At 42.0% G+C, this 144,179-nt stretch overlaps 1 long non-coding RNA gene, 1 other non-coding gene and 1 pseudogene across 2 annotated transcripts; 2 read left to right on the top strand and 1 right to left on the bottom strand.

Annotated features, from left to right (window-relative positions):
• Nucleotides 1-45,391: 45,391 nt before the first annotated feature.
• LOC136162972 (uncharacterized) lies at nt 45,392-116,248 on the bottom strand. Its single transcript, XR_010662183.1, has 3 exons — nt 116,103-116,248; nt 87,111-87,165; nt 45,392-45,803 (listed from the first exon to the last, which is right to left on the bottom strand). It is a non-coding gene; the product is annotated as an uncharacterized lncRNA (long non-coding RNA).
• A 13,874-nt stretch (nt 116,249-130,122) lies between these two features.
• LOC136165601 (U6 spliceosomal RNA) lies at nt 130,123-130,229 on the top strand. The gene has a single exon (XR_010662609.1). It is a non-coding gene; the product is annotated as a U6 spliceosomal RNA (small nuclear RNA).
• Nucleotides 130,230-142,435: 12,206 nt separating this feature from the next.
• Nucleotides 142,436-143,138, top strand: LOC136164021 (post-GPI attachment to proteins factor 2-like; annotated as a pseudogene).
• Nucleotides 143,139-144,179: the final 1,041 nt, after the last annotated feature.

Here is a 144,179-nt window from a genome sequence, read left to right as displayed (position 1 = left end):
AAATGCATCTTCTTTTTCTCCAACACCTCTGGCAAAATTGTTACCCAAAGGTTACAGGCTCACCCAGTCAGCCATGGAAACAAGGAAAGTGATTTATCCAAGAGGAAGAACATCTGACTCAACACGATTGAAGTGAGTGGCTTAGAAGAAATGCATCTTCCTTTTCTCCAACACCTCTGGCAAAATTGTTACCCAAAGGTTATAGGCTCACCCAGTCAGCCATGGAAACAAGGAAAGTGATTTATCCAAGAGGAAGAACATCTGACTCAACACGATTGAAGTGAGTGGCTTAAATTCTTATGAAGGGATAGAATGAAAGAAGAGACAAAGAGAGGTAGGGGATGGGAGAGAATGTAAGGAACAAGAGAAGAAATAGTAGGTAGCGAATGAGAAGGTTGGTGCTAATAATTTCTATTTTATGATAAAAGGCATTTCTAAGTTGCCCGCATGTCACAGCTACTAAAGCCTGCACCCTCTAGAGCCTGTGCTCTGCAACAAAAGAAGCCATCACAATAAGAAGCCCTTGCACAAGTAGAGACTAGCCCCTGCTCACTGCAAGTAGAGAAAGCCCACACACAGCAGTGAAGATCCAGTGCAGCCCAAAGTAAATAAAAGATTTAAAAACTAAAAGGCATTTCTAAGCAAATTTGGACCATTTTTATCAAGCAGTAGGAATGTATTAACTAACATATTTCCACATCAAGAAATGCATGTGCATTCCCTGCATGTCAAGTCTATTTAAAAATTAAGTATTTCATGCTTTAAAATATATAGATATATTTTGACATGCACATTCCATCTGATATTTCTTCATCTCTTCCATGTGTCATTGATTTTCTTACCAGCTTCAGACTCAGCGTAGATACTGCACCTGGTAGTTTGGCACCAGCTGCCAGTGGCCTCACATGAACCTGTACCCCACCGTGGGAGGGCAGAGCGACTCCAAGTACCAGGCTAGTCCGCACAGGCTTGCGGCTGCCACATTCTGAAGCATTAAAGCCACAACAAGTTGCTAAAACATGAGCTCTGGCTCCAGATGCCCTGGGTTCAGAGTTTGACTCTGTCATTCCCTAGATGTGTGACTTCTCAAAGGCTCCGTTTCTACTTCTGCCTTAAAGGGTGGAGGATTGAATGAGATAGTTCATGGAAGGCATTTAGCCCATGGGCTTGCCAGATGGCACTAGTGGTGAAGAATCCACCTGCCCATGCAGGAGATGTAAGAGATGTTGGTTTGATCCCTTGGGTCAGGAAGATCCCCTGGAGGAGGGTAGAGCAACCCACTCTGCTATTCTCTCCTGGAGAATCCCACAGACAGAGGAGCCTGGTGGGCTACAGTCCACAGGGTTGCAAAGAGTTGGACACAACTGAAGCGACTTAGCAGGGCACAGCATTGCCCATGGGCAATAGTCAATATATATTTATTAATATTGAATATATGAATATGTACGATGGAGCCACGGGATATATGATCTTAGATTGGTCCCAAGTTCAAGGATATGAGTTAATGGAAATAAAATATAAGAGTATGAAGGAGATGAGTTTTAGAGGATCTATACCATGCCCTGCCCCATATCAACTTAGTATCTATTTTCCAGTGTAACACACTGGACTGCAAAAGACAAAGGAAAGAATTTTTTATTATAGGAACATGATAGAAACATCAAAATTATTTTTACCGAGCCACACAAATTATAAAAACATGAGTAATAGTTCTATTTATTTGGCCTCAATTTTTTTTAAATGTTCTGAAAGAAAAAAAATAATAAAAATAAAGAAAAACACTGAATGCCATCTGTGGAAGAACCACTAATTCAGTAATTTTTTTCAATATTTTCTTATTGTGGTAAAATACACATAACCTAAAATTTACCATGTTAACCCTTTTTTGTGTGTACAGTTCAGTGGCCTTAAATACATTCATATTGTTATGCAACCATCACCATCATCCAACTTTAGAACTCTTTTCATCTCTCAAAACTGACAAAGAAATTTTGTACCCTTTAAACAATAACTGCCTATCTGCTCCCCACCACCCACTATCAGTCCCTGGACAATCAGCATTTTGCTTTCTTTCTGTGATTTTGACCACTCTAAGGATCCCACATAAGTGAAATCAAACAGTGTTTCTGTTTTTGTGACTGGTTTATTTCACTTAATGTAATATCCTAAGGTTCATTCATGTTATGTGTCAGAATTTCCTTCCAATGCTGGATAATATCCCATAGTATTCGCATACCACATTTTGCTTATTCATTCATCTGTGTTGCTTCTAAGCTATCATGAGTCACGCTGCCCTGAACACATAAGTACAAATATCTAATCAAGACTCTGCTTTCAATTCTTCTGAGTATATACACAGAAGAGGAATCACTGGATCATTTTACAACTCTACTTTTAAATTTTTGAGGAACAACCACACTGTTTTCTAAAGTGGCCAATCCAATTGTTTTTATCCTGCTTATTGCCATTATGTTTTTCACAAAAATGGGCTCCCCTGTGGCTCAGCTGGTAAAGAATCCGCCTGCAACACGGGAGACCGCGTTCATTCCCTGGGTTGGGAAGATCCCCTGGAGAAGGGAAAGGCTACCCACTCCAGTATTCTGCCCTGGAGAACTTTATGAACTGTATAGTCCATGGGATCACAAAGAGTCGGAGACGACTGAGCGACTTTCACTCACTCACTATAAAAAGTTGAGTCTCCATTTATACATCAAGCAGTGTGCTAAATGCTTTTTGAGCCCAGTTTCATATAATATAAGTATATTATATGTGTGTGTATATATATATATGTACAATATAAATATAAGTATACCTACCTACAAGTAGGTATATTAGTGTTGTGTCCATTTAACAGATGAGGAGATTGTCCAGGTCAGAGAAAGTCAGTAAGATTCCTGCCATATCAGTCTTGTCCCAAGACCAGTTTCTCATCACTGCAGGTGCTGCCTCTGATCTAGGTTGTCAAATCTCAGGGACCTAGTGCCCCTGATTTGAGTAGAAGGGAAAGGTGATGTGCTGGAAAAAATCTAATGCACATCTTTGGCTGAATTGATGCTTTCAAATTGTGGTGTTGGAGAAGATTCTTGAGAGTCCCTTAGACAGCAAGGGGATTAAACCAGTCAATCCTAAAAGAAATCAACTCTGAATATTCATTCAATGGACTGATGCTGAAGCTGCAGCTCCAATACTTTGGCCACCTAATGTGAAGAGCTAACTCACTGGAAAAGACCTTGATGCTGAGAAAGACTAAAGACAGGAGGAAAAGGGGACAACAGAGGATGAGATGGTTGGATGGCATCACCGGCTCAATGGACATGAGTTTGAACAAACTCTGGGAGATGATGAAGGACAGGGAAGCCTGGTGTGCTGCAGTCCATGGGGTTGCAAAGAGCTGGACATGATTTAGCAACTGAACAACAACGATTGAAGTTGGAACAGAGTCTTTGTGCAGAGTCAGGATTGAGGCCAAAGCTGAATAGAGACCATGACAAAAGCCAAACTTGGGTAATTTTGTCTTTAAAATTGATAGGAGGAGTAAGGTGTCAATGCAAACCTGTTTCTCTTGCCATGCCACCTCTTAGGCACTTTCAGTAGCTTCCATAACTCTAGAACTACTAGAGACATATCTGGAATAATGGTGCACTGTTTAGATTTGAGTCCTCTTAAACAGCTTGATATTGCATGGGGTCAGGTGTTCCTGACCCAAATCATTTCCCCCCAAACACTGCAATATATCTCACCTTCTCATTATGTGCAGTTCCCATATGGTCTTTCCACCCTCTCTCTAAGATTCAAAGTGCTTTTACATAGAGACTCTCATGATCCAACCAACTCACCCAAAAAGTCAGCAGTGGACAGCTAGTATTATCTTCAAATTATGGACTGAGAAACTGAGATACACAGATAGAAACAAAGCCACTCCACAATTTGGAAAACCATCTGTGATGCTATAAAAATGTCTCACTGGACTCTTGACCACATAGATCATTATTTTTATTGCCCTCTCCCTAGACGAGATGTGGCTTAGTTTGAGAGAGTTGTTTATATTTTGGCAAGCTATTAAGTGAAAGAACCTAATTTCAATTCTCCATTCTGGTGGGTGGTAAGAATAAAGGGAATTTAGTTTAGGAGAAGAGGAAATAATAAGAATGGAGAGGAAATGGTCAACCTAAAACTTTTATTCAGAAGCCTTTTGGCTAATCCATGGATTTAATTTGTCTAACCATGGATTGGTGGTTAGATGGAGTGGGTTGAATTCCTAAGCCATGACTGTGGCCACACGGTCAAGTTTGGGTCCCACACCTCTCTTTCTGCAGGAATCCATGACTGAGTAAAAACAGTTCAACAAGCTGATGCATCACCGGGGTATCAACAAGGAGAAGGCCCAGAAACAGAGGAAAGATAAACAGCTCATTTCTTTTATCCTTCTTACTGTTTCTTGCTCCCTCTCTGTTGTGGTCACCCATTTTTCATTCCATCCCATTTCCTCTTTTTTCCCTTTCATTTCCTCATTTTAGAATAGTGAGAGGTCACAGTCTTGCTGACAATGGTTGCAACACCCTCCATAGTCATGGCTGCCAGGAAGCCAGGGTTGGACCCTGTCTAGCAGCCTTGAGGGAGTGTCTGGTCTTCAGTGGGAGGGAGTCTGGAATGACGATGGGGTCCTCAGATCTCATGTAGACACTTCACTTTGAATTTTGTCACCGACGTCTCTTGTCAAAGGCCATTTAGAATTTGAGGAATGGGTCGTCTCATCTGTCAATCTTTTCTTTAATGGTTTTCAGGTTTGTGTCTTATGTAGGAAGACCTGCCCAACACTAAGATTATTTATTTAAACAGATACATCATATTTCTCGCAACAGAAATTTGGGAAGCTGACACACTGGAAATAGGGCTGTCTCATAAAACTTGGAATGTCTGGATATTGCGCATGAACTTGGACTCTGAGATTTATTCTCTCCAGAAAAATGCCAGACTTATCTTTCCTCCTAGATCCTTCTTTCACTTCATCCCCCGCCTCCCACCTACACTACAGCCATCTCTTCTTTGGGTGGGGGAGCATTCAGTTGCTAGAATCAGAAACCCACTCAGACTAACAAGGAAATAGGGATTTCTTGTACTTGTATAAGGCACTATTATGAAACCCAATTTTGAGAATTACTCTTGGAGCCCTGAAAAGTCCTAGGCAGCTACTCTTCCTCCTCCCCTTCTCTTAGTTTTCTGTCTCTGAGCATCTGCTCCATCTCCTCCCTCTAATCCAGCTTTCTCTATTTACACGTGACCTAAGAGAGCCACGTGCCTCACAGGATCCTGCAACAGGATCGTATGGATCCAGCACCCACAGAAAACTAATAACCGCAGACTCTCAGTGTCCCAACTCCAAGAACTATAGAAGACAGTCTGATTGGTTCCAAGTGGGCCAGATGTCTGCTCATAGTTCAATTACTAATGGCCGGGGCATCTGTCATGTGGTTGTCCCTCAGAGACAGCAGGCAAGGTAAGGTCCTTGAAGAAGGGAATGTGGCAGGGAGAAAGTGACTGGTGTTAACTAGTCCAGTTTCCATCCCCATGTTGCTCTGAGACTTCTGTCCCTCCTCACTATGTAGTCATGGCTGATCGTCTGATTGTTTCTGATCATCCATGCCCCTGATCATCTCTAAGTGGATTCTAGTCTTGCCTATGGCAGGATTGACACCAGATCCAGGATCTTTTGGGAACAGACTGTGTTTCTGTTCATAGAGGAAGTTCTCATCTGCAGTTGCATTCTCATGGATGCTAGGGAAAGGGAAAAAGCCTGGGCTGCAGATGGAGCGGAATCAGTAACGCCAGCCACCTTGGCCACAGGGAGATTGTTCTATGTGGCCACACATCATTACTCAGACCAACACAGCAGGAGAGGGGAGGAAGGTATGGAAAGGCTGTTGTTGTCCATGTCCCGGTTTTCTGCCTACTGCTCATTACTCTTGTCATGTGGCTAGTGGATGTGATGATGGCAATACACAGAAAAAGTTGAATCTAGGAAGTGCTTCTGGAATTCTCTTTGGAGAGTCAATATAGTCTAAAGAAGTTGACTCCTGAGAAAAGAAATCTTTTTCATTTTCTGCAACCAGACTAAAGATTGGGGCTACCTAGAAGAGGATATGGAGGGGCCTTGATTGACTTCACAGCCTTTTTGATGCTCTATTTCTTTATCTGTAAGTGAGAAAATAATCTGCCTGGTGATGGAGGATCTTTTGAGATCTCACTAAACTCCAAAATCATGTTATATCAGCGTGATTTATAATGTATGTATAATTTAATCAGCATACCACTTTTTAGCACGCCAAAAGATATTCATTGCTAAAATGCTCTGTGGACCAAAAAATATATATTTTAAGGCTACATGTTGAGAACAAATCAATATAAAAATGTTGTTAAAATGTCTCTCCTCTCTACTTTGCCTGTCTTTAACCAACCACCTTCCTCCAGAATAGTCCCCTGGAGTATAAAATGCTGCCTCAGCATGAGAGAAATGCATACATTTGTAATGATTCTCTACATGGGTGCTGTTAAAGAACCACCACAAAGCACAGAGCTGGGTTTGAAAGCATCATTCCCATGCCAGTTTTAAGTATTGACCCAGACTGCTGTTGCTAACAAAGGAATCGGAACTGATGGCTTTTGAGAAATCAATCATCCTCCTTTGGAAAAGTACGACACAGCAATGCCAATCACTGTAACAGTCTGGATTTCGATTTTTGCCTCAAGGTGTAGGCATGGTAAATAAACAGAAGCTTAACAGAATTTAAGGTTGTTTGCTATGTCCCAGGTGGCACTAGTCATAAAGATCCTGCCTGCCAACGCAGGAGACACAGGAGATATGGATTCAATCCCTGAGTGGGGAAGAGCCCCTGAAGGAGGGCATGGCAACCCACTTCAGTATCCTTGCCTGGAGAATCCCATGGACAGAGGAACCTGGTGGGATATAGTCCATGGGGTCACAAAGAGTCAGACGTGACTGCAGCAACTTAACATCACGCACGCCATATCCTGAGCCACTGTAGATGGAAAGGGTTTGCAATATTGTCATTTGGACCACCTCTGATGGAAGGCACAGGTCTGTTTCAGAGAAGTTCTTTTATTTATTCATTATTTTTGGCTCTGTTGGGTCTTTGATACGGTGCGTGGGCTCCTCATTGCGGTGATCGGGCCTCTCTCTAGTTGCGGCGCTTGGGCTTAGTTGCTACATGGCTTATGGGATCTTAGTTCCCTGACCAGGGACAGAACCCAAGTCCTCTGCCCTGGAAGGCAGATTCTTAACCACAGGACCACCAGGGAAGTCCCCATCAGGAAAGTTCTAAATCACATTTGCCCAAATGTAATCATAGTTGCATCCACCTCCAAGTGACTGGTTATCACTGAGCAGTGATTCATTTCACATGAAACAGACATGAATCCCTTATTCTTTTTATTTTTGTTTTAGTGTGATCCCCAAGTAAAGATTTCTTACTGTGAAGACTGTCTATTCCAGCTCCATGGAATGATTAGGCAGGGGAAGATGGAGACACTTGCCCTGAAAAGTAAAGGCTACAACATCCTGGTTGGACCACCCTGGTTTTCTCATAAGAATCAACTGGAGACTTGTATGTCACTGCTGGTCCCCAGGAAGGTCTTGGCCATAAGCTATATATTTGACCAAGAATCAAAGGGCTTTGGAGTGACATCAGAGGATCGGTTCCCAGCACTCCAGAGCCCTCATCCTTCAGACAGGCACAAGAGATCGCAGTCCCCTAACTTCTCTGACTGGAAGCATGGCAACCGCAGATTTTCTGCCAGGCTGGTGCCCCGGCTGTGGCATGGGGCTGCAGTGGCAGTGAGTGGTGTGTACGCCCTGTGGATGCAAACTGGGTCTAGGACAGGGGAAGGAGTGCAAGGTAGCCCTCAATCAGCAACTTTCAAATATCGTGTCTCCTCAGTGTACCACCAGATGCATATTATTGTCCTCTCTTAAAAAGAAACAGACCGAGCCTCTTCCTGACCCAGAAGACAGGAGCTTTCAGGCGCACACCCTCGGCACTGTGGCATCCTATCAGCCGTCTTTTTTTGGTATCTTTCCTTCAACCTTCTTAACCCTGGCCCTGCCCAGCTGCTCCCCTGATCACTTACCTCCAGGAGACCCATGACCTGTCCACCTGTCTCTGTCCAGGACCTACACTCAGGCTGCCCCTTCCCTCTTCATCCATGGGCCGGGGGAGCACTCCCTCTTTGGGACCTCTCTTTAGGGACTCACATTGCCACTCAGTTCAGAAAAGCAACAAAAGCCAGTATATAGGCCAGTTTGGCAGATATCCTTTTAAAGAATGTCCTTGAAGCTTCCATGTTTTAAAACATTTTCAGGAAGTTTTCGTTAAATCGTTTTATGTGTTGCAGCAGAGAGAGTCCTTAAAGTAAATCTGGGGGTACAAAGGAACTCAGACAAAGGCTTTCTTTCATGTGTCTCCTTTTCCAAACAAGTTGAAAACACAAGAGTCCAGGCAGATAGTATATGAACGTGTCCAGAGAGGCAAAACACACAGCAAACCTCTGCAGCATCAGAGCAGAGATGAGAGAGGGTGGAAATTACCCTCTAAGTTCATTTGTTAAAGCTCATTATTTACTTTTAAAGTACTGTTTGTGTGGAACCCAAGGACAGGAACATACTGACCCATCCTTCCTCTGGCTGGCTGCCCTCCTGCTGACGGTAAATGTAAACGCCCGGGGTACTGGTAAACCGCCTGGTGGAAGCACGAATTGGAAAAGACAGAAAAATAAGCTTCTGTGAGACCGTGAGTGTGCCAGGATCATGAATATGTAAGATACATTAGTTCGTTAGTGAGTTCCCAGACTCTGCAGATGCTGAGCGTGCGGGGCGTGGGCGGGCGCCACTGACGCACAAGATCGTGTGTATGGACGCTCCGCCAAACTCTGGGGGCTAGTCTGGTCTGTGGCACACATGTTGGGGCCCCCATAAGGCTGGGTGGAGGCCGGGGCAGGACCAATGGCCGGGGATTTGGGGGAACAAGACAGAACTCCACAGGGGTTCGGAGTTCATTCAGCAGAACATTGCATACAGAGCAGCACCGTGTCGGGGTTGAGAGTCCTCCAGCTGAGGGTCTGCTGCTGCTGCTAAGTCACTTCAGTCGTGTCCGACTCTGTGCGACCCTCTAGACGGCAGCCCACCAGGCTCCCCGTCCCTGGGATTCTCCAGGCAAGAACACTGGAGTGGGTTGCCATTTCCTCCTCCAATGCGTGAAAGTGAAAAGTGAAAGTGAAGTCGCTCAGTCGTGTCCGACTTTGAGCGACCCCATGGACCGCAGCCCACCAGGCTCCTCCGTCCATGGGATTTTCCAGGCAAGAGTACTGGAGTGGGGTGGCTGAGGGTCTAGAGTTCCCCAAAATCGCAGTGATGTAAGCAAAGAGGGCTCAAGAAGGCCATTCTTCCTAAATGTTTTTGCAGGTTGTCCTAGGTTGAGGCTCTCAAGATTTTAAGCAAGGGTCTCCAAAAATAATGCAGTTCACTATAGCATGTGTTCAGGCACCTTGTTTGAGAATCAACATAAGACTTCCCTAAAGTCCTTTTAATGGTGTGATTGTCAGACCTCTTTGGAAACCTGCCTTTTAATGCCTTCTCCTGTTCCCTACACTTGGTTTTCAAGGCAACAGGGTTTTACAGGTGAACTTTTTTAGAACTGCAGCATTGACTTTAAGGGAATGCTCATATTCTCTTAGTATAATATCAGCAATAACCCGGAAGAAATCAGAGATTACTGGGAGGGAAAATGGCTCCAAAAATATGCCTTTGATTCTGCCATAGATCTGACACCCTAGAGACGTTTGGAAGGCAGAATGGAGCTGGATTCTGTGACTCAGGCTGTGTGGTCTTCCCACCAGGGGGTCCAATGCTCTTTCTTACCTCCACTCCCCAAGTTGTGGCGGAAGAGCCCCTTTCAGATTGGCCCCACCCTAAATTAATTGGATCTGATTAACCACAGTGTGAAGATGCAGTGGGGGGGGCAGTCAGAGGTCTAGGGTGTCCTTTGCTGTCCCTCGTTAGGTACAGATATTGAAGCCTGGAGTTACTGACAGGGATTTCAGAGAGTTCTACCTCTGCCCTTCCTGATTCTCCAGTGAGAGTCTTATCTGATGAGTATCCGAGGAAGTGGGAAGCAAGAGAACTTTAGCTCTTCTGGCAATCTTTATTTCCTCAGCATTAATTGACTAAACTCTTCCAGAAAGTTCTATACAGGCAAATTCACAATCTCACTCAATGCAATGAACATCTGTGGAGTTGAGTCGCTCAAAAATGGCCACTATTCTGGGCTATATAGGCTAATGCAAGAAAGAGAGGATGAAGGAAAATTGTGGATCACCACAGAGTAATACACCACAAAGAAGGGGACGACAGAGGATGAGATGGCTGGATGGCATCACCAACTCAATGGACATGAGTTTGAGTAGGCTCCGGGAGTTGGTGATGGACAGGGAGGCCTGGGGTGCTGCAGTCCGTGGTGTTACAAAGAGTCGGACATGACTGAGCGACTGAACTGAACTGAACTGAACTGAACAGAGTAGCAAAGATACACTGTGTTGGTGTCTGTCAAACCCACTTAGACTTAAAGCTTGGTTCTGCCTCTTATACTGAAGTGACCTTGTACTAACTGTTAACAGCGCTGGGGACATGGGTTCAATCCCTGGTCTAGGAAGATCTCATGTGCTGAGGGGCAACTAAGCCTGTGTGCCACGCTACTGAGCCCACATGCCCCAGAGCCCATGCTCCACAACAGGAGAAACCGCTGCAATGAGGAGCCCTCACACCACAACTAGAGAAAGCCTGCACACAGTAACAAAGACCCAGTGCAGCCAAAAATAAATAAGTACATTTTTAATAAACAAATATATAAAATAGTGCCTGCTTCTGAGTTGCCATGAAGTCCTACATAAAATAACCAGCGGGCAGCCAGACATAATAGGTGATTGGTGAAAAGTACCTGCTATCAGAATTAACATTGTTAAAATGACTGTACCACCCAAGGTAATCTACAGATTCAAGGCAATCTGTATCCAAACACCAGTGGCATTTTTCAAAGAACTAGAACAAATAGTTCTAAAATTTGTGTGGAAACACAAAAGACCCTGAATAGTCAAAGAAATCTTGAGAAAGAGCAAAGCTGGAGGTATCGTACTTCTGGATTTCAAACTGTACTACAAAGACAGTAATTGAGACAGTGTGATATTGGTACACAAACAGGCACACATAGATCAAGGGAACAGAGAGAAGAAATGAACCTACATTTGTGTGGTTAACTAATCTATGACAGAGTCTAGAATATACTTCGTTAATAATAGTGTTGGGAAAACTGGACAGCTACATGCAAAAGAATCGAGTTGGGCTATTTTCTCACACCATAGAAGAAAATAAAATCAGAACTTCTCTGGCAGTCCAGTGGTTAAGAATCCCCCCTGCCAATGCAGGAGACATGGTTTCAATCCCTGGTCCAGAAAGATTCCACATGCCACAGAGCAGCTAAACCCATGTAGCACAACAACTAAGCCCATGGTCTAGAGCCTGTGCTCTGCGACAAAAGAAGCCACTACAGTGAGAAGCCCCTGCTCCACCACTACAGAGTAACTCCCACTCACAGCAATTAGAGAACCCTTCCCAACAGCAATGAAGACCCAGTGAAGCCAAAAATAAATAAATAAGCGATTAAAAAAAACACTCAAACTGGATTTAAAAATTAAATCTAAGACCTGAAACTTTAGAAGACTGTCTAAGCAATGTGCTCTTTGACCTTGGTCTTAGCGATATTTTTTTGGATATGTGTCCTCAGGCGAGTGAAAGAAAAACAAAAATAAATAACTGGGACTATATCAAAGTAAAGATTTTGCATAGTGAAGGAAACCATCATCAGAACAAAAAGGCCACCTATTAAATGGGAAAAGACATTTGCAAGTGATGTATCTGAAAAGGGGTTAATATCCAAAATATACAAAGAACTCATATAACTCAACATAAAAAAAGCAAACAACCCAATTAAAACATGGGCAGAGGGCCTGAATATACATTTTCCCAAGATTTACAGATAGCTAATAGGAATGTGAAATGATGCTCACTATCACTGATCAGCAAGAAGATGCAAATTAAAACCACAATGAGATAACTACAGTGTAAAGCCTGTCAGAATGGCTTTTATAAAAAGATAGCAAATAACAAGTGTTGATAAAGATATGAAGAAAAAGAAACCCTTATGAGCTACTGGTGGGAATGTAAATTGGTTGTCACTATGGAAAACGGTGTGGATGTGCCTCAAAAATCAAAAATAGAACTGCCATTCAATCCAGCAATTGCACTCCTGGGCATTTAATCCAAAGAATATGAAAACAGTAATTCAAAAAGCCATATACAGGGGGCTTTCTTTTTTTTTTTTTTTTTTTGATGTTCATTCTCAAGCCATTATCAAGCAACAAAAGGAAAACTTCAAGTTACAAAACAACAATAATGAAAACCCCCCCAAAGCTACATATATCCCTATAGTCATTGTAGAATTATTTACAATAGCCAAGATATGGAAACAACCTGAGTACCTATCAGTAGATGAATGGATAGAGAGTATATATATATTACTCATCCATAAAAAAGAATGAAATCTTGCCACTTTTGACAATATTGATGGACCTAAAGGATATTATGCTAAAAAAAAAGTAAGTCAGATAGAGAAAGACAAATGTTGTATGATTTTACTTATATGTATAGTCTAAAAAGTAAGACAAATGCCCAAACATGAAAAAATAGAAACAGTCATAGGTGGTTGCCAAAGGAGAGGGGAGAGGGGAGGAGAGAAATAGGTGAGAGAGATCAAGAGGTACAAATTTTCAGTTACAAAATAGATAACTCACAGGTATGAAATGTACAGTGTGGGGAATATAGTCAATAGCTGTTTAACATCTTTGGTGACAGATGGTAACTAGACTCGTGATGATCATTTTGAAATGTATAGAAATACCAAATCATGGGTGTGCACCAGGAACCAACATAGTGTTGTAGGTCAATTATCCTTCAAAAACGGACTCATAGAAAAAGAGACCAAATTTGTGGTTACCAGAGGCAGGTTGCCGGGAAGTAATTGAATAAAGGTATTCAAAGGTGGGGGGCTCCCTTGGTGGCTCAGATGGAAAAGAATCTGCCTGCACCCAGGTTCAATCCCTCAGTCAGGTAGATCTTCTATAAAAGGGAATAGCTGCCCACTCCAGTGTTCTTGCCTGGAGAATTCCATGGACAGAGGAGCCTGGCAGGCTACAGTCCATGAGGACACAAAAAGTCGGACATGACTCAGCAACTAACAGTTTCTTTTTTTTTTTTTTTTTTTTTTTAGTCAAAGGCACAAACCTCAGCTCAGTGCTCTGTGATGACCTAAATAAGGGTATGGGTAAGGGGTGGGATGGAGGTCCAAGGGGGAGCGGCTATATGTATACGTATAGCTGATTCACTTCATTGTTCAGCAGAATCTAACACAACATTGTAAAGCAATTATATCCAATTAAAAAGTGAGTACTAGGAATGTAATGAAAACATGGTAAATATAATTAACACTGTTGTATGTTACATATGAAAGTTGTTAAAAGCGTAGTTTCATCACACAAAAATTTTTTTTTCCTATTTTCTTAATTTTGTATCTATATGAGATGTTGGATGTTCACTAAACTTTCTGTGATTATCATTTCATGATGTATGTAAATCAAATCATTATGCTGTACACCTTAAGCATGCACAGTGCTACATGTCAATTATATCTCAATGAGAGTGGAAGAAAAAAGCTTTCTTCTCTTGCCCTCTGTGGCACAATCATCTCTGGGGTTTTCTTGTATTTCTTGGATACCCTATCCGTCTTCTTTAACACATTATTCCCTATGTGTGCATGCTCAGTCCTGTCCAACTCTTGGTGACCCTTTGGACTGTAGGCTCCTCTATCCATGGGATTTCCCAGGCAAGAATACTGGAGTGAGTTGCCATTTTCTCTTTCAGGGGATCTTCCCAATCCAGCGATCTAACCCAGATCCTCTGAGCACCAGAGTAGTTATTGCCTCTTTCTATGGCACATCAAACTTAATATGCCCAGAACAAACCTCATATAAATTTTAATGACTGATACCACCATCAGTTCAATTCTGCATATCTGAAATATAGGTACTTCATCATTGGTTCGATTCCTGGGTGGGGAAGATCCTCTGGAGAAGGGATATGCTACCCACTCCAGCATTCTTGGGCTTCCCTTGTGGCTCAGATGGTAAAGAATCCACCTGCAATGTGGGAGACCTGGGTTCAATCCCTGGGTTGGGAAGATCCCCTGGAGAAAGGAAAGGCTACCAACTCCAATATTCTTGCCTGGAGAATTCCATGGACTGAGAAGCCTGGCAGGCTACAATCCATTGCTGTTCAGTCACTCAGTCGTGTCTGACTCTTTGCAACCCCAAGGACTGCAGCACACCAGGCTTCCCTGTCCTTCACTATCTCCTGAAGCTTGCTCAATCTCATGTCCATTGAGTCAGTGATGCCATCCAGCCATCTCATCCTCTGTCATCCCCTTCTCGTCCTGCCTTCAATCTTTCCCAGCATCAGGGCCTTTTCTAATGAGTCAGCTCTTTGTATCAGGCGGCCAAAGTTTTAGGGTCACAAAGAGTCAGACACAACTGAGTGACTTAATACACACACACACACACACACACACACGATACCTCTGCCAAATTTTAAGCTCCAGAGATAAAAAATTATGTCTGTTTTTTCTCATTCTTACATCTCCAGCATCAAGCATATTGTAGATGTTTAACACATATTTATTAAAGTGAATAAATCAGTAAAAATTACTCTTCCATGCTTCTCTTTTATAATCATGCTTAAACCTATCTCTACCTTTCTGACAAATTGTCTAGGCAGAGGTGGATGCAGAAGGGAATGGTAAGGCAGCAAGAAATCAAGTCACACAGTCACAAAGTAAATTGATTCATTGCACCTAGGCTTCTTCTAAGAAGAATTCTTTGCTTCTTCCTGGAAGATGAAACTGGAAAATTAAAATTGATATTTTGGCCCCAAGAAGATAAGCTACAAGTCATCATCAAAACTATCTATCGTGGGACTTCCCTGGCAGTCTAATGGTTAAGATCCTGAGCTTCCACTGCAGGGGAGGTGAGGGTTTGACCCCTGGTCAGGCAGCTAAGATTTACATGATGCATGGTGTAGCAAAACAAAACAAAAAAATCAATATAAATAAGTATTTTTTAAAAGTGTCTATTGCTGGAAGTTCCCTGGTAGTCCGGTGATTAGGACTCAATATTTTCCTTGCCCTAGCTTCAATTTCTGGTCAGGAAACTAAGACCCCATAAGCTATATGACATAGACCCCCAAAAAAAGTCTATTGTTGGGACTGGTGACTCACTTTGACATTCCTACCTCCAAGTCATGAAAAGTCTTCAAAAAGGCTCTATCATTAAGGGGATCACAAGCCCCAGATCTTCACCTGTTCTTTAATGTCTCACTTAAAGCATGAGAAGTTTCCTCTCCAAGGGATTCCTTACTATATAGTCAAGCCTCTGGCTGGGCTGAGCTAGTTGTCTTGGTGGAACAGGGTCAGTGGTTGTAAGAGCAGGATGTGGTCTGGAATTATATTGAAGAGAATAATCCTGGGGAAGTGAAGGTGATTATTAAGTCAAGTATGAAACAATGATTATTGGCCAGAAATGAGTTGACATCAATGATTACCATAGAGATGGTGGTAGCTTCTAAAGGTGGAAACTCAGTACATGGTTCAGGTATAAAAAACTGGAGGTGAGGGAAGATGCAAGGGATGATCCACAATTAGATGACGTCAACCTGATGGATGGATATTAGCAGAAAGGTATCAAGGGGCAAGTAAGGCCAGCATATGCTAGTCTGAAACACGAGACAGTGGTAAGTTGGTTTTGCTGAGTATTAAACTAGATAGATTTGAACTTGATTGATAACCAACTTAAATCTATGCTTGCTCCTCATGTGATGTTCTTTTCCTGATTCTTCTGTGACTTTTGTCATCTTAGACACATTTAAGTAGAAAGACATAGAAGTAAGTTCTAAGATAACTTATTAGTAAAGAACTAGAAAAAAAATTGATCTTTCTTTTCATGACCTTCACTCTTCACTAAAATGGAACTCATAGTTAAGGATTTGGCCCTTTAGCAAAACAAAAAAACCAAAACAAAACCAGAAAAGCAAGCATGAACTCTATCCCTTTTTTGACAAAATACTGCCAACTGACACTATTTAGAACTGGAAACTTCCTCTCTTCCCACATGTCAAAGCATATTTTTTGAATGCCATTTGGCCCCTTGATTCCCCTGTTCTCATAAGAAAAGCAAAATGGTCAATAATTCATTTCAACATTCAAATTTAGCTGAAAAACTCTTGGTGATTCAGCTCCACAGATGTAAGGTGAAAGAGTTCCAGAGAGCATGTGGGAGCCCTGAGTTTACCAAGTCTATGACTTTCTTCAAAACTTGCAGAATTGCTTGGCCTTTTTTGGGAGCAATAGCCAGTTGACACCTAAGACACTTTGAGCCTAGAAGATGAGGAAGGCCCACCATGAGGAAGGCAGGGGCAGCTGCGCCCAGGCCTTATTTGGCCGGTCCCCCGCCTCCTGCCTGCCCTGGGGCCCTCCCCTGCTGCGCGGAGACGTCCGCTGCTGGGTGGGAGGAGGCCCCTTGCCAGAGAACACGGTCTGAAGTTTTCTGTTCCTGCTGCAGGAAGTCCCCCTTCCCCACCACCCCCACATCCTCAGCCTGGAAACAACTCTTAAGGCGTAGAAGGGGAGCAAGGCTGTGCCAGCTCAATATCCATGATGTGGTTTACAGCATTTCTCCCTGGACCTTGAAAGGATACTCGAGACGCACTCATTTTAGCTTTGCTATTTCTTCAGTATGTGAGAAAGAACTAAGAGAATTTACCCTGGAAAGACAAATTCCTGAAGCTGAAAGCATGCAGCTTGCTATTACCACACGCTCTGGCTTTGGGTTACCTGATTCCACTTCTTACACTTGTTTCTGCCTGACTCGACCGCCTCTGCACAGGCTTTCTAACTGATGGTCAAACAGTCAAACATGGGCCTGCCTCATAGCCTGCGCCCATCCTGGTCTTGCCTACACATCTATTGGCTTCTTCCCTTGCTTCATCTGAGACTCTGACAAATGTCAGCTTGGCAGACAGTCTTTCCTGGCCGCCGTGCCCATACCCTTTGTTGTTCGGTCACTCAGTTCCGTCCGACTTTGAGAGTCCATGGACTGCAGCACACCAGGCTTCCCTGAATTCACCATCTCCCAGAGTTTGCTCAAACTCATGTCCATTGAGTGGATGCTGCCATTCAACCCTCTCATCCTCTCTTGCCCCCTTCTCCTCCTGTCCTCAATTTTTATCCTACTTTATTTTTCTTCATAGCACTTTTTTTTTTTTTTTTTTTTAACCTCGATATGCTTAATGGTTGGGCTTCCCAGGTAGCTCAGTGGTAAAGATCTTGCCTGCCAATCCAGGAGCCACAAGAGACATGGGTTCAATCCCTGGATTGGGAAGATCCCTTGGAGAAGGGAATGGCTACCCACTCCAGTATTCTTGCCTGGATAATCCCATGGACAGAGGAGCCTGGTGGGCTATACAGTCCATGGGGTCACAAAGAGTTGGGCATGGCTAAGTGACTGATTACACATGCTTAACGGTTACGTATCTGTATGTTATGATATAGCTCACCAGACTGGAATAAAAGATCCACGGGAGACTTTGCTGTACCCTCGGTGCATGGTGGGAGTTCACTAGACATTTGAGGAAGGAGGGAAGGGTAGGAGAGAGGGAGAAAGAAGAGGGAGTGAGACTGGTGTGGATGGGGAGCTGAATGTAGTCTATAAAGGTAGACACAGGAGGCACCAAAAGAAATATTCCTGTTCATCTGCTCCCTGTACCTAGGACAATTTACTCTGGATGGCAAAGAAATATCTTGATTTTTCATTAAATCCATTTTTTAGTTGTTTTTTTTTCTTTGCTGGTTCTTCTTTGCGGCACGCGGGCTTGGTTGCCATATGGCACGTGGGATCTTAGTTCCAAGACCAGGGATTGAATCCACTTCACCTGCACTGAGAGACAGATTCTTAACCACTGGACCACCAAGGAGGTTTCTAAATCCATGTTAAATGAACAATTGGTGATATTTTCTCTCCCATTACCCAAACCCATGTTAACTTCTGCCTGGGCATTTATCCTTCTGTTCTGACCCACTAGCCTGAACTATGAACCCAAACTACTCCCCATCTGCTTCAGGATGGCAGCCCTGCCCTGACCCTCAGTCTGATGTCCAGAGAAGCCTTCTGCCCTGCCGACTGGGACCTCCCCCCTTTTTCCGTAGCCCAGTGAAGCCGCAGGCTGTGTTGCCTCTGAAACCCTCTCCCAGTATCAGCTGGTGGGAACCCGTGGACTCCTGTCCGCTCCTTAAACTGAATGGCCTTTCCCTTAAGAGCCATCCCAGCTGCCCCTCTGGAGTCAGTCCCCACAGCAACTCAATCTCATACTGGATTTCCATCTCTTCCCTTGTTTTCCTTTGCTACTGTAGAGTGGACTATCTCATCTTGCATCCAAATCATGATTAAAATGTATAAAAAAGAGAATTTTTTAATAACTTGGCAATATATACCTCTGAAGACCTTTGGTCTAATTATGTGTCACATCAAGGCAAAAATAAACAAAAGAAAAAAAATTTTTTCCACTTAGCTTGCTAAAGAGGACTTGTCTGGCCTGACCAGGGCCCTGATCACTTCCAGTTCCCAAAGACCCCCCACTTCCCAAGCCTGTCATATCCGGAACTGATCCAATGGACCCATGTATAGCTCTGAGTTGAGCCAACAAGAGGTGGTTCTCTCTGAGATGCCAGGAAAAGACTAGAGGTCCCCTGGACTCATACCTCTGGGTAAGCTGTGGTCTGCTTCAGCCTCTTTAGAGGCCTGCTGTGACCAGCAAAGCCACCCTGGTCTGTGCAGGTCCCTGGCCCAGACACAGACTCCCAATACTGACCTAGAACCAGCACCAGGTGGCTTTGGCCTGGAGTTTTTCTCAGCTAGACTGACTTCTCTGGGAATTTCCCAGAAAGTCTTTGCCTGAGAAACTCTTTGTCCTTCCCCAGCCCTCCCCCAGCCCAGTGAGACTGTTTATGGAGAAAAGTTGATCGATGAAGGGTGATGTCACAAGCTACATTCAGGCTGTTTCTCTTGAAGGTTAATCACTCAGAACTCTAATCAGGCAGACTGAAATTCAGGGAAGAAAGTGGGAAACAGTTTGGCATCCTTGTTACTAATGGACTTGATGAATGAAATGTCTAGTCATCCAAAAGTCCCTGAATCAAGTCTCCTTGTTCAAGAACAACAGCAACAACAAAACTGACTTTTCAGATGCAAAGTAGACAATAGAACAATAAACAGATGTTAAGTGAATTTCAGTTTATCTTCCATTCTTGCTCTTGATCTGGGCTTTTCTAACATTCAGTATGCAGAGCAAGAGGAAACAAGCCATCTAATCATTAAAAACTGTACAAGCAGATTGAGGAGGGGTGGCCATATTTTAGTAGATTGCTGAGTCATTATCAAACATGATAGGACACCATCTATTTTGTTACAGATTAGATAACGAATCCCACTTCCAAGAAAGGCTTCTGGTGAACAAATAATTTCCCTCAATTTCTCAATTTCCATTTCAAAACCCACTTAGCAGAGGTTCAGGAGTTGAACCAGTTAAGGGGTTCAGCAGTTCTCAAAACAGAGTACAGACTAAAGGATGGAGTTTAAAAAATATTACTCTGGGAACAGATGTATGGCCTGGCAGGAAGAATGTCTTCTTAACAGTTGGGATCCAAAGAATCAGGCAAAACTGGAGGTAATAGGCTGTCAGGAAATTCTAAACAAATAGATTGGGGTTGATTTCAGAACAGGTGGGCAGTGGCTGTCAGACCAGAGGCATGTATGACATCCTTGTGCATATTGAGAGGTTTGAACCAGTGGTACGGTGAACTTTGAGGGGTTTCCCTGGTAGCTCAGCTGGTAAAGAATCTGTCTGCAATGCAGGAGACCTTGGTTCAATCCCTGGGTTGGGGAGATCCCCTGGAGGAGGGGATGGCTACCCTCTCTAGTATTCTTTGCCTGAAGAATCCCCATGGACAGATGAGTCTGACAGGCTACTGTCCATGGGGTCACAAAGAATCGGACACGACTAAGCAAATAAGTGTGCACACACAATGGACTCTGGTCCAAGGCTGGGGGTTGACTCCTTCTATGATGACTCTATACACTCTGCTGGACAAGTTTTAGCAAGGCTGTCCTGAATAGGGCCCTTGGCAGGCTGTCCCATCCAGTTCACCCAGAGTACTTTATCAAAAGGTGGATGACCGCATCATCTTTTCAATGGATTCCAACTGAATTAAGGAGAGTCCAGTCTTCTTCTCACAGCCTAAAGACCCTTCACAATCTTGCTTCTGGTCATCTCTTCAGCCTCATCTCATCACCACATTCTCTTCCACCAGATTCAGATTCTATGGCCTTAGACATGACAAGATTTGTTTGTTTTGTATAGCATTTGTCACCTTTCTTGCCCACTAGACTTTCTTGTTTAATACTATAAGTTCTGTTCTTAAAATTTTCCTACAGTAGGTGCTCAATAAAAATTTATCAAACAAATATTGATGGAAGTTGTAAACTACAGAGAAGCAGCAATCTTGTAGCAACTTGAATGGTTCTAGTAGCTGACTTAGTATGCAAAATTGTATAGTTGATTCTAGTATGCCAAACTATGCCCTCAATCAAAATATGCATGTCCTGTGTTCTCTTCTCTCAAGGTCTGGCTTAGCAATATGAGTGAATTTAATAGCTATATGCTCTGGTCATTTACTATAAAACAAACTACTCCCAATACATACAGTGGCTTTAAAACAACCATTTTATCATGATCAGATATCCTGTGGGTTAGGTATATTCAACCAGGACACAGTAGCCAATGGTTTGTCTCTGCTCTATAATGCCTCAGACTTCTGATGAAAAGATTCAGAGGCTGAGGATTACTCAATGACTGGGAGTTAAAATCATCTCTTGGCTCCCTCCCTCACACGTCTGGTTCTAAACTAATATCACTCAAAGACTAGGACTGGTGACCAAGCCCTTTCCCATGTCCTCTCCACATGGGGTGGCTAGCTCACTGTATGGTGGCTTCAGGGTAGTCAGACTCAGTAACTAATACTCTAACAAATATTATATCCAGAATTTATGATCCAGAATTCAAGCGGCATCATTTTTGCCTACTCTACTGTTTAAATAATCAGGTTCAAAGGAAAGGAAAATAGACTCTGTCTTGACGAGAGAGAGGCAAGGTCACACACATGGAAAGGAACCATGAACCATCTTTAGAAAATACAGTCTGCTTCCCAACACATGCTAATGTACAAATGAGGAAGTGCTCTTTGCTCTTCTCTCTCCTTAGCTCTCCCTGCCTCCCTGTGTTCCTGGTCCTAATCATTTATAACACATGTTCAATAAGACAAGGATGTTTTGAATCCCCAAGGGAGTGATCCTCTGGTGGACTTTTCAAATTGGGCTAAAAGAAATAGGTGGGGAAAGATGTACGACTCTAAGAAACTACCCAAAATACACCCAGTAGAGGCCCTACAGAGCTTTAGCCCCAAGATTTCTAGAGGCCACATGTATGATGATGTCAGAAGGTCTAGTTTATACTCTCAAGAAATACATGTCAAGCATGTACAGCCAACCTCATAATTCATGAATTCTATATTTGCAAATCTGCCTACTCACTAAACTGTGTTTGTAACCCCCAAATCCATACTCACATTGCTTTGTCAGTCATTTATAGACATACACAGAGCAGTGAAAATTTTGAGTCATTTGATTTGCACATTAACAGCTGAGGTCGAAAAAAGCAATACTTTGCTTTCCTCATTTTTTGCATCCACTCCTACTGTAAACAAGTGTCCTTTCAGGGTCCATTAAGTGAGATGTTTTCACCTTTTTTTACTTTTTGTTGACGATTTCACTCTTTAAAATGGCCCCAAAAGTGTAGTGCTGAAGCACTGTCTAGTGTTCCTAAGAGTGATCAGGCTGTGATGTCTCTTAGTACAGAGAAAATACTTGTGTTACTTAAGCTTTGTTTGAGCATGAGTTAGAGTGCTGTTGGTGTCTGTGCGAAGCTCATGAATCAATGGTGTATGTTCAATAAGGTGCCTTTTAATAGACACACAAGACTAAGTTATATATTATCAGCTGGCAAAAGTTGTGACCAGAGGCTCACAGAATCCTGACTCTGTATTTCTTTTAAAAACAATCATTTAGGACTGCTAATTCAGAGTTTGCAGCAGCTTTATAGACTACAACTATCATAATGTAACTTTCATGCAAAGGTGGGCTCAATAAAGGACAGAAATGGTATGGACCTAACATAAAAGGATATTAAGAAGAGGTGGCAAGAATACACAGAAGAACTGTACAAAAAAAATCTTCAAGACCCAGATAATGACGATGGTGTGATCACTCACCTAGAGCCAGACATCCTGGAATATGAAGTCAAGTGTGCCTTAGGAAGCATCGCTATGAACAAAACTAGTGGAGGTGATAGAATTCCAGGTAAGCTATTTCAAATCCTGAAAGATGGTTCTGTGAAAGTGTTGCACTCAATATGCCAGCAAATTTGAAAAACTCAGCAGTGGCCACAGGACTGGAAAAGATCAGTTTTCATTCCAATCCCTAAGAAAGGCAATGCCAAAGAATGCTCAAACTACCACACGATTGAACTCATCTCATGCGCTAGCAAAGTAATACTCAAAGTTCTCCAAGCCAGGCTTCAACAATATGTGAACCGTGAACTTCCAGATGTTCAAGCTGGATTTAGAAAAGGCAGAGGAACCAGAGATCAAGTTGCCAACATCCACTGGATCATTGAAAAAGCAAGAGAGTTCCAGAAAAACATCTATTTCTGCTTTACTGACTATGCCAAAGCCTTTGACTGTGTGGATCACAACAAACTGTGGAAAATTCTAAAAGAGATGGGAATACCAGACCACCTGACCTGACACTTGAGAAATCTGTATGCAAGTCAGGAAGCAACAGTTAGAACTGGACATGGAACGACAGACTGGTTCCAAATAGGAAAAGGAGTAAATCAAGGCTGTATATTGTCACCCTGCTTATTTAACTTATATGCAGAGTACATCATGAGAAACACTGGGTTGAATGAAGCACAAGCTGGAATCAAGATTGCTGGGAGAAATATCAACAACCTCAGATATGCAGATGACACCACCCTTACAGCAGAAAATGAAGAAGAACTAAAGAGCCTCTTGATGAAAGTCAAAGAGGAGAGTGAAAAAGTTGACTTAAAGCTCAACATTCAGAAAACAAAGATCATGGCTTCTGGTCCCATCACTTCATGGTAAATAGATTGAGAAACAGTGGCAGACTTTATATTTTTGGGCTCCAAAATCACTGCAGATGGTGACTGCAGCCATGAAATAAAAAGACACTTACTCCTTTGAAGGAAAGTTAGGACCAACCTAGACAGCATATTAAAAAGCAGAGACATTACTTTGCCAACAAAGGTCCATCTAGTCAAGGCTATGGTTTTTCCAGTAGTCACGTATTGATGTGAGAGTTGGACTATAAAGAAAGCTGAGCGCCAAAGAATTGATGGTTTTGAACTGTGGTGTTGGAGAAGACTCTTGAGAGTCCCTTGGACTGCAAGGAGATCCAACCAGCCCATCCTAAAGGAGATCAGTCCTGAATATTCATTGGAAGGACTGATGCTGAAGCTGAAACTCCAATACTTTGGCCACCTGATGCAAAGAAGTGACTCATTTGAAAAGACCCTGATGCTGGGAAAGATTGAAGGCAGGAGGAGAAGGGGCCAACAGAGGATGAGATGGCTGGATGGCATCACCGACTCGATGGACATGAGTTTGAGTAAACTCCGGGAGTTGGTGATGGACAGGGAGGCCTGGCGTGCTGCAGTCCATGGGTCACAAAGAGTCAGACACGACTGAGCGATTGAACTGAACTGATCTATCATAAGTTCTTTTTATTTGTTTTTTTTGTAGGGGTTTTTTTGGACAATCAATTGTACTATGGCAGTACAGCCCTGTGGTAAGTCCTGGAAATGCAACTAAACACATTTGTCTGTGTGAACTGAATGAACAAAAATCCCTGCCTTTGTGGAGCTTACATTCTAGAAGCGAGAAGAGGACATAAATTAAATAAATGTCAATGATACAGTATGTTAGAAGATGATAAGCACAATGGAAAAAATAAAACAGGCAACGGGAGATGGAGTGTCCAGGGTAGAACTGTGTTTTTGTTGTTATTGTTGTTTTCTGGGTTTGTTTGTTTGTTTGGGGAGTGGGGGTTGTTTATCTGCAAAATGCAATGATCAATGTAAACCTAACTAAGAATGAAATGATGCTTGAGAATGTTCCTGAAAGAGATGAGGGAGCAAGCTTACCAACTTTGTAAGGAGAAAAAAAAGGACAACAGTGCATAGGCTTATGGTGGAAATATCCCTGACTGGTAATAGAAACCAGGAGGGGGCCCATGTACCTGCAGTAGGGTCAGGAGGAGATGAAGTCAGAGAGGTTAGAAGGGCCAGGTCAGTAAGCCTTGAAGCCCATTGTAATGAATGGAACTTTCATTCTGCCCAAGAGACTGTGAGCAGCCAAGGGGGAAAGAAGAGAGCAATTAGAAAAAGTTTGCAGAAATCTAGACTTGAAGAGTGGTCAGGTTTGAGGCTGAGTAGTCAGATTCCAGATATATGGATTCTGAGAGCAGGGCCATCTGGATTTGCTAGTGGGCTAGACGTGAGGTTGTGAAAGACATAGTGAAGTCAAATGGGACTTCAAGGGTTTTGGCCTGAGCAGCTACAAGGATGAAGTTGCCATTGACAAAGAGGAGAAAAAACTATAGATGGAACTGGTTTTGGAGGGATTAAATTCTACCCATTTCAGATTGAGGTATCTATTAGATATCCAAGTAGAGATACAGTGTAGGCAACTAGGTATGCAGGTCTATAATTCAGAGAAGTCCAAATTAGTAATAATAACACCCTGAAGTCCTCAACATACAGATGAAATTTAGAAACTGCATGGGATCACCAAAGAATGAGTGAAGGTAGGGAAGAGAAGAGAAGCGGTCCAAGATTGAAATCCCTGGGTCATTCAATGTTAAGAGATCAGAGAAAAGAGAAGGAGGGAGCCAGGCAGAAGAGAAGTATGGTCTCCTGGAAGCTGTTGAAGACAGAGCTCCCCAAAAGGGAGAGCGAGCAACTGTGTCATCATGCACAGATGTCGGGAAGGATAAGGACTGAGAATTGACTAGAATTTAATAACACAACAGTGATGTGCTGGTAAATGTTTACCAACTGGCTCTCTGATGGCATGGGGGTTGGGGGTTGGAGGTGGGTGGAACCCTGATCTGTAGTTTGCCAATTTCCATGTTGAAAATACTCCTGACATAGCTGATTTCAAGCTATTAATGTGGTGCCACTGAATGCAGAGTTTAGAAGAGATATGCACAATTGGCTCTCAACAGATAATGCAAGCTGGCTGCAACATACCCATGAATATGAATGGTGTCCATTGCCTCACCAGAATTTGGGGACCAAGAGAAAGATGCCAGTGCAGTGTAAACCTGACATGACTAAATCTGCATGACGTGGACAAAGCCAACCAACATTTATCTAATCAGCCAAGATTCTTTATTGAGGGCAGCCCAAGCAGTTTGCTGGAGACACCTGGGACCATAAGATGATGCCATGGTCTCCATAACCCGTGCATGCATGTTCAGTCGCTTCTGTCACGTCTAGTGCAATCCTATGGACTATAGCCTGCCAGGCTTCTCTGTCCATGGGATTCCCCAGGCAAGAATACTGGAGTGGGTAGCCATTTCCTCCTCCAGAGGATCTTCCCGACCCAGGGATCGAACCCACATCTCCTATGTCTTGTGCATTGTAGGTGGCTTCTTTACCCAATGAGCCATTGAGGAAGCCAGTGCATAGCCCAGACTTATGGGCTCTTTTAGAGAGAGTGCACTGCCACAAGAAAAAGGCAAAAGGCACATACCCTGTACACACAAGAGTGCAGATTGGAATTAATGCAGTTCTAAGCTCAGGAACGCCAAGAATTGCCAACAGCCTCCAGAAGCTAGGAGAAAGGTAAGAAATGGATTCCTCCTCAGAGCCTCCACAAGGATCCAACCTTGCTGGCACCTGGATTTTGAACTTCCAGCCTCCAGAACTGTAAGAAAATTAATTTTGCTGATTTAAGCCACTGAGTTTTGGTGATTTGTTATGGCAGTCCTTGGAGATGAGTATAGACTGTTCAGAAAAGAGCAGTTTTCACAGGCACATGAGGGGAAAGGGGTGAAAAAAAAGAAGGCTGAGAAGTATGGTTCCTGAAGCTGAGTGAAGATGGCATTCCCAGGAAGAGGGGGTGACTCCCTCTTAGCAAGTCCTGGATTTTGGTCTGACGTTGACTGGCTCATCATCAACAACACAGTTTGCCTCAGAGCTGCTAACATCTGGTCGGTGTGCTCAGCTTTCTGGTTTGACTGGCTTTTGTACATGGGGGCAACTCTTTGGGTAAATCTGATCCATATAGACAGAGCTCCTAGAATACTGATGTGCAAACATCGGAGAGTACTGGGTCATCCAGCTGTGTGCAAGCTGAGGAGATAATATTATTCCAAGGGATGATACTGACATTTTTGGTGATGACTACCTTTGGTCACCTGGAGAAGGAAATGGCAACCCACTCCAGCATTCTTGCCTAGAGAATTTCATGGACAGAGGAGCCTTATGGGCTACAGTCCATGGGGTTGCAGACAGTCGGAGACAACTGAGCAACTAACACACACTATGGGTCCAAAGGAACTTCCTCAGTGGCTCCTACGGGTACCTAAACTTTCCCCATTATTTCTGTCTTCACAGGCAGGCATGCAATGCAATGCCTGCATATAAGGCAACTGCTTTACTAGAATTAAACCACCATCAGACATGAACATGTGAGCTCTGAGGGAAGCATCTCTCTGGTGATGAATTGTGGCATGAGAAAGGAGAGAAAGTTCTAGATCCTACATAAGTCCCAATAAGAAACTGAGAGTCCTGGCCCTTGCAAGGAATTCAGAAGAAAACTAAAATAGAGCTGAGGAGGAATGAGAGTAATCATGCTCGCGTCTAGTTCTTTTTGTGTTGGCTATTCAAGGGCCATTTACTGAATTCCACAGAGCCACTTACCAAGGGCAATACACCCTATAAAGTGGGTACCAAAGCTACAGGGATGAATGGCTCCATCTGCCCACCAGGGAGTAAGGCTGTCTCTTGGCAGGGGAAGGTATAATATTGTTGTGAATGACAGGAGTGGGAAGAAATATGAGACCAGATCCCTCGGCTTCTGTGGTGATGTTCCCAGGAGTGCAGCAGAGTTTTTGGTTTTTTTTCTTTTTTGGGGGGGGGCATTCTATTTTTTAAAATTTATTCTTTTTCTCTATAAATTATTTTTCCAAAGATAAAGAAGTAATTAAAAAAACAGGTTAAACTCTATTCTTTTTTTTTTCAGTTTAAGCTTTTTATTTTGTATTGGGATATAGCCAATTAACAAACAATGTTGTGATAGCTTCAGGTGAACATGGGAGGGACTCAGTCATACATACAGATGTATCCATCCTCCTCCAAACTCCCCTCCCATCCAGGCTGCCACATAACATTGAGCAGAGTTCCCTGTGCTATACAGTAAGTCTTTTGTTGGTTATCCGTTTCAGACATTGCAGTGTGTACACATCCATCCCAAGCTCCCTAATTACCCCTCCCTTGCTCCCATCCTCCCCCCCCACTCCCGCCCCAGAAGTCATAAGTTTGTTCAAGTCTGAGAGTCGGTTTCTGTTTTGCAAGTAAGTTCATTTGTATAATTTCTTTTTAGATTCCACATATAAGGAAAGTCATACAATCTTTCCCCTTCTCTGTCTGACTTACTTCACTCAGTATGACGCTCTCTAGGTTCATCCATGTTGCTGCAAATGGTCTTATTTTGTTCTTTTTAATGGCTGAGTAATATTCCATTGTATATATGTACCACTTCTTCATTCATTCCTCTGTCGATGGACATTTAGGTTGCTGCCATGTCTTGGCCATTGTAAACAGTGAAGAATGCAGCAGTTTTGAACATGGAGACCTCTAAGAAGTTCTATAAGAAGGAAGCCATAGATACCAATAACACACTAAAGAAGATTCACAGGAATCTGGCTGCTTGGAGATCCAAACACAGGTCAGGGGTTTGCCAAAGGGGGAAAACTGTGTCACCTTTACACAGACCAGGACCCACCTGCATAGGCTGTTGCCACTTCCTGGGGAAGGAAGCTTCTGTCTCTCAGGGAAATGGTGTAAGCTCTGTGAGCAGAGGATTGGTGGAAACTTTTGGTATATGTGGCAAGATATTATAGGATCTTTATCAGGAAGGAAAGCACAGTGTCTTCATGAAGCCTCATGGGTTTCACTGTGGGGCTGCCACAGCCTCCCCTTGAAGTTCCCCAAACACAGAACAAAAGTTGTGTATAAAGGAGTTCGGGGACTGGACCCTGGTGGTCCAGCAGTTAAAACCACTGGACTTAGCAATGCCGTGCAGTGCTGCACTTGCAATGCAGAGGATGTGAGTTCAATCCCTGGTTGGGGAACTAAGATCCCACATGCCATGGAGCAGCTAAGCCCATACACCACAACTAGAGAGTCTGTGAGGCGCAGCAGAAGATTCCACATGATACAATGAGGACCCAATGCAGCCAAATTAGAAGAAAAAAAAAAGTTTTTTAAAAGGAGTTCAGATGGAGAACCATTTGGGGGAATATTTCTTTGTTATTCCAGATGGGAAGGAAAAAGGCAAATGGACACAATCCCCTTGTAATCATATATTTTGCTCAGTTTTTCATTATTTGGAGATAAAAGCTGCTTTTAGGCCTAAGGAATTCAGCTCACCAGTCAATTTTTCAGGAGTGGGCACAGCTTTGGGAGAGCAGCTTTTCCCCTCCAAGCCCCTTCTCATTCCATCTCAGACAAAAATGTATTAAGAAAATGAAGCCAAGTGAAGCAAAGTTCAGGAGTGGGAGAAAAGCTGACATAAAAGCTTCAGCAACCACAGCTGGCCCAGGAAGCAGCGCCCGATAAAGAGAACTTTGGGCAAAAGAGCCTGAGATGAAGAGGATGTTAGTGAGTGGAGCCAAGCCAGTCATACAGTGAACTTTTGCAGGAAAAAAGAAGAGGGAATGGGGAATTAATTATAATGAATTCCTCCTAAAGCACTGAGAGTTGGAGAGAATGCATAGGTTATTCAGAGGGTAACTTCTAATTCTGCAAGGTTTCAGAGAGCTTCTGACTCAAAGGAGGCTACAGGAACCTCTGCCAAGTGTATGGAGTTGCCAACTTGAAGTCAAGAGAACTTGCTTCCAGGCCTCCTGCAGAAGGCTTTGTGGACACAGATGGTAGGTTTGCTTTCTCGTTTGGTAAGGAGTAAACTCCTGTTTGTTTGATTCTCTCCCTAGTCTCTCTCCCCTGCTGATATTTCCCTTGGCTGAGAATGATTTCACTGACCAAGCCAAATGCAGCTATAAATCCAGAGATGCTTTTATATTGTATTAACTCCAGCAAGGGGTTAGAAGGCCCCAGCACAAACATGCCCATCACGATACTGGAGACTCATTGTTTGAAGGGCCGACCGAACCCTGGGAGGTGGAGAGCCTAGAGTGTGGAGCGAAAGCTAAGAATAGGAATTGGGATGTGGGGGGACAGTCACTCCAACTTTACGTCTGACCAACCTCTCACAGGATGGTGGGCAGACCCGAAAAATCATTCAGAGGCGGGGAGATGCTGGGGAGTGGGAAAAACCAAAGATTCAGTAGGGCTGAAAATAAAGAAGTCTTTTTTTATATGTATAAGTTAGTAGGACCTAGATGAGACTGCCAAACACTGCTCACTCCAACCCCATTTTATTGGCAATGAAGCAAGCCAAATACCGGCTGTGAAGACTAGCCCTTTCTTAGAAGTGACCCTTGCTGAAAAAACATCCTGTATTTTGCTAAGTGGTCTATCTCTGAAGAAAACTCTGAAAAAGAAACTAGCTATGACTTTTGCCAAGGCAGGTGGTCCCACGACTCATGAAGGGGGTGAGTCCTAAGCATTCAGAGTGAAGCAGAAAATAAAATAGACTAGAGGAGAAAGTATGGAGTTTAATGCACTATTTTTGTGGGAGATGATCTCCGGGAAGAGATCCTCATGCTCTAAACCTAACCCGGACTAGACCATCAACTCTAGGCTATTTATACTAAAACCAAGTTGGCTGTGGAGATGAAGTGTAAAGTAAATTGAATCCTCTGTTTGTCTCTGGTTTCAAACCCAGAGTATTCTCTTGTGAACACAAAGGTGGTATGATGGAGTTGAAAGCATTCATTGATTTATTTCCCTTTTTATTTTAAATCAAGGCAAAGATTTTTAAAAATTAATTAACTTATTTTAATTGGAGGCTAATTACTTTATAATATTGAGGTGATTTTTGCCATACATCGACATGAATCAGCCATGGGTGTGGGATGGGGTGAGGAGGGAGGTGGGAGGGGGGTTCAGGATGGAAGGCACAGATTTTTAAGTAGACCACATGTGCCAGAGCAACCTATGCGAAGACACATTTGACAAAGGAGGCAATAGGGCTCCTGGGGGCCCATCTGGGACAGTTGAGGTGGTCTTGAATAACACTTAGAGGAGAGACATAGAAGTTAGGGATGGGGGCTGAAATGCCCCGCCATTGGTAAAGTTAACAAATTGAAAAACCAAGGTGGAGAATGACTCAAGTCTGGGGGCAATTTCTCATCTGTGCCCTACAAGAAAAATAACAGCTAGGTGGAATACTGCTGAAATTTTCATGTTGTGATTTAATATGATTGCCCTAAAATTTAGCTTGCCCCATGAGCCATCCAGCTATGTAATCTGGAAATGCCAGGAGGGCTGCTCATATTAGGAAAATGCTATAGAGTAAGACTCCTTGAAGTTAGGAAGTAGGGGTAGTGGACTTGTTGGTAAAGCATGGCACTGTGTGATGCTCCTTCCTGTACATGATTGTATTGTTCTCTCTGCTCTGCCCAAGCTTGAGATTGTCTCCTCTCAGCAATTCTAACAGACACACCTTTTTTGGGGAGCAGTGGTGTTGTACCACGTGGCATATGGGATCTTAGTTCTCTGACCAGGGATCAAATGTACGCCCCCTGCAGTGAAAGCACAGAATCTTAACCACTGAACTGCCAAGGAAGTGCTGGAGAGCTCGCCAGAACTTTGAGCTACTATACTCATAAAACTTTTGCTTGGAAACAGGATTTAAGTCATTTCAGTTTTCATTCATAGCATTCAGAACATGGAAAACTGAGTATATTTTTCACATTTCCTGTCCTTGTACCTGTAAGTCACAAGTCTTTCATGCCTGAGTTATTTTGTTTTAATCTTTATGATTTGCTACATCATATCTCACAATCCACTGAAGTCTATTCTTTCAAAGTTCTATGCAAGAACATTGCAGCCCGTCTTTACTTTTGAAGGAAAGGTGGGGGTAGTTCAAAAAATAATTCATCTTCTTTGTTTCTACGAGAATCAGTGTTAAGGTATTTTTAGAGGAACACGCTTTTACTTACTCTAAGGTCTCACGCTTGGACTGAGATACAGTTTCTCTGGGAAGTTTGCAGCCAGAGGGAATGCAAGGCTACAGGACAAACCCAGTGCATCTTTCTATAATAAAACAAGTGCAGATATGAACATACAGCTTCCCCTGGTGATGGCCTCATGAGCATTTGGCAAAACTGCTCTCTTCTGACACTGTTTTCTTCAGGCACTTTGAGCTGTTTCTGCCTCCCCTGATTTTGAAGCCATTGTTAGCCTGACATGAGATTGTTGTTCTTCAATCACTCACTCAGTCGTGTCTGACTCTTCACTACCCCATGGGCTGCAGCACGCCAGGTTTCCCTGTTCTTCACTATCTCCCGGAACTAGCTCAAACTCATGTCTGTTGAGTAGGTGATGCCATCCAACCATCTCATCCTCTGTCGGCCCCTTCTCCTCCTGCCTTCAATCTTTCCCAGCATCAGGGTCTTTTCCAGTGAGTTAGTTCTTTGCATCAGGTGGCCAAAGTATTGGCATTCCAGATTCAACATCATTTCTTCCAATGAATATTCAGGGTTGATTTCCTTTAGGATTTGCTGGTTTGATCTCCTTAATGTCCAAGAGACCCTCAAGAGTCTTCTCCAACATCACAGTTCAAGAGCATCAGTTCTTTGGCACTCAATCTTCTTTATGGTCTCACATTCATACATGACTACTGGAGAAACCATAGCTTTTACTATACAGAGCTTTGTTGGCAAAGTAATGTTTCTGCTTTTTAATATGCTATCTAGGTTTGTCATAGCTTCTCTTCCAAGGAGCAAGTGTCTTTTAATTTCATGGCTGCAGTCACCATCCTTAGTGATTCTGGAGCCTAGGAAAATAAAGTCTCTCATTGTTTACATTGTTTCCCCATCTATTTGCCATGAAGCGGTGGGACCAGATGCCATAATCTTCGTTTTTCAAATGTTGAGTTTTAAGCCAGCTTTTTCACTCTCCTCTTTCACTTTCATCAGGAGGCTTTTTAGTTCCTCTTTGCTTTCTGCCATAAGGGTGGTGTCATCTGCATATCTGAGGTTGTTGATATTTTTCCCAGCAATCTTGATTCCCAGCACAGCAGCTTGTGCTTCATTCAGCCCAGTGTTTCTCATGATGTACTCTGCATATAAGTTAAATAAGCAGGGTGACAATATACAGCCTTGACGTACTCCTTTCCCAATCTTGAACCAGTCCATTGTTCCATGTCCAGTTCCAACTATTGCTTCTTGACCTGCATACAGGTTTCTCAGCAGGCAAGTAAGGTGGTCTGGTATTCCCATCTCTTTAAGAATTTTCCACAATTTGTTGTGATCCATACAGTCAAAGGCTTTAGCGTAGTCAATGAAGCAGAAGTAGATGTTTTTCTGGAATTCTCTTGCTTTTACCATGATCCAGTGGATGTTGGCAGTTTGATCTCTGGTTCCTCTGCCTTTTCTAAATCCAACCTGTACATCTGCAAGTTCTTGGTTCACATACTATTGAAGCCTAGCTTGGAGGATTTTGAGTATGGCCTTGCTAGCATGTAAAGTAAGTATAACTGTGCAGTAGTTTGAACATTCCTTGGCATTGCCTTTCTTTGGGATTGGAATAAAAACTGACCTTTTCCAGTCCTGTGGCAACTACTGAGCTTTCCAAATTTGCTGGCATATTGAGCACAGCACTTTAGCAGCAGCATCTTTCAGGATTTGAAATAGCTCAATTGGAATTCCATCACCTCCACTAGCTTTGCTCATAGTTATGCTTCCTAAGGCCCACTTGACTTTGTATTCCAGGATGTCTGGCTCTAGGTGAGTGATCACACCATTGTGGTTATCTTGGTCATTATTATAGTTCTTCTGTGTATTCTTGCCACCTCTTCTTAATATCTTCTGCTTCTGTTAGGTCTGTACCATTTCTGTCCTTGTTGGGTTCATCTTTGCATGAAATGTTCCCTTGGTATCTCTAATTTTCTTGAAGAAAACTCTAGTATTTCCCATTCTACTGTTTTCCTCTGTGTGTGCTCATCTTCTCCTGCAAGAACACCAAAATCGCAACTAACTGCTGAACAACCATCGACAGGAGAATGCTAGATCCCACCAAAAAAAGATATCCCACGTCTAAGGGCAAAGGGAGAAGCCACAACAAGATGGCAGGAGGGGCTCAATCACATGTAAAATCAAACTTCATACCCACCAGGGATTCTCGGAAGGCTCAAACAAAACCTTGTGTGTGCCAGGACCCAAAGAAAAGAGCAGTGACCCCACAGGAGACCTGAGCTAGACTTGTCTGTGAGTGTTCAGGAGTGTCTGGCAGAGGCATGGGTTGACAGTGGCCTGCCTCAGGGTCAGGGACACTGACTGCAGCGTCCTAGGAGGCGTGGCATGCTGGCCTAAGTCCCTTGGAGTAGTTTGCCATTACCCTCAGTTTTCCCTAAGGCTCAACTACAGGGAGGGAACACATCCCCACCCTTCAGCAGAAAATTTGATAAAAGATTTACTGAGAATGGCCTTGCCCACTGGAGCAAGACCCAGTTTTCCCCACATCCAGTCCCTCCCATCAGGAAGCTTCCACAAGCCTCTTATCCTCATCCATCAGAGGGCAGACAGAATGACAACCACAATCACAGAAAACTAACCAAAATGTATCACATGGATCACAACCTTGTCTAACTCAATGAAACTATGAGCCATGCTTTGTAGGGCCACCCAAGATGGACAAGTCATGGTGGAGAGTTCTGACAAACCATGGTCTACTGGAGAAGGGAATGGCAAACCACTTCAGTATTCTTGCCTTGAGAACCCCATGAACAGTATGAAAAGGCAAAAAGATAGGACACTGAAAGATGAACTCCCCAGGTCAGTAGGTGCCCAATGTGCTACTGGGGAAGAGCAGAGAAACAGCTCCAGAAGGAATGAAGAGTCTGAGCCAAAGTCAAAGCAACGTCCAGTTGTGGATGAGTGTGGTGGTGAAAGTAAAGTCTGATGCTGTAAAGAACAATATGGCATACGAACCTGGAAGGTTAGGCTCATGAATCAAGGTGAATTGGAAGTGGTCAAACAGGAGATGGCTAGAACGAACATCGACATTTTAAGACAGTGAACTAAAATGGATGGGAATGGGTGAATTTAATTCAGATGACTGTTATATCTACTACTATGGGCAAGAATCCCTTAGAAGAAATGCAGTAGCCCTCATAGTCAACAAAAGAGTCCAAAATGCAGTACTTGGGTACAATCTCAAAAACAATAGAATGATCTCTGTTCACTTCCAAGACAAACCATTCAATGTCACAGTAATCCAAGTCTATGCCCCAACCACTAATGCTGAAGAGGCTGAAGTTGACAAGTTCTATGAAAACCTACAAGATCTTCTAGAACAAACACACACACACACAAAAATTGTCCTTTTCATCATAGGAGACTCTAATGCAAAAGTAGGAAGTCAAGAGATACCTGGCTATTCGTGGTTTTCTGTATTTCCGTACAAATTGTGAAATTATTTGTTCTAGTTCTGTGAAAAATACCGTTGGTAGCTTGATAGGGATTGCATTGAATCTATAGATTGCTTTGGGTAGAATAGCCATTTTGACAATATTGATTCTTCCAATCCATGAACACGGTATGTTTCTCCATCTGTTTGTGTCTCTTTGATTTCTTTCATCAGTGTTTTATAGTTTTCTATGTACAGGTCTTTTGTTTCTTTAGGTAGGTATACTCCTAAGTATTTTATTCTTTTTGTTGAATGGTGAATGGTATTGTTTCCTTAATTTCTCTTTCTGTTTTTTCATTGTTAGTATATAGGAATGCAAGGGATTTCTGTGTGTTAATTTTATATCCTGCAACTTTACTATATTCATTAATTAGCGCTAGTAATTTTCTGGAAGAGTCTTTAGAAGTAAGCCAGAAAGATAAAGAACATTACAGCATACTAACACATATATATGGGATTTAGAAAGATGGTAATGATAACCCAATATGCAAAACAGAAAAAGAGACACAGAAGTACAGAACAGACTTTTGAACTTTGTGGGAGAAGGTGAGGGTGGGATGTTTCAAAAGAACAGCATGTATATTATCTATGGTGAAACAGATCACTAGCCCGGGTGAGATGCATGAGACAAGTGCTCGGGCCTGGTGCACTGGGAGGACCCAGAGGAGTCGGGTGGAGGGGGGGGGTGGGAGGGGTGATCGGGATGGGGAATACGTATAACTCTATGGCTGATTCGTGTTAATGTATGACAAAACCCACTGAAATGTTGTGAAGTAATTGGCCTCCAACTAATAAAATAAAATTTAAAAAAAAAAAAAAAGAGATACCTGGAGTAACAGGCAAATTTGGCCTTGGAGTACAAAATGAAGCAGGGAAAAGGCTAACAGTATTTTGCCAAGAGAACTCACTGGTCATAGCAAACACCCTCTTCCAACAACACAAGAGACTATTCTACATGTGGATATCACCAGATGGTCAATACTAAAATCAGATTGATTATATTCTTTGAGGCTGAAGATAGAAAAGCTCTATATAGTCAGCAAAAACAAGACAGGAGCTGACTGTGGCTCAGTTCATGAGCTCTTTATTGCAAAATTGAGGCTTAAACTGAAGAAAGTAGGGAAAACCACTAGGCCATTCAGGTATAAAGTGAAAGTGAAAGTGAAGTTGCTCAGTCGTGTCTGACTCTTTGCGACCCCGTGGACTGTAGCCCACCAGGCTCGTCCGTCCATGGAATTCTCCAGGCAAGAATACTGGAGTGGGTTGCCATTTCCTTCTCCAGGGGATCTTCCTGACCCAGGGATCGAACCCAGGTCTCCTGCATTGCAGGCAGACACTTTAACCTCTGAGCCACTAAGCCATTCAGGCATAACCTTACTTAAATCAAATCCCTTTTCATTATACAGTGGAGGTGACAAATAGATTCAAGGGATTAGATCTGATAGACAGAATGCCTGAAGAACTATGGACAGAGGTTCATAACATTGTACAGGAGGCGGTGGTCAAAACTATCCCCTAGAAAGAAATGTGAAAAAGGCAAAATAGTTGTTGGAGGAGGCCTTACAAATAGCTGAGAAAAGAAGAGAAGCGACAGGCAAAGGAGAAAAGCAGAGACATACCCATCTGAATGTGAAGTTCCAAAGAATAGCAAGGAGAGATAAGAAAACCTTCCTAAGTGACGTGAATAAATTCTGTAATATGCCTAATGGGAAGCATCATCAAGAAGCAAAAATGCCAGATCTCAACTGCAGGATGAGTAATTGTAAAAGGTTTAACTAAAGCCTCACAGCCACTGTGTAACATCCCTTCTGCTGAGGTATTGTTGTTTCATAAGAAAAGCCATTTTTCTCCTATACTAAGCACCATCCCATTAAATGCTAGACAGATCCTAGTCTTTGAACTACTGTGCCTGGGTTCTTGAGTTGGCTGTTAACCCTTCTGGGCCTTAGCTATAAAATAGAAGCATAAAATGAGGAGCTGCTCAGTTCCCTCACAGATTTAACTTCCTATAATTCTATCATTAAGGAATTTCAGGAAATATTTGTTTGTCTACTTATTGTTAGTTTCTGCTTTCTCTACCTTGCTCTAGATCAGGGGTGAGGATGACAAAGGTGTTGATCTGTAGAGACAGACTCTCCTTGATTCAGGATTCTGAAACAAAAGGGTTTGTGTGAACTTTGGAATTCAGCCAAAGCCCTAGATAAACCAATTGGCCTCAGAACCCAGAGAAACATCACAACTAAGGCAAATCTCTTGTCAGTTGCTACCTCCATTTCAGAACTCCTTACCAACTCTCCCCTGCCTTGCTTTCGGAAGACCCCCCCACCTCACCTAGTTTCTTAAATCTACTGCAAAAAACAACATTCCCCCTTTCTCCTCTTAGGCCCAGGGAAAATCTCTATTCCTAGAATTTTTATCTCAATCAGTGGAGTGTATTATGCTCCAGTGTAAAGCAATTCATTTTAAATGCAGAACTCAATGAAAAGAAATCCCTAAATGGTCTACCAAGAAGGAAGAACTTTTTTTTTTAATCATGCTTTATTTTCTAGAGCAATTTAAGGTTCATAGCAAAACCAAGCTAGAAAGACTTCTTGCCCATCACTGGGTGGGATAATTGTCATCCTTTCAAACTCCACCTAGCCTCTCCTCACCTATCCAAATTTTGCAAGTGGAAATCTACACCCTTACCAAGCAGAAAAAACTTTTCACTCATAAGCTATGGAGGACCTCTGATGTTATTTAATATCTCATGAATGACTTCCCCAAGATCGAAGAACAGAGCTCGTCAGCATAGGTCACAGGGGAGCTGAGTTTGCTTGGGGTGGAGGACTGACGCTGAAGCTGAAACTCCAATACTTTGGCCACCTCATGTGAAGAGTTGACTCATTGGAAAAGACCCTGATGCTGGGAGGGATTGGGGGCAGGAGGAGAAGGGGACGACAGAGGATGAGATGGCTGGATGGCATCACTGACTCGATGGATGTGAGTTTGAGTAAACTCCAGGAGTTGGTGATGGACAGGGAGGCCTGGCATGCTGTGATTCATGGGGTCACCCAACTGAGCAACTGAACTTAACTGACTGATGGAAGGAAAAATCTAGAACCAGAGTGCCACCTGGCACAGTCCTACCTAGCAGCCTAAGTGAGGAGCCCTGGAAAGCCAGGGGTTGGAGTGAAAACAAAGGTAGAAAAACAGAAAGTGAAAGCAGTGCAGTTGTGTCCGACTCCTTGCGACCCCATGGACTATATAGTCCATGGAATTCTCAAGGCCAGAAAACTGGAGTGGGTAGCCATTCCCTTCTCCAGGGGATCTTCCCAAGCCAGGGGTCAAACCCAGGTCTCCCACACTGTGGGCAAATTCTTTACCAGCTGAGCCACCAGGGAAGCCCAAGGATATTGGAGTGGATAGACATTCCCTTCTCCAGCAGATCTTCCCGACCCAGGAATCGAACTGGGGTCTCCTGCATTACAACTCTTTACCAGCTGAGCTACCAGGGAAGCCCCTAGAAAAACAGAGTTTGTCTAATTCTTGGGTTTGCTCGGATCAACCCTGCATGTGAAAATACCCCCTGTCTTCCGGGTTCCAAAGGCTTGTCCTGTCTGCAGCTGGACACCAGGGTTCCAGTTGTCACCCCTGCTTCCCTCTTAAGAGCTTTATTCAAGCTGAGGAAAAGTTTTTGCTGTCTCGTTGATTCGATTTCACATGTACTTATTATGTCCCTGCTGTTTGCCCAGGTTAATCTCTGACTTAAAGGAACTTGAAAGTAACTCATGGCAGTTTTGTTACCACCAGGGAAGATGTCAGGGGCTCTAGGAACGTGCTCTGCTCCCCACCCGTGCCCTCACACCCGTGCCCTCACACCCGTGCCAAATTGCCCATCAGCCCAGGATCTGTCCCGATGCCCAGGCCATATCCTATATCATTGAGATCAGAATCTTTGGGGATAGGATTCAGGCAATTAGTATTCTTAAGGCTCCCCAGATGACTCCAAGGTACAGCCAACTTTAAGCATCACTGATTCAGAATATTTGCCTGTCTTCTCCCATACTTCTATGCTTTTGACTTCTTTAAGTTATTTATTTTTTTTTAGTTGGAGGATTATTGCTTTACAGTGTGTGTTAGTTTCTGCTATACAACAACACGAATCAATCATATGACCCAGAAATTCCACTACTGGGCATTTACCCTGAGAAAACCATCATTTGAAAAGACACGTGTACCCCCAATGTTCATTGCAGCACTGTTTACAGTAGCCAGAACATGGAAGCAACCTAGATGTCCATAGACAGATGAACAGATAAGAAGTTGTGGTCCAATGAAATATTACTCAGCCATCAAAAGTTAAATCAGGTGAACAGAAATGGATGAACCTAGAGCCTGGTATACAGAGTGAAGTAAGTCAGAAAAAGGAAACATATCATATATTAATGCATACATATGGAATCTTGAAGGACGGTACTGATGAACCTATTTCAGGGCAGGAATAGAGACACAGATGTAGAGAACGGACTTGTGCTCCTGACTTTTTTCCTCCTCTAATCTCCTAGTTCAAAAGAGCTTGTGGTGTGAGGGTTAAGATGAGACTAGATAGGTGATAAAGGGCAAGACTCAACCTGGTTCTCTTTACCACTTAATTCCTGGCCATCACTTATCCAGTACTCTGGGAGTAGTTAAAGGGCAATGGAGAAATTTCTAGACCTATTGTTACATATTTCCAAGAGGAAGATTCTTGGACCAGCATCAAGCTCATTTTTAAAATTTTGATCTTCCCTGAGGTTTCTAAATATTATTTCAGGATAGGAATTTCAACTTTTATTCTCTTCTGACATTTCGTTTATGTGGCATGTAGGGTCAAAGAAGCAATGGAAAGTTGGAAGTCATTCTATTCTAATCAGCAGGCATATCAGTGATTGAAATTATTTACCAATCTTGGTGCCAGCACAGCACCAGGAATGTTAATTACTGTCATTTCTTCTCAAGTTTGATTTCATAACCAATAAGGATTGTTAATATGTCATCACTGCAGTCAGAGACTCATAAAATACTTTTGTCCTATTCAATATCATTGGATAATGACTCTCAGATTTGTCTTTGGGCAAATTAAAAGGTCAAATGAGCCCCTCTTTAAAAGCAATGTTAAATCTGACCTCAGCTGCTAAAAGCAGAAGAGTAAGATGAAATTCCAGACAGAGCCGCTTCCTCTTTGACGTGTTTCACAGCCGTGTCAAAGCAGGAGCTGCTGCTGTCCCCATTCCCAACAGCTCCAGCTGATCTTGCTGGAAGGGAAGGTTGTTCCTTCTGTGACAGGCTAGGTTCCAGGTGTTCTGAGTAAAATGTGGACGACTGGAGTGCTCTGACTCCATGTACTAGATTCTTTCAGTACACACACACTTCTCTAAGACACATCATCTGTATTGGACTGGTGGACCCTGGTGTGAGTTAGGAGTCGTTAGTCCACACTCCCCTCCTCTCTTTTTCAGAACTGCAAATTCTTCTTCTTCTGAAGGATCCCTCTCCTCCTTTAAACTGGTGTCAGCAAATAGATTCAGGGGTGGAGAGGAAACGGCACAGCCTGATGACATAAGACAATAGCATCTAAACCCCAAATCAAAAATGTCCTCCAAGATACAGACAGAGACATAGAGAATGAACTTGTGGACACGAGGTGGGGGAAGGAAAGAGCGGGACTAATTAAGAGTCTAACATTGGCATGTGTACACTACCGTGTGTGAAGTAGAGAGCTAGTGGGAAGCTGCTGTAGCACACAGGAGCTCGGCTCAGAGCTCTGTGATGACCTAGAGGGGTGGGATGTGGGAATGGGAGGTAGGAGGGAGGCTCAGGAGGAAAGAATATAGGTATATCTGTAGCTGATTCATGTTGTTGTACTGCAAAAAACAACATAACATTGTAAAGCAGTTACTCCAATTAAAAAAATTATATTAAAATTTAAAATGTCCTCCAAGAGATAGGTAATTGCCTTAAAATCACAAACCCTAAATGGACTGCTCAAGTAGTTCTTCCCAGAATTCCTGACATTATTCACCCAAAAATGACTTCTGAGAACTTAAAATGACAGCTTCAAAAATCTTAACATCTGGTTGCCACCAGCTACTCTTCTGACCATTTTGCTAAGCTATTTTACATTTGAGATATTACTCAGTCCTTACACAACCCAATGAGGGAGGCATGATATCATTATCCCCACTTAACAGAGGAGGAAACGTGTCCAGGCTTACACAGTCAGGAAGTGTGAGAATACGAGTCAAGGTGCATCTGGGTCCAGAACTGTTTACCGTTAGCTGCTGTGCTTTATGCATCGTGCTTTATGCTGCTGCTGTCCTGTCCTTGCTGTGACACTGAGCCGGGTCTTAGCATTTTTCTGTGCTTTCATCAGATTCTGTCCCCCACATCGGTTGACTTTATCACTCTTTTTATTTATATAATTTTATTTATTTATTATTTGGCTGCACTTGGTCTTCGTTGTGATATATGGGCTTCTCACTGCAGTGGCTTCTTGTTGCAGAGCATGGGTTCTGGAGTGTGCGGGCTTCAGTAGTTGCCACTGACTGGCTCTAGAGAGCTGGCTCAGTGGCGGCGGTACACGGGCGTAGCTGCTCCTCGGCATGTGGAATATTCCTGGACCCGAGATGGAACGTGTGTCTCCTGAATCTCAAGGTGGACTCTTAACCACTGCATGGTTAATCACTTTCTTAACCAGTAGGAAAGCCCCCCTTATCACTCTCATAGCCTTGGTTCAGCTCTCTCTGAGATAAGAGAGGTCTTTGCCAACCAATCCTGTGGTTCTCTAACTAGGTTCCGAACACAGTGTCTTTGTGCTCTAGTTTTTCCTAAATGCCCTGACATTATGTAGATGTAGAAGTTCATCTTCCAGATCTCTCAGAGCTGCCCTCTTTGCTCCTCTTCCTCCACTTCTTTGTACTTGTTTCTCCAACCACAAACTAAGAACACATTCTCTAGAGCTTGGGTCAGAAACTTCTTTTTTTTTTTTTTGGTACCGAGAGCATTAAAAAAGGATAGGTCCATCAAACACCTGGACTCCCTCCCACCTCCAGGTGGGCTACTTGCTGTGCACACTCTCCTTAGACTGACCATCTACGTGTTCTCATTACCAGTTGAAGTGGACAACTGTTTTGTGCCTTCCTGGCACCTTGACTGCTTTAGGGGACCATTCTTACTCCACTTTTAGTCCATATGCAATCTATCTATGACTCTACTGTGGCAGGCACGGGTTTCATGCCTGCTCAGGGAACAAAGATCCTGAATGCCATGCAGTGAAGCCAAATAAAAACAAAATAAAAAACAAATAAAAAACAAATAAAAAACAGGCAGAGTGGGATGGGGGGATGGGTGGGAGGCTCAGAAAGGAGGAGATATATGTGTAATTATGGCTGATTCACATTGCTGTAACTGTAAAGGACAAATTGCTGTAACTTATAGGACAAATACAACACTGTAAAGCAATTACCCTCCAATTAAAAATAAATTTATAAAAAATTTTAAAAGAGGCAGACCCAGAGGTATAGAGAACAAACTAGTGGTTACCAGTGGGTGTGGGGGCAATATAGGGTAAGGAAATGGGAGGCACAAACTACTGGGGTAAGACAGGCTCCCCATATATTGCACAACATGGGGAAGATAGCCAATATCTTATAATAACTATAAATGGCAGGGTAACCTTTTAAAATTGTATAAAAAACTTAAAAATTAAAAACTTTTTAATTTAAAAAATGAATATTTTAATTGTGGCCGAGGCCATATTTTCATTAATTGACTTTTAGACCCAAATCAAGAGTTAGCAGAACTGAAAAATCTAGTAAAAACAAAACCCACGGAGAAAAAATTTTTCATAATAGTCCAAGTGAAAGTAATAACATGAGCTAATCCAATTTGAAGTATAAACAAAGAAATTATTCCACGCAATGGGACTGACTCATTTTGTTTCAGAACTAAATATCATGAAGTAGAGGGTAGGTCAGAGAACCTGGCCTAAATATACCAAAGGTGGGGGAGATGGAGACTAATTACTCCACTGGAGGAGAGAGAGAAAAGGAACAAAAAGTTTTCCCATGTCAACTGACCATAAAGTTCTCAAAAAGAAGCATTCAAATAGCACTTCAATACACAGTGTATGTTCCAAAAGGCTCATTTTAAAAATTCTCCGATAAATTGTAAATTAAATTTTATCTTCTACTTCTGATTGATGGACCTGACTCTTCAGGGCCAGGCATACAAATTGGCTCTCAGATGTAAAGCTCAGTAGAAAGAGGGAAGATTTAAGTTTTCCTTTAAGATAACGGTTTGCAATGGTGCACACAGAAAATGATAAAAAAATTTATGGCACTAAGGTAAAAGGATTAGGTCATTTGAGGTAGAGGTTGCTGATCTATGCCACCCTAAGTCCACCTGGGCCAAGCCTAGACTGAGGCCACATGGGGAGAACAAGGCACCGGAGTGGAAGCTGAAGACCAATACTTTGGTTCTAGCTCTGCCACTTGTAGGATGTGGACATGGCCCTTGACCTCAGTGAGCCTCAGTTGGCTTACATGTAAAACACAGCTAAAAGATTCTCTTACATTCTCTACCTTACAAGGTCAGTATGAGGATCAAGAGTACCATGTTCATGAACTAACTTGCAACCATACAGTACTATAGAAATGTATGGCATGAAAATGACAATGGGTGTGGTGGTGTTTTCTCCCCAGCCCTGCCCCATCTAGACTACTCTCACTTTCAAGAGTTACCCTGCGATAAACAGAGGTTGACACTGAGAACAATGGGGCTACTGAACGAGTGACTGAGAGCCTAGAGTGTGGGAGGCTCTTCTGCAGCTGGGCTTTTGAATTGGGCCAAAGAGCTAATGGGGTTTTGGCTTCCTGAGCACCTCTGTTGAAACTCCCTGGGGAATTTTGCTTTATGAAATTCCCAGCAACTTGGGATCCCACTGGGTTAGTGATTAGGAGCCTGGAGGGCTCCTTGTTGGATGAAAAATATGTGTTTGAAATCTGCTGAGAAGAACTGTAGGAGGGAGTTGAGAGTTCTTCTCTGACTCCCACTGTGCATTGACAGAAGCTGCCCCTGCCACTGTTCATTGCCAATTACTTTTGTCTTCAGAGCCAAAGGAAATATATTTGAAGTGAACCCTTAGAGTTAGAACCATTTTTCACTAGGATTCACAGATGCTGAAATATTCATGAACAGGTGGGTTGCACGATACTCCAAGATTGCATTCAATTTGACTTTTATAGACTAAATTGTTAACACTAGAGGTGCTGACATATACCCGAGTATGTTAGCAGATCCAGAAACCATTAATATCAACACAGAGCAAGTTCAGACCTATCAAACACAATGTCTATTTCACTGAGAACTGAATAGTAGGTAAAGAGATTGAGTGAGATTACACATGATGCGTCTCAGGAGTACGAACAACAGATTTTGTAATGGATGGCTAGCAAAAGTTGTGGCAATGCCTTCTCTGGGAGTTGCTAAATATATTTTCTGTCTGAGAAGGGTATTCTATGATATTTACTAGAGTAAGAAAGGCTGGAGGATGTAGATTCACTCTTGCAGAAGTCATATCCATGAACAGAACAAATCTTGGATTACCTCAAATTTCAGCCTCTGCAGGGAGTTACATTTAAAGTACTGTCTAACAACTGAATAGTTTCAACCTTTACTTGTGCCTCCTGAAGGTCATGATTCAAAAGCATTTTCTCCAGCTCACAATACTCTCCCATCCTTCACCTGCCCTCCCTTACCGAATTCTAAAACTCTTCTCCAGTCTCAAACCGCTCAATAAAATGCATGGAACTTGCGTAGGTTCTGATATGAGCAAACCAACTGTAATGCAAAACTTTAAAGACAACAAGAGAAATTTTATTTCAGACTATGTGCTCAGTTCAGTTCAGTCACTCAGTCATGTCTGACTCTTTGAGACCCCAAGAATCGCAGCACGCCAGGCCTCCCTGTCCATCACCAACTCCTGGAGTTTATTCAAACTCATAGACAATACCAATAAACTCTTGTTGGTTTTGATAGGTGTGATAATGGTATGGTGGTTACATAAGAAACCACGGATATTTTTGCAACTCACACTTAAATACATAAGGACAAAATGATGTGATTTGGAGATTTAACATACTTCAGCCAAAAGACAGGGAGAAAAAAGATAAAGTTATAGATGAAGCAAAAGGGGGAAGTACTGATAATTCTAAAATTTGAATGATCAATATTTGAAATTCATTATTCTGTTTTCTCTGCTTTTTTGTTGTGTTTTGTTTTCTCTGCTTTTATGTAGGCTTGGAATTTTTCCTAAGAAAATTATTTTTCAAAAAGAGAAAGAGGAAAACAATACAAATATACTCAGAACATCATCAGTTCAGTTCAGTGGCTCAGTCGTGTCCAACTCTTTGCGACCCCATGAATCGCAGCATGCCAGGCCTCCCTGTCCATCACCAACTCCTGGATTTTACTCAAACTCAAGTTCATCGAGTCGGTGATGCCATCCAGCTATCTCATCCTCTGTCATCCCCTTCTCCTCCTGCATACGGCAAAAATAAATCAAGACATGTATATTAAAACAATACTAAAAGAAATATTTTGTAAACAGTTAAGTCCATCAAACAAACCTAACAAGTTTGAATGCCATTCATGGAACCAAGAGTCAACAGTGCTGTGTATTATATTTCAGTGCAGCTATTAAAATTATAAATGCACAATCATACACACAAACATGTTAAGCTTTTATAATTCTATTAAGCCTGAATGGCCTAGACTTATTCATAAAATATTCCTAAAACTGGCAATATCCTGATTTCTTTATTTAAAATTTTAAACAGCTTTAAAAAACACTCTTGAAAAACATATTCACACAAAAACCTGTACATGGATGTTTGTAACAGCTATATTCATAACTGCCAAACTCAGAAGCAACTAACACGGTCTACAATAGGCGAATGGATAAACTCTGGTACATAAAACAATAGAAAAAAAAATAGTATAAAGTGATTGAGGTAGGGCTCCCGGAGGAAGGGAATTTGTGTTAAAACTTTTCAAAATGAAATTTAACCTCATATTTTCAAAGCATTGCTTTCTGGCAGGATGCATAGTTTTCCTCCCACACCCTCTGGTCTGTGGCCAGTGCTTGGAAGAAAGTATTGCTACTTACAATTTTAAGGATTTTATTTTAAATTTAAGGGATTTAAAGAAACGAGCGTGGATTCGGAAAGAAGCAGCCACTGGAAAAACAAAAAACTTTCTGAGAGTCCTAAAAGAGTTTAAAGAGAACTGATGTTTATATTTAATTGTTGCTAGAAGTACAAGTTTCATTTGAAAAACATTCACGAAATTGGAATTGACCTCCCTCGTCCTGCATGGAATGCTGCATTCTTAATCACTAAAGCAGAGCACTTAGAAGCAGGAAAATAACAGGAATGAGATGGGGTGAGCAGAACTTTACTTAAGCTAGAACAATTGAATCTTTTCCCTTTCTCTATGTCACAATTATTTTACCAGCTTCCGCTCTTATTTGAGCAAGACCTTGTCCATCAAACATTAAGCTAGCCAACTGATGGAGGGAAGAATTTGTTCAAATTGGTTATTTCTCAATCTTGTTGGCAGAAGCGGGAATGAAATGTTCGAATGTCCAAGCTTTCACCCTCACAATGTTGAGATTTGAGGTCAGCGGAATGGAGGTTCCTCCAGCTAGAGAGGTTAAGATGAACATAGAGGCAACTACAGGATCAGGAAGAAAGTGAGTCATCTGGAGAAAGGTGTATTACATGCTGAGACTTTAAAAGGAGAGAAAAAGACATTCAAACATAAGGAAGACGTTGTTTTGAGCTAGACTTGGAAGGATAGGGAAGGAATAAAACAATACATAGCACAAGCATAGGCACTCAGGCTGTGATTTAGAAATTGGTATGGGATAGAGCAAAGAGGTCCATTCCACAGGAACACAGGAAAAATAGAAGGGAGCCAAAGGTCAGATGATAGAACAAGTTCCTTATGGAAAATCCGGAATGCCAGGATGGGAGTCTTAGGTAGGTCCTGAGTGTGGGCACTGAGCGCTTTTTTAAAAAGGGTCAAAGCTGCCTTGTTGAGGCACTGCTGGTAAATCCAGCAGTACCTCGGACTCCTCTGTCAGTGGGATTCTCCAGGCAAGAATACTGAAGTGGGTTGACATTTCCTACTCCAGGGGATCTCCCTGAGCCAAGGATCAAACCTGCACCTCCTGTGTCTCTTGCTTTGGCAGATAGATTCTTTCCCATTGCACCATCTGGGAAGCCTGTGGTAATACTTTGTATACGTATATACTCCAACTGAGTACTCATAGCAAAAGGTATTATTATCCCACTTTATAGATGCAGAGATTGAGGCTTAGAGTGTTTAAGTACCTTGCCCAAGCCATGCAGTTGCTAAGCAGTAGAGGCAGTATTCTTACCTACTCTTAATCACTATGCATGACTGTTTCTTAAGGAGGCTAGAATGGATGGGAGGTGATGAGGATCTGAGTTAAGAAGGTGGTGATAGTAACTGAGAACAGGGATAAAACTCATGAGAAGCAGGACTGGCAAGACTTAGTAAACAATAGTCTTTGAAAGTACTTGATTCAGAGCTTGGGTAAAAAGAAGGGTAATTCCATCACTAATCTAAATAAGGAAACCAGAAGAAAAACCTTCCATGGGATAAAAGATGATTAACTTGCTTTTAGCTCTCTTGAATCTGAGATGCCATGAGTAAATGCCAATAAAAATACCTATGGGGCAGTGGGAAACATAGCTAAAAGGAGTAGATAGTGGTACCTAAAAGCTCCTTTGGTAGCTAAAAGGAGTAGACAGTGCTAGAAAGTGAAATTGAGACACCACAATTAAGCTGTGGAGAGGTCAATAGGTAAGAGAGGGTAGCAGAAGGAAATCATCTCAGGGTTTTGCTTTTGGTTTTGTTTTTTCTACCTGCTCAATTGAAAACAGAGATGCCTTTTGAGTTTAGTCAGCCATTCCCTCCCAAACTACCTCCCCACCTCCCCATCATTCTGGAAGAAATAGAGTAATGTAGGATAAAGTATGGAATAATTCGCTGGCTTTCCATTTTTGGGAAGAATAGAGGCAGCTTTAACTGAAGTGTGAGGATTCTAAGTAAGATTATAAGGGGTAGACTTCCCTGGTGGTGTAGTGGATAAGAATCTGCCTGCCAAAGTAGAGAACACAGGTTCAATCCTTGGTCTGAAGAGATTCCACATGCCGTGGAGCAATGAAACCAATGCACCACAACTGCTGAATCCTGGCTCTAGAATCCATGCTCCATAACAAGAGAAGCCACCACAGTGAGGAGCCCACACACCTCAATAAGGAGTAGCCCCCACTCACTGCAACTAGAGAAAAGCCTGAGAGCAATGAAGAACCAGCACAGCTGAAAATAAATCAATAAATACATTTTTTAAAAAGATTATAAGGGGCAATCCACTCTTTACTTTGTCATCCCACAGGATAAGACAAGGGTGTCCATCTTCTTGCCTGAATCCCTGGCCAGGGTCCCAGGGAGCCACTGTGCATTGCTACATGGGCCAGGCTTGGAGGCGCTCACACAGCTCAGGAGAGCCTTGTTTAAGAGGCAAGATGAGACTTAAAGCTGGTAGGATATGCGCTCCATCCCCTGAGATTCTCCATCTAAGGAGTCAGTTCTTTCTTAAAACATCCTAAACAACAGAAAGTGCAGTGGAAGGGCAAGATTCCACTGGTGAATTCCCCAGCAAGCCTGACAAATGAAAGACTTGGTGTCAATAGGGCCAAAGTGAAACGATAAAGCTAGGAGTTTGTGAAATCCCATGTAGGTCAAGGAGTCACCTCATTGCCCTGTTGGTGGACAGCATCTCATCTCTTAGTTTACTGTCTTCCTCATAACTTGCCTCAGCAATTGTGGGGTCAAATTGCATGCTCAGAAGGATATTGCATGTTTCTGCTGGGGGTAAACAGGGGTCACGGTGGCATGACTCCCCCGCTATGAACTTGGAACTACGGGAAATAAGATTGCCTGATGAGACTAAACCTTTCAACTCAGCGCTAGTGAATCAGAAAATAAGTATGGGAAACCACTTTAAGGAGCAAATGTGTTCCTCGAACAGCAAGGCTGTACTGGACCTTGACTGATGAGATTAATGTAAAGAAAAAAATGCATCCATGATAAAGGGAATTCTGCTCTGTTATCAACAAAAGAACTGTGTTCAATAAATATTTAAATTTTTATATATTAGATAAATGCTCAGTAAATACCTACTATGCATCAGCAGTGAGCTCACGTTCTAGTTGGGGAGACAGAAAATAAATACATGTGTAATCAAATGGCAGGCAGTGATACATAACACAAACAGGGTCCTCAGAGCAAACAACAATATTGAGTGTCTAGCCACACCAGCAGAGATGTGCTTCTTCAAGTTCTGTGACAGATTTAGGAAGTATGCTTGGACCTACAGACTTGGACCTGCGTCTCCAACTTTTACTAGTGATATTTTAACCTGCCAGCTTTCCCTGATTAGCTCAGTTGGGAAAGAATCCATCTGCAATGAAGAAGACCCTGGTTCAATTCCTGGGCCGGGAAGATCCGCTGGAGAAGGGATAGGCTTCCCACTCCAGTATTCTTATTCTTGGGCTTCCCTCACAGCTCAGCTGGTAAAGAATTCACCTGCAATGTGGGAGACCTGGGTTCGATCCCTGGGTTGGGAAGATTCTCTGGAGAAGGGAAAGGCTACCCACTTCAGTATTCCTGCCTGGAGAATTCCATGGACTGTGTAGTCTATGGGGTGACAAAGAGTCGGACACGACTGAGCGACTTTCACTTTCTTTCCTTAACCTGCCAAGAGCCTTTCTTTTGTCTTCTTCCTGTGCAACTTTCATGAAGACATACATAGAGAAAAGAGTATCCATCAAAAATATACAGCTAAATAAACTTCCTAACTGAGAATACACTGGGTAACCAGCACTCTGAATCCCTCCTCGTGTCCCTATTCAGCCTTTCTACTGTTACTGAACCAAACATGGGTCTTGGGTCAGCTTGCCATTGCCCACCTCCCAACCCCAGAAGGAATAAAGCCAATCTACTGACACTGGGTTTTGGTGAAGGAAAGTGGAGCATTTACTGCAGGGCACCAAGGAGTATAGGCACTAGTTAATGCTCAAAAGACACACTTCCCAATGGCTTTCAGGAAGAAACGGGATGAGGGAGAGGGTTGCAGGACGTGTGATCAGCTCACGGACATTTTTCTGATTGATTGGTGATGAGGCAATCCGGAGTTAACGTCATCAACCTTCTACTAACTGGTTCTACCAACTGGTCTAGGGTCTGTGTGCTTATGGTCAATATGCAGTTCTTCCACCTCGTGGGGTTTTCAGTATCTGCAAAAAGAGCTCAAAGATATGGCTCAGAATGTTATCTATAGCCTTTGAGGAGGAAATAAAAGTCCTTGACTCTAATGTTTAAACTATTAATATCCTGTCTTGCTTTAATGTTTTCCTTTGTTTCTGCATTATATCTTCTCTGATTTAATTTGCTCTTTGGAGTTCAAGGAATGCCTAGGGGGCTAAAGTCTTTCTACAAAATAAGAGGCAGGCAGAGGACATGGCGGGGAGTCTATCCCAGAAAGGTCCCATAGAGTTCTGCTCAGTTACACTACCACGAAAGATTAGCCACTATCATGACACTAATACCATAGGTGTATTTTGCCTGTTTCTGGTCTTTAGATAAATAGAAATATATGTACACACTCAGGACATAATGTCTCAATATTATATCTGAGAGATACAGTCATACTGTTCTATGTATTGAAGATCTGTTCATTTTTCATTATATGACTATATCACCATTAATTTGTCCTTCCTACTTAAATGGACATCAGGGTAACTTCCACTACTCTTTTAATATCTTATTTTTCTGCTTAAATCTGTTAAAGCTACTTTCTAAAGAATCCTACCTAGTACTCTTTTGGTTTTTCTCATTCCTTTTTTAAAACTTATTTGTTTTTAATTGGAGAATAATTGATTAACAATATTGCATTAGTTTCTGCCATACATCAACATGAATCAGACATAGGTACACGTATGGCCTCTCCCTCTTGAACCTCCTTCCCACCTCCCACCCAATCCCACCCTCTAGGTTGTCACAGAGCACCAGCATCATACAACAAATTTCCACTGGCTATCTAATATTCTTTTGTTTTAATTTGACATTTTCACTGAGTGAGAAAGTAACCAGAGAGTCATGTTCTTCTGTAGAAATTCTTCCTTTTTAACAATGCTTTGGAAGACATGGACATTTTCTTTATCAGCTATTGGGCAACGAACATCAACTCACTCTGTTTCAACAGCAAAGCCAAATGGTCAAAAACAACATTTTGTGTAGATAAACCTCTGAATTGCTGGCTTAAATACAGTATTTTCTGGGATAACAGCTTTAACTTGGGGTCTCTTGGGTTGCTATGCAAGTTGATTAGGAGGTTTTCTCTGGAACCAGTGAAACAACTGCTCCTGAGTATGTGTCTCAACAGTTAGGGTGGTTTTTGTCTTGATTGCACAAGAACAGAGGTTTTGAGGCTATGGTTTTTTTTCTACATTCCCCATTGCCCTGGTTATCACTCAGGGACTCAGAAGAACATTATTCCTTGGTAAACACCAACCAGTGAAAAAGAAAATGAAGACTCAAAAGAGAAGGTACCATCTGTTTGTAGGACATATATTGAGTTAACCTTGAAAATGCATTTAGGGCTTCCCTGGTGGTCTAATGATTAACAATTCACCTGCCAATGCCAGGGACATGGATTCAATCCCTGGTCCGAGAAGATCCCACATGCCTTGAAGCAACTAAGCCCATGTGTCAAAACTATCGAGCCTGTGTCCTAGAGCCCATGAGCAGCAACTACTGAACCTACATGCCGAAACTACTGAAGCCCACACACCTAGAGCCTGTGCTCCATAATGAAGAGCAGCCCCCACTCATCACAGCTAGAGAAAGCTCGGGCATAGCAATAAAGACTCAACTCAACCAAAAATTAAATAAATAAATCTTTTAAAAAATTCATTCCAATATACGTTCAGTTCAGTCACTCAGTCATGTCCAACTCTTAGAAACCCATGGACTGCAGCACACCAGGCTTCCCTGTCCTTCATCATCTCCCAGAGTTTGCTCAAACTCATGTCCATTGAGTCAGTGATGCCGCCAACCATACATCAGGTGCAGATAAATACTGTTTGATTCCACTTATGTGAGATAATTAGAATAGACAAATTCATGCTCTGAAAACACATTGGTAGATGCCAGGGGTTAATGGGTGGAGTGGTGGAGAGTTAATGTTTAATGGAAACAGAGTTTCTGTTTAGGAAGGTGAAAAATTTGGGAGATGGATGACAGAATTGCACAACAATGTGAATGCATTTAGTGCCACTGAACTGTACAGTTAAGTTTGATTAAAATAGTGTTTGATATTATGTGATTTTTATGACAGCAAAAAAAATTTTAAGACAATCATATCAGTTGTTCACCAGTTAGTAGGATCTTTACATTGTGCAAGCATACATGAACACCCCTCTAGTGGGAGTCTACCCTGTCAAAGCAGGGCTGTGGAAGAGAAGAATGGACCACTCCATCATTTCATACTTTTCCTCTTTGGCCAGGCTATATCAACAGCTGATCCAATTATTCAGCTTATCCAATTATCCTAACTTATGAGCTATGAGTTGGACCAGCCAATTGTTGTTCTCTTTGGTTACTCAAGGAGACAGACACTTGTAATAACAGAGGCAAGTACTGAATGAACTCTGCCTATGGGTACCAGGTGTTGTGCCAAGGACTCTGTGTGTGTGCCCACTTCATTAAAGGCCTATCTCTCCACTTCTGCTCTGGATACCGTCCCTTCCTCATTCCCAAAGACTTTCCTCCTGCAATTAACCTCTCTCTCCCCTCCAGGATTAATTTCTCCCTCCTGCCTGAATCATTTCCACAAGCAGTTAGACATGTTTTAGTGCTTCCTTTAAAAAATAAAAATCCCTTCAACTCATATGGCCCTCCAGGCATAATCCCATTTCCTAGCTCTTTTATGGCACAGCTTCTGGAGAATTTCGTTGTCTATAGTCAGTGCCCACTTCCTTACCTTCTAATCTGAGCTCAGCCGGCTCCCAGCAAGCTTTCCTCCTGTCCATGCCACTGGATCTACTCATTTCAAGGTCATGAGCACCCTCCTTTGCCAATCCAAAGGTTCCTTCAGGGTCTTCATCTTACTCAACTTCCCGATAATATCTGGCACAGTTGACCACTCCCCCCTTCTTAAAATCCTCTTCTCTGCCAGTCTCCACAGTGCAATCTTTTTCTTTTTCCCTCCTGCCTAACTGGCTGCATTGTCTCAGGGCTTTTTTGCTGGTTATCCCTTCCTTGTCTGCTCTCTAAATGTCACAATGATTGGAGGCTCTGTCTTAGATCTTCTTGTACTATCATCCTTCAATACCCTATCCCTCATCTCATATTTTAAATACTATCTATGTTCAGATGACTCTTGAGTTTAAAATTTCTAGTCTTGATACTGCTGATCTCTCCCCCAAGCTCAAGTCCCACAGTCCACTACCTGCTCTGTATCACCACACGGACATCTAAGAGCCATCTTAAAGTTAGAGTAGACAAAAAAAGCTCTTGGCTTCCCACTCTCCCACTTTGCCTCCCCCATCTCAATAACCAGCACCAATAGTCACCCTATCGTTGAAGACAAACATTTAGAAGTCATCTTTAAGTCCTGCGTCCCTCATTTTGGGGGCTTCCCAGGTGGCTCAGTGGTAAAGAATCTGCCTGCCAGTGCAGGAGTTGCAGGTTTGATCCCTGGGTGGGGTAGATCCCCTGGTGAAGGAGATGGTAACCCACTCCAGGATTCTTGCCTGGAGAATCTCACAGACAGAGGAGCTTGGTGGGCTTAGTCCATGGGGTCGCAAATAGTCAGACACAACTTTGCTACTAAGCAACAACAGGAGGAGCAAGCTGTCACTTTCCCAAACGAATTATTGGCAAGCTGCATGTCAATAGCTAATTAGTAGAGTCTTTTATTCTTGTTAACTTGAGAAAAAGAACGTTTGGAAAATCAGGGGGAAAAACACCCATATTTTCTCATGATCTTTTTTCCCTCATAATCTTATAATAACCATTTTTATAGCTGCACCTTGTCTCATGGAGCAGACACATCCTAATCTACTCTACAAGCCGCCTGTTGCTGCATCTCCAGATTCTTCTCATATTTGACTTCTATAAACAGTTGTGCAATGAATATCTGCTTGCACATAGAGGTATTTTATTTTTAAAATAGAGAAGCTGACATTTTTTGTTCAATAAAAAATTATTGAGTGGTTGCCTTAGTTGTTCAGGTATCATAGAACTCTTCACAAAGTTACCCTCTGAGAGCAATTATGGCACAAAGCTGATCTTTGAAGAGGAGGCAGTTAATTTGTCTGAAAAGCAAGAACTTGTAACAGAGAAGAAACTAATATCTAAAACCTCCTCCCCACAGTCAGAACTGGAGAGGTCTAGAAGGGTGAACTGGTGTGATCTGCCAAGGTCCTGTGGAAAGACAATGAGGCCCTGGAAGCTAAGTCTCATGAGAAAAAGAATCAGATGACTGATTCAGTGTAACATGGTGGAGACTTGACTCAGTGTGGTGCTGAGCCTGGCAGTTTCTCTGGATCCAGCTGCCCAGCTGCAGTGTTCTGGGAAGGATGACTGAACTTGGCAATGAGGGCCTCTGAGCTGGAACCTTGGGAGCCAAACTGTGGGGACTGTTAGTGATCTCAGCCCTGAGGCGTGCGGTCATCATGCTTCAGAGAACTCCTTCAGTCTCTGCCTGGACAGGTGGGACTCTAGTACAATACTGGACGTGGATGTCCTTGCTATTGTTCAGTCACTAAGTCATGTCTGACTCTTTGCAACTCTACAGACTATAGCACGCCAGACTCCTCTGTCTTCCACTATCTCCCAGAGTTTGCTTAAATCCATGTCCTTTGAGTCAGTGATGCCATCCAACCATCTCATCCTCTGCTGCTCCCTTCTCCTTTCACCTTCAGTCTTTCCCAGTATCAGGGTCTTTTCCAATGAGTCAGCTCATTGCATCAGGTGGTCAATGTACTGGAGCTTCAGCTTCAAGCATCAGTCCTTCAGGGGTGAAATTAGTGACGTCCTAGACTGTTTCCAACAATGAAGCAGCTGGTAGGGACAAAAGCAAGGGTGACTGACACTGTAGGATCTGCTGAGGACTAGTCTGGTTTTCTTCTTCTCTGTCCCTTTTGAGAGTGAACAAGCTCCCAGTATTCTTGACCAATAAAAGTAGAGGGTAGGGGCTTCCCAAGTGGTGTTAGTGGTAAAGAACCTGCCTGGCAATTCAGGAGACAAAAGAGATGAGGGTTCGATCCCTGGGTTGGGAAGATCCCCCGGAGGAGGTCATTGCAATCCACTACAGTATTCTTGCCTGGAGAATTCGAAGGACAGGAAGCCTGGCAGGCTACAGTCCATGGGGTCACAAAGAGTCGGACATGACAGAGCACACCTACTTACTACTTAGGAGGACCCTCAGAAATTCAGCACTCAACTTCCTGCTAATAGAGCATCAGCAGTTCAAGCAACAACTAGGAAACGTGTAGCTGTATACCCCCTCACTGTGGAGCAGACTTGCAGGTGACATGGGGGCTTTCATTAGGCTATGTTCCCAGGAAGAGAATTAAGGAGCACTGATTAAAGGGCATGAACATCTTTATAACTCTTGGCCAACTGTACAATTTTTTTTTCAAAAGGATGCACTAATTTCTACTATTTAGCCACACCCTATTTAGTGATGAACAATGAACTTGAATTTTTTGTTGTTGTTGTTCACAACCAAGAATTCTTAGGAAAAGTGATCAGTGAGAGAACTGGTGCCCCCCAAAGGGATCCACTCAGTATCAAGATGAAGTCAGCGGCATTTTTAAATCCACTCATTGCCATTCATTCTGAAACAAACATTCCCAAGCTTCCCTCCCCAACCCCTCCATGTCCCTTGTCCATTCTCTGGGGGCATCCCTTTGGCATCAGCCCCCCAGGTACTCATGACCTTTCCCTCTCTTCTCTTTGCTCATTAAAACTGGCATAAGAGCAGATATATCATTAGTCATTCACCTCTTCGTGTAGCTCTAAATCAAGCCCATGCCTGCATCTCAGTTAGGATTTAAGAATGAAAAACTTTATTCTCTATTGAAGGAATTTTAAGCTTAAATGGCCCAGACAGAGGATCCACAAAAAAAAAAACTGGACCTCTGACTTGAAGGGCAAAGGACTCTCATTATCAGGTTGGGGTTTGAGGAGCATCAGGGGGCCAGAGTTTCAAAGTTGGGACCTAGAAGATGGAGTTGGCAGCCAGAGGAAAACCTAGAAGAGGAGTGAGGTAGTAGGAACTGAACATGAAATAAGGAACTTCAAGTGGAAGCTGCAGAGGTTGAAAACTTGCTTCATTAATGTCAGACTGTTGCTTAGAGTCACTCCAAGGTGTGCATAACTCACTTAAAATCAAAGCCTGAAATCTGTTTTTTTATGTCAACAAAGTGCAATTTAATAAATAATTGTCAATCATTTTTATAGAAAATGCATGTGAAGCATGGATGGTTTTGATCTTTTATAGCCATGACACAAAAGCTTTTAGTCCTGTTCATGGTTATATCATTGTATGAGCCTGGACAAGCCTTCCAACTTTGCTGGCCTTGACTTTTATTTATGAGCTGTAGGTAATTATGCCCTGCCTAGTGGCCTGGGGGACTGAGGAAGATGAGAGGTATGAATTGGACGCTCAAGTTAAAGGTTAGATATGTTCTTTCAAGCATTATCTATGGTCAGGGTCTAATCTGGAGAAGTCCAAGATTAAGTAACAGGTAGAATTGAGTCCTTTCAGTTTATTGGCTAGTAATACAGATATGTAGTTAATAGCCTGCAGTACAAATTTGTGAAATATTAATTGGAATATAACACAAAACCCATAGAGAGTAAAGAATAAAGGGAACTTCAAAATAAGAGGCAGGAAATAAATGATATTTAATTTGGACGTGTGCCCCCAATGCATCTGGAGAAAAATCAGCACAACAGAAATCAGTGGAAAACCTAGAGAAATGAGCCATAATTACTCCAAAAAAATATATGGACAGGAAATTAGAAAGGAGCTTGCAATCTTGTCTTGGGCTGCACAGATGGCCTTTTGTGCCCACAAAGGGAAATGAGAGTTTATCTCTGAATAATTAGATAGAATTGTACATAAATTCAGGAAAAATTTTGTCATAAACCATCTCATAATTGCAAGGGTTTCTATACACTGCAAGTCAATCCATGATCCTTGGAGAGACATGGGTACAATATAAAAGGATCAGGTTTATGGTTTAACTTCTTACTAGATATGCTATATTCTTTGTGTTTTAACTTGTCTGTTCCATGAATTCAGCTCAAGAAAATGGAAAGAAAAAAAAATCTCCCATTCAAAGTTGATGAAGTAAGTGAAGTTCCTAGCACATGGGAAATATCTAATAAGTGTCGGTCAGTAGCAGCAGCAGCAGTAGAAATGAAAGCTGACTTCCAAGTTCTCAGACTCCACCCATCACAGAGACCTTCTCTGCCCTCAGTGTCCCACAGCCTTGGTTCCATGTGTGCTGCTCATCTGCAGCCAGTGGAAGCTCTAGAATTGTTGAATAAGATGAGCTTGTGTGAGTGGAAAAGCAAAATGGAGTTCGTATTGCTAAGAAAGTGAAAGTGAAAGTCACTCAGTTGAGTCCAAGTCTTTGCGACCCAGTCCATGGTATTCTCCAGGCCAGAATACTAGAGTGGGTAGTCATTCCCCTTCTCCAGGGGATCTTCCCAACCCAGGGACTGAACCCAAGTCTCCCGCATTGCAGACAGATTCTTTACCAGCAGAGCTATGAGGGAAGCTAAGAGTGCTCTGAAATGAAACCAGAAGGCCATTAAGGAAATGTGGCTTAGGCACATCTCAGCCTAGATGGAATCTGACCTTTGAACTTGACAAAGTTATACAAAACATCTGCCAGAAACTCATGACAGCCTATCTACTTATCAGACCCTTACTCTAAAATAACTCATGACAGTTTATCAACTAATTAGACCCCTTACCATAAAAAACAAAGCCTCCTGATTCCTTAAGGACAAATATTTTCTGACTTGCATCAGAGTTGATCATAACTCTCACCAGGCAACTTTTAAAAACTTTGCAGTTTCTTGTCCTGATAGGCCTCTGACTCTTTTTCTTCCTTAGAACACGCTTTCTGGGTTACTGGAATCTGTGTCTCCAAAACTGCCATTCTTAGGATGCCGTATAAATTTTTGTCTTACTTGCAGGCTCCTGCATTACTTTTTTGGTGGTCACTTGGGAAGGTAATGGGCCTGAGTTGTGGGACATAGAGCCAACTGCTCGGAGAATCAAGGTGCAGCTGAGTTTAACTGGTGGAGGTGATCACTGGCCTGCCCACAGTCCAGTCAACACCACCAGCTACAAATCCACCTATGAACTTGATAGAATCAAAATCTAGGCTAGTTCTTCCTTTGAAACAATCAATTTTTCCAGCAGCAATGTACATTTCCTTAGTGTCCTCCTTCTATAAATTACAAGTGAGATGTATTTTAGTCACATGCTTGGCCAATTATTTTATGTGTTTGTTCAGGTGGTCATTTTGACCATATATTTTGCTACATGCTTATTGTGAGTGGTGTTTTAAAAGCTATTAAAGATCAGGACCTTAACACTCACCCCACCAAGTCATCCACTGGTATCAGCACGAACTCCCAGCTTCAAAGAGGTAGCTCCTAAGAAAATAGGAACTCATCAGGACAATATTCTTGATCCTGATACCAAAGTTAATATAGAAGTCTGCAGCCTGTTTGCATTCTCAACAACAGAAATTACACAAAGACAGAAATATAGATCAACGGAACAAAATAGAGAGCCCAGAGATAAATCCACATGCCTACGGACACCTTATCTTCGACAAAGGAGGCAAGAATATACAATAGAAAAAAGACAACCTCTTTAACAAGTGGTGCTGGGAAAACTGGTCAACCACTTGTAAAAGAATGAAACTAGAACACTTTCTAACACCATACACAAAAATAAACTCAAAATGAATTAAAGATCTAAATTTAAGACCAGAAACTATAAAACTCCTAGAGGAGAACATAGGCAAAACACTCTCTGACATAAATCACAGCAGGATCGTCTATGACCATCTCCCAGAATATTGGAAATAAAAGCAAAAATAAACAAATGGGACCTAACTAAACTTAAAAGCTTTTGCACAACAAAGGAAACGATAAGCAAGGTGAAAAGACAGCCTTCAGATTGGGAGAAAATAATAGCAAATGAAGAAACAGACAAAGGATAAATCTCAAAAATATACAAGAAACTCCTGCAGCTCAATGCCAGAAAAATAAATGACCCAATCAAAAAATGGGCCAAAGAACTAAACAGACATTTCTCCAAAGAAGACATACAGATGGCTAACAAACACATGAAAAGATGCTCAACATCACTCATTATCAGAAAAATGCAAATCAAAACCTCAATGAGGTACCATTACACGCCAGTCAGAATGGCTGCTATCCAAAAGTCTACAAACAATAAATGCTGGAGAGAGTGAGGAGAAAAGGGAACCCTCTTACACCTTTGGTGGGAATGCAAACTAGTACAGCCACTATGGAGAACAGTGTGGAGATTTCTTAAAAAACTGGAAATAGAACTGCCATATGACCCAGCAATCCCACTCCTGGACATACACACCGAGGAAACCAGATCTGAAAGAGACACATGCACCCCAATGTTCATTGCAGCACTGTTTATAATAGCCAAGACATGGAAGCAACCTAGATGCCCATCAGCAGATGAATGGATAAGGAGGCTATGGTACATATACACCATGATATATTACTCAGTCATTAAAAAGAATTCATTTGAATCAATTCTAATGAGATGGATGAAACTGGAGCCCATTATACAGAGTGAAGTAAGCCAGAAAGATAAAGACCAATACAGTATACTAACGCATATATATGGAATTTAAAAAGATGATAAACGATAACCCTATATGCAAAACAGAAAAAGAGACACAGATGTACAGAACAGACTTTTGGACTCTGTGGGAGAAGGCGAGGGTGGGATGTTCTGAGAGAATAGCATTGAAACAAGTATACTATCAAGCGTGAAACAGATCACCAGCCCAGGTTAGATGCATGAGACAAGTGCTCAGGGCTGGTGCACTAGGAAGATCCAAAGGGATGGAATGGGGAGAGAGGCAGGAGGGGGGATCGGGATGGGGAACACATGTAAACCCATGGCTGATTCATGTCAATGTATGGCAAAAACCACTACAATATTGTAAAGTAATTAGCCTCCAACTAATAAAAAATAAATGGAAAAATAAATAAATAAATACAATGGGGGGAAAAAAAAGAAATTACAGGTGTGCCCCTCAGAATCCTCAGAGACCTTGAAAAGTGGAGGTGGGGTGCCAATGAGGAGGCCTAGGGAGGCATGCTGGGAAGATCTTGCCTCCCTGACTTTCCCTATCTTCGAATCCTTTATGCTGAAAGCTATTTATGCCAGCTGGATTCTCTGAATTTGCGTTTGGAATGTTGACTGTAAAAAATTTACAACATAAGAGTGATAAGTTCTATGAGGACTATAGCCAGAGAGACAGCCTCTCAGGTAGCTCCAAGGAACTGCTCCAAAGAGATGAGAGGGGAGGTCAGTATATATGTGATTTTGATGGAGGGAATACGCGCAGTCAAGTACACATTTTGGCAGAAGTTTGCTGCTTGTCACCAGGGGCAGATGTCGCTGTTAATGATTTTAGAGCTTTTCTAGATATGAGAAGATGCAAGAATCTGGGCTTATAAAATGTTCTCCTCAAAATACCTGTCTGTTCAGCCAGTTTTCCCCAGAGCATAGAGTGCCTCATTCCTGATCTTTACCCTAAGATAAGGGTGTATAAAACGTAAGCGATGGCCGTGCCTGGCTACCTCATCCTTATGGAGGCAAGATGGCGAGTCACAAGTTTTCGTCCACAGATACAGTATTGATGCTTTGTGGATGAGTCAGGATCTTTTGTCCTTACCCCAAAATGACACTTCTTTATTCTACCACCTCTCTTCTTTGGTTTCAGATGAGTGTAGTGTAGCCTTTGGGTCAGAGGATTTATTAAGGAGGAATAATCAAAACTAAAGCCTTGGGACTTCCAAGGTAGCACAGTGGATAAGAATCCAGCTGTCAACGCAGAGGACATGGGTTCGACCCCTCCTCCAGGAAGATTCCACTTTCCACAGAGCAACTAAGCCCCACACCACAACTACTGAGCCCACACGCTGCAACTACTGAAGCATGCATGTCTAGAGTCTGTTCACAAGAGAAGCCAGCACACTGAGAAGCCAGATCACTGAAGTGAAGAGTAGCTCCCGCTCACCGCAACCAAAAAAAACCAACCCAAGATGCAAAGCAACGAAAATCCATCACAACAAAAACAAACAACAAACAAACAAAAAAGCCTCAGACTTCCCTGGCAGCCCAAATGGTTAAGACTCTGAGATTCTGATGCAGGGGGTGTGGGTTTGATCCCCAGTCAGGGAACTAAGATCCCACGTGATGCATGACAAAAAATGAAGGGAAAAAAAAAGCCTCTATACACACAGAATGAGTTAGAGCAGTAGACCAAAATTTGAACTATGAGAAAGAGAAATAGGAGGGGTAAGGAAAATGGAGGTTCAAATTTTTATTATGACTGACTCCTCAAAAGTTGGCCAAAAAATTTTGAAACTTGAGTAGAGAAGGGAAAGAAATTCAAAAGTGTTTGCTATTTAACTAAGTTGAAGAAAAAGCATTGAACTTCAAATGAAAATAATGTTCAGAGTAGAACATGGGGCCCATTCAAGATGTGGAGGAATTATGAACAGAAAGAGACTGGATGGTATTTGAAAAAGTAGGATTCAAATAGAGGTTCACACACACACACTCACCCTTACACACAGCTAAACACAAATATTTTAATGATTTCCCTTTCCTGTGGTCTACTTTAGAATTCACCCCAAAGCCATTTGTTTTTGTGGTTGTTCAGATTGTGTTTCGCTTCTTACTACCTCCTACTGCGTATTCCTGATTCCCAGAGTTTGGTTGAATAAGGGAGAGGAAGTGAAATTCAAATCACTATATTTTATCCATTGTTGGCCTTTCAGCTAAGAGATATGAGGGGTGAAGAGGTGCTTGTGGCTAAATTGTGGTTTGTAGAACATGTGGATGTTGTTTATTTTTGTTTTTAGCTACTGTACCCATATTACCCCAATTAACCACATCAAGTCCTATTTGGGCAGGAAGGAGAAAGACTCAACAAACATTGTTGACTGCTTTGACTCCACTTCTGTCCTTCTCTTAAACATTCCTCAGCAGAGTCTTCTTAGCAACTTCCCAATACAAAATCCATGCTAAAGTCTGGTTAATCCGGTCCTCAATAATGTGCTAACCAAAGTGGTCTAAAGTTTATACCATCAATGGATTTTATAACATGTTCTTTACTGTTAGAAAAAATGTAAAAAAGAGGAATTCTAAACTACTCAAGAGGATAAGGTGTTTTCAAATAGTTTAGCAGTAAATATTTGATACCAAAAACAAACATGCTAAATGCAAACGGGATTTCTCAATGCGATAAAGCAAATCAGTAAAGACCTTAACCTGGGAATGCTGAGGGCACTTTCTGAGTCACTAATTCATGTCACTACATATACATATTAATTATAACAATGCACCCTTTTTGTAGTTATCAGCATTTCATGTCATTCACTAAGCTAGTTTGCCCTTCAATCATTTTACATCTAAAGAAATGAGGTTTTACTATAGTTTACAAAATTGTGTAACAATGCAGGAAGTATGTTTATCTATAATTGGGGGTTTCTTTCTCCTTATTTAATCTGGAAAGGAGGAAAAAAAAAACAAAAAAAACAAAATTCTGTCCAGCAAGACGATTAGGACTGGATAAAAAGACAAGTGTCTCTGAGGTCAGTAAGGATTGCAAATGTGATTTGGAAAAAGAGACGGAATCCAAGAAGTTAGAAAGCCCAGCTCAGTGTAAAAAGGGTCTTCTGTTAGAACATGGATTCCAGTTTCATCCTACCAAGTTGGGCATAATCATCAGGGAATTTAAAGTCCCTAAAGTTTCTCATGGAGAAGGCAATGGCAACCCACTCCAGTACTCCTGCCTGGAAAATCCAATGGACGGAGGAGCCTGGTAGGCTGCAGTCCATGGGGTTGCTAAGAGCTGGACATGACTGGGCAACTTCTTCATGCATTGGAGAAGGAAATGGCAACTCACTCCAGTGTTCTTGCCTGGAGAATCCCAGGGACGGGGGAGCCTGGTGGACTGCTGTCTATGGGGTCGCACGGAGTCGGACTCGACTGAAGCAACTTAGCAGCAGCAAAGTTTCTCATGACCCAGGGAGAAACTCAACCCACCAATGTATTTGGAAAGGCACCAGCCATATCAGACTCCCAAAGAGCCTTACGCTTTGAGGTTTGGGGGAGTTATCAGGGAGAAATAGATCTCTTGCCTCTCTTGCCTCTATGTTTGGTGGTAAGCATCATTTCAGAGTCATCAAAAGAAGACACGTTTTTTTTTTTTTCTTTTGAAAACTGGACAGTTGAAAGAGAAGGCAAAGATAAAAAGGGAAGATATATAGCATATTCCAGGAGTCTCACATTTTCATAGACTCTTCATCTGGGAATCTACATTCCACTGAGATCATGTCTGCTTCAACTCAGTAACTTGTTCAACTTTGACAGAGAGACATTTTTAAGAGAAGTCTTATAAAAGCACAAAATTTTAGATATGGAAAAGGCCATCAACATCTGCATAAAACTGATACACATGCATGATTCAGAGGAGGAAATTGGCCTCTGTGTATTATCTGCTATTAAAATTAATGTGGTTTAATAAACAGGCTGCAGGCTCGGTTGAATGTGTCAGTCTGTTCTTGGCTCCTGGAGAGTGGAGAGGATGTGAGAACCTACTAGATGATCTTATGCTCATTCCTATCCCTGTGCCTTTATTCATGCTGACTTCTTGGCCGGGACTTTCCATTTGGTTTGTCATTTAAGACCCCACTACAAGTTCAATTCCTCCATGAATCTACCCCACAAACTTTTGCCCACAAGCCTTTCCCTCTTTCCTCTTTCTTAGTATCACCAATTACTATAATGCCCCCTTTAATGCTAGACTGTGGAGTAAGCTTTGTTTTAGTACATATGGTTCTCCTTTACCCTCCAATACTTTTTAAGTTTTTTTAAGGCTTGAATTTTTTTTTCCTCTCTCTAATTCTCTCTTTCCTCCCCATCTGTATTCCTCTCTCTTAATTTTCTGCACTGGGAAACTAATGATAACAATTATTTCTTGCATATATACTATGTGCTGGTAAATGTACTCAGTTACATGCCTTATCACAGAGCATATATTGAATAAATAGTCACCAAATTAAATTGAATTTAGTTGAGAAAAATTAATACAGTTTAAGTCCTTGGTCATTGAATCACCTTAACCATCCTCTTCCTTTCCTTTTCATGACTCTTGGGAGTAAGGGTCACTTTCAAGGAAGTGTGCATGCATGCTAAGTAACTTCAGTTGTGCCTGACTCTTTTCGACCCTATGAACTATAACTTGCCAGGCTCCTCTGTCCATGGGATTCTCCAGGCAAGAATACTGGAGTGGATTGCCAAGCCCTCCTCCAGGGGATCTTCCTGACCCAGGGATGGAACCAAGGTGTCCAGAATTGCAGGCAGATTCTTTACCACCAAGCCACTGGGACTACTCCACAATCCCACCATCAACATCACCACAATTTCAGTTGGAGCAGCTCAAAAGGAAATCAAATTCAAGAGCTTCCCTGGTGGTCCAGTGGATAAGACTGAGCTCTCAATGCAGGGGGTCCAGGTTCGATCCCTGGCTGGGGAACTAAGATCCTACATGCCATGGGGCAATTAAGCCCATACACCACAACTACCCAGCCCGCATGCCCTAGAGCTCTTGTGCCACAACTAGAGAAGCCTGTGTGCTGCAACAAAGACCCAGTACAGCCAAAATAAATAATAAAAAGAATAAAATCAAATTCAGTTATTTGAGAATCAGTTACATGACCACAAGATGACCTAACTGGGGTGGTCATTAGGTTCTAGGCTAAATGCTCCTCAGGGAGAACAATAAGAGAGCATCCCAAGCAGGTGTTGATATCCAGTCTACAACATGAACAAAGCAGTTAAGTTCCATTTTCACCCACTCAGGACCCAGCTCCCCACTGAGCCTTCCCAAGCCATTCTTGTCTACTTCATACACTCTCATCTACTTTCCCTTAACCCTAAGCCATCCTAGAAGAATCATAATTCACCTCCAGTTCCCCCTTCCCTCCATGAAAATAAAGGATCAGACTGTAAGCATATTTAGTTCTTCTTTTAGATGTTCAAATTGACTTGATTTCTAGCTGAAATTAAAACTGGCCAGATGAGGTGGATTTAAGGAATGGTTCCTTCTTGTTTTGACCACCAAATCAGCACCATGGGATATTGTATATCTGAGTCCACCCAAAGTCAGTCAGTTAAATAGACAATGCCTGGAGCTGTATATACACTATCAACATGACTCCTTCAAATGAATCTTTTTTCATTTGTTTAGTCTATAACAGAAAGCCAACTGCCTCACTTCAGTCCAGAGGGGGAATGCTGAGATGTTGCATAAACTACATGCAGTTTTCCAAGCTGCAGGAAATTTGAACTGAAACATGGACTGAGAAAGCCCATAATACATTTACATGTTGAACTGTTGTTTAAACTCTTCTCACATGCAATGAGCTCATATTCAAAATGTTTTGACTCAACATGTATAAGGGCTTGGCAAGAACTCCTCAGGAGGAGTGCCCTGTCACGGGAAACAGGAGAAAAACAAGGCTGCCTCAGCACATTCCCAGGCCTTCGTGGGCCAGGGTTTCTGTTATTTGAGGGAAAAAAAAAAAAAGGCAAAGAGCCACTCTCTCCTCCCAATCCACAACTAATTCCAAAATTACAATAAGTCTACAGTCTCTTTTCCCATGGCTTCCTCCTACAGAGTATCCCAATGAAGTATAAAACTTTGTATTAATATATGTTCATTGTATATTATGTTTTAAGAAGTAGATCTGGTAGACATTAACCAATACCTGTTTGGGTTATGCTAAAGTCACACGTGTTTAAAATGGTCACCATTTCAGAGTGAACTGCATGCAAGATATATATTGCTTTAATAAATAATTTTAACATCTGAAAGCAATTCACATTTTCCCAGGACACACTGTTCTGCATGAGTCTATAAAGGCCCTGAGTTGTTATCTCTAAGGCTCATAGGTTTTTTATTCCCCAGTATAGATGCCCCATAACTTGGGTCCAGCCACAGATTCATGCTCTGATTTTAACTCTTCTTGAAAAAGTCCTTGGAAGGGAATATCAATACAATTCATGCATAAAGTTTTCATCCTCAAAAAAGACTTTCTATTCTTCTGTTTCAGTTGGACCTGTAGATAATCTATGTTAAGGAACTAGAATGGCTGCAGTGAAAAGACCACACAGAATGCCATGCTGAGTGATGTAGACTTTATGTTCAGTTGCTCAGTCGTGTCCAACTCTTCGTGGCCCCATGGACTTGTAGCCTGCCAGATCCCTCTGTCCATGGAATTTTCCAGGCAAGAATATTGGAGTAGGTTGCCATTTCCTCCTCCATGGGATCTTCCTGACCCAGGGATCAAACCCATGACTCATGTCTCCTGCATTGGTAGGTGGGTTGTTTACCACTAGCACTGCCTGGGAAATTGCAATGTAGGCTTTATTTTTTCTATTAATGGTGTATTCAGTTAAGTTCTAAAAGTTTACTTGACGATATTAATCCAGCAAGAGTAGGATGATGGATTCAAGGGAGTGGGCACTCTAGAGAGCTGTAGGGAGCAGATTAAGGAAGAAGGAATGCTTAGAAAAAAGAATTGAGAAGCCATGATAATTGAGCAGATATAGATAAAGAAGAGAGGTGAATGGGATACAAGATTGATAGCAAGGTTTCTACCCAGAGATCTGGGAGTATAATGAGACCATTGACAGAAGTAGCAAACCAGTTGTAGGAGTCAGTTGGCAATGAATCAAGTAAAGGGTCGAACCCAGAGAATCTTAAAGCTGGAACAGGTCTTAAAGAAAACACAAAACCCAACTTTCTACTTCCTCTATGTATTTCAGAGACAAAACTGAGGCCTAGAGATGAAGGCCTGGTTAAAAGACTGGTTGAAGGTCTGACAGCTAGTTAACATGAAGCATACACTAGTACCCACTCTTTGGTCCCTTGGTGCTTTCTGTCTTGGGATCATTGTTCAATTGTCCTGTGCAAAAACTAGAAACCTTTTGGTTGCAGGTGATAGAAAACCCAATCCAATTTTACTTGAACAAATGAAGAAATTAATGGGTTCATATATCTTTAAAGTCCAGAGACTTCAAGTGAAGCTTGGTTCAGCAACTCAACAAGGTCACTAAGCACCTAGTTTCTTTTTGTCTAGTTTCTGCTCAACATCATTAGCGTTTCCAAGATGAGTGCGAACATGTCCCTGGTCTGTATGTTTATTCATTCATATTTAGCAGGAAGGAGAGAAAATCTTTGTTATGGAATTCCAAGTAAAAGTCTTAAGATTTACTAATTGGATCTAATTACTCACACATCCACCCAGAAGCAATCACAATGACCAGGGAGTCAACTATATTGATCTGGGTCACATGCTGCATGTCTAGAATCAGGTTTCTTAGAATCAAATGGATCCCTAAACTGAAATGAGGGCTATTAGGAAAAAAGACAACAGAAGCTGCAGGGCCAACCAAAAATGTCTATTACATGTTATTTGACTAAATATCTTTATTTCGATATCAAGTTTATAGCCTTTGTGTTAGGTACAACAATTAAATGGTTTGCCCAGAAGTTTCAAAGATACATCATATAGAAATCAGAGTCTCCATACTCACCACAATATTGAGAAAAGAGAATCAGGTTTAACAAGCATGTTTTAAAGGGGAAGAAAAGTAATTAGCATGAGTAGACTCAAACTGTAGGCAAATAAAACCAAGTCTTTGCCCCTGAAAAACATCTTAGGCAGTGTTCTCTAAAGTCACATAATGTCTGAAGTTGCTGTGTGCTGGGGCCTTTTCCCCTCACTTCAGTTGTGGACTGGCTTGGTGACTGGTGACCCTACATTATGAAGACTCTTGTCACTCTGATATCAATGGTGAGTGGTATGGCAAGGTTTAGTATAGCTCTGATAATTACTTTAGAATGACTCTAAACTACCCATCTATTTTTTTTTTCCTACACCATTGCCTAAGGAAGTCTTTAGCAACCACTGGTACATGCTTCTGAGAAACATTTGACCACAAATGTCTTAGATTCAAAACATATTACTATGTGGGAAGAAAGGCATCACCCAGCACAAACACCCATCCTAATTTTGAATGGACTTAATTTCTAAATTCTAGACACTGCCTCACAATGCTATTAAAAATAGTAAGAGCCTCACTTAAACTCCTGAGGCTGAGCCCACAAACATGGACTAATGGAGTTCCTAAGAGAAAGATAGGTGTCTGGATCACATTTCTAAATTTTGAGATGTCTGGAAGATGAGGAAGATGATTTCGTGGCAGGAATGATTTTCAAAATATTCGACACTGACCAGTTAGGGCAGATGGACAACCAACCCAAGTATACACGGGTCTTTACAGGCTGTCTTTCCTTACCAGTGAAATACCAGCCCGGTGGACTGAGATCTAAAGAGGGAAATCAGGGGGAGGGTGGGAGGGAGGCTGAAGAGGGAGGGGACATCTATACACATATAGCTGATTCAAGTTTTTGTACAGCAGAAACTAGGAAAACACTGTAAAGCAATTACACTCCAATAATAAGTGAATAAAAATTTAAAAATAAAGAGGGAAACCAACCAAGATGGTGTTGGAGCACGAGAAAGGCAGCTCTGAATGGTGAGAAGGGGCATCAGCCCACTCATCCTAAGTCAACAGGGACAACCAGTCCCAAGGAGGAGGCACGAAGAAGCCAAGAAAGGAAAGACATGAAAGAAGAAGCACAAGTGAGAGGTGGGAGGAAGCAGACTGGGACAGCAGAGCAGAAGCAGGTGAAGGGAAGAAAGAAAAATGAACAGAAGGAAATAGGGGGGCTTTCCTGATGGCTCAGTGGTAAAGAACCCGCCTGTCAACGCAGGAGACACGGGTTCGATCCCTGACCTGGGAAGACCCCATATGCCATGGAGCAGCTAAGCCTGTGTATCACAATTATTGAGCCTGGGTTCTAGAGCCACGCGCCACAACTACTGAAACCCACACACCCCAGAGCCTGTGCTCCTCAGCAAGAGAAGCCACTGCAGTGAGAAGCCTGCACACCACCAACTAGAGAGGAGCCCCCGCTCACCACAACTAGAGAAAAGCCCATGCAGCCACCAAGACCAAGTTACAACCAAAAGTAAATCAATAAAATTATTTTTAAAAAGAAGAAAATAGGGAATAATGAAGATGTGAAATAGCAGATCAGGAACAAGCAAGAATAGTGAAGGAGTCTGAAGAAAGATGAGATTTGGGCCATTCAAAGAGAAGAAGAAGAAATAATAATAGGAAAGGTAAGGCAGAACGGGGAGAGGTGTTGGACAGCAATAGGAAAAACAGTGGTGTGAATGCATGATCACAGTTTCTTTCTATCGTGTGACCTGGGAGTCAGCACACTTTACTGTAAAGGGCCAGACAGTAAATGCGTCAGCTCTGTGGATGGTACAGTCTTTGTTTAATTACTCAACTCTGGTAGCAGGAAAGTCATCTCAGACAATGAGTAAACAAATGGTTGTGGCCATGTTCTAATAGATCCATACAAAAGCTTGTGATGGACTGGATCTGGTCCCTGGGTCACAGTTGCTGACTCCTGGTGCAACATAAACCCCTCCACAGAAAAAGGTGTTTTGATACTTTTGGTACCCCTACAGTGCCAAGCACAGACCTTGGACACAATACTAGAAAATATTAGAACAAATGGAAGAGCCATTTTATAGGTCTGAAGATGGTCAAAAGAGCAATAATTTTCAATGGTTTTTTTTTATACAAAATGGAAGTTTCCTATGGTTCAACCTACCTGCTGCTTGATTAGCCATCTGCTCCCCAGTGGGTAGACCATGGACTGAGGGAAGGAGGGAATATCTCATTCTGGGATAGATGAAGTCAGTGGACAGGTAGGTGTTCTCAGCACAGCACAGCCCAGGTCAGCATAGGCAAAGGCAGACACTTAGGAAAGGCTTTTCACTAATGGTCATCTTGAGAGATGGACATGTATGCCACCCCTCTGGCCTCTCTCCTAAGTGGATACTATGAACATGTACACAGGCGAGAACCTCCAGATGGCTGGTTCAGAGCTACCTTCAGTACTAACTGTTAAAGCTTTCAGATTGGGACAGGGTTCTCCATTCAGTAGATAATGGTTCCACAGAGTTTAGATCTGGCCAAGTCCTGCCCCAGTCACCAGAACCCCAATAACTCCCAATAAGTCTCTCTTTTCTTAATTTATTTTTTACTGTGCCGGGTCATCGTTGCTTCGTTGGCCTTTCTCTAGTTGCAGTGATTGAGGGCTACCCTCCAGTTGCGTTGCAACAGCTTCTCAATGCAGTGGCTTCTTTTGCTGCAGAGCATGGTATCTATGGCTCAAAGACTTCAGTTGTTGTGGTTTGGAGGCTCGAGAGCGTGGACTCAGTGGCTGGGACATGGGCTTAGTCATTCCATGGCATGTGGGATCTTCCTGGACTAGAGATCAAACCCACGTCCCCTGCCTCAGCAGGCAGTGTCTTAACCACAGGACCACCAAGGGAAGTTCTCAATCTTCTATCTCTAATTCATACCCTCCCCTGTTTCCTCATCTTTGGCTCCTAGAATATCCCAAGCTTGACTGCAGAGTTGGGTTTCTCTCTAACCTCCATTAATTTCCCCAAGGGGCCTATGGTGCTTGGGAACAGCTTGGGCAATAAGAGGCCACAAGATCTGGCCAAGTGGAACTCTCCAGGGCTTGGGGCACAATTGGTTCCCAAGCCCAGTATCACAGAGGTAGGAGGTGTTCTGACCCCAGGCTCAGACTCCTGATAATAATCCCACATGGGAAAGGGCATATTGCAGCCCCTGACATGGGCAGTTCTTACGGGGTGAAGGGTTTCTGATTCTGGAAGCAGAGCCGCTATTCCATGGGAGTCTGATTCTGTGGTTGGTTTGCTTTCATTTATTTCATCTGGTACCAGGTACCATGGTCATCATTCCATGTTTGTCTTAGTTCCTGACTCCAACCATGCTTTGGGCATGAGTGGTTTCTGAAGTCTTTCTCATGTTTCCCAGTGTGGCTCCAACTGCATCGTGAATTAGCAGAGTGAAGACATGCCCCTGAAGGACATGGTCTTAAAGCCCCATGAGGAGAGACATAGTCACAAGATTGTCTGAAAGTGAAGCTTGAATGAGGCCATATGCTCAGAAAAGGGAAAGCTAGTGTGGGTCTAGCGTGATCAACTGCTTGTATTTCAAGGCAAACACGCAGCTCTTTCAAGGAAGGAATCCTCCCATGTTATTCTCAGAGTGAATAAAGTGCAGAGGCCCATCTGTAGGTATTTTGCCATTGCAGGAAAAAAGTTCATTGTGTATTTAGGATGAACATGTGTGCATGGATGTGTGGCCATGCACGTATTTGTTTTATTTTTTTTATTGAAGTGTAGTTGATTTACAATGCTGTGTTATTTTCTGGTATACAGCAAAGTGATTCCGTATATACATATATATGTGTGTGTTAGTCACTCAGTCGTGTCCATCTTTTTGCAGTCCCACAGACTGTAGCCTGACAGGCTCCTCTGTCCATGGGATTCTCTAGGCAAGAATACTGGAGTGGCTTGCCATTCTCTTCTCCAGGGGATCTTCCTGAACCAGGTATCAAACCCTGGTCTCCTGCAGTGCAGGCACACTCTTTACTGTTTGAACTACAGGGAAGTCCATATATATAGCTTGGGAACCAACTGTGCCCCAAGCCCTGGAGAGCCACCGTATATATATGGTGGCTCAGACAGTAAAGAGCCTGCCTGCAATGGGGGAGACCCAGGTTCAATCCCTGGGTCAGGAAGATCACCTGGAGAAGGAAATGGCAGTTCGCTCCAGTATTCTTGCCTGGAAAAATCCCATGGACGGAGGAGGCTGGCAGGCTACAGTCCGTGGGGTCGCAAAGAGTCAGACACGACTGAGTGACTAAGACACACACACACATGTGTGGCTTCTCTGGTGGCTCAGTTGTAAAGAATCTGCCTGCCAGTAAAGGAGATGCGGGTTCATCCCTGGGTTAGGAAGATCATCTGGAGAAGGAAATGGCAACCCACTCCAGTATTCTTGCCTGGGAAATCTCAGGGACAGAGGAGGCTGGCGGGCTACAATCCATGGGGTTGCAAAGAGGCACACATGATTTAGCAACTAAAACAACAAACAACATGTATATTTATGTACATTAAGGTTTATTATAGGATATGCAATGTAGTTCCCTGTGCTGTACAGTAAGACCTGTTGTTTACTATTTTATGTATAATAGTTGATATCTGCTAATCCCAAACTCCTAATTTATCCCTTCCTCACTTTCCTCTTCATTAACCATAAGTTTGTCATTTGCTTTGAAATATGTAAAAATATTTAAATCAGTATAAATATTTAAATCAGCATAAACATTTAAATCGGTATAAAATCATTTTTAAATTAACATCTTTTTTAGTAACTGCTGACAATAGATAATCCTAAGAAACCAGACCCCCAGTTTCTCCCCACCTTGAAATGGCCTGTTTGCCCCTGAAGCAGCGGTCGAGGTATCCCATGGGCTCATCCCTGCCCTCACTGGCCTGGCCTCCTCAGCCTCTGAAGTCTGGATGTCCTGAGCCTTCTTTACCAGCCTGACTTTTCCAGCCTCTCTGCCTCTGTCATACAAAGCTATTCAATGCCCAGCAGGGGTTGTTCCCACCATGTTCCCTTTGTTTGTCTGGCTCCCTCTGCACTGCCACCAGGGAGTGAAGAAGGGGAAAGGGAGCCAAACCTTGCCCATCCCCTACCCGCATCAACCCTTGCTGGCCTTGGTTGAACCGCTTCTCCACACCTGGCTCTCTGCAGCCCAGCACGTGCCATTTCCTTCCGTAGCCAAATATAGACTCTACACAGTTTAGAAACATCAGCAGTAATGTTTCATGTTTTCAATCCCACGAGTGCATGCTCAGTCCGTCAGTCATATCCGACTTGAGCAACCCCGTAGACTGTAGCCCGCCAGGCTCCTCTGTCCTTGAGATTTCCCAGGCAAGAATACTGGAGTGGGTTGCCATGTCCTGCTCCAGGTGATTCACCCGACCCAGGGATTGAACCCGCATCTCCTGTATCTCTTGCATTGGCAGGTGGATTCTTTACTAACTGCATCACCTGAGAAGCCCTCAACCCCCTTCAACCTCAGGTTTAAATTTACCAAGCCAATTCTTTTATTTTCTATCTGCTTTGTCATTAGGATCCTTTTCTCACTGGGGCCCTTGCTAATACAGTTTAATATTGAAATGCAGCAGGACTCTATGGTCCTTGCCTCCCCACTCCATGTCCTCAGCCTACCTTTTGACTATGAAAAAAGTTTAGCCAATGAATAAGCTTAATCAGAGAAATGAGAACTTGCAGAAACAAAGGCAAACTGTTGAAAGAGACCACATAAAAATAATGTAGTCGTTAAGCATAGTCAAGGACCTTTAGTTCCTTCCCAAGGGCCATGACCATTATGAGCCATAACCTGTGAGTTATCTTATAGACAGGGAAACCCCCGCCAATTAACTACATGATGAATAGACTGTAGCCATGACATGAGCTGCCACAGTTCCGAAAATTGGCCTCAAAGAAAAGGAAACAAACCAACCCTGGAACTGAACATTAACTGTATTTAAAACAATCAAGATGATGCTGGTCAGATCACCAATGACCAATTTCAAGATGACTATCAGAGCTGACTATGCTGTTTCTGTGTGGCGGTCCCTCCATCTATTAAAGTTCTTGCCTGCCCATTGTCAATGGAGGTGAGCCAGGCTTTGGACAGGCATCCGCCCTCCCTGCTGATAGACGGCATCCAAAATAAAGCAAATTTCCTTTCCACCAACCTAGCCCCTTTGCCAAGCATCCGGACTACTTTACCACTTTCGGTAACAATATGGCATAAGAGACAAACCTTGTTTATGACAGTCTGATTTATCCAATCTTTCTCTATTTCCTCCTCTGTGAAATAGCGATAAAAATGACTCACTGTCTGCTCCCTGGAGCTGCCGTGAGGATAAGATAAATTACATGTGAAATTCCTCACTTGGAAACTGATTCATAACTGGGACTCAATAAATGTTAACAATGCCTGCTACCAGCACCACTAACCACGTTTACTGCAACCCAAGTAGATTCAGAGGGGCAAGTCATACACCACAACAGTGCTTCCCAACCCCTGGTGCACAATCCAATCACCTGGGGAGTTTAAAAGTAGTCATGTCTGCACTGCTATATTAAAAATACATAGTCAACAGGGACCTAGTGTATAGCACAGGGAACTCTGCTCAATGTTATATGGCAGCCTGGATGGGAGGGGAGTTTGGGTTGAGAATGGATATGTTTGGGTATGGCTGAGTCCCTTCGCTATTCACCTGAAACTGTCACAACATCGTTAATAGGCTACAATCCAATACAAAATTAAAAGTTTAAAAAAAAAACTAAAAGTACTCACGTCTGAGGGCCACCACTAATCCTTTCCCAGTTTTAAATATCCAAAGTAGTTGACCTTATTTTTTATCTTGATCTTAAGTAATATTCCTGTCGCCAGACCAAGCATGTGATTTTCTCCCTCTGGCTCCTCTCATTCTTTTTTCACTAAGTTTTCGGGAAATTTGTTACACAGCAGGAGACATATGCGTTGGAGATATAGTGGGTTCGGTTCCAGACAATCACAATAAAATGAGTCTCACGAGGGTTTTGGTTTCTCAGTGTGTGGAAAAGTTCTGCTTACTCTATATTGTAGTCTATTAAGTATACAATAGCATTATGTCTAAGACAACAATGGACATGCCTTAATTTATTGCTAAAAAATGCTAACCACCGTCTGAGCCTTCAATGAGTCATACTGTTTCTGCTGGTGAAGGGTTTGAAATAATATGGGAATTGCCAAAATGTGACACAGAGATCATGGCGTGAACAAATGCTGTTGGAAAAACGGCACCCATAGACTTGCTCGACACCAGCTTACCACAAACTTTTGATGTATTAAAAAATGCAATATCTTTGAAATGCAAAGTGCAATAAAACAATGTGTGCCTGTTGTTGTTGCTCAGATGTTGACTGTTTGCAACACCATGGACTACAGCACACCAGGCTTCCCTGTCCTTCACTACCTCCTGAAGCTTGCTCATCCAACCATCTCCTCCTCTGTCATCCCCTTCTTCTCCTGCCTTCAATCTTGCCCAGTATCAGGGTCTTTTCTAAGGAGTAAACTCTTCACAGCAAGGGGCCAAAGTATTGGAGTTTGAGCTTCAGCATCAGTCCTTCCAGTGAATATTCAGAATTGATTTCCTTTAGGATTGACTAGTTGGATCTCCTTGCAGTCCAAGGGACTCTCAAGAGTCTTCTCCAGCACCACAGTTCAAAAGCATTCATTCTTCAGCACTCAACCTTCTTTATGGCCCAACTCTCACATCCATATATGATTACTGGAAAAATCATGGCTTTGACTAGACGGACCTTTGTTGGTAAAGTAATGTCTCTGTTTTTTAATATACTGTTGAGGTTTGTCATAGCTTTTCTTCCAAGGATGAAGCATCTTTTAATTGCACAGCACAGTCACCATCAGAAGTGATTTTGGAGCCCAAGAAAATAGTCTCTCACTGTTTTCATTGTTTCCCCATCTATTTGCCATGAAGTGATGAGACCAGATGCCATGATTTTAGTATTTTGAATGTTGAGTTTTAAGCCAGCTTTCTCACTCTCCTCTTTTACCTTCATCAAGAAGCTCTTTAGTTCCTCTTCACTTTCTGCCATAAGGGTGGTGTCATCTGCATATCTGAGGTTATTGATGTTTCACCCGGAAAACTTGATTGCAGCTCATGCTTCATTCAGTTCAGCATTTCACATGACGTACTCCATACATAAGTTAAATAAACACGGTGACAATATACAGCTTTGATGTACTCCTTTCCCAATTTTGAACCAGTCCATTGTCCCATGTCTGGTTCTAACTGTTGCTTCTTGATCTGCATACAGGCTTGTCAGGAGGCAGGTAAGGCGTATGCCTGTGGATAACTAATATACTTCCCTTATCACAACATGGCACTGTTAAGTCCCTGATTTTGAGATAGATCTTCATTTTTTGTGTGACTTGTTTTTCAGAAGTAAAGTGGTCATTAAATTTGCATGACTGGCTGTATTAGTGTGTTGCTCTATGATTGTGGTATACCACCCTGGTCTGTTAGCTTTATTAAAAAATGAATGTCTTCTTTATTAGTAGTTTATTCTCACTGATGGGGTCATCTTGAGACTCCATCTCTGAAGAAATGAAAGATTGCTTCCCCTCTCTAGGATATTAGATAATTCATCAGTGTGTATCACGTCCTAGAGCCCTCCTTCTGTTCACTAACCTTTTCCTCCTTCATCATTAAATGTGATCACAGATGCTGGTGAGTCTTTCTGTTCTTGGAACAAATTCTAGTTTATCAGAGACACCTTGCTGACTCCCAGGACCCTGTTTATTCTCTCCCGCTTGGGCAGAGAGGAAGAAATACAAGTCAATACTTTAAAACAAATATATGCTTAATATTTTTTAAAATAACACCTACATATTCTAATATACTCTTCTACTAAATTCACCTTCCTTTTATAAAGAAGGCAGAGCGCCAAAGAATTGATGCTTTCAAACTGTGGTGCTGGAGAAGACTCTAGAGAGTCCCTTGGACTGCAAGGGGATCCAACCAGTCAATCCTAAAGGAAATCAGTCCTGAATATTCATTGGAAGGACTGATGCTGAAGCTGAAACTCCCAATACTTTGGCCACCTGATATGTAGAGCTGACTCCTTGGAAAAGACCCTGATGCTGGGAGAGATTGAGAGTAGGAGAGAAAGGGGGCAACAGAGGATGAGGAGGTTGGATGGCATCACCAACTCAATGAACATGAGTTTGAGCAAACTCAGGGAGATAGTGAAAACAGGGAAGCCTGGTATGCTGCAGTCCATGAGGTCTCAAAGAGTTGGACATGACTTAGCAACTGAACAGCAAAAATATATTCACTTTTCTTTTATAACTACATTTTATACATAGATTGCTTTAGAGTATTATTATGAACTCATAGCCTTCACAGACTCACCCCATACCAATTCTCCATAACTGGTTTTATTGTTTGATGTTCACATCTTTGCTAATAGAAACTCCTTTAAGCATTGCTTTGACATTCTTGAAAGATCCTTGTTTTTCGGCCACAGCAACAAAATGTTTCAAGTCAGCCTGACTACTTTTCCTGTCCCAAGACTGGAATCAACTAACTTCCACGAAACTCTGAGTGCACCTATGCCCCAGGACTCAGACCACGCCAACAAGCACTGACTCGGGATGAAATCTGACCTGGACCCCTTAGCATCCTGCCTTCCTCTGCCTGCCTCTTAGAAGTCACCTTCTTTATCCCCGAACACCCTCCCTCCTCACACGAAACACCCTCCTTTGTTTCACCTCTGCATTTTCATGGGTCCTTTAGATTCCATGAAATAACAGTCAATCATTTCAACACAAGGCTTATTTTTCACTTTGAAAGTTTAAGACTTGAAACCCAGGAAACAAATGTTTACCAACTGACAAATTGAATCTATTCATTGTGAGATGTGACAGCACTGAATTTTGCTGAATTTCCAACCACTCAGTTGAAATACAAGTAAAATGTGAACCTTCTATCTAAAATCCTTCTTCATGAAACATTCTAGTCATCAAATAATCAAAAGCCCAGACCACTGATTAGGTTGTAAAACGGTGAAATTTTCTCACAGTTGTCAGAAGCTTGAAATTAAACTGAAAAACGTCTTATGGTCTCTAAAGAACAGATGTTAATTGTGGGAAGAGCTACAGAGAAAATGACATCCTCCTATAAAGTTCCAGCATTCTTCCTCAGAGTTCTTCCAAGGTCAGGGGGTTGGTGACCTTTCTGCTGCCATCTATAGTACCCTTGTGGCTGGAAAAGCTCACTCACCATCGCTCTGTGAGGAAATAAATGTCTGTTATTTAAGTCACTCAGTCTATAATAATTTGCTATAGCAGCAAATAGTAATTTATCAAAACATTCATAATTTAATTTTCTGGAAAAAAAAATACTCCAACTTCACATATTGACATAAGCTAACTATTAACATACCAAAGAAAAGGTCCCATATAATCCAGCCATTTATGGACACAGTACCTGGGAGAGAACTTTAAATTCTCTGTCTCATAATTTAAGAAATTTCTCTGTAAGAACTGTTGTTAAATTATAGCTGACAGCAGTATAAGCAGCACAGTCACGCCACTGAATTCTTTCCAGATCCAGCTCCATAATTCACCACCACCCACGTGTCCTCTCTTCTTGAACTTAGAAAACTTTTCTTAATAAGTGTCACTTATGGGATCCTAATTGGAGATAAAGAGGGGAAATTTTAATAGCTATTCCAGGACTTACAACATTATGGGTAACAAATGCTAGATTTAAAGACTAAAAATTTAGGACTGAATACAGCTTCCACCAGATACTGGGTTTGTCTCTCTTGGAAAGTTGTTTGCTTTCATTGAGCTTTAGTTTTCTCATCTGTGAATTGTTCAATGTGTCCAGTCATTCACAATCATTTTTATTATCTATTCAAGTTCCCCTTAGGTATTGTGATAGATTGAGTGAGTAGATAAATAGACAGACAGATGATAGATAGATAGATAGATAGACAGACAGATAGATAGATAGACAGACAATGGATGAAAGAGACAGGAAGGTAGATGGGGGGAGAGAAAGCATGATAAACTGAGTGGTGTTCCCCTGCCCAAATACATATGTTGGAGTCTTAACCCCCAGTACCTTTGAATACGCCTGCATTTGGCTAATTAGGTTACAAGGAGGTCATTTGGTGGGCCCTGATCTAACATGACTAGTGTCTTTATAAGAATAAGAGGTTGGTACACAGATACACACAGAGAGAAAGTGGATGTTCACAAGGCAAGGAGAGAGTCCTAAGACAAAACCAACTTTAATCTCAGGTTTCTGGCCTCCAGAACTGTGAGAAGATAAATTTCTATTATTTAAACCACTCAGTCTACAGTAATTTGCTATGGAAGCCCTAGCAAACTAGGACAGATGATAGATGATGATTGATGATAGATAGATAAATAGATAGACAGATAGATAGACGGATAACCTGGCCCAGATAGACCTGCTTTTTTTTAAAGATGCTGGTGCTCAAAGTGAGCAAACCCAAGTAAGGAGCATCCCTCTCGGTAATGCTGTCCTGGCAGAGTCCATAGCCTCTATGTGACTGTGTTAAATATTACAAAGGCTTGGGTTGCATTTTCAAAATGTAAAGAGCTGGAGAGTCACACGAGGACTCCAAATCCCTAGTTTTTTCAGTCCATCATCTGTTTCCAAAGATTCACAAGGGAATTATGAAAACAGGAAACTCCAAAATGATGTAAATGCCTTGTTGCCAACTGGACCCGGGGCCTGAGCCCTAGCTGATGTGGACCAGACATGTAAACAGGGAGGACTTCAGTGGCCCAGAAGGCTTTAACGGCTCAGACCAAGAGCAGCACAGTAGCTACCTTGGCCTCTTCCCTATGGCCCCCACTGTCATCTGGGGTGGGGGGGTGGGGGAAGGTGGTGCTAAGGTCTTAACAACTTGAAAAAACAGGAAGGGTGAACCCAGGAACAAGAGCTCTTCTCCGGGAGGCTGACAGCAACTGCTCCAAACCATCACCCCACGTGCCCTGTCCTGTTCTTGTTTGGCCTTCCAGAATCAGACACTCCCAAATGGGAGGCAGCTCCGTGCCCTTTGTCCTGCTCCGGAGCCTAGAGAGTAGGATTCCAAATGGAAGGAAAACAATGCAAGAAAGAAAAACCAAGGAGTCAACACTGTAAATATGTAAGTGCCTTTAAACTCCCCTAATAGTACCCTGTCCCTGGATATGGGTCACACTCCACTTTCCTAGCAATGGAGTTGTGGTGGGGGAATGGGGAACAGAGAAAGTAACCTGGGAAAAGCACTTTATGAATTCAAATAAGAAGTCATAGGCAGGCTTCCCTGGTGGTCCAGTGGTTGGAAATCTACCTGCCAATGCAGGGGACGCTGGTTTGATCCTGGTCTGTGAAGATCCCACATGCCATGAGGCGATGAAGCCCATGCACCACAACAAATGAAGCCCACTCACCCTACAGCCTATGCTCTGCAGCAAGAAAAGCCACTTCAATGGAAGCTCAAGCACTGCAATTAAGGAATAGTCCATGCTCACTGCAACTAGAGACAGTACCTCGTGCAACACAGCCAAAAATAAACAAATAAATAATAATAAATTTTAACAAATAAAATAAAATACTTATTTTAAAAAGTCATAGGCTTCAGTACCAGGATGTCAATGCTTTTTCATTAATAAATACTGAGAGCTTCTCTGGGCCGGCCACTATTCTAGGTACTCCTTCTTACGTTCTAGCTCTGATAAGGAGTATAATAATAAAGTATAAGACCTCAGAGCCTGGCAATAATACTTTCTCTTAACTTCTGATATCTTACTATTCACTCTTTTAATCATTCTTTTTGTGTTGCCTCGGGTTAGCGTCCTCTCCTTCTCTCCCATTTGAAGTCCTCTGGGAATAAGACTGTGCTACATTAGCTAAGCGGATTGTCAACAGCTCCCAGCCCAACACCTACTCATAGAACAAGCCGGTTAAACATTTATGGAAGGAAAGAGGGAAGGAAAAAAGAGGAAAAGCGCTTCTTATGGCTTTCTTCTGGAGACTTCTTACTTATTCCAGGAAGAATTAAGTTTCAGTGATTATCAGTCATACATTTTGAACTCTCCACCTCGCAACTGCCATACATTTATACTGTGAACCAATCCGACTGACATGAACTCACATGTTAACTGTGTCATTTTTCAGAGCAAAGAATAAATCAACAATAGGCTCCCAGAAACAGACCATACCGCTACACCACCAAGAGTGATTACTTCAGCAGCAGACACTAGGGTCTCTGGGCACTGCATGCCCTTGATTTATCAGAGGGGCTTTCCCAAGTGTTAGTTTCATAAACAGTCAGATTAATATAGGGGCTTTTTCTTGCATTCATTTGGAAAAATCCTGTCCTGAAGTAGTACATTCAGGCTCCACTGCTCACAAAGAAGCAAAAATCTTTCTTCTGAGTTGTTACTCCCAAGACTTCAATCTCCTCTTGTCTGAAGCACAAAAAGCAGGCCTAATTTTGTTTTGTTTTCCTCAAAATATAGAAAGCACTTCAGGTCAAAGAACTACACTTTGAGTTACTTTTGGTTTCCTTCTGTTCTTACTTTCTTGTGGACTCACCCCACCCTTCATCCCTTTACTCTCAAATGTTGTTCTGACCTTGAAGAAATAGCTTCTTGACTTACCTATAGTCATGAGTGGCCCACCAGATTCTCACAGCCATAGAGTTCCATCAGGAGTCAAGATTTCTGGATTTCCCTGGTGGCCCAGTTGTTAAGACTCTGCCTGCCAATGCTGGAGACATGAGTTTGATCCCTGGTCCGGGAACTAAGATTCCACATGCCAGGGGGCAACGAAGCCTTGTGCCACAACCACTTAAGCCCACGCATGCTAGGCTAAGCCCACGTGCTCCTCAACAAGAGAAGCCACCATGATGAGAAGCCCTTGCACCATAACTAGACAGTAGCCTCTGCTCGCCAAAACTAGAGAAGGCCCGTGTGCAGCAACTGACACACAGCACAGCCAAAAATAAATAAATAGTTTGTAAAAGAAGTCAAGATTTCCCAGTTACAAGTTCAAGGGGCCTTCCTGGCTGCTTTGGTCTCATGGCTGCCTCTTCTTCCACCACAAACTACCCAAGATGGGTGGACATCAGTGTCATCCTTCTCCTTTTCCAGCCAACTATCTTTGAACAACAATAACAAAAAGGGCCTCTTTGAACGCACCCATTTCTTTCCCAAATAATTCTATTTAATGAATTCCCTATTAGGCCAAATCCAATGCCCTGAAATATCTGCCAAGCACGTTATGCTGCACAAAAGGGGGTTGAAAATAGCCAAGAGCTGGTTTGAGGGAAGAACATGTGAAAGGACTGACTGAGGAGTTTCCCATCCATGGCCGGAGGTCCACCACGGCCTCGCTGTGTGCAGCTTCAGGCTGAGTTATGCATCACATTGTTCATGTAAAGAAAAAGCGACTGTTCTCCCCGAGCGCCCCTTCCCCGCTCCGAATGGCTGTGACCAACAGCCCCAAGACCCTAATTGCCACAGCCTATTAGAAATAATGAGACTTACATGGCAGAAGCCAAGGGTAAAAGCGACATCTCACAACACGAAAGGTTAATATCAACATATACTGCTAGTGAGTGCAAAGGCCACATCAATTGGTGACTCATTACTGGGGGCTGACCCATGGGGAAAGTGTCATTCAGCAGAGGCTTTCTCAGGATGTGGCAGCAAAAGTTACAAAAGATAAGGACTTGCCCGTGGAACGCGCTCAACTAATGAGAGCTGAAAATTGTTTGAAACATCCCAATGACCTCACAGATGGGGGATGCTGATTAAGGTAGCTACATGAGGCTCCTTTTTTGTCTGACAGCCCATTGAGAAGCTTTGGTGAGATGTGACTAACAGGCCGTGAAGGTGTCTCCATCTTCTCTGACATGGTCCATGCTTTGGGCAAAACAAACACGAAAAATAAGTCCAAACTGACATGCATGTTTGAGTTTAGTTTCCAGAGACATGTTTTGGGTAAAAAGCACTGGTGGGGCCGTCAGCTAGGATTTCTTCATGGCAAGGGGGTTTGTGACTCCTTGCGTGACTAATCGCATGACTGCGCTGGGGGTGAGCCAACGGCAAATTTAGGTCTTGAACACTTGACAAAACAACCCTACTGTTCTGTGGGCAAAATTATATGGGGCTTCATGTGCAATTAAATGAAAGCCTCACAAGGGTCTACACCTTAATCATTCTCAGTGCTGATAGATGGCACAAAGGAAGGATTTTTGCCACATCAGAATGCATCCATGAAACAATGGAGAAATGGAACCAGATTTTTGTTTGCTTTGTCCAACATTTACTGAAACAGAGATATTTCACAGAAGAAACCCTTAAGTTCTCTGAGTCTTCATTTAATGTCTGGGGAAAAGACTCACCTTTGAAAAAAGACCACTTTTATGGATGCCCTGTCCCACTATCTTGTACTAGAAATGAAGATAAGATCAAAACTCTTACAGTCAACCTCAACTCCTTCTCCAGCAAAACTGAAGTAATACCTGTCCATTTGCCACCTCATTCAAAATTACAAGAATCACCCGTGTCTTGCAAATATAGCAATATCGCCTCATCAGTTCAGTTCAGTTCAGTCGCTCAGTTTTGTCTGACTCTTTGCGACCCCATGGACTGCAACATGCCAGGCTTCCCTGTCTATCACCAACTCCCGGAGCCTATTCAAATTTATGTCCATCATGTCGGTGATGCCATCCAATCATCTCATCCTCTATCGGGCCCTTCTCCTCCCACCTTCAATCTTTCCCAGCATCAGGGTCTTTTCCAAGGAGTCAGTTCTTCGCATCAGGTGGTCAAAGTATTGGAGTTTCAGCTTCAGCATCAATCCTTCCAATGAATATTCAGGACTGATTTCCTTTGGGATTGACTGGTTGGATCTTCTTGCAGTCCAAGGGACTCTCAAGAGTCTTCTCCAGCACCACAGTTCAAAAGCATCAATTCTTCTGCATTCAGCTTTCTTTATAGTCCAACTCTCACATCCATACATGACTACTAGAAAAACCATAGCCTTGACTAGACTGACCTTTGTTGACCAAGTAATGTCTCTGCTTTTTAATATGCTGTCTGGGTTGGTCATAGCTTTCCTTCCAAGGAGCAAGTGTCTTTTAATTTCATGGTTGCAATCACCATCTGCAGTGATTTTTGGAGCCCAGAAAAATAAAGTCTCAACGTTTCCATTGTTTCCCCATTTATTTGCCATGAAGTGACAGAACCAGATGCCATGATCTTAGTTTTCTGAATGTTGAACTTTAAGCCAACTTTTTTACTCTCCTCTTTCACTTTCAAGAGGCTCTTTAGTTCCTCTTCACTTTCTGCCATAAGGGTGGTGTCATCTGCATATCTGAGGTTATTGATATTTCTCCTGGCAATCTTGATTCCAGCCTGTGCTTCATCCAGCCTGGCATTTCGCATGATGCACTCTGTGTATAAGTTAAATAAGCAGGATGACAATACACAGCCTTGATGTACTCCTTTCCCAATTTAGAACCAGTCTGCTGTTCCATGTCTAATTCTAACTGTTGCTTCTTGACCTGCAAACAGATTTCTGAGGAGGCAGGTCAGGTGGTCTGGTATTCCCATCTCTTTCAGAATTTTCCACAGTTTGTTGTGATCCACACAGTCAAAGGCTTTGGCATAGTCAATAAAGCAAAAGTAGATGTATTTCTGGAACTCTCTTGCTTTCTTGATGGTCCAGCAGATGTTGGCAATTTGATCTCTAATTCCTCTGCCTTTTCTAAATCCAGCTTGAACATCTGGACGTTCACGTTCACATACTGTTGAAGCCTGGCTTGGAGAATTTTGAGCATTACTTTGCTAGTGTGTGAGATGAGTACAACTGTGTTTTAGTTTGAACATTCTCTGGCATTGTCTTTCTTAGGGACTGGAATGAAAACTGACCTTTTCCAGTCCTGTGGTCACTGCTGAGTTTTCCAGACTTGGTGGCATATTGAGTGCAGTACTTTCACAGCACCGTTTTTTAGGATTTGAAATAGCTCAACTGGAACTCCATCACCTCCACTAGATTTGTTTGTAGTGATGCTTCCTAAGGCCCACTTGACTTCACATTCCAGGATGTCTGGCTCTAGGTGAGTGATCACACCATCGTGGTTATCTGGGTCATGAAGATTTTTGTTTGTTTGTTTAGTTCTTCTGTTTATTCTTGCCACCTCTTCTTAATATCTTCTGCTTCTGTTAGATCCATACCATTTCCTTCCTTTATCACCTCATAAAAACAGCTTATTACTGTATTAAATAAGATGATACAATGGTTTTTATAAGAATACTTAGGAAAATTTTTCTCAAGCTTTCCTAACTAGTTGTACTAGTTATCAATTGCTTCGTAACAATTATCACAAAACACAGTGGCTCAAACAACAATTCACTTTTACTATTTCACAAAGTCTCTGTGGGCAACCTCACAAAGTTGTAGTCAAGATGATGACCAGGGCTGTGATATCATGTGATGGCTTGTCTGGGGCTGGAAGATTCACTTCCAAGCTGCCTCACTCACGTGTCTGCCAAATTAGTGCCTACTGTATCTCAGAAGCCCCAGTTCCTTGCCAACCAGCTTCTCTGTAGAGCTGACTGAGTGTCCATGGGACATGGCAGTAGCTTCCCTCAGAGCAATAATCCAAGAGAGAGAAACAGGGAACATTCATAACATAGCCTCAGAAGACAAGCACCATCATATCCAGTACCCAAGTGGTTGTACAGGTCAGTCCAGTTCAGTGTGGGAGGGGATTATTTACAAGTGTGACTATCAGAAGCAAGAATCTTTGGGTACTATCTTGTCTTGATATTTAGAATATTAAAAGTATACCAGTTTGATTAAAAGATATGAACAATATGGCTGTTGATCTACTCAACCAGAATTCTACAAAAGAAACAAAAACAAAGAAATCCACAGCAAATTTTCTGAAGAAAATATACTCCATTTGACTAAAATTTTTTTTCTCATACTAATTAAAATAAGTCTATATATTATTCCTGTAAAGCCAAAATGAAGAGATGAATTAAGAGATTATTCAAGAGAAGCTGATTTTAGGAGATTTTTTTTAAAGAGTTTTGCAAAACAACTTACTTTTATCTTAAGAGCAGGATTTTTGACCTAAAGTATCTAGAAAATTTCAGAGCTGCCCTTTTTCAGTATATATCTATGGAATAGTCTACAATCACTCACCAATTTGCCATGTACAGAGAATTCAGGAGTAGTGTAGTAGAGAAAATCTAAACTGGCTAATTCTAGAATCCATTTTAGGGACAGACCCACCTCTTTAGAGAAATGGACTTGATAAGCTTATTTAGGAAAAGTGAGTCCTTGTAAGTATGAATGTGAGTATGTAAGTATAGAACATAAATATATGTTCTATATTTATTAGAACTAAACTCAGTTATAAAATTTATCAATATTTTATTTCATGAAAGAAATTCTTAAACACTTGATGAACCAGTTTAAATTAATCAGCTTAACCTAATTTGGTATTACCACAAAATTAGATATTTCATTCTTTCATTTATATTTAATTCCTATTTTCTGAATAAGAATCAGAATTTTCTCAGACTGCTTTTGCTTCATTTCACTTCTATCATCAACACTAGAAGCTAGTTATCTTTTCTAGGCTATGTTTCATAAAAAAAAAAAAAAATAGAATTTTCTAAGATACAAATGAACTTACCTACAAAACAAAAACAGACTTGCAGACATAGAGAACAGTCTTGTGGTTGCCAAGGCTGAGGGAGGATGGGAGAGAGATGCATTGAGAGTTTGGGATTAGCAAATGCAGACTATTATATATAGAGTGGGTATACAACAAAGTTCTACTGTATACCACAGAGAATTATATTCAAAATCCTGTAATAAATCATAATGAAAAATAATATGAAAAAGAATATAAATATATATGTATAATTGAATCACTCTGCTGTACATCAGAAACTAATACAATATGGTAAATCAACTATGGTGTGAGCTCAGCCGCTCAGTCATGCCTGACTCTTTGCAACCCTTTGGACTGTAGCCCTCCAGGCTTCTCTATCCATGAGATTTTTGGGGGCAAGAATATTGGAGTGGGTTACCATTTCCTCCTCCAGGGGATCTTCCCAACCCAGGGATCAAGCTCACATCTCCTGTGTTTCCTACACTGCGGGCAGATTCTTTACCTGCTGAGCCATTGGTGAAGCCTATACTTCAGTAAAACAATTTTTTTTTTAAAGAAGGAGAAAAATGGAATTTTCATTACCTCATAAGAGTTATTAAATGCACACTAATGAGTAGAGAACCCTAAGATAGATTTAATAGGTAGGTAGTCAGCTGGTCTCACCCACAAATTCAAGACTCAAATTCCTGGAAATGAGTCTATGTTGTGTGTCCTCAAGATCACAAGTGAAGAATTAAAGTCACAAGTGTTAGATTCACACACACCAAGAGTCTACTACCTAACATATATCTTTTAAATAAAAGTAATAAAAGAGTTATTTATTTACAAGTAACAATTTAAATACTATTAAAATTGCTCATTTAATAGATCCACATATATTATACAGAGCTAAAATCTAGATCCAAATAACCATCAATATATATTAGATCTCTCCTTTCATTTAAATATTTAGTCAAGATTATCTAATTAGTGATGTAGTTTTAATAGTAATAGAATGTTCTCAGCACAATTAATGGAAATCAAGAAGTCAAGAAAAAGGTATATTTACATAAAGTAATAAGGTTAGTATTAGTCATTTAGGTTTGAGATACTTGTATATGAAAAGACAGAGAGACCCAATAAGAAGGTATCAATATGAACCCAGCACTAGCTCAGTTGATGGGCTGAGCATGAAAATAATCACATACTGGGAAGGAGGGTAGTAGAAAAACTAAAATGAAAGTCACTGGCCAGTGCACAAAGAGATCAGGACCCAGCAAGAACTTCCAAGAGCCAGAATCTAAGCCCAGATTTACTAAATAACAAAGTGTGTATTTTTCCACCCTTTGGAATAAAATCCAAGAAAGTTTGTATGGCTCACTAGATTAAGTCACCTTCAAGGTCATAGGCCAAGTATTTAATTTTAGTCTATTTCTCTTTAGTTATGAAGTAAACAAGCCTAAGCTATTACTGTTTCTTTGGCTCTAAGGGCTTTATCATAAAAAACAAAAGTGGTTACTTATGAAACTAGGACTATTCTAGGACAAACAACTCCAAAATCTCAGTGATTTACATATTAATATTTAATTTTGTATCACACAAAGTTCAATGTGAACACCCCTGGTGGAATAGCTTTCCTATTCTTCAAATGTGACTTGGAGATCCAAGCCCCTTCCATTCGTGGGCTGTCACCCCTTTGACATGAGACTTTCAAGTCACCGTGAAAGGTTAATAGATTAGAAAACTCTTAAGTGTTAAAATGATAATGCTGTCCCAATTCTCCCCACCACTGAATATAATTTCAATCAAAATTCCTACAAAAATTTTTGCAGAAATTTACAAGCCAATTCTAAGAGTTATATGGAAATTCGAAGAACCTAGAGAGAGTAACCAAAGCAATTTTAACAAATAGCATAGTTGGAAGGTTTATTCTACTTGATTCCAATACTAACTATAAAGTTATAGCGATTCAGACTGCTAGATATCATTTAGGGATGGACGTTTAGATCAATGGAACGAAATAGTGTCAAGAAACAGACTGATCCATTTAATATTTGGATTGTTTCCAATTTTTGACAAAGATGCCAAGGCAATTCAATGGCAAATGGAAAGTCTTTTCAATACATGCACTAATTATCCATGTTAAAAAAAATAAACATTAATTCTTACTCCCTATCATACAAAAAAATCAACTCAAAGTGTATCCCACAGCTTAATGTGAAACCTGAAACTATGAAACTTGTAGGAAAGGGAAGGAAAAAAATTGATACCTTAGGGCAGGCAAGGATTTCTAAGATATGACACCAAAAACACTAACAATAAAAGAAAAGATATTAATAATTAAACTTTATCAAAATTCAAAACTTTTGCTCTTTGAAATGTGCCAATAAGGAAACAAAAGGGTAAATAAAATACTAGTACAAAATATTCACACAACACATTTATCTGATAAAGACTTGCATCCAAAATATAAAGGGCCCTTAGAAACTTGAAATGATATGAACAGACTCCTCACTAAAGACTAAATATAAATAGCCAACAAATGCATGAAAACATATTCAACATCATTAGTCCTCAGTTGTGACATAGGTATAACAATGCAAATTAAACCACAATGAGATACCACTACACACCCATTAGTTTGACTAAGAATAAAAAGACTAATGTATCACCAAATATTTGTGACTATGTGGAAGAATTGAAACTTATACTCTGATGATAAGAATATAAAATGGTACAAACACTGCCAAACAATTTGTCAGTTTCTTAAGTTTAATATATACATGTCATGCAACAAAGTCATTTCACCCCTACGTATTTAACCAAAAGAAACAAAATTATATATTCACACAAAGATTGTGCATGAATGCGCTTGGCAACTTTATTTGTAAAAGCCAAAAGTTGGAAACAATCCAAATATCTATCAATTGGTGAATGGATTAACAAATTATCATCTATCCATGCAGTGGATACTGTATGTACTATTCATCAATTAAAAACATGAATTATCAATAAACACAATAACATGACTGAATCTCAAAATCACTAAGCTAAATGAAAGAAACTAAGCAAAAATAGACATGTGAGCTCAAGAATCAACTCCACCTGGCTATGCAACATCAAGCAAGTGACTTATTATCCACCTGCTTTAGTCGTCTCACCGGTTAAATAGGAATAATAATATTGCTGCCACTTATTGAGTCTTTACTATGTTTCAAGGTCTTTACTTACAATGTCCCATGTAATCCTCAAAACCCCATTATATTTGATATGATATATGTTTAGCACTTACCATTATACTCAATAAATTGTAGTTATTGTTATTACTTTCTTACTAATTTCTTATTGAAAAGTGAAAGTGAAAGTTGCTCAGTCATGTCTGACTCTTTGTGACCCCATGGACTATAGTCGACATAATTCTTTAGGCCAGAATACTGGAGTGGGTTGCTTTTCCCTTCTCCAGGAGATCTTCCTGACCCAGGGATCAAACCCAGGTCTCCCACAATGCAGGCAGATTCTTTACCAGCTGAGCCACGAGGGAGGCCCAAGAATACTGGAGTGGGTAGCCTATCCCTTCTCCAGCGGATCTTCCCGACCCAGGAATCAAACCAGGGTCTCCTACATTGCAGGTGGATTCTTTACCAACTAAGATGTCAGGGAAGCCAACAAATAAACGAATCAATATATGTTGAGACTTAGTTAAGAGAAAGACCTAGAGAGACAGAAAGATGAATGAGACAGAATCCTACAATCCCATCCTCCAGAATCTTACAACCTAGACTTGGAAACAAAACATATACACATAAACTATACCACAAGATAGCATTAAAGAGAGACAAACACAGTATTATGAGAGAGGGTCATGGAAAAATCTCATAGAGAAATACGGTGTTTAAACTGAGCCTAGAAGGAAGGCAGCATCTCACCAGGAAAAGCTGCTGGGGATGAAGAAACTTTGGATACCGTAGCATGGAGAAAGAAAGCAGGAACATTGAGAAAAACAGCAAACAATGCAGCCTTAGTGGAGCACAGGTTGTGTGGAAGCATGTGTGAGCAAGGAGGGCCAGATCCTGGAAGGTCTGGGAGAGTTGGCAAGGAGTAGGCTTCATTCTGAATACATTGGGTACTTTTGGGTGTTTGCAGTCAAGAAGTGATATCCTGTTGTGTTTTAGCAGGATGACTACAGCAGGGATATGGCTAAAGGAGAGATGAGAGGCGGGAAGAGAGACTTAGAAGTGTTTGTGATGAGCTAAGTGGAGCCTGAACAGGGATATGGTGGCTGAAAGAATGATAGGTATGTAAGAATTGATTCTAAAGTAGCATCAAATTGATATAGTGACTAATTAAATAGGACCAGAAGAGAGAAACAAATCAAAGGGACTCTAAAATGGCAAACTTGCTTGACTGGAAAGATGGGAAGACCATTATTAGAAGTACAGAAGTCAAAAATAAAAATATATTTGAACAAGATTAAAGGACTGCTAACAAGAAGGGGGAAAAATGAATATTTGGATTACATTAAAATTAACAGCTCTTTTTCACCCAAAAAACACCATTAAGGGAATGGAAACCAAACCACAGAGTGGTTGAAATACCTAACAAAGGAATCACCTCTGGAATATACAAAGTACTAGTATAAATCAATATGAAGAAAATAACTCAAAAGAAAACTGGACAGAAAGATACAAACAGGTACTTAACAGGATGCTTTGCAAATGCACAATACACATGAAAAGTTGCCTACCTTCATAGTCGCTGGGGCAATGTAAATTATAAACCATAATGAGATAACATTGCATATATACAAGAAGTAAATAAAATTTTTTTTTAAAAAATAGGCAATACTAAACATTGGCAAAAGTATGGACCAAATGGATTTTCATATATTTCTGGTAGAAAAGTTAGTTGATATTGGAAGAGCCACTTTGGAAGGGCATTCAGCAATATCTATTAAAAATGAACTTGCATCTAGAGACCTAGCAATTCCATTTTTAAGCATGAACATGAGAGAAAAGCATATGTCCACCAAGAAAAACTGATGAGAATGTTTAAAGCAGCATTATTCATAACAACCTAAAACTGGAAACTACCCAGATGTCTATGAAAAGCAGAAAGAATTTTAAGAAATATGGTATATTTGCAAAATGGACTGTTATTTATTAATGAGAATGAATAAACTATCTCTACATGTAACAACTTGGAATGATACTATAAACATGATGCTGAATGAAAAAAGACAGTCACAAAACATAAATATGATTCCATCTAAGTTCAAAACAGAAAAACTAAACTATTGCATTAAAATCAGAATATTGGTTATTTTGGGGTGGTTACTTGGCGGTAATGACTAGAAGGGAGCAGGAGTGGGATAAATGGGTGCTCATAATGTTCTGTTTCTTGATCTTGGTTTTGGTTACAAGGGTGGGTTCCCTTTGTGAAAATCTCTTGAACATGAATAAATTTCTGTTCAGTTCAGTTCAGTCACTCATACATGTCCAACTGTTTGCAAGCCCATGGATTGCAGCACACCAGGCCTCCCTGTCCATCACCAACTCCCAGAGCTTGCTCAAACTCATGTCCATCGAGTTGGTGATGCCATCTGACCATCTCGTCCTCTGCCATCCCTTTCTCCTCCTGCCTTCAATCTTTCCCAGCATCAGGGTCTTTTCCAAGGAGTCAGTTCTTCACATCAGGTGTTATACATTATAAATTTCTGTTATACATTAATAAAAAATTGTATTTCTTAAAAAAGCAAGTTTGGGGGTTAGATGATGCAGTCAGAATTAGAAATGATGATTTTTATAGAAATACAGATGTTAAACAAGCAAGAAATGTGTGAGTCTATGTTAGGAGATGACAGGATGTTACTGGAGATAATACATTTGTCATTCACTACAACAGTCAAAGATAGTGATAAAGAGAAAGAAGAGAGAAAGCTAAAGAAAGAACCTTGGGGAACGTTTACCCATAGGTGTTGGAAGAAAAAAAATAGAGGAGAAAATGATCAAAAAATGCATGCACATAAGCCAACCCAGAAGAATGCTTCACAGAGAGAAGAGCAGGTGATCAGCAACTACAAACGCAGTGCAGTGGATAAATGCCTGGGCTTTGGAGTCAGAGTTCTGGATTCAAATCCTCCATTTTCTTGTCTGTAAATTGGGGTGACAAATGGACATCACCTTATTATGTTAATTTATCTGAACAGTGGCTAACAGCGGTAATCTACACAGCTCCAAGAGAATGAGAAAAGTGTGAGGAAAGACTGCTAGATTTAGTAGTTAGGAGAGTAATGGGAAGAGAGGCAAAAGCCAGACTGCAATGTATGGTGAGAAAATAGATTTAAAAAAGACTGAATCAATGTTGCGCAAACAGTGTCCAAAATGCTACAAGTGGATCCTCCAGCTTTCTAGCGTGACACCACTGTCAACTTCTTCAGTTTCCAAGTATTTATTCACTCACGCTCCAGCCAGGAGGGTGGAGGCCACAGGTTGGCCAGAGTCTCCAGCAGGCAGAGACCTCCCAGCATGTGGCTCTGAAAGAACCACTGGTTTTCTCAGTTGTCTGAGAAGTCTGAAAGCAGCCATAACTAACATTAAGAAGCCTCTCGAACAAAATCCATCCAGGAGAAGGAATCCTAGACAACTATCCGCAAAAAGGCTAACTCAACAGTTCTGTCTCAAGTTTCTTTTCTTTCCTTGTTAATATTTATTTATTCGGCTGTGTCGGGTCTTGGCTTCGGCACTCAGCACCTTTGTTGTGGAGCATGGCTCCTCTCTAGTTATGGCAGGCAGGCTCAGTAGTTGCAATGTAGGGGCTTAGTTGTCCCTGCAGCCTGTGGGATCTTAGTTCCCCAACTGGGGATCAAACCTGTGTCCCCTGCGTTAGAAGGGGGATTGTTAACCACTGAACCACCAGCAAAGTTCCAGTATTATTTCCTACAAGTGCATATGAATCAATAATTGTCTTCAAATAAAATAATGTCTCCTATGTCACACTCTTTCTTTATAACAAACCCTTTGATATTGAGAATAATGTATCCAAACCTTTGGGCTTTGTGCTAAGTCGCTTTGGCCATGCCTACTCTTTGCCACTCCAAGGACTGTAGCTGGCCAGGCTACAGCCTGGCCTGTCCATGGAATTCTCCAGGCGACAACACTGGAGTGAGTTGCCATGCCCTCCTCTAGGGGATCTTTCTGACCCAGAGATCGAACCCACATCTCTTACGTCTCCTGCATTGGCAGGTGGCGTCTTTACCGCTAGTGCCACCTGGGAAGCCCATCCAAACCTTCAGGAATCCCCAAATTTCAGGAAATGGACGTGCTCCAAAAGGCTTACTCCGACAGGCTTGCTCCCACATCACACTTCCTCTGGAATCACAGGTCCCCTACAACAGTCCTCAGTTCACCTCACCACATCTTCAGCTTTTGCTGGAGTTCTATCCTTCCCTTTATGTTCATTTCCACAGAGCCATCCTTATTTCCCCAGAATCACTGCATGCAGGGATGGATCAAGAGCTGTGGGGCTGCTTCACAGGGCAGCAGATGCTGCGTCCTGGGCTGCTCAGATACTGGCAATAAAACGCCAGACGGCTGCAAGCACTGGTGAGAACCACAGTGTCAAATCTGGAGATGTCTGGGGCATGCCACATCACTTCTTTCTTTCTCTCTTTCTTTCAGCATGAAAAAAGGGGTCATTCATATACACGCTACTATAGATAGATATATAGATAATAGATAAACTAATAAGAACATATTGTATAGCACAGGGAAATCTACTCAATACTCTATAATGGCCTACATGGGGAAAGAATTTTTTAAAAAAAAGAGTGGATTTATGTATAACAGATTCACTTTGTTATATACCTGAAACTAACACAACATTCTAAATCAACTACAATTTAAAAAAAAAAAAAACTTTTAAGGGAGAGGCATTAAATATCCATTCAGATGTCCCACAAATACATATGTTGCCAGATAGGAATTATTATTTACATAACCATATGTAATAGATAGCCAGTGGGAAACTGCTATATGATCCAGGGAGTTCAGCTCCATACTCTTTGATGACCCAGAGGGATGGGAATGGGGAGGGGAAGGGAGGTTGAGGAGGGAGAGGATTTCTGTAAACTTAGAATTGATTCACATTGTACAGCAGAAACTAACACAACAACATAAAACAATTATATTCCAATTTGAAATTTTAAAAATGAATTTAAATTTTTTAAAAGAAGAAAAAAAAATTTTTTAATAAATAAAGGAATTATTCAGAATTGAAGATGATGGCGGTCTTCTGCTTGTGGCCTGACACTCTCAATCTGAAGTTTAACTATTTCAGAGCAAAGCTACATCCTAGATCTTCATCTCACTTCATTCAACTCGCAAGTTAAACACCAATCACACCTGGCTGAAAGCGCCTTTCACTCAGGCAAGATGTTGCCTTAGTCACCTCTGGCTGCTAGAACAAAAATACATAGACTAAGCGGCTTAGCCTTAAGAGAAATTTCCTTCTACAGTCCTAGAGACTGGAGTTCGGAGATCCCTGTGTGAGCGTGGCTTGGTTCCGGTGAGAGTTCTGGCTTACAAACAGCTGTCTCCTCACCATCCCGGCACATGTAGAAGGGGCTAGACACAATGTGGGATCTCATTTATAAGGGCACTAATCTCGGTGCTTTTCTTGATTATTTTTTTCTAAGAGAAAAACCAGGATCGCTGCTGTCAGAAGCTCATCATAGCCTCGGAGGGGTGAGGCTTGCTGGTGGCAATAGGGAAAAAAATGAATGACTCTCCCTCCTGACTCAGACTGACTCGGGTCGAGGGTCCACGACAGCGGCGGGGGTCCTCCTGAGGGGCGGGGTCCTGGGCGGTGGGGGCTCAGAGAGACGGCTCGGCGGCCCCGGCGCAGCTGCGCAAGGGGCCCCGCGGCTGTTGCTAAAGGCCCTCTGAGCGCCTCCCCAGATGAAGTCCCAGCTGGACGCCAGAGCTGTTTTTTTAACCTTAACAAGATCTGTCATTAAACGTTACTGGAGCCTGACTTTGCCTCTTTCCCTCCGGGCCTTGCTAGTGGGGGTCAAAGGTCACATTATCCTTCCACACAGGCTCCTGGGCCTCCGGCTTTTGTTTGCCAGACCTCATGGTGATGATGGGCAAGGAATCCCTGGGTCCTTGGAAGGCACACAAGAAACCAGCGAACCATGGTCTTTAACGAACGGCCCCTCCAAGGCCAGCCGGCAACAACCACTTAGGATATTTACAGCTTTCTGTCCGTGCAGATTAAACACAGGCAACAAAAAATGGGGCTCTTTTGTCCGGTAAACTTATGTCATTCCTTGTCAAGACAAATTGAGACAAACCTAGATTTTGTTGGGAAGCAGCTTTTGCCTCTAAAGACAGTCTTGGATGAGGATGGGAGGATTTCTGGGGACAAGGACATCTTGTGCAATATTATTATTAAGTGACAGTATTTTCTGATAATTTCATAAATGGTTTAGCTGTATTGTTTTCTAGCAACAGGCTATATTTTTGGCCAAGGGCAATATTTCTCCCTCGTTCATTGGCAATTCCTATTGTAAACAGATACCTTGCGGGTGCATTCCTCAGCAGAGGGCCAACACCAAAGCAGCAAGAGCTTGGCAGCCTGAGTTACTGCTTTTGGTTTGAATTGTGAGCATCTTTCTATAGCTACATTAGCATGTTGGGTGCTGAGATGGAGGGAAGTCTTGGTTCACTGTCTTTGCAATCGGAGAAACCTGGGGTTAAGGGTAATGGATTTTAGCAGAGAAAAAAAAATTTTTTCAAAGAAGGCATTATTGTGAGCCCAATATAGCAACATAAGTGCTTTGATTCAAACTAAGTAGGAGATCTGATAGACAGAGTGCCTGAAAAACTATAGACGGACATTCATGACATTGTACAGGAGGCAGTGATCAAGACCATCCCCAAGAAAAAGAAATGGGAAAAGGTAAAATGGTTGAAAAAGGCAAAAAGGTCTGAGGCGGCCTTACAAACAGCTGAGAAAAGAAGAGAGGCTAAAGGCAAAGGAGAAAAGGAAAGATATATGCGTTTGAATGCAGGGTTCCAAAGACTAGCAAGGAGAGATAAGAAAGCCTTCCTTAGGGATCAATGCAGAGAAATAGAGGAAAACTATAGAATGGGAAAGACTAGAGATCTCTTCAAGAAAATTAGAGATACCAAAGGACCATTTCATGCAAAGATGAGCTCAATAAAGGACAGAAATTGTATGGACCTAACAGAAGCAGAAGATATTAAGAAGAGGTGGCAAGAATAAACAGAAGAACTATACAAAAAAGACCTTAATGACCCAGAAAACCATGATGGTGTGATCATTCATCTAAAGCCAGACATTCTGGAATGTGAAGTCAAGTGGACCTTAGGAAGCATCACTACGAACAAAGCTAATGGAGGTGATGGAATTCCAGCTGAGCTATTTCAAATCCTAAAAGATGATGCTGTGAAAGTGCTCACTCAACATGCCAGCAAATCTGGAAAACTCAGCAGTGGCCACAGGATTGGGAAAGGTCAGTTTTCATTCCAATCCCTAAGAAAGGCAATGCCAAAGAATGTTTAAACTACCACACAATTGCACTCATCTCACACACTAGCAAAGTAATGTTCAAAATTCTCCAAGCCAGGCTTCAACAGTATGTGAACCATGAACTTCCAGATGTCCAAACTGGATTTAGAAACGGCAGAGATCAAATTGCCAACATCCGCTGGATCATTGAAAAAGCAAGAGAGTTCCAGAAAAACATCTACTTTTGCTTTATTGACTATGCCAAAGTCTTTGACAGTGTGGATAACAACAAACTGTGGAAAAGTCTGAAAGAGATGGGAATACCAGACCACCTGACATGCCTCCTGAGAAATCTGTATGCAGGTCAAGAAGCAACAGTTAGAACTAGACATGGAACAAGAGACTGGTTCCAAATAGGAAAAGGAGTATGTCAAGGCTGTATATTATCCCCCTGCTTATTTAATTTATATGCAGAGTACATCAAGAGAAATGCTGGGCTGGATGAAGCACAAGCTGGAATTAAGATTGCTGGGAGAAATATCAATAACCTCAGATATGCAGATGACACCACCCTTATGGCAGATTGTGAAGAGGAGCTAAAAAACCTCTTGATGAAAGTGAAAGAGGAGAGTGAAAAAGTTGGCTTAAAACTCAACCTTCAGAAAACTAAGATCATGGCATCTGGTGCCATCACTTCATGGCAAATAGATGGGGAAATAATGGAAATGGTGAGAGACTTTATTTTTCTGGGCTCCAAAATCACTGCAGATGGTGATTGCAGCCATGAAATTAAAAGACACTTGCGCTTTGGAAGGAAAGCTATGACCAACCTAGACAGCATATTAAAAAGCAGAGACATTACTTTACCAACAAAAGTCCATCTTGTCAAAGCTATGGTTTTTCCAGTAGTCATGTATGGATGTGAGAGTTGGACTATAAAGAAAGCTGAGTGCCAAAGAATTGATGTTTTTGAACTGTGGTACTGGAAAAGACTCGAGAGTCCCTTGGACTGCAAGGAGATCCAACCAGTCAATCCCAAAGGAAATCAGTCCTGAATATGCATTGTAAGGACTGATGCTGAAACTCCCAATACTTTGGTCACCTGATGCAAAGAACCAACTCATTGGAAAAGACCCTGATGCCTGGAAAGATTGAAGGCGGGAGAAGGGGCCGACAGAGGATGAGATGGCTGGATGGCATCACCGACTCAAAGGACATGAGTTTGAGTAAACTCTGGGAGTTGGTGATGGACAGGGAGGCCTGGCATGCTGCAGTCCCTGGGGTCACAAAGAGGCAGACACAACTGAGCGACTGAACTGAACTGAAGTAGGAGACTAGAGCTCGCCTGATCAGCAACCCTACTTCTCATGTGTATCCCAACCCACCGCCCATACCCATGGGTGTCCCCAAAGAGACTCAGTACAGCAGAGCTTGAAAACCACAGGTCTGTCAAATGTGCCTGGACTGGTTGCTAGGAGAACTTGCTGCTGAGTAGACCTGTAAACCTGAGTGAGCCCAGGGAAGCCCCATGGTCTCACTGAGTCTGGCTTTCTCATCAGGTAAATATGAACCCCTTATTCCATGGGCCCAATGGGCCTGGAATCAATTTGGAACAGAGAGGAAAATCTGCCCATAAGCCCACGGCACCCCACCACTGCCCATAATGGTTGTTTCTTTTTTTTCGCCACGGGGCTCAAACGTGCTGCCTGCAGTGGAAGCATAGCATTCTAACTACCAGACCAAACAAGAATTTCCCCTAATGGTTATTTCTTAAACATAACTCTGATGCTGCTGCTAAGTCACTTCAGTCATGTCCGACTCTCTGTGACCCCATAGACAGCAGCCCACCAGGCTCCTCCATCCCTGGGAGTCTCCAGGCAAGAAAACTGGAGTCGGTTGCCATTTCCTTCTCCTAAACATAACCCTATTGAGATATAATTTACATACCATAGACGTCACTCACTGAAAGAATACAACCCAGTGACTTTAATATGTCCATAGAGTCAATATTAGAACATTTTCATCACCCCCAAAAGAAACCCTGTTCTTATTAGCAGTCAATCCCCGTCTCTCCCCACCCCACATGCAGCCTTACGCAACCACAAATCTACTTTCTGCCTGTATAGATTTACCTATTCTGGACATTTCATAAAAACAGAGTCATATAATATAGAATTCTTTGCAACTAGTTTTTCCATTCAGCATGTTTTCAAGGTTCATCACACTTCAGAATAATATTCTATTGCATAGATAGATGTATCTGTTTTGTTTATCCATGTTTCAGTTGAAGGACACTTGGACTGTTTCCATGTTTCAGCTATTTTAAATAGTACTGCTATGAACATAACTGAACATTAAAAACATACAATTTTTTTTATGGACATGTATTTCCATTTCTCCTGGATATAGACCTGGGATTAGTTCTATGTTTAACCTATGGTAACTCTATATTTAACCTTTTGAGGAGCTGCCAGACTTCCAAAACAGCTACACCATTTCACATTCCCACCAGTAGTGCCAACCTCTCCCCGCCTTTGCCAACACTTGCTATTGTTTGTCTTTCTCATCACACCAGTCCTAGTGGATACAAAGAACTACCTCATTGTGACTGTGACTTGCATTTTCCTGATGGCTAGTGCTGTTGAGTAACTTTTCACATGCTCTCAACTGGTCTTCATTAGTAAAATACTGGCAGGAAATTTAATAGTGAAAGATGTCAAGATAGACAAAACTCTGTAAGCATCCATTGTTTTCTATGTCTAAGTGTGCTTCTCATTTCAAGACTTGAAAACATTTTTACTTAAGTTATGGGAATTCTCTCTCTCCCCCAGGACCTCCTCCTCCACCAAATTCACCTAACTCCATTACTCTACCCTGAATTGAGCCAAACTCTACTGTGAGACAGATTGTTTCTACAAAACTCTGAAAAACAGATGAGCGCCAAAACCTTGCCAATAATTCACTTTATCAATAAATCCTAGCATGCCAGAGCATCTGAATTTGACAAGGTTGCCACTCTGCAGAGTCCTAGAGGTGCTCTTCACAATGTCAGCTACATGTCTGGAGCCCCTGGAAGCTGGGCAGTGCTCACTTTGTGAGGCAGTCCTTCCCGGCACACTTCTAACAGGAAGCATCCCAGAGAGTTGCTGTTTAGTCAGCCTGGAGAGATCTGCACTGACCTCAAGGCTCTGCATCTGCAAGATGGCCAAGTCGGGGGAAGGGCAGAGTGAGCATGGCCATGAAGATCTCGTCTGTTCATCTAACTGTTGATTTAACAGCCTTGCCTGAAGCAATGCCCCCTACCCCCAGCATCCTCAGAAAGCTCTTTCTCAGCCACATGCGTGCATGCTCAGTCGCTTCAGTCATGTCCAACTCTTTGCGACCCCATGGATTGTAACCTGCTAGGCTCCTCTGTCCATGGGATTCTGCAGGCAGGAATACTGGAGTGGGCTGCCATGCCCTCCTCCAGGGGATCTTCCTGTCCTAGGGATCAAACCCACATCTCTTGGGTCTACTGCATTGGCAGGCGGGTTTTTTACCACTAGTGCCGCCTGAGAAGTCCTACTCAGTCACAGCCTGTTACTAAAGGCAGCCCTGTACAGGGGTCAGGAGCCAGTGCTGGCTCTGGAACCCAAGTCCTAAGGAAAGTATCTCCCACCACCCACCAGCTCTGTGATCTTAAGATTCCTTCATCCCTCCAAGTCTCAGTTTCCTTATCTGTACAACTAATAATACATTGCTCAAAGAGCTGTGAGAATCAATAAAACAATGCATTTACAGCATTTTGCAGCATGCTTAGGACATAGTAGGTCCACAACAATGTCACTATTGTTGTTATTTTTATTACCAACAGTCCATTAATGCATAAGGAATTTCGCTTCCAGGTACTTACTATTTCCTCTGTCCAATATACTGCCCCATATGCTTTGTCCAAGTAATTCTTATTAATTCCTCTGATCTAGGTATATGGGAAGTTGCCTCCAGGAACATTCCCTTCGCTGTACCCCCAAGAGTGGGTGCCCCTGCCAGGACCTCACAAGCACCCAATCTTACTCTTATTATGTTCACTGTTACCCTGCCTCTAATTGCCTCTGTGCTTGTGTGCCTCCTCCACCAGACCCTGGGCTCCTGCTCTCAGTGGGAACTTCATAAATATTTGTTCAATCCCTGCCTGCATCTGAATCTGAGTTATGGTCTCTTCACCATCCTCAATATCTCCACGGAAGGAAAAAAAGCCAATATTGATTGAGTTCACCCTGGGCCAGTACTGTCCATATGTTAGTTCATATAATGCCCAACAGAAAACTAGGTGGGGCAGGTATTCCTAGCTCTAAGGATGAGGAACTGTTGGCATGGGAGGTTAATTAACTTAATTAACTCCCCTTAACTTCCCTAAGGTCCCACGGGTACCAGGCTGGGATTGGCATCCTGATAGTGCTCCCTGCACCATCCCCACAGAGATTCTCCCTGTCTTCTTTAAGATCTAATTCCCAGGGATCCACAGAGCTCATTTCAGTTACTACTGGAAACAGGAACCACGTTTTAGGCTCAAAGACCACAGTTTCCCCCTTACCCTTTATTACAAAAACACACAGTTACTTACTAAAATCTATTCCATTCGTTTAACTGATTTTGAATGTTTAGAAGGAGATGGAGCAAATCCTCTCTGGGGCCCTTTCTCAGGTAAGACAGCTCAGGTAGGGTTAGAAAGGGGCTGGGGTCAGGGATGGGTGCCCAGGGGTGAATGATGGGGTAGACTGGCTAGAGGGAGGCAAAGGTTTGGCAGGAAACCGACCCTGCAAACCCCACACCCATTTCCTGAGCGACTTTGTGGTCTGAGACAACTGCACACCTGTGGGTCTGCATGCCGTAGCATCCTAGGACCTTCTCTGTGCTGTCCCGGCCCTGCTCAGCAGGCGGGACTCTGCGTGCAAAATTGCATGGAATTGTACAAGCCTGGGGCTCAGGGGAAAAACTCCCTTCCTTATCTGGAGATTCTCGTAGAGGTGGCTCTTCCCAGGGAAAGACTTGCTGTGAATAAGGACTCTTTTAAATTTTTTTGGCAAAATGAAGGACTCCAGACGCAGCACATGCATTAGCAGCACAGCTGCTGTGAGCCAGCATCTGCTTGTGTAACATGATTGTTAATGAACTGAAAAGGATCCTGCCACTCTGATTTCCAGGGCATGGGAAGCAAAGTGAGGAATGTAATTGTTCCTTGGTTATCTTTTCAACAAATTCATATTGAGCACCTCCTCTGTGCAAAGTAGAGAAGAAAACTGAAATTAAGTTATGGTCTGTGTTCTCCAGACAACATGTGGAGTGGAAGGTAATGTGGTTGACGAATTATACCATTGATGTGTCTCATGCAATGTTAAGTACTCAGCAGGGGAACTTATATTTTGAAAATGACAAAACATTGTTGAAAGAATTTATAAAATTTAAATCAATGAGAAAATATGCGTGTTGATGGGCTGGAAGATTTAATATGATTAAGACAGCAGAACTCCCCAAGTGATCTACAGATTCAGTGCAATCTCTATCGGAATCCCAGCTGAATACTAAATTCACATGGAAACTCAAGAAAACCAGGAATGCCAAAAAAAACCTTAAAAGTGAAAAACAAATTTGGAGGACTTGCACATCCTGATTTTAAAATTCATGATCAAGAGTAATCAATACAGTGTGTTACTGGCAGAAGGATAGCTAAATGGAACAATGAAATAAAATCAAGAATCCAGATCTAAACCCATGTATCTATACAAAAACTTGTACATGAATGTTTACAGGGCATTATTTATAATAGCCTAAAGATGGGAGCAATCCAAATGTCCAATTGATGAATGGATAAGCAAAATGTGTTATATCCATAGAATGGAATTTTATTTGGCCATACAGAAGAATGGAGGACTTATACATACTGTAACATAGATGAACCTTGAAAACAGTATGTTAAGTAAAAGAGAGTAGTCACATATAATAATATACATATTATACAATTCCATTATATGAACTGTCCAGAATAAGTATATACAGAGAGGCAAATGGAGAAGGAAATAGCAACCCACTCCAGTATTCTTGCCTGGTGAATCCCATGGACAGAGGAGCGTGGTGGGCTACAGTCCATAGGGTCACAAGAGTAGGACACAGCTGAAGCAGCTTAGCATGCACACCCATAGAGAAACAAAAGTAGATGAGCTTAGTGTCAAGAGGAATGGGTACAGTGAAGGATGACAGCTAGTGAGTATGGAATCTCCATCTGAGTTGATGAAAAGCCCTAAAATTGATTATGGTGATAGTTGCACAAGTCTGAATATATTAAAACCATTGAATTGTATACTTTGAGTCTGTGAATTATATCTCAATAAAACTGTAACAAAAAATCGAGACATGAACATTGCCTTAGAGCATTTTATGCTCTTTTTTAAAATATGGCCTCAAATTGCATTTAGCTAAATTGTACATTAGACACCCTTCATTCCACAGGATGGACGTGCACAACGACTTCTCCAGGTTCCTGTACCCATCAAAGGGGAGAGCAGAATGTTTGCACTATCTCTGCCTTCAATACCCAGACTTCTACTCAGGGTTTATCCATCATACCCAGTGGATTCCTGGGAGTCCCTGTTGTTCTGGGTGAAAAATGTAACGGTGTATTTTTGTGGCATAACAAAGCCTGCTGTTCCCAACACCCACCACTTGGTACAGAACTCTGTGGGGAAGGAGATGGGAAATGTTAATGGGGCTCAAAATACTTCTGAGGAGGAAATTGACCAAGACTTATACCTTTTCCCTCAAGATCAATGTTATTAGATCCTGTGAGTTCTTACAGAGGTTCTCAGGCAAGAAAGGACACCAAAAAGAATCTAAAGAGGAAGGAAGGAGACTAAAACAGAGACTGGTCTAGAAGAGAGATTGCCTCAAGAGCAGGCTCTTGGTTGGGCTGGGGTGTCCCTCATGCTCCAAGACAGGAACAGGCAGAATGATAAAGAGTATTGAACATCCAGTCTGGGAGGGGAGTTTAGGGAAGGATGGATATGTGTGATGTATGGCTGAGTCACTTTGCTGTGCACCGAAACTATCACAACATTGTTAACTAGCTATACAGTAGCTGGTTATTTTTTATTCAGAATAAAATAAAAAGTTAAAAAAAAAAAAAAAGAACATCCAGGGTCATGGGCCTATAGGTAAAGGGACTCTTTCTTGAGAGAGAGAGTCTGAAATTCCTGCCCAGAATACACATAACTATATCATACAGAATGGTACGACTAAGGCAGAGCTTTGTTTGCTGGTTTAGGATATTGAAATTTCTTCCTTAAGGAAAATTCTGCCAGCAGGCAAATTCTCCAATGCCAATTTTAGTAAAGTGTTACCTGCTAATTAAGTAAAAATGATTATCTTCCACTGAAGACAGATTAGCATTGTGATATTTACTGGAAGCAGCATGAAATGGATATCTAACTTTATTATTTCTGGGACAGAAATTAGAAATGAAATCAAAAAGGGTTTTGAATGTGGTCATTGCCATGGTCACCACGGTTGTTATTGAGTTGCAGCAAGTCAGCACATATACAGATAAGATACCCCCACATGGTGTGGGCCCCCAACATGAATCTGGTTCTGTCTACTTCAGGGCAAGTTCTTCTGCACATTGCATGATTTGTTCTCAAATTTCTCATGTATTTACTTAATTCACTCTCCATGTTCTTAATTTTAAATTCCCAAGAAACCTAATTTGGAATCTTCATTTGGTCTCATGATCATAAACACAAACACTGATGCTGAAATCATGTGATCATAATCATCTAAAGATCTTCTAGAGGAAAGATAGTGAACTCTTTCTGGGATGTGCCAGATAGTAAGTATTTTAGGCATCGTGGGCCGTACACTTTCTCCACCAATTTCAGCTCCACCATTGTAGCATGAAAACAGTCATAAACACTACATAAACACATGAGCATAGCTATGCTTCAGTAAAACTTGTTATACAAATAAACAGGTGGTGGGCTGGATTTAGTCCATGGGCCATAATTTGCCAACCCCTGTTCTATAATATCCTTAAGCTATCCTAAATTTTATGCTATAATTAAAATGCAAACATAAAATTTTAAAGTGTTCTTGGAGAACTCTTGAACTCTTGAGAATGTGGATCGATGGACTTGTTTGAGAAAAAGTTGCCTGAGGAAGTCAGAATATAAACACACAGACCAGGAATGGGGAACCTTGGCTCAGTTTGAGAGATAAAGTATACACCACGAAAATGACCTCAGATGGTCCTTCAGGACAGAGGCTCGGACTGGCTATGCCTGTGTTCCAACTAGATTAAGTATAAGGTCCTAGCAACAGATCATGCTCAATAAATGACCATTAAATGGATCAAGTGAAAATCAATAGATTTTCTAGTTCAAATGTTGACATTTAAAGAGCTTGGCAGCCATAAGCATTGCACTCACAAGGAAAAAAAAAAAAAACTAAGTAAATTGAAAACCAGCAACTTTTCTTGGAAACATCAGAGAATTCAAATCACAGGGCAACTCACCATCTTGAAATCTGGAGAGACAGGTACATATGGAAAATCAAAGCTTCGATCAGCTTACCTGAAGCAGAAGCCACTAGAGGCAGTGGATACTTGGAACACTTCAATGGTAATTTTGAAGAATTAATGGAGGATGAGTGTGGACACCTTGAGATTTAAAAACTTTGGTGGGAGAAGGCAGGTTTTGGGAGTAGGAGGAAGAGGCTACATTTTCATGGATTTTACCTCAAAAATCCCTACCAGGTTCTCACAGTGAAGGTTGGAGAACAATCCCCTCCTGTTTCCAGCAGAGGGAGGAGGGAAGTAACTACTTTTAAATATGCCAGGGGAAAAGTACCTTTGTGACATGGGCCCAGAGCATTTTCCAATAAGAAAGGCCTGTACTCAGGGAAGTTGTTTTTACCAGAGCCTTATCTGACCTAGCAGAAGGGAAATTAGTCAACTCTAACCCCCTCTAGTCTTCGTGTATTATATAAGGTAAGGGAAAAGGCTAAAGAACCTTTCTGAAGGTCACAGCCTGGGGACTCAGGCTCACTAAAAAACTAAGTTCTAATCATAAGATTATAAATCACCTCCCCCCACCCACAGCCAACCACCAAATCAGCAGAGTTCCACCACAATTACAGTGGCGTACAACCGAGAGCTATAAGACACAGATTCTACTCAAGAAGAGTTTAGGGAGACATAAAGACAACATGAGACGGAAAACAAGTAAGGAAACTAGGAGAACATGAAGCCTCTGGCACTACAGCTGCAGAAGACATTAGACATAGCACAGCTCACACCAACAGCCTAATTTTCTCAGTTTCTTTACCCAATATATCATGTCTGGATTTCAACAAAAAAGTAAATGATATGCTAGAAAGCAAGGAAAAACACAGTCTGAAAAGACAAAGTAAGCATAAGATATAGACTCGGGCATAACGTAGCTTTCAGAATTACCAGATAGAGAGTTTAAAATAGCTGTGATTAATATGTTAAGGGCTCTCAAGGAAAATGAGAAAACAAGCAAGAACAGATGGGTAATGTAAACAGAGCAATGGAAACTCTAAAAAGAATTAGTGAGTTTGAAGATAGGCCATCCTCAAACAGAAATGCAAAGAGAAAGAATGATTTTTTTTAATGAAACAGAATATCAAGGAACTGTGGAACAACTGCAAAATGCAAAACAAATGTGAAGCAGAAACACTAGAAGGAGGAGGCAAAGAAAAAGGGAAAGAAATAGAGAAAGGAAAAGAAGATATATTTGAGGTAATAATGGCTGAGAAATTCTCAAAATTAATGACAGACACCAAACCACAGATCCAGAGAAATTCAGAGAACACCAAGTAGGATAAATACCCAAAAAATCTATACCCAGACATATCAAACTATAGAAAGCCAAAGATAGAAATTTAAAGAGTTAAAAAAAAATAAGAAATCTGATTTGTAGAAGATCAAAGATAAAAATTACCATTGGACTTCTCTTCAGAATCCACGCAAGCCAGAAGAGAATGGAGTGAAATGTTCAAAGTACTAAAGGGAAAGCCATCAACCGAGACTTTTGTATCTGGTGAAATTATCACTGGATATACAAAGAATGCTTAAAACTCAACAATAAGAAACAAACAACCCAATTTAAAAAATAGGCAAAATACCTGAACACACCTCTCACTAAATAAAAAATACAGACTTCAAATAAGTACGTGAAAAGATGACATCATATATCATTAGGGAATTGCGAATTAAAACAGTCAGCTAATACTACACACCTACTAAAATGGTTAAAAAAACAAAACAAAAAAACTCACAGTACCAAATGTTCCACATTGATGCAAGATGTTAATAATAGGGAAACTGCACTGATGGAGAGGGATTGCCAATGGAGACTCTCTATATGATCTGCTCAATTTTTGTGTAAATATAAAACTGCTCTAAAAAATGAAATCTCCTAATTTAAAAAAAAAATCAGTGTAAAGTGGAGACACATGGAAGATTCACGGAATGAAAACATGATAAAGATCAAATGGGTTTAGAGCTAGAAAAGACCTCAGGATTGGTCACTCATTTATTACATAATCATTGGGTACTTACAGAGTGTCACTCTCTGTGTGAGACATGGCAAGTACAATGAAAACAAGATGGGGAAACCAGACCCGAAAGAGACACGTGCACCCCCATGTTCATCACAGCACTGTTTATAATAGCCAGGACATGAAAGCAACCCAGATGCCCATCAGCAGATGAATGGATAAGGAAGCTGTGGTACATATACACCATGGAATATTACTCATTAAAAAGAATTCATTTGAATCTGTTCTAATGAGTTGGATGAAACTGGAGCCCATCATACAGAGTGAAGTAAGCCAGAAAGATAAAGAACATTACAGTATACTAATGCATATATATGGAATTTAGAAAGATGGTAATGATAACCCTATATGCAAAACAGAAAAAGAGACACAGATGTACAGAACAGAATTTTGGACTCTCTGGGAGAAGGCGAGGGTGGGATGTTTTGAGAGAACAGCATCGAAACATGTATATTATCTAGGGTGAAACAGATCACCAGCCCAGGCTGGATGCATGAGACAAGTGCTCGGGCCTGGTGCACTGGGAAGACCCAGAGGAATTGGGTGGAGAGGGAGGTGGGAGGGGGGATCGGGATGGGGAATACATATAAATCCATGGCTGATTCATGTCAATGTATGACAAAAACCACTACAATATTGTAAAGTAATAAGCCTCCAACTAATAAAAATAAATGGAAAAAAAAAAAAGAAAACAAGATGGTCCCCTCACAATACAGTACTAAGTGAACAAAGTCAAAAGCTCCCACTTTTGATACATGTGTGTATATATGTTTCGGGGATGGAGGAAAACTTTGAGAGGATGGTCACTAAAACATTAACAGTAGTTATCTCTGGATGGGCTTTATTTCCTTTTACTGGTTCATATCATTTCACAGTGTTTCTATGATATACACACCTTGTTGTAATAAGAAAATAAAATAATAAAAGTACTTTTTCTTTTATTCTAAAGATGCTACTTTACAGAACACACCAAGGCAAAGGTGAATTTGGAGGCAGGATTGTGAAAGCATAGGAATTGGACAGGAGGGAGAGAGTGAGTGGGGTAAGGTCATTTTCTGCAGGGAAAGTAGATAAGTAGGAGCCCTGGGTACTGCACAGGAGTAGGTTTCGTGGTCCCAGGGAGCAGGAATGGGGCTTCCATGGTGGAATTCATTCAATGGCAGCAACTCTTGACCACAGCTAACCACATCCAGCTTTGTGACCCTGAGAGTTTTTAATACTTGTTCATTTCCACTGAGTTTCCTCCACCAATGTGTTCCAAATGTATTTCACAGAAAACCAAGTATCGGTAGGTGGATTTCCTATTCATGCTTTGGATAAATGCTATATTGAACAAAGAAAGAATACCACAATTATTGATAGCAGAACCTATCAAAAGCTTTTTTTTTCTATGATATAATACATGACCCCCAAAACAGAGTATACAATACTTCCCAAATTTATTTGAGAAAAAAAAATCACCATCTCTACTTTGTTTCGGTGGAAGCAAAAGAGTTTTATGGAATTGGTGTCATCATTTGATATACAGTTTGAGAAGTGTTACTCTGCCATGTGTCACATCAGTGATTCATGAGCCATGATTTATCTTTTTCATTTATCCCCTAGTATCTCCAGCACCACACACAACAGCTAGTATAAAAAAGTCTCTCAAATATTTGCTAATTGAGTGAATGAACTTCATTAAGAAAAATGGACTTAGCAAAGCTCTACATCTTGTGTATCTCTTTCAGATTTTATTTACATTTCCTTACAGAGACCATCCCAGCTGATCAATCCATGTAGGTGTGGAAGGATTAAAAATCTAGATCCTTTCAACAGGACTCTCTCTCCCAAGGGTTTCTGACACTTGCAAATGAAATTTTCTTCCCAGCTAAGAGTCAGGAACAAATCAAGGGAGATGTGCTGGTGGTTAATCTTACCACTTCCCCTCCAACAAATTCAGCTTGCTTCCCAAGAGTCAGTTGAGAATGGCCTCCAAAGCAAACAACCAGTTGGATGATAGGAAGTGAATGCGTGACTGTCAGAGCAATAAAGCCTTGCCCTTTGCCCTACTCCATCAAAAGTTTAGCAAGGACATGCTTTCCCCACATAGTCTGATAACAGCTGTCCCAGAGGACAGATTGCACACGGATTACAACTAATTGGGGTCAAGAAGAGATCGCCTATAGTTTTGCCAAGAGCTCTTCTTGGGCTGAGAAAGTGTGTGTTCCCGCAGATGTTTTCCTGTCCCTTATGGAACTTGTCCCTACCCTCTATGGACCTGTGTCATTGAACAACTAAGAAACTATTAATTTCATTTCTTCTAAGGGGGTGAAGGAGTTCATGAGCCCCTCAAAGTATAACAAAGGAAAAAAAAACTGTGCTCAGCCAGAATTCAAGCCCAAATGGGTCATGATGTCCACGTGTTACAAAAATATAACTTTCTTTAAAAAAAAAAAAAAAATTCCTGGTGATTGTACAATTTTGTGCAGAAGGCTGTTTGATCTAGAGCTATTTCAAACTCTCAAAACTTTATACATGCAAGGCAAGCAAACTGAAAGCGAAAGTCGCTCCCTTTCTTCTTATTTCTAAGATTAGTTGCAACCTCCCTGGTTTTCAACACTCATGCCAGTGTCCAGACTACTCAAGGGATTTCCTCAGTCACATAGAGAACCTGGACTAAATTAGTCCAGAGGGATGTGTGCCATTTCTAAGTTTGTGGTTGGCTTCACTGTGTGTAAAGCAAAGGTTATTAGACGCCAATGCTGTGCAGATTTTCTAAATACTCTGGACTGCCAATGGCAGAACCAGATGTGAACTGTATCAGGAGACACATGCGTGACAGCGTCTTCCTAAATGCCTATGATGAATTACAACCCGCAGCGGAGACAATTGCAGCTGTGTGGTGCCAGGGTAATTTCCTCCAAATACCCCTTCCATCAGGTTATTTTCTGTCAGGGAGAGCTAGGGCTCTATTGTGTGAAATCTAAAGACCAGTGCTAAGGACCTCAGTCATCTGCCTGTCCTACCTTGAGACAAGCCAAAAGGATCCCTACACTCCAGGACAAACTCTTTATTCTCCTCCTCTATACTTTGCATGAGTGCCTCCCTCTGGAATCCATAGCTCCAATGTCCATCAAAATCTGGCTCAAACCTCATTATTGTCAAGTCACCTTCCCTATCCAGTCCCGCTCTCTCCGTGCTGATCCTTCTCCTATATTTGGCATTCCCTGTAGTTGTCTGTAAGTTGTCACTGTTTCTATTGGGTGGGTGGGGGAGGGGGGCGCCGCTGGAAAGCTTAGCATCAAATATGAGTACCCCGTAAAACAAGGGTATGGAAAAGGCTCCTTGGTGTGCATTTTCTGCACTTCCTTCTTCCTACCTTCACTGTGAGGGTCACCCTTGATTATTGCTTTGCTTTTTGTCACTTCTAAGTTGTTACCTTGCTCTAATTTAACTATTTTATGTGATATCTTAAATCTTTTCTGTATCAAAGCAGAGTGTCAACATGATTTGGGGGACCTTATTCAGTTCAGTTCAGTTCCGTCGCTCAGCCGTGTCCGACTCTTGGTGACCCCATGGACTGCAGCACACCAGGCCTCCCTGTCCATCACCAACTCCTGGAGTTTACTCAAACTCACGTCCATCGAGTCGGTGATGCCATCCAGCCATCTCATCTTCTGTCGGCCCCTTCTCCTCTTGCCTTAATCTTTCCCAGCATCAGGGTCTTTTCCAGTGAGTCAGTTCTTCGAATCAGGTAGCCCAAGTATTGGAGTTTCAGCTTCAACTTCAGTCCTTCCAATGAATATTCAGGACTGATTTCCTTTGGGACTGACTGCTTGGATCTCCTTGCAGTCCAGGGGACTCTCAAGAGTCTTCTCCAACGTCACAATTCAAAAGCATCAATTCTTCAACACTCAGTTTTCTTTATAGTCCAACTCTCACATCCATACATGACTACTGGAAAAACTATATCTTCGCCTAGACAGACCTTTGTTGGCAAAGTAACATCTCTGCTTTTTAATATGCTATCTAGGTTGATCATAGCTTTCCTTCCAAGGAGCAAGTGTCTTTTAATTTCATGTTTGCATTCACCATCTGCAGTGATTTTGGAGCCCTCCAAAAATAATCTCTCACCATTTCCATTGTTTCCCCATCTGTTTACCATGAAGTGGTGGGACCAGATGCCATGATCTTAGTTTTCTGAATGTTGAGTTTTAAGCCAACTTTTTCACTCTCCTCTTTCACTTTCGTCAAGAGGCTCTACAGTTCTTCCCTTTCTGCCATAAGGGTGGTGTCATCCGCATATCTGAGGGTGTTGATATTTCTCCTGGCAATCTTGATTCCAGCTTGTGCTTCATTCAGCCCAGCATTTTGCATGATGTACTCTGCATAGAAGTTAAATAAGCAAGGTGACAATATGCAGCCTTGATGTACTCCTTTCCTGATTTCGAACCTCAGTCTGTTGTTCCATGTCCAGTTCTAACTGTTGCTTCTTGACCTGCATACAGATTTATGAACCTTTATGGACTGTGCTTTTCCTTTAGTACACATCCTCTCTGAGGGTCTTACCTCCCACTACCTCATATGCTCCTCAAAGGAAAAAATATTTCAGAAGCAAGTTACCATCTTCTGTTCTAGTTTTTGAAATTAACATTTTCTGTTCTTCTTTTGATTAAAATATTATATGTCCAAGATGCCTTTATATATATTATCTGAACCCAGAATTATCATAGCTTGTTTTTCATGAGGGCTTCCCTAGTGACTCAGATGGTAAAGAATCCGCTTGCAATGTGGGAGACCTGGGTTTAGTCCCTAGGTTGGAAAGATCCCCTGGAGAAGGGCATGGCAAATGCCTTGGAAATGTACATGGAAAATTCCCATGTACAGAGAAGCCTGGAGGGCTATAGTCCATGGGGTCACAAAGAATCAGACATGACTGAGTGACTAAGTGAAGAACTATTCATGAAGAACCATATAATTAGAAAAATTAAGTAGTTGGTCCAGTGTTGCCCAGCTAATAAGGAAAAAGCCAAGATTCGAACCCAAGTCTACCTGACTCTATATCCCTGGACTCTGCATCCTCTGAAAGTGCATAGCCCCAGAATAGATATTCAGTGTCCTGTACTAATTGATTGTTAAAGTACAACTAGAAAACTTGGTCCCGAATTGAATAAAACGTGGAGGCAAAGCTATCGAAAGTTGGACTTGTAAAACTGAGTCACCAAATGAATTGGCTTCATAAAAAGACAGCAGAGACGCTAAGTAGGTCTCTCTGGGAAAGATGAGTCAGACCCACGAAGGTAACCAAAATGTGTAGGGTGTGGGGTGAACATAATATGAAAGAGATACCACGTTTGGATGCAGAGAAAAGAGTGCATGGGGCACACTGGTTTAAGTTTAGGTCCTGGACAAACTGATCCCGCTGTGCTACCATCACAATAATTCTAGACCTTCAGTGAGGGTAAGCTTGGTGGTTATCTCCTGAGGAGGGGTCTGACAAAATGGTAGAGACAGGCTTTTTACATCTGAAGCCAGAATACAGAATGTTTGTTCATGGAGACTCTTCACACTTGTTATCTTCTCTATAACTCTTTCCCTAACTCCTCCTCTGTGTTTCATTTTCATATAATATTTACCACATGGTATTGCCCCAATGTGTCTGGGTCTGTCTTCCCCACTACACCATCAGCTACTCAAAGACCACAATATAATCTTTTGGAAAATCACACATAGGTGCTTCTCCCCAAACTGATCTAAAGATTGGATACAACTCCGACAAAAAGACAAACACAATTGCTGAGGAACTTAACCAATAATTCTCAAATTTATGTGGAGAAGCCAAGATCTCAGAATAAACAAGGCACTCCTGAAGAGTAATATCAAGGCTTATTACAAAGCTGATGTAATGAACACAGTATTTACTGGCACAGATATAGATAAACTGCCCGATGGAACAGACTAGAGAACTAGAGACTAGAGAACTCTGTAGAAACAGAAAGAGAAGGAGAAGGGGGTAGGTGCCTGAGATATGATGGAGAAGACACTGTAGATCACTAAGGAAACAACAAAATTCTTCAATAAATAGTACAGGTCAACTGGTTACCTATGTGGAGAAAAAAAAACTATAATCAGATCACACTACACAGAAAAATCAAATCCTGGAGAGTTGAAGATATAAAAGGCAAAAATCAAATTTTTGAAGAAAATGCTGGAGAACATCTTTAGGACCTCAGGGTGGTAAAAATTTCTTAAAACAAAACATGAAAGTACAAATTATGAAAGAAAAAAATAATAAATTTGACTACTTTCAAATTAAGAACTTCTGTTTCACAATAGATCCCATGATGAAAGTGATCAGAAAGCCACAAACCAGGAGAAGATATGCGCAATATATATAACCAATAAAACATACATAAAGAGGATTTCTTTTCATCTTCAAAGTCCAGTGATTAGATGAATAAATACAAAGCCAACAGCCCAGTAGAAAAATATTCAAAGGACAGGAACAGTCAATTGACAGAGTAGTAAACTTGAGTCATCTATAAACCCATCAAAGAGCACTCAACCTCTGCGACTAATTAAGACAGCTGCAAGATACCATTTTTCGCCCACTGGATTGGCAAAAATTAAGAAGTCAGACACTGTCATAGTCTTAGAGAGGGTGTGAGTCAACAGGAATTTTTATATTCTGCTGGTAGAAGTCTAAATTAGTACAACTCCTTTGGAAAAAATTAGTTGAATGTTCAAGTATTTTATAGCCTAATTACTCTACCTTGAAGAAACTCTCGCACGCATGCCTAAGATTCAAGTGATTCTACTTCTTTCTCAGTATAAACTCTAGAAGTTTATAGACTTTTGCCCAGCATTTATATATAGGAATGTTCACAGCAACACTGTAATAATAACTGGACAACTCTTGTCCCAAAGTAGCTGGAGAATGAGAACAACTATATATTCATATTTCTGCAATAAAATGTTACATATCATAGTGAAAATAATGAACTTCTTGCCACATGAATAAAAACATAATACTGAGTGAGAAAAGCAAGTGAAAAGATTGGGTGTAGTATAGTATAATAAAATTTTTATAAAGCAAAATTAAATATATTATTTGATGTTGCATACATATGTGCTAACTTATTTTTCAAAACCAAGAGTTCATAGCAATAAAATTCAGAATGGTGGTTACTTCTTGGGGTAGACAGGGTGTGGTATAGGAAAGAAGCCCACCAGCTGATGCAATGGTATTGACCATGACCTCCAAGGCACACAGATCCTCCTGCTGTTCCTCTGCTTCATCATTACCTGTGTGATAGTCACATTCTTTTTCCAATATCAAATATGACATAATAATAATAAAAGGAAAAACTAGGTGGCCAGGCTTTTCTGAGCACATGGAAACAAGATTCTTCCATGATTTTGCTGGTGCCCCCAGGCTCTCCAGCACCTAGTGTTAGAAGTGGATGGAGCAGCGAGGTCATCGAGGCCCATCACTAACGTTACAGATGAGGAACATGAGGCTCAGAAAGCCCAGGCGACTGTTCCGTGATCCCTTGGCTGAGCCAGGAGCCAAAGCCCAGTCTCCTGACACTTCCTGCCCTGTGCCCTGTCTCCAGACCATGCCCTCATGTCTGATGGATAATAAAAAGAAAAGGTAATTCTAATCTTCTCTGTCTCTGCCTCTCCAAAACCTAGTACAAAGCCTGACAATATGCTGGCTCTCAAAATATCTGTTCACCAGATATTAGGAAATTCTCGATGGTCTGTCCATGAGGTGTCTGTCAAGTGATAAAAGGGAGCCCTCTCTCCTGGTTCAAGAGCTTCAAAAAATAAAAATAAAAAATGAGATTCCTGGAAGCAAAACAGAAGAAGCTACCAGTCCTGCCATTCCCGGGCATTCCCAGAACTCACATGTGAGGGCCCTCAGGAGAAGGCGACTGAGGGAAGGGCGGCCGGGCACAGCCAAGGACGGACTTCCCAGCTGCTCCCAGCAGGCCAGCCTTGCGTGACAGACTTCTTTAGCTTGAGGTGTAGGATTCAGAAGAAAGGAGCCAAGCCCTGTGAATGTGTCTTTGTTGCCTCCGAGGCGAGGAGTTGCCAGGATCTGTGGTTTGGCTGTGGAATGAGCAGTGGAAGCACTTTCTCTTCCATTACATGTGCAATAACAGCCTGGCTGATCCCAGTCGTGTGAGTAAGTTCCTGGCAAGGCGAGCAGTTTCCATCTTACTTCGCTGATGGCTTCCCTGAACCTCGGGTTTCCCCAGTCCCCGAAGTCTCTTAGGTATCATCATTATAGTAATTGTTCTGTGGGGGAGATTTATTGAATACTAACCATTTATTCATTCAGTTAAAATATTTTGTTGGAACCCTATTATGTTCTATATGTTTTAAACGTTCATTTGCTAATATGATGACAACTTCAAGTTGATCTTATCCTCAAATTACAGATGAAAAGAGTGAAGCCATGTGAGTTGTGATAAGTCCACGGTGGCAGAGTTGAATCAGTTATTATGGCTGTGGAATAAACCACCCCGAAACATAGACTATAATAACATGTCAAGCTTAAAATTCTGTGCAGCAACAATTTAGAATCTATCTGCAGAGCAACAACAGAGACACAGACATAAAGAACAGACCTGTGGACACAGAAGGGAAAGGGGAGCGTGGGACGAACTGGGAGAATAGGATTCACATATATACACTACCATGTGTAAAACAGAGGGCTAATGGGAAGCTGCCGTATAGTACACGGAGCTCATTTGAGTGCTCTGTGATGACCCAGAGGGGCAGGGTGAGGGTGGGGTGGAAGGGAGGTCCAAGAGTGCGCGGATATATGTGTACACAGAGCTGATTCACTTCACCGCATAGCAGAAACTACCACAACATTGTAAAGCAATTATATTTCAATAAAATAAAAAATAAAAAATTTAGGATGGTTTCACAGTCTTGGCTAAGTTATGTCACACATGGTGGTCAGCTCTGGGTTGATTAGGCGAGAACTCAGATGATTGACTGGCGGGTGACTGGAGCCCCTCAGGTCTCCTCCATGAAGTCTCCCATCTTCTGTAGACTGACTTGGCCTTGTTCTCACTGTGGATGCCAGAATCGAAAAGAAATCAGCCCAAGTCAAGCATCATTATTCTTCCTCCCCTAGTTTTTCCAGACCCTCCCTATCACAAGAAGGCTGAGGCAGGGACCTCGTCTATGACGACCTGGGCAGCCAGGCTCCTTCTCTAACTCTAACTTCCCGTGAATCTTACTTGGTCATTCATATTATACCTGTTTACATTTCAGCGGTATATCTCCCCTGCTCTTTGTATCTCTACCTTGGGCTCTTGATTTGATTACTTTTGAAATTAATTCCAAAACATTTTGTCATAATTTTTTCCAATAGACTTTACTTTTTAGAGAATTTTTAGGTCCATAGCAAAATCGAGTGAAAAGAACAGAGTTCCCATACACCCCTTGCCCTGACACATGCTTAGCCTCTTCCACTATCAATATCCCCCACAGTGTGGCACATTGGTTACAGTTCATGAATCTACACTGACATACCATTATCACTCAAAGTCCTTAGTTTACATTAAGGTTCCCTGATGGTGTTGCACATTCTATGTGTTTTGACAAATGAATGATGGCTTGTAGCCACCATAATAGTATCATATAGAATAGTTCCACAACCCTTGAAATCCTCTGTGCTCCATCTATCCATCCCTGCACCCACACAAGCCTCTGGCAACCACAGGTCTTTTTTACTGTCATCACAGTTCTGCCTTTTCCAGAATGTCATACTTGTTGCTGCTGTTGTTCAGTCGCTAAGTTGTGTCCAACTCTTTGTGACCCCATGAACTGCAGCACACCAGGCTTCCCTGTCCTTCACTATCTCCCGGAGTTTGCTCAGACTTATGTCCATTCAGCCAGCGATGCTACCCAACCATCTCCTCCTCTATCACCTCCTTCTCCTCCTACCCTCAATCTTTCCCAGCATCAGGGTCTTGTCCAATAAGTCAGCTCTTCGCATCAGGTAGCCAAAATATTAGAGCTTTAGGTTCAGCATCAGCCCTTCCAATGAATATTCAGGGTTGATTTCCTTTAGGACTGACTGGTTGGATGTCCTTGCAGTCCAAGAGATTCTCAAGAGTTCTCCAGCACCACAATTCATCACAGAGTTGGAATCAAATGGTATGTAGACTTTTCAGATTGGCTTCTTTCATTAGTAATAATATGCATTTAAGGTTCCTCCAAATCTTTTTATAGCTTAAGTCCATTTCCTTGTAGCACTGAATAACATTCCATTGTCAGAATGTACCACAGTTTATTTGTCCATTCTCCTATCAAAGGATGTCTTCGTTGCTCAATAGTTTTGACAATTGTGAAAACTCTTCTATAAACAACAGTGTGCAGGTTTTTGTGTGGACATAAATTTTCAATGCATTTGGGCAAATGCTAAGGAGGACAATTGCTGAATTGTGTGAAACTGTCCAACTGTCTTCCAAAGTGGCTGGACCTGAGTCACTACCATACAGCAGAAATTAGCACAACGTTGTAAATCAACTATACTTCAATTAAGAAAGAAAAAGTGGCTGTACCATTTTGCATTCTCACCACCAATGAAAGACACTTCCTGTGGCTCCATATCCTGGTCAGCATCCTGTGCTGTCAGTGTTCTGAATTTGGGCCACTCTAGTGTAATGTTGTTTTAATGTCATAATTTTATCAGCGGGACTGTGGTGGTTTTCTGGAGCATGTACTTCATTTAACATGTGCTTTTCCTGTTACTTTCCTTCTTTCTTCTTCTAATATCTTTGTACAAAACCCTACGGTGGTTCATTTTTTATTTCTTTTTATAGAAGCAGGTGATATTTTCCTGTAGCAGCTTTTTGCTTTCTTACTCATGTTATTTGCCTGTATTAGTCCACCACTTATGCTGAAAATCATGGCATGGAAGGAAGGGGAGAGATAGGCAGTTTCAAAATTCTTTTCCTTTCAGTCCTTCCTTACCCATCAGGAAGTTGAGGATGTAGGCAGAATGTGCACAGATCAACAAGTGAAAAGAACTAAGTCCATTGTGTGCAGTGTTTCTGCTGTTCTTTATATTTAAAGACAAAATACATCTACATGTGCAAGCTATAAAATGTGAACTGTGTGATTTCAGTTCATGATTTAAGGATGAATGGTAACATTCATGCTAATACTAAATTTTAATTTTTCTTTCCTTGGAAAAACATTAGCAAATTAAAAACATCCTAAGTTGGGACTTCCCTAGTGGCTCAGTGATGAAGATGCGTGTGCCAATGCAAGGGATACAGGTTCGATTCCTGGTCCAGGAAGATCCCACATGCAGCAGAGCGGCTAGGCCTGTACACCACAACTACTGAGCCTGTGCTCTGGAGCCTGTGAGCTCAACTACTGACCACCTGCTGCAACTACTGAAGCCCACGCACCCTAGAGCCTGTGCTCCACAACAAAAGAAGCCACTGCAATAAGCAGCCCGCACACCACAACTAGAGAGTAATTACCAGTCACTGCAAGTAGCAAAAACCCAGTGCATCAATGAAGACCCAGCACAACCAAAAAGAAATTAAAATATTTTTAAAAGACTATCAATCTAGATTTTTAAAAAATCATAAGTTGAAAGTGAGATAACACAGCAGAAAGAAAAGAGCTTTATATTTTAGGAAATTTAAGGGCAATTTTCCCCTGATTTTTGAACAAGGGTCTTGCATTTCCACTTTAATTCAGCCCTGCACAGGAGGTTAGTGCTGAAAAGACCCTGGAGATTATCTAGCTCAGTCCCTTCATCAGACAGGGAAGATGAGGTCCAGAGAGGTGAAATGACGTCTTGCTCAGGAAATGAAAAGAGAAGTGTGGGAGGGGAGGACCTTCATCCATCTTCAGACCTTGAGGAGTGAGCTAGGGGTTTACTGAAACACGCTAAATCCAGAGGGACCCACAACTCTCAGATCTGTCTTTGTCCAGGTTCTCTCACGCTCACCCCTTCCCATGATGATCCCACGGTTCAAGGGCAGTGGAACCAAGCTGTTAGTTTCTTTGCAGCTCTGCATATCTTGGCCACATTCCCACCATCCTGGATTCCACCCCAGCTAGGGATCACTCCCACACATTCAACAGCCAGACAAGATCTTAACCAACAACTAGTCCCGCCAGCCCTGGGCACCTGGGGACTTTCAGCAGACATATGTTCTATTCTTGGGAAGACTTGGTTTCTAGGAAGGCCATAAGGCCTTCAAAAGTTTGGGAAATGCTGTATAGCTCAGGCAACTCTTCTCAAAACTCTGTAGTTACCTATATAGAGAAAGAATCTTGAAAAAGAGTAGATATATGTACATGTATAACTGATTCACTTTGCTGTACAACTGGAACTAAAACAACATTGTAAATCAATTATACTACAATAAAAACTTTTTTTAAGCTTTAAACACTATATTTTATTTAAATTACAATTATACTAGTATGAATAAAATTATGTAATCATAAGTAGAATCAAACATATATATTACAGACATTATTTCTGATACTGTTCAGATTTTCTTATACTTACTAAGGAGTTTTAATGCTAATTAATTTATTTATTGAAGGATAATTGCTTTAGATATTATAAAAACTTTTGATAAATAAAATAGATACTTTAAAAGAAGTTCAGGAAATGAGTTGTTCAAGGTGCTGTTTAGGGGAAATGGGGAGCCCTGATGCAGTGTCCTGAATCTTCCTCCCTTGGACAAATGTGTTCTTTGAAGAAAAAGCAGTAGGGAAAAGAAGAGAGTACTAGGAGGACTAAATTAGGAAAGATGTGACGTCTTTTCCTGTTGTTCTCATAAAATCCTTGCTGGAAGGCTTGATAATGCTGATTTTGAAAAATTTAACAATTTCTTTCGGAGGCAACTGATTCAGTAACATATAAAACATGAGTAGTTTAACAGATGTCATGTCATCTGATATTCCAGCCAGCACCACACACACACATTCTGTTTTCACTTCTATAGGGAATAAGAAAAAAAAAAAAAGGACACGTTTTCTCAAATTACAGTGAGATAATTTCACCCTCCCCTCCATCCCTAGAGCCCAAGCCATTCCTGAAACACAGCACCGTTTGAAAGGACACCATGCACCATTTCATTCCTTTGGGTGAAAATGTGATCTGAATTCCACCCTCCCTTCCCTCCACCTTCATTAAAACCCTAGAAGGACATTTTCTTCAAGTGATGTTTTCTGGGATTCCTTGGTTTTCCCTAAAAAGTATTTATTGAATCAAAACATTTTGGCCTAGGCCATGGCCACGTGCAGGGGCAAAGAAGATTGGGGCTGGGGTTGCAGAAAAGGAGGAAGAAGGACCTATCTCCCACCCCACCCCACTCCCCCAACGCCACCACCACAACCTCCCCCAGCTTTCAGGCTGCTCACAGCTTTTCTGCATAACGTCTTATTCAGCCACCACCAGTCACGGGGTTTCCAACCAAGCCCACAGCCTCTGTGTTGAGCCGGCAGCTTCAGGCTCCACGCATCCCTCACCCCCAGCCCTCCCATCAGGCCCTTCCCCTGGGTCGGGTTCTTTCTGTGCACCAGCTCCTGTGAGCTGGACTTCGGGATTCTCAGGCGCTTCCTAGAGCTTCCTTAAAGGACTCAGAGCTCAGGCCTCCTGACCAGTTTCCCTTATAAGGTAACAGCCCCTCCAGGCTTTCCTCAGGGCTCCGAGGCCCGTCCTAGCGCATCCGAACAAGACCAGGATCCCAGCCTGTTACCTCCCCCTCGCCTCTGCTTCCTCCACTCAGGAACAAGGCCATATTTTTCTCGGCCCCCGCCCCACCCCGTCCACCCCAGTCCCTAGCGCAGGATGGACGTATGGCACACAGCAGGTGTTCAGTAAAGGTTAGCTGTACAAATGAACGGTTCCCCACTGCAAGCACAAGGTTCTTTTGTTTCCTAAGTTCTGTTGCACAGAAACTCGGTTAACATACGCGGTGAAAACTTCGATTTCAGTTCGATACATGTGTCTCAGCTGTGTTCTCAGACCCCCGCCCCCATCACTGCAAAGGCCAGAAGGGGGGTGGGACACCCCTGAGATCTGAAAAGTCACGTGGGCTGCTCTGCCCAGCTGCAGGGCAGTCGGGGCTGTTGTTGAGCTTTGAACAAATCCAGGGATTATTTATAATTGAAAATCAGACTCGGCGAGCCTTCAGAGCCATGAAGGAGTTTATTATTCTCCACCCCACGTGCTCCGCCTCCCCCTCGCCTCACATCCGGCCTCACTCTCAGCAGGCTCCCGGGCTCGCGCGGGCCTCCGAGCACCTGGGCTGGGCGGGCGGCCGCCTTCCCAGGAGTCAGGAATCGCAGACCACCCCGCACGCCCACACGTACCCTTCTGACTGGGACGGAGCATCCAAGGATGGGAAAGGCCAGCTGAGGCGGAAACTCCACGAGACTGACATACTCCAGGCTTATCTCAGCGGGGGCCTAAGGAGGCTGGCAGAAATGGAGGCCGCGCGGGGAAGGCCTGGATGGGAGCTCAGGCCTGTCTCCACCCAGGGGACCGCCTCCCGCCCCTTCCCCGGGGCTGCCCGGCCTGTGAACACAGCAATCTCTTAGGTCTCTAATCACGCCCAGGCCAGGTGATTAAGAAAGCGAAACCTTAAAGAACATTAGCCTTGGAGAGGCTGGTAAAGATCTTCTCAGCTGGTGAACAGAAAACAGTTCTAGCTACAAAGCCCTTTCTTCAAAAGAAACTTCCAGAAAATCCAGTGAGCAAAAGGGAGAAAACCCCAGGAAGAACAGGCCACACTTGGGCCCTCCACTGTCATGGCTGTCCAGTCAAAATGTTTTTTCTCAGTCTTCCATCCTGACCAGAAGAGGCCCCTGATGGTTGGGAGCCCACCTAGGGGGTACACTCAGGGACTCTAACCCCAACAAAGTCAGGCCAGCAAGCAGCCTTTTCTTGTCCATGCAGGATTGGTATTTGTGGAAAGCTCTAGAAGTTAGGCACATTGATGAGAGTGTTAGAATATTCTTTCCTGAGAGTGATGGAAACCAGTAGAAAATGCTCAGTTAAAAGGGGGCTTCATTGGAAAGAACCTGGAGCATCCAAACACATGTCTGTGCTCTCAATGCCTAGAACTGGGTCTCGATGAAAACTCCTTTTTCCTTACCCCTACTTGGCTTTATTCCCTCCATTCTGTGTGACTGAAAACATAGCCTCTGGAATCTAGATTCTCATCCACCCCTCCAACCACCCCAAGTTTAGATGACTTCACCACTAGCTCTTCTTAGATCAGTCTGAGGAAAGGCCTCTGATCATCCCAGAATCTGTCACGTGCCCATCCCTGAACCAATGACTGTGATCTGAGGGAAGGATACACATCTAAGCCCTGGACAAGGGCATGGAGTTCTGGACTTTGCAGGCCCTCAGAACCGCAGGGAAGGGAGACTGGGAGAAATAATTCCCCAAAGAAACATGGGTCCCTGGTAAGTTAATGGTGATGAACAGCCCCGACTTTTAACATTTTGACAAAGACATTCTTGGAAAGAGTGCCCTAATCAAAAGGAATGATCCCCACAAGTTCACTGGGGCAAAGAGGACCTTGCAGAGCCCCCCAGACCACCCACAGAGGGCGCCATCTACTCTTTCTTCCTACACAACCAGAGCTAAACCCAAGCATTAGCTGGGAGCATATGTGTTGCTTTTCCTTTTAAACTTAATTCAACTTGAAAGGACTCTTCATCTTATCTTGTGCAAGTGAGTAAGGGAGAGTGTGTCGGTTCAGTGGTGCAATAAATAACCTCTCCTTATGAGAAACATGATGCCTCAGCCCCTAAGCCATTTGGTAACCATAATCTGACATTACAGAAGCTTTTCTGGTGAGACCAGAGATATCTGAGCCACTTCCCTTTTCAAACAACTTCAGCTAATGGCTTTCCATGCTATTAGTGGAATGAGTCCAAGCTATCTTTGATTTGTGGTCGCTTGATTGGATCCTGAAAGGGGAGGCTCAGCTTTGCAGGAGAAATAATTGCCTGGGAACACTGCAGAATGATACAATTCCTGTGGAGTCCGAGGAACCACAAATTTGGAGAAGCTTGACTCCTCTGGAGAGATGAAAAACTTGTCAAGGTTTCTAACTCTCCTGCTGGCCCCTTCCTCACTCTGACAGCTCACGTCAGCCCCCTCTGCCTCCCCAGTGTTTCTGATGCTGGTTCTGTTTTCTTTAGAGAGAAGGGGGTCCTTCATGGATCCTGCTACACAATGCCAGAAGCCATTTAGAAAATCACCCAGCCACACAACCTGGCTGGCAGGTCCAACCACAGTATCCTTAGGCAAATATAGTCCTGGGAGCACATCTGAAACTCTAGCAATGAGTTTCAGACTCTGACTCCAGTCATTGTAGGGCAGTTGGGATAGGGACATGGCTGTGTGTGTGGTCATTAAACAGAGCTTCTCTTTCTAGTAGAAAGAGAGGCACCATTTTGTAAAGTTGCCTGACCCCCCCTGCATGTTTCTGGGCTCACTCACAGGCACATCTTAGGGGTCCCTAGTCCTGTTTGAGCTAAAAGAAAATGACAGTTGAACCTGACACTGTACTCTGTACACATCACTGAGTGGAAGAGAGAACACCACCAGTGGGACAGCTTTTGTTGTGACATTGGAAACCTGGCTTCATTTTCTGAACCATAACAACCAGAGGTTATCTCAGGCTTAGAAGGGACTTTTTCTTTTTAATAAACTTTTGATTTTGAAATAAATTTATATTTACAGAAAAGTTACAAATGTAGTTCTGAGGATTCCCATACATCCTGTGCCCAGTGTCTGCTAATGGTAACATCTTTTCTGACCATGCCGCTTTTGGCAAAATTATTAATAAGAAATTAACATTGGTATCATGCCATAAGCTACACTCCAGATATTATTCAGATTTCACCCATTTCTCCATTAACATTCCAGGATCCTACATTGTGTTTAGTCATCCTGTCTCCTTTGTCTCCTCCAATCTGTGACCATTTTTCTGTCTTTCCTTGTTTATCATGACTTTGACCGTTGTGAAGATTCCTGATCATACATTGTCCCTCCCTTTGAGTTGTCTGATGTTTTCTTCGAATTGTCTAACATTACGGGCTTTGAGAAAGAAGATCCAGAAGTGAAGCAACTCAAAGATTACTTCACACAGATGAGCAGAGAAGGCTGAGCCATAAGCTCTAAAAAATGTTCCAGAGACCACTTCCCTGGTGGTCCAGTAGATAGGAACCCACCTGCCAATGCAGGGGGCATGGTTTCAATCCTTGGTCAAGGAAGATTCCCACAGGCCCTGGAGCAACTAAGCCCGTGAGCTGCAACTACTGAAGCTCACACGCTCCTATGCTCCACAACAAGAGCAGCCCCCACTCGCCACAACTAAAGAGAGCCCACACAGCCACAAAGACTCAGGACAGCCAAAAATAAATAAATAAATCTTATTTTAAAAAGTTCCAGAGAAGTAAACCTTCAGCCTGACATGTTACTGCTGGAGCTGAGGCCCAATAGTCCACGGCCAAAGCAGGAGCCCTCCCAGGACTCTCCATGGCGAAGGGTTGGCTCTGCAGGGCTGGGAACCCACCAAGCCAGGAAATGGCCAAGCTCACAGAAGGTGGAAGTGCAGACAAATCATATGAGCAAAGTGGCAAAACCAAGAGAGGGAGGCACCACCAACTCTGGGCCTGACCAGTGGGATCCTGGTAAGAAAAGATTCCTCCCCCAGGAACTCAGATGGGATTTGTCATAAGATTATGACATTTCATAAGATTATGAAACATTGTGGAACTTGTGGTTCCTATAATTTGTCTGCCAAGGAGGCACTAATGTTTATTGATTTTCTTCTGGAAGAGGCAGAATCATCAATTTAGGTTTCAAGTATTGAAAGTTCTCAGGTTTCTGGAAGAAGCTTGAAAGAAAAGAATTAGGCATTTCTATATTGGTGTCATTCTTAATCACAGAGAATGTTATAGTGACATTATAGACTTCACATACAGTGATACATAGGCTTCACAAACATCCAGAATCTTAACTGTTTTTCACATTCTCAGAGGTTCAAAGTGTTGGAAAGAATGAACAGTTGTGGAACCGAGTGTGTGTCAGACCACTGAGCTGGGCCCTTTGACAAGAGTGGAGGGAATTTAATATGTGCAAAATATCCAAAAATTATTATTATATCCATTTCACTGAAGAGAAAACTGAACTGTAAAAAAAAAATTAAATAGCTTGCCCAAAGTTCCATAGATGAAATGGAGACAAAGTAAGATTTCTATCCATGTCTGTGCATTTCAAGTTCCTAATTATTTTGTGGCTCATCCTGACTCTCTGTGACTGGTTTTTCTCTAACATTTTACATATTTTACTGTCTCACTGAATTATTTGAAACTTCCAAAACAACAGTTAGTAACAATAAAAGTGGTCAATGCTATTTGTTCCCGATTTTAAAATGGCTTCTCTATTTCATAATTCAGTAGTTATCAGCATGTTTAAAAAGCCTTATTTTATCTTTAATTTATGTGGAATTTCTATTAGTAATTGTCGCTACATGTTATCAATGCCTTTATTTTCTACTGCTGTAATAATACAGGTTTTTTCTCTTTTCATCTGAACACAGTAATTTTTTTATGAATTTTCAACTTTTAGACTATCTTTACAAATCTGAAATAAATGTGGGCTTAATTTCCTTTCATTCTTTGTATAACTTTCTACTGGATTGTGCTTACTAATTTTTGTTTAGTAGTTTAGCTTCTACATTCATAAGTAAAATTGTCTGGTTTTCTTTTTCTATCCTTATCAAGTTTTAATATTAATATTACTTGGGAGCTATTTCCACCTGTTTTCTCTGGCCTAGGACAGTTTAAATAGTAATGTGCCACAGTTTCCCAGATGCTGGCACAAAACTCTTAGGCCAGAAACAAAAGGCAGATTGTTACTCACAGCAATGGCAGTAGTGAGAAATCAGCATTTTGTTGCTCCAGTGCAAGACACACTCTGTCTTCCAAGATTTTAAGAAACCTGCCCTTTATTCTGAAGGCAACCACTATCTCTACCTTCCACACTTGTTTACCATCCAAACATCCTTGAAAAGATGGTCCAGTAGTTCACTCCTATATGTGCAAAAAGGTGAGAGATCCATGGAGAACTATTTCCCAGTGATGGATGACTGAGGTCAAACAACATAACATTAGTACTTGTCCATCCTAGGCAGTGGGCGTATGAATGTCTTTTTCTATATTTTTTAAACATCCTCCTGCCAAAAAGAAAGAAAGAAGGAAGGAAAGCTTTGTAGTACTGGAATAACTGCCTCAAGATTTGGTGAGTGTTTCAGCAGATGATGGTGACTTCCTTTGGAGACACTGTAGAATTCCTGACTTGGATGGGTGGCAGGATAAGACCCTTCTAATTCAAAGAGTCTACAATATTGGATAGGTCTTCCCTGATAGTTCAGTTGGTAAAGAATCCACCTACAATGCAAGAGACCTGGGTTCGATCCCTGGGTTGGAGAGATCCCCTGGAAAAGGAAAAGGCTACCCACTCCAGTATTCTAGCCTGGAGAATTCCATGGACTGTCTAGTCCCTGAGGCCACAAAGAGTTGGACACAACTGAGCGACTCTCACTTCACTTCATTTCACAATATTGGATGGTCAACAAAAATGTATTTGGCTGCGTCGGGTCTTAGTTGCGGCTTGCTGGATCTTCGTCGCCTAATGCAGGATCTTTCCTTACAGCACATGGATTCTCTAGTTGTGGCATGTGGGCTTAGTTGCTCTGTGATATGTGGGATCTTAGTTCCCTGACCAGGGGTTAAAATTGCATTGCAAGGTGGATTCTTAACCACTAGACCTCCAGGGAAGCCTCCTAGATGGTCAACTTTGAAGACATTTCAGGACTCTTATATTGTATGTGTGTGTGTGTGTTTAGTCACTAAGTCATGTCTGACTCTTTGTGACCCCATGGACTGTAGCCCACCAGGCCCCTCTGTCCATGGGATTCTCCAGGCAAGAATATGGGACTGGGTTGCCACTTCCTTCTTCAAGGGATCTTCCTGACCCAGGGATTGAACCCAGGTCTCTCTCATCTCCTTCCTTACAGATGGATTCGTTAACATTGAGCCTATTCAGAATTCCTTAGCTATTCGTGCTCATTACCTCTCTACTTCATCATACTCATAGGTGAACCAGTGCAAGGTGATTGGAAATCAGTCACATACATGCACACATACAATTCCAAATAACTCATGGTTGGGATTATCCACATTTTTTAATCTCTTTAGGCTTTTCTTAATGAGATCAGTGGGAGGGCTGTTCTTTATGCTCCTAAACACTGGTGTGTGAAAAATGTATAGGCACAGGAAAGTCATGGTGAACAAGATAAACATGACCTTGGTACACAGAACTTACTATCTATTGGGGAAGAGAAATAATTCAACAGAATAAGAAGATGTGACTGACTCTCAGATTTACTAGAGATTGATTTAGCTCCCTCCCTTTCCACTCACCCACCTGCTGTCTAGGAAGTCATTGCCAAAGAGAGTTGGTGCAACTTTCCTTTATTTGAACCATGGAGAGTAACAGAACAGGAGGGCCAGGGAAGCCGTGGATTAAAGAACGAGCCCAAGGTGCTGGTTGATAAAAGGTGCTGGTTGATAAAAGGCATCTGCTCAGGTAATTCTCCTCTCTAGCTCAGATCTTCTTTTGTGTAGAAAACCCCAATGCCTAGCTTCATACTCAATTGAATACTTACTGCTTTAGAGTACCCAGCAAACCTAATGTACCATTAAAAAGCCCAAAATTAGAATATTCTCTCATGGTTTTTGGCCAAAATGCAACACCCCACATCCCTGGGCCTTTCCTCTCTTCTGCTCCTCTGATGCATTCTCATGGCCATAACAATATGACACACACACAAACATACACATACACGCATGTGCAGTTTCTTTCTCTACATTTCTAACATTTCCTCTTATTCACTCCGAAGGGATGTGGGAGTGGCTACTATTTCTGAAATGGGAATAAGGTTAGCTAAAGAAAACGATGGTCTCTTTACTCATCCTCTCATCAAAAATCAAAGCGTGGCTTCAACTCAGTTTAAATAAACATCTAAATAAAAAATCAGATTTGTAGACAATATTATATAAGTTAATATTAAATCTACTTAATAGTTGTTATTTTTTAAAGCATTGAGAATAAAATCCCTTTACTTAGCAAGCATCCCTCACAACTATTTCCCAAAAATACTTACTCTGAAGTATGCATGCAGATGTTCATTGAATATGAAGAGAAAATGTTCCTGTAGTTTGACTTTTTCCCAGATTTGATACCAGAGATACCTAAAGTCAGGTAAGCCCTGAGCAAAATGCAAAACCAGATTCCAGTTTCCTTCAAAAACTGGAGTAATTCTAATTTGCTGTCGTCTAAAATGCTGGGTTGCCATAAATGACTTTGAAAGATGGACTTCATCTGCCCCCTGCTGTATTCTAGGTAAATGACAGGCCATCCTTAACTTCGCGGCAGGAGATAGAGCCAATTTTGGTGTGTACTAGCATCCCTCGCTAGAATGGAAAGGCTGAGGCAAAAAGACTGTGCCTGCAGTTTACCGGGGTGTCCCCAGCATGAAATTAGCTGGAATGTAGCAGGCACTCAATTAATGTGCTGAATGCATGCACACACAGAAAAGAAAGTAGTCTTACGTACACTATTTGCAAAGGTGTAATACAGAGAGTATATAGGCCCAAGGAAAGAAATGTTTTGCAATTCTGTTTATAATTATTTGAAATAAATTGGTGACAATTAGACATGCCTGATGTCCTCTAATAATTCCACTTGGTTAAACAACTTAATAAATTGGAATATTTAGACTTCACAATAAAGACAGATTTTCTGAATGTTGCTTGCTGCCAAAAAATAAATCTTTGAGTGCTCGCTTTGGCAGCACATATACTAAAATTGGAACGATACAGAGAAGATTAGCATGGCCCCTGCGCAAGGATGACACGCAAATTCGTGAAGCATTCCATATTTTTGAAACCAGATCTGAAAGAGACACGTGCACCCCAATGTTCATCGCAGAACTGTTTATAATAGCCAGGACATGGAAGCAACCTAGATGCCCATCAGCAGATGAATGGATAAGGAAGCTGTGGTACATATACACCATGGAATATTACTCAGCCGTTAAAAAGAATTCATTTGAATCAGTTCTAATGAGATGGATGAAACTGGAGCCCATTATACAGAGTGAAGTAAGCCAGAAAGATAAAGAACATTACAGCATACTAACACATGTATATGGAATTTAGAAAGATGGTAACAATAACCCTATATGCAAAACAGAAAAAGAGACACAGAAGTACAGAACAGACTTTTGAACTCTGTGGGAGAAGGTGAGGATGGGATGTTTCGAAAGAACAGCATGTATATTATCTATGGTGAAACAGATCACCAGCCCAGGTGGGATGCATGAGGCAAGTGCTCGGGCCTGGTGCACTGGGAAGACCCAGAGGAATCGGGTGGAGAGGGAGGTGGGAGGGGGGATCGGGATGGGGAATACGTGTAACTCTATGGCTGATTCATGTCAATGTATGACAAACCCACTGAAATGTTGTGAAGTAATTAGCCTCCAACTAATAAAAAAAATTAAAAAAATAAATAAATAAAATAAATCTTTCAGAGCTTATGATCTAAAAGCTACAAGGTTTAAAAAAAACCATATGATGGTTTTCAAGATGGCAGAGCTGGTTAAGATATAAAGTTCTCAGTATTATCTTTCATCCATTCTGAGATCCCTGCTGCTAGTCCTAAGGTCACAGTCACAATCCATTCATTTCTCAAGCACCAGTGAAGGCAAGGATGGAAATAGATTCTTTAAATTAGAAGGGCTTTACCCTGACCCACCCATCCAACTCAAGAATTCTACAGTGTCCTGGGGTTCCCGAGTGTTCCAGTGACTCTTGACTCTCAATGCAGGGAGGCCAGATTCAATTTCTGGTCAGGGAACTAGATCCCACATGCTGCAACTGAGACCCAGTACAGCCAAAAAATAAATTAATAAAATAATAAAATATTTTTAAAAGTTTAAAATAAAAGAATTCTACAATGGCCCCAAAGGGAAGTCACCATATTCTTCCAGAACACTTATCAAATCTTGGGGCAGCTCTTCCCTTACTATGCAACTCTTTTCCCTTCTTCTTTCTTTCTTTTTCTTATAGGCATTATCTTTAGTTGTTGGTGACTTTATTGAATATGAAGAGAGTCACGTTAGGAAAAAGATTTTGACATTTGATACATCTCTGTACCCACCTGGAAGCTTAGGTTTCTCTGATGAGTCAAAACAATCAGTGTATGCAGAACAGTTCTGAAGGGAATATAAATATGTGCCAGTGAACATGATATAGAAAATGCCGAAAAGAGAAATGTTTCCACCACGGGTATCTACCAGTGGAGACTGGCACTCAGTCATTTCAGATTCCTTACACCATACCACTAAACAAGCAAATGGGGTGAAAGGGGGAGGGTTGACCATTTCAGCTGAGGTCATTGATCCTGGGTGTTAGGGAAACAGGACTGCTTCCTAAGACAGGCTGGAGGAATGTTCAAAAATAAAGTGTCCTCCTTGTACTTCCCCATGAAATGGTGAAAGTTAACGTGACTAAAGCAACCCCAGAGAAACAGAAGGTCACCCAGGACTCAGATCCTCAGGAATAAAGATACTCCAGCAGGTAAAGGACGTTAGCAAAGTAGTGCTCAAAATTCTCCAAGCTAGGCTTCAACAGTACGTGAACCAAGAACATTCAGATGTTCAAGTTGGATTTAGAAAAGGCAGAAGAACCGAGATCAAGTTGCCAAAATCCGTTGGATCATAGAAAAAGCAAGAGAATTCCAGAAAAGCATCTACTTCTGCTTCATTGATGACACTAAAGCCTTTTACTGTGTGGATCACAACAAACTGTGGAAAATTCTTCAAGAGATGGGAATACCACCTTACCTGCCTCCTGAGAAATCTGAATGCAGGTTCTGTATGACATACAGAAATGTGTATGTCAAGAAGCAACAGTTAGAATGGGACATGGTACAGATTGGTTCCAAATTGGGAAAGGAGTACATCAAGGCTGTATATTGTCACCCTGCTTTTTTAACTTATATGCAGAGTACTTCATGTGAAATGCCGAACTGAATGAAGCACAAGCTGGAATCAAGATTGCCAGGAGAAATATCAATAACCTCAGATATGCAGATGACACCACCCTTATGGCAGAAAGTGAAGAGGAACTAAAGAGCCTCTTGAGGAAAGTGAAAGAAGAGAGTGAAAAAGTTGGCTTAAAGCTCAACATTCAAAAAACTAAGATTGTGGCATTCGGACCCATCACTTGATAGCAAATAAATGGAGAAACAATAGAAACAGTGAGAGACTTTATTTTCCTTGGCTCCAAAATCATTGCAGATGGTGACTGCAGCCATGAAATTTAAAAGACCCTTGCTCCTCGGAAGAAGTCATGATCAACCTAGACAGCATATTAAAAAGCAAAGACATTACCGACCAAGATCCATCTAGTCAAAGCTATGGTTTTTCTAGTAATCATGTATGGATATGAGAGTTGAACCATAAAGAAAACTGAGCACCAGAGAATTGATGCTTTTGAACTGTGGTGTTGGAGAAGACTCTTGAGAGTTCCTTGGACTTCAAGGAGATCCAACCAGTCAGTCCTAAAGGAAATCAGTTCTGAATATTCGTTGGAAGGACTGATGCTGAAGCTGAAACTCCAATACTTTGGCCACCTGATGCAAAGAGCTGACTCCTTTGAAAAGAACCTGATGCTGGGAAAGATTGAAGGCGGGAGGAGAAGGGGCCGACAGAGGATGAGATGGTCAGATGGCATCTGCGACTCAGTGGACATGAGTTTGAGCAAGCTCCAGGAGTTGGTGATGGACAGGGAAGCCTGGCATGCTGCAGTCCATGAGGTTGCAAAGAGTCAGATATGACTAAGCGACTGAACTGAACTGAACTGAACCAGGTAAAGGCAAATGTTATGGCTGAGGGCAAGGCAACATGGAATGAATAAATATCAACTGTATTCTTATATTTCCCCTTGCTGGTGAGTTATGTTTTATAAATATATGTGCTAAATCTTTCTCCTCTCCCTTCCCCAATATATATTGTATATAGTCTCTGTTGACATATTTTATAATTTATCCAGGGTAGCGATTCCCTGGTGGCTCAGACATAAAGAATCTGCCTGCAATGTGGGAGACCCGGATTTGTTCGCTGGGTCAGGAAGATCCCCTGGAGAAGGAAATGGCATCCCACTCTAGCATTCTTACCTGGAAAATCCCATGGATGGAGGAGCCTAGCAGGCTATAGTCCTGGGGTCGCAAAGAGTCGGACACAACTGAGAGACTTCACTTTCACTTTCCAAGGCATTAAGAAAAGCATGTGTTTAAATTAGAAGAATGAACAGCAAACCAAAATCCTGAATATAGAGCTGAATGCAATCAACTGGAACTAGGGGCTTCCCGTTTTGGGGAGTGAGTAGCATATTTCATATAACAGACAGCTGCATTGTGTTCTGCAGCCTGGAGGCTAAAGGATGGGAGATGGGTGTACACTGATGTAGGGCATCCACAGAGTGACTGCAGTGAACATTTATCCCTTCCTGGAATTTCTCAAACAGCTTCTTCTCACTTGGATAATGCCTCCAATATAAATCCTACCTCCCTCATTTGAAATAAATTTTTTAAATGCATTGAAATTTTGAATCCATTTCAAAATACATTTTGAAATTTTGAAATTAATATAAGTGTATTAAAGTCTACCAATCAGAAATACACATGCAAGACTTTGTTTTGAAAGCAAGTTTTCTGAAAAAACAAACAAACAAAAAACATCCAGGGAAGCAAAGGTAGCTGGTTCTGAAGTCAGTGGTGATGGAACTGTCTCCTCTGTCCACAGCAGAGTCCATATGTTTTGCCTTCGGCTCCATTACATGGTCGAATCTGATCTGTGGTTCTGGAAGTTGTTCTTAGCAGCTCAGCCTAGCTTTTCCAAAAATTCTGCAAATTTTGAAGAGCCTTTGTGAATCCCTTCTCATGTAAACTAGCTAGAGAGGATTCTGTTATGAAAAATAAGACGTCTGATTAGTATAGAAAAACTTAGTAGCTATGTGCTTCTAAAGTAATTTGCTTTGCCTCTCTCAGACTCAGTTTTATCATCCTTGAAAACTTTCAAGCACTGTTGTAAAGATTAGAAATAATACCAAATGTCTTATTTTTTTTAATGTTATATTATGGCTTATTATTTCATCAAACTATCAGTTCAGTTGAGTTGTTCAATCATGTCTGACTCTTTGTGACCGCGTGGACTGCAGCATGCCAGGCTTCCCTGTCCATCACCAACTCCTGGAGCTTGCTCCGGATAAACCCATGTCCATTGTGTTGGTGATGCCATCCAAACATCTTATCTTCTGTCATCCCCTTCTCCTCCTGCCATCAATCTTTCCCAGCATCAAGGTCTTTTCCAATGAGTCAGCTCTTCGAATCACATGGCCAAAGTATTGGAATTTCAGCTTCAGCATCAGTCCTTCCAATGAATATTCAGGACTGATTTCCTTTAGGATAGACTGGTTGGATCTCCTTGCAGTCCAAAGGATTCTCAAAGGTCTTCTCCAATGCCACAGTTCAAAAGGATCAATTCTTCACTCAGCTTTCTTTATGTTTCAACTCTCACATCCATACATGACTACAGGAAAAACCATAGCTTTGACTAGACAAACATTTGTCGGTCCTTTGACATTTTTCAAAGTATATTCCAAATCTATTTCTTACCATCTGATCCACAATCATCATCATCTCTCACCTGGACTATTTCCATCACTTCCTAATTTATCTTTCTTTTTCTTTTTCTGCCCTGCCCACCCCAGTACAATCTAGTCTCATTCCAACAACGAAAATGACCCAGTCATTTCTGCTCAAAATGCCTTAACAGTTTCCAGTTTGCCTTCTACTAAAAATTTCTTTTAACTGTGTAGAAGCCCTACGTGACCTCACCCCTAACAGCTTGACTGATCCCTTTCACAGGATATGCACCCTCATTCCTCAGGCTTCAGTACTTCCTTTTTTCTGGAATATGCTTTCCTGAAATATCTGCATGGTTCATTGCCTCACCTCCTCCAAATCTTCGCTCAAATGTCACCTTCACAATGAAGCACACCCCCATCATCCCACTTAAAAGAGTAAACCTCTATAGCATCATTAAAGTACAGATTTTGTTCAAATTTCACAAAATTTTGTGCTACTGTCCATTATTTGTTTTCATTCCTTATTCAAGATCCCCATTGTATTTAACTGCATTGAGCAACTTCAGCTGCATGCATCAAATTCTGGTAAATTCTCTTTCCGTTTTTATTCTATTACAAACATTTTCTAATTTTCCTTGTTATGACTTCTTAGATGCAACCATCATTTAAAAGCAGACATTTAATTTCCAAATATATGGGATTTTGTTTAAAGTATCATTAATATTAATTTATCATCTTGATACTAATTTCTCGTTTAAATGCTTTCTTCTGCGCAGTCACCCAATGTGTTTTTTTCAGTCTAACTTTAAGGCTTTCGATGGCTAAGTCGAAGATCTCTCTTGGTGAATGTCACACCACACTTGAAAACATGTGGGTTATTTTCGAATATCTTTAGATATTGATTTCTAGTATAATTCCACAGTAATAAGAGAACAGACTTTATATGATTTTAATACCTTTAGACCATGAAAATTTTGCACCTTGTTTTATGTCCCTGGATATGTTCCAGTGTCTCCTAGTTTACAGTCTATGGGAACTTGAATAGAATTTGTATCTTCCTGTTGTGTGAAAATTTTATAAATATTATGTTGAATTGGTTCACAGTGCTTTTCAGGTCTACTATATCCTTCTACTTCTCTGTACATTCATTCTATTAGTTTTTGAGAGTTTGGTATTGAACTCTCCAACTAAAAATCTTTTTGTAATTAGTTATTTATTTATTGGCGGTGCTGGGTCTTTGTTGCTGTGTGGGCTTTTTCTCTAGTTGCGGTGCTCAGGCTGCTCATCACAGTGGCTTCTCTTGTTGCAGTGCATGGGCTTGAGAGCACAGGTCCAGTAGCTGTGGCGCCCAGGCTTACTGAAGAGCCCACGTGCTTTGGCAGGCATGCTCCTCACCGCCGAGCCACCAGGGAAGTCCTCCAGTGAAAAATCTGAATATACAGTGGGACTATAGGTAACCTTGTTCTGTATTTTCCAAGTCTCCTGTAAATGTGTTATTGTACTTTCATAATTTAAAGCAAATCTTTTTTAAAAAAGAGAGAGAGAGAGAAGAGAGAGTGAGAGAAAAAGAGAAAGAAAGTACTCTAGGTTATGCCCCAGGCCCCTGGGCAAAGAGGTGAACAGGACCCTCCTTGGTCGACCCTTCAACTAGGCAGTTCCTCTCCTACAACCCACCCAAGAGACACGCACAGGGATGGCACAGCCACCCAAACTGGAATCAGTTCCAGTGTCACCCCTGGACATATACATGCATATCTACCCGTGGGATGCAATAGAGCCTACTAAAGCATGAATCCTGGCAACAGCTCAGCAGTACACATGTTCAGTGTTGGCTGAAGCTGAAGGAAACCAGACCCAAGCATACATATGGGTGAATTCATGCAGATAACGTTCAAAATCCGGCAAAACAGAGGAACAGAAAATAGGTCAGTGCCCCCCACTATAACAGGAGGATTGACATGGAACTCCCTATGGAAAGGGTGCATGGGAACTTTCTGGGACAGTGGGAAGCTTCTATATTTTGACCGAGGTGGTGGTTATGTAGGTGTGTACATTTGTGAAAACTGAGCTGTACAAGATGTGTATATCTTATGTATATTATGCCACAATTTTTAATTAATTAATTAAACCTCCCCGCCCCCAGCACACCTCATCCTGATCCTTTTTTTCTTTTTTTTCTGTAGCACTTACCACATGCTTGGGGCTTCTCAGGTGACTTAAGTGTCAGGGGATGTTTGACGGGAGGATTCCTACGTGCTGTCTCTCATGAGTCCTTTGTCCCTCTTCAAGAGGAACAGCACGCTGCTCCCAGGGACTGAGGTCATGGTGTGAGGCAGGCTTGGTCTCCTTTAGTAAACATTCTCTTTTTGACAAAATTGCTTAGTCTTGCTCCCCTTTCTTGAGATATGGATTGTCTCCTGACCTTGGAACTAACATTACCCCTTGTTCCCTTGGTAACAGTTGCTGTACATTTGGTTTTCTGATCTCTATCACTCCCGAAAGATGTTTCTTGTACCACAGTCATATATACTCATAGAAAAATCATTAAAGCACCTTTGCTCCATCAGAGCTTAGGTCCCCGTGCCTTTTTTGTTTCTGTCTCTCTTTTTCTGGCTGATTCTCTGGAGTGTGGAGACCCGTCGTGCTCACTTTCCTGCCCGAGCTTCTAAGACCCTCTCGAGAAGGCACTTTGTGCCTTCAGCCCCTCGAGAGGGCGCCTGGTGCCTTCGTGAGCGATGGAAGTCCTATGTCAAGGGCTTTATTGGTCCTCTGCGTAAACCAGGGAATATCAGCCTCTTTCTCTCTTTTACGTTCCTATCGTTGACTCCGTACCACCAGGTTCCGGTCCATTAAAGGACCCCAACACTTAAGTAGCAAATGCAGGAGACACAAGAGATGTAGGTTTGATCCCTGGGTCAGGAAGATCCCCTGGAGAAAGAAATGGGAACCCACTCCAGTATTCTTGCCTGGTAAACCCCATGGACAGAGGAGCCTGGTGGGCTACAGTCCATGGGGTCACAAAGAGTCAGACACGACTGAGCGACTAACACAGATACACACCACAAAGAGACTACAAATGTACATACAAGAATAACTGGGACTTCCCTGGAGGTCCAGTGGTTAAGACTGCACTTCCAATGCCAGGGCCACGGGTTCCATCCCTGGTGGGGAAACTAAGATCCCACATGTCACATGGCACGGCCAAATTTTTAAAGAAAAGAGAAGAATGGGTTGCCGTGCTGGACCACTGCCTCTAAGCTGAGTAAGGAAGGAAGTGAGATGAGTGTGACATGTATGAATAAGCGGTAAGGCCAGAGAATAAGGTTTTGATGAGATCAGAGGATTGCTTGAAAGGAAATATAGGAGTAAATGAGTTGAAAGGTTAGGAGTGATAATTGTCAAAAATTTAGATTTGGGAGGCAGTATGGATACAGGCAGACAGTGTGACTGAGGACTAGTCCTACTTAGGACCAGTTGGAAATGGAGTGGGAAAAGATATCATGGGAGCTGAAAAAAAGTTCAGGTATTCGATGGGTCATTTTTGTGGTGTTACAGTTGCCAAGAATGACCACAGAAGGAGCAGAAAAGAAGCACTACAAGCCAAGTGCTATAGTTTTCAGTGAAGAGAGGTGTGGCAAATGCCAGCAGCAAGTTGGGGTGAGGAACAGAAAAGTCTGACAGCTCTGAAGCTGGTTTGTTTGTGGTCAGTTAATGGAAAAAAAAGATTTGAATCAGCAACAGAGCACAATTAATCTAACCCTCCTTCAGGACCTGAAGAACATAGGTGTGGAGAAAATCAGCCTCGAAAAGGCTGTCAGGAGACATTCTACTGAGGGAGTGCAAGAGGAATCCAGTTTCAATTAAGGCAAGACATGAAGAGAGAACACAGAGGGCTGGACTGTAGACAGCACAGAGGAAGGGGTAGGAGGGCTGGGCACGGTCTTCAGTCCTAAGCACACAACAGAATCACCTGGGGAACTTCTGGAAAATGAAGCCTGTGCCGCAGACCACCTGAAACACAATCTCCAGGGTTGGCTGGGTGCGGTGATCCTGATAGACAAGAATGAGAACTACTGGATTCAATGATAAGGGAAGCAGTAAGAAGATAAATGACTTCATCTTCTGATGGTAGATAGATGACAGGAACATGATGGGGTTGGTCCTAAAAGCACTGGTGATGGCACAGTATTCTCAAACACTGCTAAAGGAGGTGTAAACTGGTACAAGACTTCTACAGGTCAGTAATTCTATTTCTAGGATTTGTCCCAGTCTCCAAGTTATTGGCAGATGTGTCCACAAAGACGTAGGTACAGAGTTATTCACTGCTGTGTTATGAACACACCAAAAATGAAGATGTCAAGTATACATTATTAAACTAAGTAAATAAATTATAACAAAATAAAATAGCTGTTAAATAACTTAGAACATGATTTACTGTCATGAAAAAGGCTTGTGATATGTTAAATTTAAAAATATATTAATTTTTTTTTCAAGTGAAAGTGAAGTCACTCTCGTGTTCGACTCTTTGCAACCCCATGGACTGTAGCCCACCAGGCTCCTCTGTTCATGGGATTCTTCAAACATATGCTTACTTTTATACACCAACACTGCCTGCAATGCAGGAGACCCTGGTTCAATTCCTGGGTCAGGAACATCCCCTGGAGAAGGGACAGACCACCCACTCCAATATTCTTGGGCTTCCCTGGTGGCTCAGCTGGTAAGAATCCTCCTGCAATGCAGGAGACATGGGTTCGATCCCAGGTCGAAAGATCCCCTGGAGAAGGGAAAGGCTACCTACTCCAATATTCTGGCCTGGAGAATTCCACCATGGGGTCGCAAAGAGTCAGACATGACTGAGCAACTTTCACTTTCATTCTATATACCAACACAGATGACAGACTGAAGGAAATTTTAAAAAGAAAAAAGAAGGTATCAGTGTTTACCTCCAATAAATTCAAAGTACTAAAGATAATTGTTTATTTAGAAAAAATATTTTCTAAAATATTTTTTAGAAAAAATATTTTCTAAATTTTGTGCATTTTACATTGAGAGGAAAAAAACACATTTTTGTTTGGGGGGACTGTTTAAATAAATGAATTTACAATGTAGTCCAAATTCTCACTGTTCACAAATGGAATTTGGTCTGTCTGACCCAATCTGTTTCTGGTGATAGCAGTATGACATAGGCTTTGAAATATTAAGAAAAATCATCCAAAACTTGGAAATAAGCAAAAGACAGTACAGCATGTACTTTCAAAGTTCTACTGGGGCATTGTTTAGCATCCCTGCCAAGGGTGTTTTTTAATAAAGGGTAGTCATTCTCAAAGTGTAATTTAAGGACCCCTGAGAGTTCCAAAGACACTTTGGGATTCTGTAAGGTCCTCCCTTTCCAACTACATAAGTGTGAGGTCAGATTTTCCTCATATAATTCAACCAAAACAACATATTGCAACATGTGAATGCAGAAATTGATATGAGAATTCAGCTGTCTTCTGATAAGCCACTTTAGTGTTGTTTTTGCAAAAGTGTAAAAATGACTTTTTTCTGAAAACATATCTAAAGTTATTTTTCATTTAAAAATGTTAATAGGCTTGTTATTTTTATTTTTAAAATATGGTTGACCTTTGGGACTTCTCTGGCAGTCTAGCAGTTAAGACTGCCCTCCAATGCAATGGGATCCTTTGTCAGGGAGCTGAGATCCTACATGCCTCATGGCCAAAATAAAACAGAAAACAGAAAAAATATTGCAACAAATTCAATAAAGACTTTTTAAAAATAATGGTCCACATAAAAGAAAAAATCTTTTAAGAAAATACAGTTGACCCTTGAAAAACATAGATTTGGACTTTGCAGGTCTATTATACACAGATATTTTTCTATAGGGTCTTCCCTGGTGTCTGAATGGTAAAGAATCCATCTGCCAAGCAGGAGCCACAGGTTCAATCCCTGGGTTGGGAAGATCCCCTGGAGAAGGAAATGGCTAACAACAACAACAACAAATTTTTCCATAGATACCAGCTGCTGTGCTGTTCATAATCTGTGGCTGGTTGAATCCAGAGAAGCAGAACCCAGGATGAAGGGTGGACTTTAAAGTGATTCTGGAGTTTTGACTGTGGGGAGGGTGGGTAACCCTAACCTCCATCTTGTTCAAGAGCCTACTATAACTAATATTGAAACATTTTTGTTTTAGTGTCTAATAAGGTTAATATTGATAGATCACTTGGGATCCTTGGTTTTTAGGAATATAAAGGGGTCCTAAGAACAAAAGTCCTTGAGACTCGTTAACCCAGAGGTTTGACTTTGCTATTCACTTTGGATGGCTTAGATCACTCAGCACATTCATTTCAAAACACCCTTTCTGGTAGACTATATAACTCTTGTTCCTCCAACTCTGCCTCAAACCAGCTTTGTCACCTTATCAGTTTCTTCATTAAGGAGGTAAATAAATTTGACAAATATTCAGTCAACTTAGATTTTTTTGAAGATTATACTTTGATAAGAGGTATAATCTCTGCTGATTCATAGAGACAATTTTATGATTTAGCCCTGGGGTTCTTTTCTTTACCTTTAAAGTTGAAATAAGAAACACTATGAAAAGTCTCTTATCATCCTTTTTTTTTTTTAATTTATTTTATTTTTTTTTCCCCAGTAGGTTTTGTCATACATTGATATGAATCAGCCATAGAGTTACACGTATTCCCCATCTTATCATCCTTAAATATTTCCCTAATGAAATGAAATAAGACAATTGTGATTATCAGCTGTGGCTAAAACTACTTTGTTCCTCGAGGGAAGTATTTTAAGGGAGAATCAGTCCAAAGCTAGAGAGACACAGTGACAGTTTAAAAGACTGCCTAAGGTTGATATTGAAATTCCATCTAAAAATCTTCATTCATCTACTTTAAAAAAAATTGTAATATATAGTGGAACTATATTTAACTTTATTCTGTATTTTCCAAGTCTCCTGTAAATGTGTTTTCATACTTTCATAATTTAAAAATAAAAAAGAGAAGGAAAAATTATTCCCTTTGGAATGAAAACTAAATGGAGGTAGTTAAACCAATCTACTTTCCTCAACTGTTGATATTATTTGAGGATTTACTGTAGAGTCATGACTTAATCTCTTTCATGTCTTGAACAACAACAACAAAAAAAACAAAAACAAAAAAAGAATGTCTAAGGTTAAAAATGGGTCCGTACTTTGGGAGAGACAATATTCACTTTCATATGGAAGGATGTACTTTTAATCTTGTCAACTGCTATCCTTTCCAACACAGGCTCCGCCTCCCTCTCAGGTAAATGACATAAGAACACAATTTCAGCTCTCTGCAGAAAGCTTTCCTAGTTAGTATAAAAACAGCAGAGTTGGGCCGGGTCTGAGTATCCCCCGGTGCTCCTGGCTCCGGCCTGCCTCCTCGCCACCACAGCCTGGGTCTGACAAGATGCACCGGGTCCCACTGTCGCTGGACCGGCATGGGAGCCTGGTCCGGGCCCACTTCACCCTGGTGGCCCGGTCACGGCCTGCAGCCCACCGTCGCCTTCCTCTCCTGTGTACTCGTCTCTGCTCTTCACTTCAAGGAGATGAGGGCCACATACTGCGGCGTGCCCGTCACCCTCCGTCAGTGAGCTCAGCCATCGGCCGGGAGGCGCCCCCGCCGTACGGGTGGTGCTTCACATCGGCCTGCACTCGGCGCCCCACTTCTTGGTGGCCTTCGCCTACTGGAGCCTCCCGGGTCCGGGCTAGTGCCCGCTTTCCCGCCTCCGCTCCAGCCTCAGCCTCGTGGAGAGCCTCACGCTGCTAGCGTTCACCTAAGTCTCCTCCTTCGAGGACTTTGGCGTGCCCGAAGACGCTTTCACTGTGTTCACGGCCTCCTCCCGGTCACAGGCTCCTCACCTGCACTCTGACGGCGCCAAGAGGCTCACAGCTCCGACAGCCGGAAACAGCAGCTCTTCATCGACTCCATCTTCTTCAGGCCGCCAGCTGTCTACTTCCGGTACAACAGGTATCGTGAGGCAGGAGTACCCACCATTTTTGCCAGCCTAGGATACACCGCTGTCCTAACCAACATGGCAGCCTGGTGGGACTTAAGAACAAAGAGCTGCTGGTTACCTCCCAGCCAGCCTGAGGAAAAACGGTTCTAAGCCCTCTCTCCTGCTGGAGACGAGGCCCACTGCCCAGAAGCTAAGAACAAATACCACTCTGACCCGCTCTCACCATGTGTCCTCGCTGAGACCAGGACAAGGCTTCACCCAGGCCTGACGGCTTCTCCTTTCCCCACCCCAGGTGGAAGGCAACAGGGGTCTTCAAGCAGCACCACCAGCTCCTGAGAAACCCCAAGAAGCTGAGCTGGCCAGAGAGCTCCACCCTCTGGTGCTAAAAAAGAAAGAAAGTCCTGAGGTTCATAACCATGACCCCGTTCTTGGCCTTTATATAGCAACCTCTCGCTGAGGTCAGGGACCACACTGCTACCAGGAAACCAAAGCCATTTCTTGCCACAAGGTCGTTCCTTTGACATGTGTGTCTGATGGTCTGCTCTGCACATGCAGGCCTGTGACCACAGTTCTCTGCTAAGGGCACCCAGGTGTCCCAGTCCTGACTTCACCTCTGATTTGTTGTGTGCCCTTCCCTATCTGGGGGTTTCCCAGCTGGCACTAGTGGTAAAGAAACCTCCTGCCAATGCAGGAGACATATGAGACGTGAGTTCAATCCCTGGGTGGGTCAGGAAGATCCAGGGGAGAAGAAAATGTCAAACCACTCCAGTATTCTTGCCTGGAGAATCCCACAGACAGAGGAGCCTGGTGGGTGCAGTCAATAGGGTTGCAAAGAGTCAGGCACAACTAAAGGGACTTAGCACACACTTCCCTATCTGAGCTTCTGTGTGTCTGCGTGGATGAAAGGGAGTGGGGGAGCGGTCTGATTTCCAAGGGCTCTGCCAGTCTGTGCTTCTTGCTGTGGAGGTAGTGTTCTATACCTAAAGCAGGACCTGCTCCTTCTAAAATCTCTGGCTTACAGACTCTTCCTCCTTGGCAAAGGTGTCACGTAGAGGGATCAGAGGCACAAATTCCTATCCCAGAATGGGCTCTGGTGTCCCCCCATCCTCCCTACTGCCTCAAGCCCTGGGCTCTTTTGGTTGTACATTCTATTTCAAAGGAAAAAAAATTTTTTTTAATTGCCAAAGGGAA

The sequence above is a fragment of the Muntiacus reevesi genome, chromosome 3 (assembly GCF_963930625.1).
Source record: "Muntiacus reevesi chromosome 3, mMunRee1.1, whole genome shotgun sequence".
In the NCBI taxonomy this organism is placed as follows: Eukaryota; Metazoa; Chordata; class Mammalia; order Artiodactyla; family Cervidae; genus Muntiacus; species Muntiacus reevesi.
This window is presented reverse-complemented; position numbering and strand designations above follow the sequence as displayed.